The sequence below is a fragment of the Panthera tigris genome, chromosome E3, assembly GCF_018350195.1.
Source record: "Panthera tigris isolate Pti1 chromosome E3, P.tigris_Pti1_mat1.1, whole genome shotgun sequence".
NCBI classification, from domain to species: Eukaryota; Metazoa; Chordata; class Mammalia; order Carnivora; family Felidae; genus Panthera; species Panthera tigris.
The window spans coordinates 17,160,561-17,264,218 of NC_056675.1; the positions used below are offsets into that span (position 1 = coordinate 17,160,561).

Genomic DNA, 103,658 nt, shown 5'->3' on the forward strand with positions numbered 1-103,658 from the left:
TGCATTCTGTCTCTGTCTCTCTCAAAAATAAACAAACATTAAAAAAAAGAAGAAGAAATATGTTGATCAGGGGGTGTCTGAGTGGCTCAGTTGGTTGAGCATCCGACTTCAGCTCGAGGTATGATCTCACGATTCATGGGTTCAAGCCCTACATCTGGCTTTATGCTGACAGCGCAAAGCCTCCTTTGGATTCTGTCTCCCTCTCTCTCTGCCCCTTCCCTGCTCATGCTCTATAAATAAATAAATAAATAAATAAATAAACAAACAAACAAACAAACATTAAAATTTTTTTTAAAAAAAGAAATATGTTGATTGGAGTTCTGTGATTCAGGGACTGGATCTTCTTCATCTTCCTCTCTCAAGTCTGCCACATGCTCAGTACATATTATGCAGTGCTTTAACCATGTTTGCTGAAGCATAAAAGTTAAGAGCAGGAACTATGACCAGGTGACCTGGCTTTCTGGCTTTGCTACCTTCTGTATAGCCCTGGGCATAGCTTTGGACATTTCTGTTCCTATTTGCTCATCTGCAAAATGCAATCCTCACATCAACCTTTTATTGTGAAGAATAAGATAAATAAAATTATCATTATTAAATATTAGTTTTGTTACCAAATTGCTTCATCTGTTTTGCACACTAATGTATCCAGAACAGTGCCTGGAAAACTGTAGGTGCTTAGTAAATAGTTGTAGAATTAATGAATGAATGAGTGATGGACTTCCCTTTGTCTTACTCCAGAGTCACACTGACCTTCCAATGGGGTGGATGAAGGGTGTTGAACCAAAAGGGCTTAAATTAGTAGGAGTTTGTGGGAAAGCCTAGGGCACAGTCCTCAATTTTTTCTGTAGTAAAAAGTATCAAACCTACAAAGGAACTTCTGGAACCCATATCAAAGGTAATTTGAAAAGGAAAATCTGCATGGCATGTGTACCAGGAATAATTTCATTTGTCTTTATTTTTAATTTTATAATTTTATTTTTTTAATTAAAAAAATTTTTAATGTTTACTTATTTTTGAGAGAGACAGAGAGACAAAGCGTGAGCAGGGAAGGAGCAGAGAGAGAGGGAGACACAGAATCCAAAGCAGGCTCTAGGCTCTGAGCTATCAGCACAAAGCCCAATGCAGGGCTTGAACCCACGAACCATGAGATCATGACCTGAGCCGAAGTTGGACGCTTAAACAACTGAGCCACCCAGGTCCCCCTATTTTTTTTTTTATTTTTTAATGTTTATTTATTTTTGAGAGAGACAGAGCGGGGGAGGGGGGAGGAGCAGAGAGAGAGGGAGACACGGAATTGGAAGCTGGCTCCAGGCTCCTAGCTGTCAGCACAGAGCCCCACATGGGGCTCAAAGTCACAAACCACAAGATCATGACCAGAGCTGGAAGTCGGAACCAACTGAGCCACCCAGGTGCCCCATTTCTTTATTTTTTTTATATATGAAGTGTTTAAAGGAAACTCACTTTTTCCTGGATCCTCTTTTATGTTTTAATTTCTTACTATGAATGTATATTGACCAATTCAAAAAAGAAATTACAAAAAAGAAATTGACTTTTACAGAGCAGCACAGCAAAGATGATAAAAGGATTTTACAGAATGGGACCATTAGGATGAGAGGGGTGATTAGTTTTGCATTGAGTAGAATATAATGGGTCATCCTTCCCTGAGGTGATGACATTTCAGCTTGGAGTTTATCAGCCTAAATCCAGCGAGAACAGAGGAAGGAGGGAGGAGACAACTTGACTGAGTTCTTGTCCTGGCCTTGCACTTTGGCTGGGTCCCTGTCTACAAGATCCAGAAGGAAGAACTGAAAATGTCCCTCAGGAGTGTCCACTGAGCCCGAGGAACAGTGTGGAGGGATAGTGTTAGGGCTGTAGACCAGACCTGGGCCACTTCCAGCCTGCAGTCCTAACTAGAGAAACTCATTCCTTCCTCTAGACCGATGTGACAAATGCAGGGCTGAAGCCTTGGGGAAAGGAGCAGGAGCTAAGTTTCTTTCCTTTTTTTTTTTTTTTTTTTTAATTAAAAAAATTTTTTTTCCCTTTGTAAGTAATCTCTACTCCCAATTTGGGACTCAAACTCACAATCCTGATATCAAGAGTTGCACGCTCTACTGACTGAGCCAGCCAATCACCCCAGCCAGGAGCTGAATTTCTCTCTGCCCCAATTAGCTTTTCTGTAGGACAAAATCCATACCATCCCAAGCAGAGGCCTTGAGGCATAAAAAGACTCTTACTTCATACCACTCAAAACAGGAATAGAAGAAAGTGACCTTGTAGATCAGTTGTGAATATCAAATGATATTTCCATTTGCAAATCACCTGTAACTTCATCTGGAACATAATAGGCATGAATAAAAGTCCTTTTCTCTCTCACCCTCCTTCAAGATGTACAGCTTCCAGAAAGAAATAACTATTTTATTATTTCCTTGGGCAGGACAGGAAGTGCCCCTATGGGGCCCACTCAGGTTTTGTGTCTCTAGAAGAGGTTGTCATGGTAAACAGAACTGGGAAAGTAAATACCAGGCAGATAATTGGGCTGCACTAAGAGAAAAGCTGCTTGCACCAGCTGGAAAAGGGCCACACAGGTCACTGGGTCTGAACACAAAGGGCAAGGCCTCCCAGGAGGCAGGGCGAGGAAATTGAACAGGCACAGGATGAGGAGCCTGGGGACAGTGGGAAACTGTCCCGCCTTTGTGCCACAATGACTTCCGAATGGGGTAGATGTCCCAAGGGAACAAATTGGGCATACCCAAATTCTGGTACCTGGCTCATGAAAAATGTAACATAAAAGGCTCTGGTAGCATTCCTGCATCATTGCTTTTTTTTGAGGCCCCAGGGCCCTTAGGGTCTTCAGCTCTAAAGACAAAGGAAAAGGGAGAGGGTAGAGCAGAAGAAATTGGGACTGCCAGACAAATATGCAAAAGAATCTGACAAAACTTGTTTATGCTTGACTTGTTCATGCAAAGAAGATTTAAACCCTCACACGCCAAAAATATATATACTTCAGATTCAGTTGCATATTTTGACAGAAAGGTGTCGCCAAAAATATATATACTTCAGATTCAATTGCATATTTTGACAGAAAGGTGTAAGAGTTCTGACTTTCTGTGGGGCAATTAAAAGGAAAATTACACATATGAAATTTTTTTTTCTGTAAACTGTTGTCTCAAGAGAACTATCTAGAGCAGTATGATCCACCTATGTACTTTAAATTTTTTAGGAGTAATATTTTAAGAAGTAAAACGAGGGGCACCTGGGTGGCTCAGTCATTAAGCATCCAACTTCAACTCAGATCATGATCTCAAGGTTCATGGGTTCGAACTCAGCATCGGGGTCTGTACTGACAGCTCAGAGCCTGGAGCCTGCTTTGGATTCTGTGTCTCCCTCTCTCTCTGCCCCTCCCCCACTCGTTCTCTCTCTCTCTCTCTCTCTCTCTCTCTCTCTTTCTCTCACTCTCTCTCTATCTCTCGTAAATAAACTTAAAAATGAATAAAAATAAAAAGTAAAACAAATTAGTGAGATAGTTTACATTATTTTTTTCCTCTCCTAAATCTTTGAAATCTGGTAGGCCACCAAGATGAGCCTGAAAAGGCTACACACACCAAGAAGGCACAGACAGACACACGTACACACCTAGAAGGCCATCCCTGGTCATTTCCATGACTGCTTTTTCTATTCCCAACTAAACAGTTGTTTTTCCGTTGTTGTTATTTCTAAGAATTTTGTACTAGGACGCATGGGTGGCTCAGTCAGCTAAGTATCAGACTTTAGCTCAGGTCACAGTTCACGAATTCAAGCCCCGCATCAGGCTCTGTGCTGACAGCTCAGAGCCTGGAGCCTGCTTCGGCTTCTGTGTCTCCCTCTCTCTCTCTGCCCCTCCCCCGTTCACACACTCTCTCTCTCTCTCTCTCTCTCTCTCTCTCAAAAATAAATAAAACATTACAAAAATAAAAAATAATTTAAAAAAAGAATTTTGTCCTAAGACTCCTGCCTTTTAGCTGATTAGAAACCAGAGAATTTAGCAACTCCTTTCTTTAGTAAAAGCTTCATATGAAATAACTTAAAAAGTTTTGTTTGAAAAAAAAAAAAAAAGAGTGGTGCCCGAGAGGCTCAGTCAGTTAAACGTTCAAAACTTGCTTTTGGCTCAGGTCATGATCTCATGGTTCAAGAGTTCAAGCCTGCATCAGACTCTGTTACTGACAGTGCAGAACCTGCGTGGGATTCTCTCTCCCTCTGTCTCTCTCTGTTCCTACCCTGCTCACATTCTCTCTCTCTCTCTCTCTCTCTCTCTCTCTCTCTCAAAGTAAATGAATAAACTTTTAAAAAAAGTAATTAGTTAATTAAAAAACAGAGAAGCCCAGGGGCACCTGGATGGTTTAGTAAGTTGAGCTCCCAACTCTTGATTTTGGCTCAGATCATGATCCCAGGGTTGGGGGATGGAGCCCTGAGTATCCCTCTGTGCTGAGCATGGAGCCTGCCTAGAATTCTCTCATTCTTTGCCTCTTCCCCTCTCCTCTGCTCACACTCTCCCTCTCTCTCTCTCTCAAATAAAAAAAAAGAGGGGTGCCTGGATGGCTAAGTTGGTTGAGCGTCTGACTCTTGATTTTTGCTCGGGTCATGATCTCATGGATTCTGGAGACTGAGCCCCGCGTTGGGCTCTGTGCTGACCGCATGGAGCCTGCTTGGGATTCTCTCTCTCTCCCTCTTTCTCTGCTTCTCTCTCTCTCTCTCTCTCTCTCTCTCTCAATAAATAAATAAACTTTAAAAAAAGAAAAGAAAAAAAAGTCTGAAAAACATAGCATAATAAAACTGGAAGATTTGCTTCTCATTTTGGACATTTTCTTACCTGATGATCCTTACTGAAATAAGGCAATTTTATGGGTAAATTTGGCCTTAGTAATTTCTAGCAAAGATGTGTTTCTTCTCTGTGATAGAGGACAGACATCATCCCAAAAGCCAAATTACCAATGAGTATAAAATTGGAGATGCAGACATGGTTTGTTTTAGTCCACAGGGAAAAATAACATAGTCCTGCCCAATATAATTGTTATTTGATACTTTTCTATGACAATAGGCAAAACCCTCTGGACCAGTACCAAAGTTGTGTAGAAATTTGCTGATAACCATATCAAAATGTATCTAAATGTAGGGGAATTATGGATTTGTGATTCACCAAGGTTTTCGTATTTCAGAACTTCCTTTTACTGGTCTAAGACAAACAAGTAGTATTTACATTGAAATGGTTCAAGTAGAGGTGCCTCAGTGGCTCAGTGGGTTAAGCATCTGACTTCAGCTCAGGTCATGATCTAATGGTTCATGACTTCGAGCCCTGCATTGGGCTCTCTGCTGTTCGCGCAGAGCCCACTTCGGATCCTCTGTCTCCCTCTCTCCCTGTGTCCCTCCCCTGCTAGCTCTCTGTCAAAAATAAACAAACATGAAAGAAAGAAAGAAAGAAAGAAAGAAAGAAAGAAAGAAAGAAAGAAAGAAAGAAAGAAAAAGAAAGAGTTCTTCTGATTGAGCCAGCCAAGCACCCCCCCGAAGATAACTTTGTTCAGCTTTGGTCTAAGCTATTTAATTATTACCAAAAGCAAATAGATGTGCAGGACCTGCTTTCCCTAGTAATTCTCAATAATTCAGACTTTTACTTTACCCTCTAAAATGTTTGAGTAATAAAACCTTTAATCTTTAATCTCTGTACCCTGGAAACACTGTCTCTCTCAAAAAGAATCCAGAGGGCAAATGGGCACAGACCTAAAGACAAAACATCTTTGAAAAGTGGGTGAAACCTGGAGAATCTTTACACAGAGATGGTAAAATAAAACACAAGGATGTAAGCTTTTCACTCCTAACACAGGGAAAGGAACAATAAGGAAACTTCCTGTAACACGGAGAGCCTATGATTTTATACATTGGAAAATACAAAAATAGGTTGCAACAGTGTGGGTTCCAGCTGGCATGCTGGGGACCCTATGGCTGTAAGTGTTTGACATGCTGGCTGGGAGCACCGCTGGGACCCACACGCTGCAGGGGCTGTTTCAGGATGCGCTAATTACAGGGGCCGTTGCACTGTTTCAACAGATATGCTAGCCATCCACTCTGTATGTAAACTATATTAGTACTTCAGACTCCAAGTGGGATGTGCAATCATGCTCCTCCCGGATAAAACACAAAGGTCTGGATAGCACAGTAATTTAAACATATACTTTTGTGTGATAATACATGTCATAAAACAAATATTTGGGGGAAATGTATATATTCATGAAAACAAAGTAGGGAAAAAGGAAGGGGCACCCGGGTGGCTCAGTCCATTGACCATCTGACTTTTGATTTCAGCTCAAGTCATGATCTCAAGCTTCATGAGATGCAGCCCCGTGTCTGGCTCTATGGTGATAGTGTGGAGCCTGCCTGGGATTCTCTCTCTAACTCTCTCTCTCTGCCCCTCCCCCATTTGTGCACGTGTGCTAGGGCTCATGCACATGCTCTCTCTCTCAAAAATAAATAAAATAAGCATTTTTAAAAAAGAAAGTAGGAAAAGGGAGAAAAAAGAAAGGACACCCAAAAAGCTTTTCTTTTTTCTTTTTTAATCTTTTACTGTTTATTTATTTTTGAGAGAGAGAGAAAGACAGAGTGCACGTGGGGGAGGGGCGGGGGCGGGGGGGCGCGGGGAGACACAGAATCCAAAACAGGCTCTAGGCTCTGAGCTATCAGCACAGAGCCTGATGCGGGGCTCTAGGCTCTGAGCTATCAGCACAGAGCCCGATGCGGGGCTCGAACCCATGAACCGAGAGATCATGACCTGAGCTGAAGCTGGACGCTCAGGGGTGCCTAGGTGGCTCAGTCAGCTGACTTTGGCTCAGATCATGATCTCACAGTCTGTGGGTTCAAGCTCCACATCGGGCTCTGTGCTGACAGCTCAGAGCCTAGAGTCTGCTTTGGATTCTGTGTGTGTCTCTCTCTCTGCCCCTCCCCTACTCATGCTCTGTCTCTGTCTCTGTCTCTCGTTCAAATATAAACATTAAAAAAAATTTTTTTAATGAAGTCGGATGCTTAGCCAACTGAGCCAAAAGCTTTCCTTTGCATAGGTTACCTCTATCTACAATTACTGTATTAGAAATTGATATATTTTTTTAATTTTTTAACATTTATTTATTTTTGAGAGACAGAGAGAGACAGCGTGAGCAGGGGAGGAGCAGAGAGAGGAGACACAGACTCCAGGCTCCAAGTTGTCAGCATAGAGCCTAACACTGGATGCAGCTCGAACCCTTGAGCAGTGAGATCATGACCTGAGCCGAAGTCAGATGCTTAACGGACTGACCCACCCAGGCACCCTAGAAATTGATACTTTTTAAATTATCATTACATGTTATGTAGTCTCTGGAAAACTTCAGAAAGTGAAAAAGGCAAATGACCTCTTAGTATTATTATGAAAATAGTTTTGATCTCACAGGCCCTCTGATAGGGTTTGGGAACCCACAGAGGTCCCCAGACCTCACTTTGACAACTGCTGAACTAGATTATTATGCTATCTCAATAAACAACCCCAGAATCTCAGTAGTTTTACACACATAAGTTTGCTTTTTGCTTATGTGCATGTCCACTGAAGGCTCTGCTCTGTATCATCCTCATTCGGGGACCAAAGTGGAACGTTGCTGGTTATTGGAGCAATGGTGAAAAAGCTAGCACCAGAAGGTCTCAGAATTAAAGCTTTGGCCCAGTAGTTGTATATTCATTTCCATTCACAATTCATTGGCCAGAAGTAGTCACATGGCTCTCCTCAACCACAAGGAGGGGCTGGGAAGTACAATCTTATCATGTGAAAATGATCCTTTCTCCTTGAAAATATTTTTTCTTTTCAATAAGGAAACAGAGTCTTTCTCAGAAGCCCCGACAGACTTTCTGTGGGTCAGAATTTGACCAATTGCTGGTAAAGAGGAGCAGTGTTAACCCAAACAGCCTCAGCACCATTATCATGCACTCCTGGGCAGAGGGTAGGGGACCTACATCCATGAACATATTGCTGCCCACCCAATGGCTAAACAAAATTGGAGTCTGGTTAGCAAGAAAGAAGGAGAGGAATGGCTATCACCATCATCCCCCCTTTTTTGTTTTGGTCTGCCCTCACAGTGGCAATCACAAATAGTATGTTGAAATAGGCAGGAAACATACTTAAGGTACCTAAGATATCTCTTTCTTTATTATTATTAAAAAGTTTTTTAACGTTTATTTATTTCTGAGACAGAGAGAGAGAGGGAGACACAGAATCTGAAGCAGGCTCCAGGTTCTGAGCTGTCAGCACAGAGCCTGACCCAGGGCTTGAACTCAAGGACCACGAGATTTCGACCTAAGCTGAAGTCAGATACATAACCAACTGAGGCACCCAGGTGTGCCGAGTATCTCTTTTTTTTGACAGACTTTTTTTGAGAGAAAGAAAGAGAGTACACAAATCAGTGGGGGAAGGGCAGAGAGAAAGAGAGAGAGAGAGAGAGAGAATCTTAAATTTTTTTTAATGTTTATTTATTCTTGAATGAGAGAGAGACAGAGCCTAAGTGGCGGAGGGGCAGAGAGAGAGGAAGACACAGAATCCAAAGCAGGCTCCAGGCTCCAGGCTCTGAGCTGTCAGCACAGAGCCCAACACGGGGCTCGAACTCATGAATTGCAAGATCATAACCTGAGCTGAAGTCAGATGCTCAACCAACTGAGCCACCCAGGTGCTCCTGAGAGAGACAGAGAATCTTAAGCAGGCTTCATAGTCAGTGTGGAGCCTGACTCAAGGCTTGATGTCATGACTGGAAGATCATGACCTGAGCCGAAATCAAGAGTCAGATGTTCAACCAACTCCGCCACCCAGACGCCCCTCTTTTTTTTTTTTTTTAAGTAAACTCTGCCCTCCATGTGAGGGTTGAACTCATGACCCAAGACAAAGTCGCAAGCTCTACTGAGCCAGTCCAGGCACCACTGATGCCAGAGGTGTATCTCTTAAAAGAGAAGATTTCCATTTAGAGAAACACTTGTCTAAGAGATAGAAAAACTGAATATTGTATTTCATCACAACTGGTTCTAACCAGCTGAAGCTAATTAACAGGTGTGGACTTTGAGTGACTCCTGGATGCCAGACCCTTATGGGAACAAACTGAAGACTCCTTCCTAGCAATGGAAGTTGTTTTAACAATGGGACTTGTTTTAACCAGTTGGGTCAGACCTATGGACTCATTCCATTCTATCCAAAGTGTTCATTTTTTTAAAAAAATTTTTTTAACGTTTTATTTTATTTTTTGAGAGAGAGAGAGAGACAGAGAGACAGAGTACGAGCAGGGGAGACACAGAGAGAGAGATTGACACAGAATCTGAAGCGGGCTACATGCTCTGATCTGTCAGCACAGAGCCCGACGCAGGGCTCAAACCCACAAACTTGAGATCATGACCTGAGTGAAGTCAGAAGCTAAACTAACTGAACTATCCAGGCACCCCTTGATTTTTAATTCTTAATCAGCATATTACCATCAAAACTCCTTTGTAATACTCAAAACTCCTGACCTCTCCCTCTCAGCATCACTCCCAGTGAATATCTTGTTCTGTCAAGCACATTCAGCTTTTTTCTTTTTCAAACTTTAGAGATTTTTGTTTTATTTATTGATAATCTTTTTTTAGATTTATTTTTTTTATTGGGGGGGAAGGAGGCAGAGAGAGAAGAGAGAGAATCCCAAGCAGGCTCCATGCTGTCAGCTCAGAGCCTAATGCAGGGCTCTCACAACCATGAGATCATGACCTGAGCTGAAATCAAGAGTGGGACACCTGCTTAACTGACTGAGCCACCCAGACGCCCTTATTCATTGATATCTTTAAAAATGATATAATGTTAGCTTTTTAAAATTGTTTTAAATGGGAATTCAGTCCATAAATTGACCATCTAGAACAAGACCATTAAACTTTTTCTTTAAAGGGAAGATGGTAAATATCTTAGGCTTTGTAAAGATCTCTGTCACAAGTATTCAATGCTACCTTTGTAGCACAAAAGCAGTCATAGACAACTGGTAAATGAATGGGAGTAGCTGTATTCCAATAAAACTTTACTTAAAAAAACAAGCTGATGGTTGGATTTGGCTGGAAGGCCGGTTTGCCAACTCCTGAACTAGAATTAATGCCACTAAACTATGGTCTATTATAAAAATCAATCTGAAAACAGGGTAAAAATAAAGTTGGAGGGGCACCTGGGTGGCTTAGTCAATGAAGTGTCTGACTATTGATTTCGGCTCAAGTAGTGATCTCACTGTTCGTGAGATCAAGCCCTGCCTCAGGCTCTGTGCTGACAACGCAGAGCCTGCTTCAGATTCTCTCTCCCTCTCTCTCTGTCCCTCTCTCAAAATAAGAGGAAAAAAAAAGATTCTCTCTTCCTCTCCCTCTGCCCCTCTCCTGGGTGCACATGCCCTCTGTCTAAAAAAAATTTTAGTCACTTAATTAAATAAATTCCAAAAAATGGAGATCCCTGACAGTAGCCAAATCTCCTAAGAAATCTCTGTGGAACAGTCCCCAGCAAAAAGAGATCAGGAAGCCACATGGTTTCTTCTACAAGCTGATTGGGGCTAAATACAAGTCCACACCTAGACAGCTTGTGTACTAACCTAACCCAAGTGGACTTTAGTGATCAGAAATATAAGACCATTTCTTGGAAAGGTCAACTACCAAAAGAACTAACCCAATTTCAAAACCAAGATGCAAAGCAGGTGCCCCCTCTGTAGAGAACTATGAGAAATATGGATCAGAGGGCAGGGCCAGTCAAGATCACTAGCAGGTTACCATCCATTCTAACACTGGCCCAGCTTCAGTCTATTGTTCTGGACCAAGAACTTGCCAGGGTCTTTCAAAATGGCTGATAGTATGAGATTGAGAAAAGCAGTCCTAGACGTTTCTTTTGGGCATGGTAGGCCATACTAAGTTTAATTCAATTGTAAGAGCCTTGAGCAGCCACAGAAGATTTTTTTGTTTATTTTTAAAAATTTGTTTTAATGTTTATTTATTTCTGAGAGAGAGAGAGAGACAGAGAGAGAGAGAGACAGAGAGAGAGAGCAGAAGCAGGGGAGGGGCAGAGAGATAAGGAGACAGAATCTGAAGCAGGCTCCAGGCTTTGAGCTGTCAACACAGAGCCCAACACAGGCTTGAACCCACGGACCTCAAGATCGCCACCTGAGCCAAAATCAGATGCTTAACTGACTGAGCCACCCAGGCGCCCCAAATTTATTTTTTATTTAAGTAATCTCTACACCCAATGTGTGGCTCAAACTCACAGCCCCAAAATCAAGAGTCACATGCTCTTCTGACTGAGCCAGATGGGCACCCCATCCACAGAAAATTTTGAATCAGGGGCAAACAATTTTATGTATTTATTTTTATTTTTTAAATGTTTATTTAAGCAATCTCTATACCCAACATGAGGCTTAAACTCATGACCCCGAGATCAAGAGTTGCATGCTCCACCAACTGAGCCAGCCAGGCACCCCATAAGAAGGGGCAAACATTTTTTTTAAATGTTTATTTATTTTCAAGAGAGAGAGAGAGTGGTGGGGAGGGGGGACAAAGGATCCAAACCCAGAGCTCAACGCGGGGCTCAAACCCATGAACCCTGAGATCATGACCTGATCTGAAATCAGATGCTTAACCAACTGAGCCACCCAGGTGTCTCATTTTATTTTTTTAAGTTTGTTTGTTTATTTATTTATTTATTTATTTATTTATTTATAGAGCACATGCAAGTGGGGAAGAGGCAGAGAAAGAGAGAGAGAAAGAGAGAATCCCAACCAGGCTCTGCACTATCAGCACACAGCCTGATGCAGGGCTTGAACTCATGAACCTTGAGATCATGACCTGAGCCAAGGTCAGACACTTACCCGGCTGAGCCACCCAGGCACCCCAGGGGCAAAGAGTTGTTAAATTTGATTTAATAGCCGCCAAGGTCCCACTCTTGGGGACCATGGAGCAGATAGGAACAATGGTTATTGTAAGCTGGACAAATAATCTAGAACAGATTGGCTGTCCCATACGACTTTCTGCAATAAAGAAATTTCACAACTTTGCTGTCTAGTGTGGGAACCACTAGCCGCATGTGATACTGAGTATTTGAATGGTGGTTACTGTAACTAAGCAAGTACATTTTAACTTATACTTAATCAATTTTAATTTTATTTTTGGGGGGAGGGAGAGAGAGAGAGATGGAAGGTGAGGAAGAGAGAATCTCAAGCAGGCCCCACACACCCAGCACAGAGCCGAACTCAAGGCTCCATCCCACGACCATGAGATCATGACCCAAGCAGAAATCAAGAGTCTGATGATCAACCGATCGAGCCACCCAGGCACCCTTTTCATTTTAATTTTAATTCTAATTTTAGTAGTCACTGTGGTTAGTGACCTCTGTAGTGGACAGTACAGGTGTAGAAGTCCAGCACATGTAGCTCTAGTCCCTTGGGAGCTCTTGGGATTCAGTGAGAAACCCCAGTAGTCTGAATGGAGGGGTGCCCTGAGTTGGGGGCTCCGTGATGACAGCACGGAGCCTGCTTAGGATTCTCTCTCTCCCTCTCTCTCTCTGCCCCTCTACCACTAGTGCACACACACTTTTTTTCTCTCTCTCTCTCCTAAAACAAACAAACAAACAAAGATAGTCTGAATGGACTTCTGTTTCCTACAGTTTTCTTCTTCATACACTCATTTTATGTACGTATGTATGTACGTGAGCTCTTTGCCCAATGTGGGGCTCAAATTCACAACCCTGATGAAGAGTCCCATGCTCTACCAGCCAGGCGCCCCCTCATGCACTCATTTTATTTTATTTTTTTAATGTTTATTTATTTATTTTGAAAGAGAGAGAGAGTAGGGAAGGGGCAGAGAGAAAAGGAGAGAGAAAATCCTAAGCAGCCTCCAGAGCTGGACTCAGGGCTTGATCCCACAAACCACAAGATCATGACCTAAGCTAAAATCAAGACTCAGACACTCAACCAACTGAGCCACCCAGACACCCCTAATGCACTCATTTTAGATGTTTAGAATTCAGAAAACAAAAACAACCCACAGGCCTCCAAATCAGGGCCCTATTACTCCAGCCACTTCTCAAAACTCTTGCTCTTGGGGCACCTGGGTGGCTCAGTCAGTTAAGTGTCCAACTCTTGATTTCAGCTCAGGTCATGATCTTGAGGTTCCTGTTTGAGAGCCACATTGGGCTCTGCACTGATTGCTGAGCCTGCTTGAGAGTCTCTCTCTGCCCCTCCCATGCTCGCCTGTGTGCTCTCTCTCTCTCTCTCTCTCTCTCAAAATAAATAAATAAATAAATAAATAAATAAATGAAATCTTACAGTGCCTGGGGGCCTCAGTGGGTTAAGTGTCGACTTCAGTTCAGGTCACTCGCAGGGTCCGCTTCAGATCCTCTGTCTCCCTCCTTCTCTGTCCCTCTCCAGCCTTCAAACATGTGTGCATTCTCTCTCTCTCTCTCTCTCTCAAAAATAAGTAAACATTTAAAAAAAATCTAGCCCTCACCTCCATCCTCTCCTGGCCTCCCCTCTTCATCCCCAGGGACTGCATTGGCTTAGCCACACTCATCTATTTTGTGAAGAACCCCACAACTGCTCTCCTCCAAGACAGAGGTATCCCTGAAACCAACCAGATCATTTCCTCTTTTTCTCAAGAACCACTCTCCAAATGGCATATAATGCATCTCACTAAGATGAGGTACTCTTGAAGTAGGGCTGCTTATTTGAAACCAAAGTGCTGAGTACTGGGGCAATTTCTGGCTCCAGTGGGCCTCACCTGCTCCAGGGCTATATTGGGAGAAAGGTTGGGAGATGACTCAGGTGGTGACCTGGTAACAACATGGTCTCTGCAGCCCAGGTGATGGAGGCAGGGGGTCCAGCAGAGAGAAATGGAAAGAGGAACAGTTACTCTTCCTGTCACAAGGGGGAGCACCAGGAGGCACAACTGGATCCTACCTGTTGACCAGGCTTCTCATACAGAGTGGAGTCAATATGTCCTCAGCTTTCATCAATACTTTCTCAAGGGTGCCTGGGTGGCTCAGTTAAGCGACCGACTCGATTTCAGCTCAGGTCATGATCTCACGGTTCACAAGAAGCCTCTCGTCAGGCTCTGTGCTTACAGCGCAGAACTTGCTCGGGATTTTCTCTCCCTCTCTCTGCCCCTACCCGGCGCTCGCTCTCTCTCTCAAAATAAATAAACATTAAAAAAATAATAATAATTTCTCAAATATCCCCATTCAGAGGATCACTCCATCGAGTAACATGGACTATGCATTTTATTTATTGGAGAGAGAGAGAGAGAGAGAGAGAGCACAAGCAGGGAAACGGCAGAGAGAGAGAGAGAGAGAGAGAGAGAGAGAATCCCAAGCAGGCTCTGCACTGCCAGCACAGAGCCCCATGCAGGGCTCGAACTCCCGATGAGATCATGACCTGAGCCACAATCAAGAGTCAGACACTTAACCAACTGAGCCACCCAGGTGCCCCTAGACTGTGCATTTTAGACTCTACATCAAGTTTTTTGGAGCACACCCCAGAAAGTCTCATTCTTCCAAGCAGAGGAGACAACACAGTTACTTAGCAAGACAATATTATGGCCAAGGTAACAGGGTAGCCAGATTTACCAAGTAAAAATACAAGACCCAATTAAATCTAAATTTCAGACAAACATAAATGATTTTTTAGTATGAGCATGTCCCAAATATTGCACAGGACATAGTTATACCAAAAAATTTATTAATTATGTGAGATTTAACTGAACATCCTCTATTTTATCTAGCAACCTTGCAAGGCATTATATCTGCCTTAACAGTTTTCCAAACTGAAATATTTACAGACTTGCTCTGCAGGGGTACCTGTTCTGGGGTGCATTTGAGTAGACACCCCAGATTCTTTTCTGAGGAGACAGAGGGTCTTGCCAGCAAGATCTTCACAGAGAACCTCTGACCAGAAGTGGAGTAACTTCCAGTTTGTACACATCCTCTTATCACAGGGAGATGCAGTGCTGTCGGCCTCAGCTTATGTAACCTGTATGTGGCTATGCCGCTAACCGGTGAAACGGTCACCTGTTCCCACCATTCAGCACCTTTCAAAAGCTTGGCTGATAGAAACAACATTTTTCTTCCAGTTTTATTAAGAAATAATTGACATACAAGTGAAACAATATTTTTATTAAAAAAATTAATGTTTATTTATTTTTGAAAGAGAGAGAGAGAGAGTGCAACTGGGGGAGAGACAGAGAGGGAGACACAGAATCCAAAGCAGGCTTCAAGCTCTTAGCTGTCTGCAGAGAGCCCGACGCAGGCTTCGAACTCACCACGAGATCATGACCTGAGCCGAAGTCAGACGCTTAACCCAGCTGAGCCACCCAGGCATCTTGCAAAACAATATTTTTAAAGGATTATCTGAAGAATGTCTTTTTTTCTATGTCAGTGATAATCAACCTTTTTAGCGAGAAGCCCAGTTCAGAAAATAAGTAATGTTACCAAATTTTTTAAAAAAGAGATTATGTCTTTTTTTTTATCAGGAATATAATAGCAACAACTTTGCTTAAGCATGCTTTTATTGTTTCTCCGATTACTAAAGGGTTTCATTATTTTGGTTAAATTTTCAGAAACTACATAACGCACTCCCTGGTATATCTGATGTAATGCTCCACCTTTTACCAAAGTTTGTGGTCTAGGAAAGCATTTTTGGATCTGGTTCAGTTCATTTATCCTTAACTGACCCCAAAACCCACTTACCTGTAAGATGTGTTTTATCTCTTTCCATTCAGGTATAATGACCATACAGTAAAGTGATAAAGTGTACTAATCTTAAAAGTTCAGCTTAGTGAAATTTTGCATTTGTGTACACCTGTGTAGCCACTACCCAGATCAAGATATAGAACTTTCCCACACTCTAGCAAGTTTCTCTGTGTCCCTTCCTAGTCAAAACTTCCACCAGAGGTAACCATTGTTCTGACTTCCATCAATGCCAATTAGTTGTTATTTTTTTTAATGTTAATTTATTTTTTGAGAGAGCGAGAGTGAGAGCATGCATGGGCAGGGGAGGGGCAGAGAGCAAGGGAGACAGAAGACCTGAAGCGGGCTCTGCACTGAGCAGAGAGCCTGATTCAGGGCTCAAACCCATGAACCATGAGATCAGCAGAGAGCCTGACATGGGGCTTGAACTCATGACCCTGGGAACAGGGGTCCAAGCTAAAATCAAGAGTTGGCAAGCTCAGTCGACTAAGCTACCCAGGCACCACCTTAGTGCTTCTTGATTAAGGATTCTTTAAAACGAGAATCTTCCCATTGCAAATAAATAAGGTTAACTGTGCTAACTTTTAATCATAAAAATCAATACAGCTTCCCACATATGAGCCTTAGCTATTCCATAAACCACTCTCCTGACCCTCACAATGCCTAAATTGAACCAATATGTATTCACAGCCAGCATGGCCAAGAAATACCAGTGCAGGGGCATCCAGATAGTTCAGTAAGTTAGGAGTCCCTACCCGGGGCGCCAGAGTGGCTCAGTCAGTTAAGCATCCAACTTCACCTCGGGTCATGATCTCACTGTTCATAGGTTCGAGCCCCGCAGGGAGCCTGCTTCAGATTCTGTGTCTCCCTCTCTCTCTGTCCCTCCCTTGCTCATGCTCTTTCTCTCTCTTTCTCTTAAAATTAAAAAAAAAAAGGTAAAAAGAAAAAAAGAGTCTGACTCTTGATATCGACTTGGGTCATAATCTCACGGTTCATGAGATTGAGCCCCACAATGTGCTCTGTGCTGACAGCAGAGGGAGCCTGCTTTCTCTCTCTCTCTCTCTCTCTCTCTCTCTCTCTCTCTCTCTCTCCCTCTCTCTCTCTGCCCCTCCCCTGCTCATGCTGTCTCTCTCTCTCAAAATAAATTAAATAAACATTAAAAAATTAAAAAGAAAATACGCAGTAATATTACTGCAGTGCAGTAATATGCCAACATTGGCACCATTTGAACCCCAATTTCCTCATCTGAATTTTTTTTTTGAAAGAGAGAGAGAGAGAGAGAGGGCACAAGTGAGCAAGGGGCAGAGAGACAGAGAGAGAGAGAGACAGAGAGAGAGAAAATCCCACAAGGGAGAGAGAGAAGCGGGCTCACCCAAAACAGGGCTGGAACTCACAAACTTTGAGATCATGACATGAGACAAAGTCAGATGCTTAACCAAATGAGCCACCCAGGGGCCCCCTCCTCATCTGAATTTAAAGGACTTCCAGGGGTGCCTGGGTGGCTCAGTCAGTTAAGGGCCCAACTTCAACTCAGGTCACAATTTCATGGCTCGTGAGTTCAAGCCCCACATTGGGCTCTGTGCTGACAACTCGGAGCCTGGAGCCTGCTTCAGATTCTGTGTCTCCCTTTCTTTCTGTCCCTCCACCCCTCATGCTCTGTCTCTCTCTCCTTAAAAAATAAATAAACATTAAAAAAATACTAAAAATAAAAAATAAAGGCCTTCCAAAAATTTGATCTCAGAACACACTGGAAAGACAGGGGACAGTAGTCAGTACTCTCTGGCTGTGGCAGGCCGATAAACCCCAAAGGTGTCCACAGCTAATCCCCAGAAACTGTGAATATTTCACCTTACATGGCAAAAAGAACTTTGCAGATGTGATTGAAAGTATGGAATTTTGGATAGAGAGAGTATCACGGATCACCCAGGTGGGCCCATTAATTGCGTGAATCCTTAAACTCAGAGAACTTTTCCTGGTTTGGTTAGAGAGAAAGATGTGAAGACAGAAGGTCAGAGAGATGTAACCTTGCTGGCTCTGAAGATGGAGGAAGGGAGCCATGAGCCAACAAATGAAAGCAGCCTCTAGAAGCTGAAAAGGCAAGGAAATGCATTCTTCCTTAGTGCCTCCAGGAAGGAACTCAGCCCCTTGATACCCAGGGCGATATTAGCCCAGCAAGACCCACATCAGACCTTTTTTTTTATGTTTATTTATTTATTTTAAGAGAACAAGCACGTGCAGAGGGGAGGATCAGAAAAAGAGGGAGAGAGAGAATCCCAAGTAAACTCCACATTGTCAGCACAGAGCCTGACGTGGGGTTTGATCTCATGACTCTGATATCATGACCCTGAGATTATGACCTGAGCTGAAATCAAGAGTTGGATGCTTAGACAACTGAGCTACCAAGGAGCCCTGACCCGTCAGACTTTAAGTCCTCAGAATTAGGAGATAACAAGTTTCAGGGCACCTAGGTGGCTCAGTTAAGCATCTGACTCTTGGTTTCTGCTCTGGTCATGATCTCATGGTTTCGTGAGTTCAAGCCCCACATTGGGCTCTGCACTGACAGTGTGGAGTCTGCTTGGATTCTCTCTCTCCCCCTCTCTCTGCCCCTCCCCCACTGGCACTATCTCTGTCACTCTCAAAACAAATAAGTAAAAACTTTAAAAAAGAAAAAAAAAGAAGATAACAAGTTTGTGTAGTTTTAAGCCACTAAGTGTATGGTAATTTGTTACATCAACCATAGAAAACAAATACATTAGCTGATCTGTAATTTCCCCTTCCATGAATCAGACCAGCAGAGAACTGTGTGTCTATGTACTGCCTCTCTTACCCAGAGGCAACCATCATATAATTATTTTATTGACTTGTGGTTTAATTATGGGGTTATTGGCTGACATTAAGCAGCACTATAAACATCAACCTTATGAAACTCTTTGTTGCTTTTACCATAATGGTGTGGTTGAGGAAGATTTCATTACACCAAAGTTTCCTCTCCATCAGAACCTGCAGAAAATTATTTTCTGTCCTAGTACTTGGAAGAGAGACTCCTGGTTGGGTTTCCCTCTTTGTTGGCTGCTAGGAAGCTTAGAGCAGTGATTCTCATGCAAGCACACCTTGGGCTGGAAGAACTACCAGAATCACCAGGGCAGTTTTTGCAAACTGTGTTTGCATCCCCCAGGAATTTCAATCTGTCTCCTTAGAGGAAACTGTTCCCCCTTCCTCCCACAAGATCCATCGCTTTGCCAAGCCACTGTGCTATTTGATGACAGACAAAACTTTCTAAAGGCCTGATACATAAGGGAAGCCATTTTAGATTTCTAAGTCAGCATGACTACATAAACTTTGTTTAAACCAAAAGCCAGGGTGAGGGGGTGGCCCTTGGCTAGCTCAGTCCACGGAGCATGCAACACTTAATCTCAGGGTTGTGAGTTCAAGCCCTGTGTTGGGTAGGGAGATTATTTAAAAAACAAAATCTTAAAAAAAAAATCCTTAAAAAACAAAACAAGGGGCGCCTGGGTGGCTCAGTCAGTTAAGCATCCAACTTCAGCTCGGGTCATGATCTCAAGGTTTGTGAGTTTGAGCTCTGCGTTGGGCTCTATGCTGACAACTCAGAGCCTAGAGCCTGCTTTGGATTTTGTCTCCCTCTCTCACTGCCCCTCTCTCCCCTGCTTGAGCTCTGTCTCTGTCTCTCAAAAATAAATAAACATTTAAAAAAATTAAAAAACAAAACAAAAGCCTGATTTATGGCACACCCAACATACATTGTACCCTTGCTTTGTAAATGAGGAGCCTGAAAGAAAGTCATCATATCCGTAAGATATGGTCAATGCACCTACTCACTGAGTTCCTTGACATTAAAACTTGTGATTCCTGCCTATATGTTAATCTATAATCTCTTGACTTTTATAACAGGTAAAAAAAGTATATAACCTTTGGGGTGCCAGAGTGGCTCAGTCAGTTAAGCCTCCAACCCTTGATTTTGGCTCAGGTCATGATCTCTCAGTTCATGGGATTGAGCCCCACATTGGGCTCTGTGCTGTCAGTGTGGAGCTTGCTTGGGATTCTCTCTCTCCTTCTCTCTCTGCCCCTCCCCTGCTTGTGCTGTCTCTCTCTCTCTCAAAAATAAGTAAGTAAACATTTTAAAAAAGTGTATAACCCTGTAAAAATTCTGTATCCTCTGGAGCACCTTCTTCCTGTGAAGACCATGTCTCCCAAGCAACTGTCCTAACTTGGGCTCAAACAAAACTCCCTTCCTCACTTTTAGGGATTCTGAAAGGTTTGTTCCTTTTGCATCAACATATCTAAAGGAGCAAGTCCTATTTCTCAGGTCTGTTGATTTGGAGAAAGTGTTGAGAATTACTGTCTTAGGGACACTTGACTGGCTCAGTCGATAGAGCATGCAACTCTTGATCTCACAGTCATGAGTTTGAGCCCCACATTGGATGTAGTTTACTTTAAAATTTTGTTTAACTCTTATTCATTTCTGAGAGACAGAGAGAGACAGAGTGTGAGGGGGGAGGAGCAGAGAGAGAGAGAGACAGGCAGACAGACAGACAGGATCCTAAGCAGGCTCCAGGCTCTGAGCTGTCAGCACAGGGCCCGATGCAGGGCTCAAACCCACGAATTGTTGAGACCATGACCTGAGCCAAAGTTGGACGCCCAACCGACTGAGCCACCAATGCGCCCCTGGATGTCGTTTACTTTAAAAAAAGAGAGAGAGACAAAGAGACAGAGAGGGAGGGAGGAAGAGAGAGAGAGAATTATTTTAGAACAGCAGTTCTCATATATGATCCTGGAAGTCCTGGAGGGGTTCACAGACCCTTTCAAGGGGTGCCCAAGGCCAAAACTATTTTCATGATATCAAGTGTACAATACAGGTTTCCAACAGCTACTTGACCAGTGATATTCCAAAAGGCTGGATGCAAAAGCAGATATGAGAATCCAGCTGTAGCCTGTTAATCCAGACACTAGCGAGGTTTGCAAAAATGTCACTCTTTTCACTTTTAAAACATCACTCTTTTCACTATTTTCTATTACATTTTTTAAAAATTTTAAGTTTAGTTATTTATCTTGAGAGATAGAGACAGCGCGAGTGAGAGAGCTGGTGTGCAGGGGAGGGGCAAAGAGACAGAGAAAATCCCAAGCAGGCTCCGTGCTGTCAGTGCAGAGCCATACATGGGGTTCGAACTCACGAACAATGAGATCGTGACCTGAGCTGAAACGAAGAGTCATAGGCCCAACCAACTGAGCCATCCAGGCGCACCGTCACTATGATTTTTGAAAATATAGTTATTTTTCATTAAAAAAAAATGTGTTACTTACATTAACATGTAATGCAGTAATTCTTTAGTGAGTTAATAAATAATTTTAAGTATTTCTGAGTTTTAATTTCAAAGGCAGTAAATATTGATAGAAAATACCCACACAAGCAAAAATTCTTTGGATTCCTCAATAATTTTTAAAAGTGTAAGGAGGTTGGGGCACCTGGGTGGCTCAGCTGGTTGAGTGTCAGATTTCGACTCAGGTCATGATCTCACATTAATGGGTTCAAGCCCTGCATCGGGCTCTGTGCCGACAGCTCAGAGCCTGGAGCCTGCTTCGGATTCTGTGTCTCCCTCTCTCTCTGCCCCTCCTCTGCTCATGATCTGTCTCTGTCTCTCAAAAAATAAAATAAAACATTGAAAAAAAATTTTTAATAAAAAAATAAAAATAAAGGTGTAAGGAGGTCCTGATACCAAAATGTTTGAGAACTACTGAATTGCAGCAAATACTTTGTAGGCAAGAGTGCTCCTGGTATGCATGTTTTGCTTTAACCATCCCATACACTCTCTTTTTTCTACTTTTATTTGCCAATTGCCTGTTTTTTCTGAGTGTTTGTTGTCTGAATAACTAGTTCTTTATCCTTGGGGGGGCAAATGCCTGCAAATGAGCGCCCCAGGAGACTTAGAAACTCCAGGAATGTGATTCTTGATGTTGGAGTCCTGAGTTTAAGCCTGAGGTTGGACACAGAGCTTACTTAAAAAGTAAATAAATAGGGGAACCTGGGTGGCTCAGTCGGTTGACAGCTCAGAGCCTGGAGCCTGCTTTGGATTCTGTGTCTCCCTCTCTTTCTGCCCCTCCCCCGCTCACACTCTGTCTCTATCTCTCTTTATTTCTCTCTCTCTCTCTCTCAAAAATAAATAAACATTAAAAAAATTTGGGGAGGGTGCGCCTGGGTGGCTCAGTTGGTTAAGCAGCCAACTTCGGCTCAGGTCATGATCTCATGGTTTGTGGACTGGAGCTCCATCCACATCAGGCTCTGTGCTGATAGCTTGGAGCCTGGAGCCTGCTTTCAGATTCTGTGTCTCCCTCTCTCTCTCTGCCCCTCCCCAACTCGTTCTCTGTCTGTGTGTGTGTGTGTGTGTCTCTCTCAAAAAGAAATAAATGTTAAAAAAAAATTTTTTTTAGGGTACCTGGGTGGCTCAGTTGGTTAAGAGGCCAACTCTTCGTTTTGGCTCAGGTCATGATCTCTCTGTTTCCTGAGCCCAAGCTCCAAGCTGACAGTGAGGAGCCTGCTTGGGATTCTCTCTCTTCCCCTCTCTCTGCCCCTCCCCCACTTGCACTATCTCTGTCCCTCTCAAAATAAATAAACTTAAAAAAATGTTTTTAATAATAAACAAATAAACTTACTATGAAGCTATTGCCACCAAGTTTACCTTCATTGTGTCCACAGACTAGCTAAGGTTAGCAAGGTTATCAATTAACTCCACTCAATTGTTGGGTCCCGATATTTACATTTTCTCTCTCCCTGGTCACCTGATCTTATTTTCCCCTGCTCTTGTTGTGCTGGGATTGTACCTCCCAATAAAGCACAAGCATGTAGGGTTTGCCCAGACCTCTATTTACTAGGGAAACTGGACTAATGGAGTCATTATTAGCTTATATTCTTGGTAACAAAATAGATATACAGGTATCCCCTGCTTTTCAAAAGTTTCGTTATGGCACTTTGCTTTTTTTTCTAATGTTTTTTTAAATTTATTTTTGAGAGAGATAGAGAGCACTCACGCACAAGAGAGAGAGAAAGTGCAAGCCGGGGAGGGGCAGAGAGAGAGAGGGGTCAGAGGATCCGAAGTGGGCTTTGTGCTGACGCAGCAAGCCCGATGCAGGGTTCCAACTCATGACCCGTGAGATCATGAACGCTCAAACGACTGAGCCACCCAGGCGCCCCACCACTTTGCTTTTAGGAAAGACCTACGTCAGTACCTGTTTTCACTAACAAAAAAAAATCCAGAAGGGATTTTCACTTTTTCAAAAAAAAGGCGAAAGTGACAATGGTGCTCAGAGTTTGTTTTGCAGTCAACTGTCATGGAGATCTCCTTCCCTGGGAACTATTCTCAGCATCTCAGCATCAAGCCATCATAGCTTTGGACTATGTGAGCATCTGTGCTTGATCTCAATTTATATTGTGCATTTGTTAGCAAGATATGACCTAAGGTATGAGAAAAGCCTAAAAGACGAGTCCCTGGCTGGCTCAGTCAGGGGAGTATGTGACTCTTGGTCTCAGGGCTGTGGGTTCAAGCCCCACATTTGGGTGTAGAGATTACCTAAAAATAAATTTTTCAAAAAAAGGAAGAAAGGAAGGGAGGGAGGGAGGGAGGAAGGAAAAGAGGTGATTTTTGGATCTGGGAATGCTAAAAAAATTTTTTTCATATAAATTAATAGTAACTGCTTCTTTGCTTTATGCCTTTTCCGCTTCCAAAAGTTTTCATAGAAATGCTCTACTTCCGGATAGCAGGGAAAACCTGTGTGTGGCTATTCAACTCTTCATTTCCATTCTCTTCCACCCTTCTCCATTCTGATCTATTCCCCCAGAGTGACCTTTATGGGCCACATCATGGCCTCCCTGTCACTCTGGCTTCTGGGAGGTTTCAGAGATGGGAGGAGCTGGCAGGTGATGGGAGGGTAGGAGGAAAGCGAGATGGTGACTTTTATTTCCCAGCTCCCTCCCTGCATGAGCCACAGGTTGATAAAGGTCACATTTCTCCATTGAAGGAGCTCCCACTGAGCTCTCTCCTCCAGGCTCTCCATTTCCAGCTCCAGTACGTGTTCCTTCTCTTGGCCTCTCCAGGAAGGGCTCTCCACTCTTGCTAGCTCCAGCATGCTTCACCCATCCCTTGCTGGTTTCCCTTATCCCTGCCTAGACCTCTGTAAATAGTTCCTTAATTAAACTCTCCTTGATTCCTTTGAGGCACCATATGTTTCTTAGGCGGATTGCCATCGAAATACACTGAAGAGTTGAGTGACTTTCCCAAAGTCACACAAAGAATAAGTGACAACACTTGAGAGCACTCTAACACAGAAAAGGGTGACGTCCTTTTGGCTGTGCCAGCCTGCCCAGGCCCCTCCCAGAATCCTTGGCCCTGCGCAACTTGACGGAATCTGTGATCCTTTTGTTGGGATGGGATTGAATTCCCTAGGGCTCCCTTCCCAGACCTGGCCAGCAACTCCGGTAACCAGAGCTGTGTGAGAAGAAAAGGCCAAGCCACTGGGGTGAGCCGCACCCTGAATAGAGGTGAGGTCTCTAGTGAGTCACGCCACTGAGGGGCCACCTTCTCCATCCCAAGGGCTTGGGCTAACCTACAGCCCGCCTCACCAAGGACCCAGAACATCAGCCTCACGCACCTAGCTGTCCTCATCTTCCACCTTTGCCCACAGGGTTCACCACTCCTCCACCCCCCACCCAACAGTGTCCTGGAGTTGGACATCTGCTTCCCACCCCCACCTTGGGCCTCCAGAGATATGAGATGCTCACAGGGCCCTGGGTGGGGCCTCTAGGCTCCCTGCTTCCCCTTTCCAGCCCTAGATCCTCTCAGATTGCCGGAGATGGGCTCCAGCCAGGGAGGGTGGGGCGGCTCCTGGGACCATCAGGAGTCACAGGCTGCCTAGGCAGTGACAGAGCTGTGGCTGGGAGCAGACCTTCACCCATCTCCGTGCCTCCAGCTGACTCAAATGTGCCATGTCCCAGCACCTGCTCCTTCCATTTGTGATCCTTGGTAACTCAGGGGATAAGAGATGGCTGCAAGGGACCTGGGCCTTAGTATCTGGGAAGCTGGAAAGCAGAACGCCTGGGTTCTGTGTGGGTAGTGGGGTGTCAGAGGAGGAAAGAGAGGAAGACATCAGGAAGAATGAGGGAGTGAGGTGTCAGAAGGGAGAATAGCCTACCAGAGGGGAAAGGGGCCTGGATGCCAGGAGATGGCGTAGCTCTAAAGCTTGGGGGCAGGGAGGCAGGGAGGGCTCATCAAATTATAGGTCTCCAGCCTCTTCCTGCTTCCCTCTTTCCAGCCATCAGCCCCATCCCAGGAGCTCTCCAGGACTCAGGTAAGGCAGTTGGACTGGGGGGTGGGGGTGGAGGATGTATCACATGGGAGGCAGAAAAGATGGGAGGGGTAGCATGGGTGCTCCAAGGGGATGCTGAAAGAACAGAAAACTGGGGAAAGGGAGAGAGGTAGGGGAGGGAGAACAGGAAGATGGGGACTGGGAAGTGTCAGGGACTGGAAGTCACCAGTACCTTCCTCTCTTTACCCTCCAACTCCCAGCTCTCAGTCCTACCCAAGAAGAACCTGAAGATCTAGGTAAGGAGAGTGGGGGTTCCTCAGATCTTAAAGAAGGTTAAGCCTGGCTAGGCAGTGAGGAAGGTGGAAGTCCTGGGGCACGTGGGTGGTTCAGTCGGTTGAGGGTCCCACTTTGGCTCAGGTCATGATCTCTGGTTGGTGACTTAGAGCCCCTGAGTTAGAGCCCCATGTCAGACTCTGGGCTAACAGCTCAGAGCCTGGAGCCTGCTTCAGATTCTCTCTCTCTCTCTCTCTCTGCCTCTGCCCCACTTATGCTCTGTCTCTCTCTCTCTCCTCTCTCCCTCTGTCAAAAATAAACATAAAAAAAAAAAAAAAAGTGCCTAAGTCCTCTTTGTTCTTTGTTCAAAGGTGCAAACTGAAGCCGGGAGGGAGACAGGGCTTTGTCTTGAGTTACCTGGGCCTCCTGCCTAGGGACTAGGCAGGCTATGACCTCCATGGTATCCCATTGCAGACTGCGGCCGCCCTGAGCCCTCTACCCGAATCATGGGGGGCTCAGAAGCGCAGCCAGGCAGCTGGCCGTGGCAGGTGAGCCTACATCAGAGGGGGGGCCACATCTGCGGGGGCTCCCTCATCGCCCCTTCCTGGGTGCTCTCCGCTGCTCACTGCTTCGTGACGTGAGTATTCGCCCACGTCCAAACCCTCTTCAAAAGCCAAGCCAGCCCCGCAGCTTGATCCCATGCACTCACCGCCAACTTGGAACCGAGCTGCGCCAGTCTCCCTGCCCAACCTCGAAGTTCTCTTCGAGGGTATCCTTGTTCTGAATACGGTGGACGCCACCTGCAGACTCGACCCACCGCTCCACCAAATATCCGGGTCTGAATTCCGTCTTTCCAATGTCCCCCAATCAATCATCCCCAAATCTCATCCACTCCTCCCCTTTTTGGGAATCTATCTCAACCTGGATCGCCCTAGCCCCTAATCTGGATCCCACTCTGCCCCTCCTGGGTTGCTACTGATCCCACCTTCTCCCTCCCTCTGAGCGAGATCCCACCCCCACGAGAGTCTGTCCCCACCTTGGGGTCAACCTAACCTCCTCCTGCCTGGACCTCCGCGCAGGAACGGGACCTTGGAGCCCGCGACCGAGTGGTCGGTACTGCTGGGCGTGCACTCCCAGGACGGGCCTCTGGACAGCGCGCACGCCCGCGCGGTGGCCGCCATCCTCGTGCCGGACAACTACAGCAGCGTGGAACTGGGCGCAGACCTGGCCCTCCTGCGCCTGGCCTCGCCCGCCCGGCTGGGCCCCGCCGTGCGGCCGATCTGCCTGCCGCGCGCCTCGCACCGCTTCGCTCATGGCACGGCCTGCTGGGCCACTGGCTGGGGGGACATCCAGGAAGAGGGTGAGTGAGGTGAAGGGGTCCCGGGAAGCAGGTTACCGGGGAGGTGGAGCCTACTGAGCGGTCCTTGGGGGAAGACCTCGGGGCGAGTCCTAAAAGCTGGGCCCTGGGTGGGTGGGCCCTCAGGGCGGGGGCTCAGGAGGCCCTCAGGGCGGGGGCTCAGGAGGCGGGGCCCACCGAATGAGGCCTTGGGTGGGGTCCTGGAACGCAGATTTCTGCCAAGCCGCAGGTAAATGCTGTGCAATTGTCCATCTATCCTCCTCCCCAAGGGCTCGCAAACTAAGACTACTGACTCATCCACCCCGATTCCCTCCTCACCTTTCCTTCCAGGTGTTGTTGTTGTTGTTGTTGTTGTTGTTTTGTTTGTTTGTTTGTTTGTTTTCCTTTCCTGGATATGGGATCTGAATAGGGTTCCCATCCTAGCTCGGCTATTTCAGACAAACCACTTCATCCAACCCATTTCCTCCTCTGAAAATTAAGGAAAAATAGTGCCCAGTTCGTGGGGTTGTTGGGTTAAGGATTAAATGAGAAAATCCATGTAAAGTTTATAGCACAATACCTAACAGCAGTTATTAATGTACTTCAGATATTTTTGCCCTAGGTGATGGTGCACTAAAGCACAGCACCTGGCATATCCTAAGCGTTCAGCAATGTCAGCTCTGCCCTCCATTCCCCTGTCCCTCTTCCTCCCATGCTCCCCTCCCCTCCCTTCACTCATCTCTCTACTTTCCCACCTCCTGTCTTCTCCCTACTTGCACTCATTCATTCATTCAGTTCATCTTTCCTTCATTCAACAGGTATTTCTTGAACACCTCCTTGTGGCAGGCACCAGTGAGGAGCCTGGGCCAATCATCCAGGCCCAAAGTTGTACCTTCTGAACTAGGGCAGTTGCAGTGACAATTCCAAGAAGTCACAAATGAGAGGTTTTCAGGACTTGGGAACTGATTGGGGAGAGGAAGCTGAGACAGGGGTCACAGCTGACAGCCCAGCTTCCATGCTTGGCAGCTTGGTACAGGACCACACCTTAGTCTACATGGCACCTTTGTTGAAAAGCGTGCCCTCTCAAGATTGACACAGCCCATGTCAGGGCTCAGATCTTAGTGATTTTAGCCCGCACAGGCCTCGTTTATTGTCTGGATACTGCTCTCACTGCACAACCATCCATGGAGGCTCTCACTAGGTGCTTGATAGGGCCATTCCTGAGATGAGGATATAGGAAGAACAGAGAGGAGCAGGAGGTGACAATGACTAGTTTTGAGTGTAGCAGGCCAGGGTGCCATGGGGTATCTAAGTAGATGTCCAGGAGGCAGCTGAAGGGCATTAAGCTGAGCTGGGGCACAGGGGACTTCCTATCTGCCTCACAGCATTTGCTCTCTGGTTCGACCTGCAGACCCCCTGCCTCTCCCGTGGGCGCTACAAGAAGTGGAGCTCAGGTTGCTGGGAGAGGCCGCCTGTCAGTGTCTCTATAGCCGGCCTGGCCCGTTCAACCTCACTTTCCAGCTATTGCCAGGGATGCTGTGTGCTGGCTACCCGGAGGGCCGCAGAGACACTTGCCAGGTGAGGGGAGGCCCCTGCATCTGCCTCACAGGCCAGGCAGAGCCCTAACCAATAGGAAGCATGAGGAATAGACAAATATCTCTCTCAATGTCTCTGAGCCTCATCTGCAAAAAGAGGGCAAGATTGCCAACGGATAGGATTGATGAGAAGATTATAAATGGACAGAACTTGGGGCTCAACAAGAGGGCACTGTTACTTATGGCAGCACAGTGTGGAGGTTACCTGCCAAGACTCCAGAGTGAGTCAGCCCGGTTGGAAGTCCAGCACCACCACTTACTAGCTGTGTGACCTTGGCTAAGTTATTTAACTCCATATGTTCAGACTTTCTCATCTGGAAGATGGAGATGATACTTTATAGGTGGCTTCACCCTACTTCATAGGGTGGCTATGATGATTATAGGAATTTGTATATATAAAAGCACTTAGGACAGTGCCTGGTCTTTAATAAGAGTTCAAATAAGCATTAGCTATTATTATTATCCCCCATCCCAGTCCATAGCACAGCACCTATTACTTAGTAGGTTCATTTTAAAAAATGAATTAATTCCTCACAGATGAGAATTTTCCAGATATCTTGCTGAAACCAAAACATAGTACATTTTAACCATTTCCCCCAGGAACTTTCCTCCAATGGCACACATTTTTGAGGGCACTCAAGCGTGAATGGTGGTGATGGGAATTCAAGCTAGATAGTCTTCAGCGTCCCTCCCAATTACGAGGTTCCAAGACCTAGGGACATAGTCCCCTGCCTTCTTGGACAGGATTGCAAACAATTCAAATTCCTCTAAACCAAGCACTGTCCATTAGAACCTCCTACAATGATGAAAATGTTCTATACCTGTGATGTCCAGTATGATAGCCACTAGCCACATTGGCTATTGAACATTTGAGATGTGGCTAGTGTAACTGAAAAATTGAATATTTAATTTAATTTTTTTTTTATTTTTAAAAGTTTATTTTGAGAGACAGAGTGGGGGGGGGGCAGAGAGAGAGAGAGGGAGAGAGAGAATCTCAAGCAGGCAGGCTCCACACTGCCAGCACAGAGCCAGATGCAGGGCTCAAACTCACGAACCATGAGATCATGACCTGAGCCAAAACCAAGAGTTGGTCCCTTAACCGACTGAGTCACCCAGGCACCCCTATTTGAGCCACTTATTGAACAAGAATCAGTTGGCTCTGAATGAGACCTGAAGGCCTCTCTAATGTGGCCTTTAATGCATTAGCTTGCTGCCTTTGGCTTTGGCTGCTCATCAGCCTTTCTGCCTTAGAAAGCTTTCTTCTGTTTAGAGTTTCAGGGAATGCAGAGGACAAGTACAGCCAGGGCCAGTTTCCAGAAGGTGGCTCTATGTTTGGCAACAAGAAGAGGTTTGGAATCTTTGTGAGGTGGCCTAGTATAAGCTGGTGGGTCCCTGGGCTGATCCCCTGACACTGAATTATCTACCATCAGGGAGACTCTGGGGGCCCCCTGGTCTGTGAGGAAGGCGGCCAATGGTTCCAGGCAGGAATCACCAGCTTTGGCTTTGGCTGTGGACGGAGGAACCGCCCTGGAGTCTTCACTGCTGTGGCCCCCTATGAGGCATGGATACGGGAACAGGTGATGGGCTCAGAACCTGGGCCTGCCTTTCCCACCCAGTCCTGGGAGCCCCAGCCAGGTCCCTGGGAGCCCACGGATGAGAACTGCACCATTGCCCTGCCAGGTAAGGGAGAAGGACCCCTAGATGTCACCTGGACATGGAAGATTTGAGTTGGGGTGGAAACTGCTGGTGGCCTGGGAGGCCCCCTGACCCAAGTCTCTCACCCCTCAGAGTGCGGGAAGGCACCAAGGCCAGGGACCTGGCCCTGGGAGGCGCAGGTGATGGTGCCAGGATCCAGACCCTGCCATGGGGCGCTGGTGTCTGAAAGCTGGGTCTTGGCACCTGCCAGCTGCTTTCTGGAGTGAGTGAAAACGCAGTCTTAGATTTTTTCCCGTCCCCCCTCCCATCAGCCTGAGACACTATCGACCTGTCCTCAGCCCTTCCCCTGGGTAGGGTAGGAGTAGGGGTGGAAGGGCACATCGGTCTGGAGTGCGGGGTTTCACAGGCAGGTGTAGGATCCAGCTCGCAAAGCGGGATCCTAGTCTACTGCGGGCGAGTACGGGGTAGTATAAATTCTATCAAGGATGCCGGGTTCTCTGGAAATCCAGAGTCCAAGCCAGACATGTGTGGGTTTGAGCCGAGTGTGCAGGATGTGGCCCACGTCCCAGTTTCCCCCAACCCGCAGCCCCATCAACTCAGACCTCCTGCCCCGAGACCTAGACAACTGGCGCGTGCTACTGCCCTCGCGTCCGCGCGCAGAGCTGGTGTCACGCTTCGTGCCGCACGAGAATGCCTCATGGGACGACACCTCGGATCTGGCGCTGCTGCAGCTGCAAACGCCGGTGAACCTGAGCACCGCCTCGCGGCCAGTGTGCCTACCTCACCCAGAACACTATTTCCTGCCCAGGAGCCGCTGTCGCCTGGCGCGCTGGGGCCGCGGGGGTGAGCAGGGGCCCCACGCAGGGCTGGGCGGAGCCGGGCCGGACTCCTCTGCAGCGCAGGCTCCCTTTCTTTTCTCTTCCAGAACCTGAGCCCGGACCCAGCACACTGCTTGAGGCAGAGCTGTTGGGCGGCTGGTGGTGTCACTGCCTGTATGGCCGCCAGGGGGAGTCAGTGCCGCCGCCAGGAGACCCTCCACACGCGCTCTGCCCCGCCTACCAGGAAGAGGAGGAGGCGGGCCGCTGCTGGGTGAGCGACGGGGGCGGGGCCCGCGGGTCTTTATGCGAGTGGTTGCCAGGGCAGGGTCTGAGAGGAACTAGGAATGAGGCGGAGCACTCTGCGGGCAGGGACGGGATTAAGGCGGGGCCTCTCGCTGGGGGCGGAGCCTAGCCCTGGAGGACTTTGGGGAGGGGCCTGAGACGGGCCCTGGGCGATGTCTGACCTTCTTGCTACCCCTAGATTTAAAGAGAATCTTAAAGTGAGGGCTGACTTCTTACACAGATTACTATTGGAGCCTGGCTTGGAGGAGGTGGGACTTGTTTTGTCTGAGTACGAGAGAGAGAGAGAGAGAGAGAGAGAGAGAGAGGAGTACAGGAAAGCCCCAGGACCTTTGATAGCCTCTCATCAACTTGCACATGCTCTTGCTGCAGAACTACTCTCATTGGAGCCTTCTGTGCCAGGAAGAGGGGACCTGGTTCCTGGCTGGAATCAGCGACTTCTCCAGTGGCTGCCTACGTCCCAGAGCCTTCTACCCCCTGCAGACCCATGGCCCGTGGATCAGCCATGTGACTCGGGGAGCCTACCTGGAAGACCAGCTGACTTGGGACTGGGGCCCTGAGGGGGAGGAGACTGAGACACAGGCTTGTCCCCCTCACACAGAACATGGTGGTGAGGGCTTAGGGCTTAGAGGGCTTTGGGGCTCCTGCGTGTGCTAAGATCCATGGCAGACCCTTCAGGGGTCAGCTGTGGAGCCCTCACTTAGGTGGTCACCTCCTCTCCCCTAGCCTGTGGCCTGCGGCCAGAGCCAGCTGTGATGGGTATCCTGTGGCCCTGGCTGGCAGAAGTGCATGTGGCTGGAAATCAAGTCTGCACTGGGATCCTAGTGGCCCCAGGCTGGGTCGTGGCAGCCACTCACTGTGTCCTCAGGTGGGTCTCACCCATCTCTTGGGCAAGAGGGAAGAAATGGAAAGATGGGCAAAAGGACTTTTAAAATAGTGGGATATAATCCCTTTAGGGCTCTTACAGTACAGGGAACCACTACAAGTGTTTTGAGATAGAAGAGAAATTTGGAAAGAGAAATAATGAAGGAGCTAGTGGAATGACCTTGGAGTTCATTCTGCCCTGTCCTCTGGATTGGGCAGGACTTTACAGCAATTCGGGGAGCAGGAGGTCACATTGGGCTTTGTTCCAACAGGCCGGGCTTTACAACAGTGCCTTATATTGAAGTGTACCTGGGCCGGGCAGGGGCTAGCCGCCTCCCACAGGGCCACCAGGTATCCCGGTTGGTCATCAGCATCCGTCTGCCCCGACACCTGGGACTTAGGCCCCCCCTTGCCCTCCTGGAGCTGAGCTCCCGGGTGGAACCTTCGCCATCAGCCTTGCCCATCTGCCTTCACCCAGGGGGTATCCCCCTGGGGGCCAGCTGTTGGGTGCTGGGCTGGAAGGACCCCCGAGACCGAGGTGAGAGAGCCCAGGGTCCTGGGTGTGAGAGGTGACTGAAGGCCAGAATCCCTGTGACAACCCTCTCTCCTCTCTCTAGTTCCTGTGGCTGCAGCTGTCTCCATCTTGACGCCACGACTCTGTCACTGTCTCTATCAAGGCATTCTGCCTCCTGGGACTCTCTGTGTTCTGTATTCAGAGGGTCAAGAGGATAGGTGTGAGGTAAAGGGGCCTGGGCGTCCTGGTCCAGGGAGGGGAGAGGCAGTGCTGGGCAGCTGGACCCTAGAGAGAGAGCAGGGTTGGAATTCTTGAGTGCTGGGCCCCAAATGGGAAGAAGTGTGCTTCCTAGCTGGACCTCGGAGAGAGACCAGGGGCCTGGATGCCTAAGGATGTAGAGGAGTAGTGCTTTGTGGTTGGACTCTAAGGAGAAGGTGCGGTGAATCAGAAGGAAGGGTAAGAGACCCTTTTGGGCTTGGCCCTGACACTGCAGGTGACCTCAGCACCTCCGCTCCTGTGCCAGACCGAGGGAGGCTCCTGGGTCCTCATGGGCATGGCTGTTCGAGGGAGCCGGGAGCTATTTGCTGCCATTGGCCCTGAAGAAGCCTGGATCTCCCAGACAGTAGGGGAGGCCCATTTCCTGCCTCCCAATGGCTACCCCCACTGGCCCCCTGAAGGCAGCGACCTCTGCCCCCCCGACCTGGCGAGGGCCTCAGGCTCCCCTCAGGCTGCTCTGCTCCTGCTGCTTCTATTGCTCCCCCTGATCCAGGGCTGAGGGGGCCTGGGTCCCTTGGCCGCCTCTCCTTCTCCTCCTCCACCCCCTCCAGCCCTCCACTTCCCGCCCTGGAGGGCTGGAATGTGGCCTAACCGGCTTTGTTCCCTAGCCGGAACCTCCAGAGGGCCCCACCCACCCGGACTGCAGCGGCTTCGGATTATTGGGCCTCTGTGCCTGGCTATTTTGGGCACGGGAATCCTTGGGGGCAGTGGGAAGCGGCCAATAAAGGTGTAAACACAGACACGTGGCCTTGTGGCATTGCTGGGGGAAGGCTGAGGGGCTGGGGGAAGCCCAAGGGATAGGGCCCACCCCTTCTGGGTCTCTGTGAGTCAGGCCTTGGGCTCCCAGGAAATGTGTCCCTGATAACGTGGCAGCTGTCCTTCATTCCTGCCCCAGGGCGGGGGAGGTTGGGTGGCAGCTGGGTGTGTGTCACCTCCCCAGTGGAATCAGCATCCCTAGCACCTGATAGACACTTCAGCCCTAGCTCAGACCCTACTTCCCTTCTCTCTCTGCCCCCTGCCATCCTCCACCCCTCCCAGACTGAGGGTGAGAGTTAGAGGAAGAGTCCAGGAGTCTGGGAGTGCAGAGGGTCTGTCTGCCTTATTCTATATCTACAGACAGCTACCCCTCCTAAACACACCCTGATGAATGCCCCAGAGTGTACACCTCCAGTGCCCCCAGGACACACACATGACACTTAGGTGGGACCCTTCAAGGGTCCACTTTCATATCCTGCCCAGTGCCTCCAGAGTTTGGGCACCAGCATGTGTCCTTGTATGTACATCCCACTACCTCACCCACCGTTTACTAGTGCACCTCCCTGCATGAATTCAATCACATTCCCTGCTAACTACTAAGTCATGGGGTCTGGGGTCTGATAGATAAGTCCATGAAGTGCTCCCAGTGTAGTGGGGAACACCCCTGGCTGGGCATCAGGAATAGGTCATGGAAAAGGTTGATGTTTGAGTACAGAAAAAGGGCAAATGGAGACCTGGGGAAGGGGAAGTGCTAGGGTGGAAGCCGGCTGATAAGGGTGGCAGAGGGGTCACCTCAGGGGCTGGAGTCACCATCTATAGGTAGAGTGGGCAGAGGATGGGGGAGGGGAAGCAGGGAGTTCCTGGGAGATTGTGGAGAGGGGCAGAGGTTCTTAAAGGGACAGGCTTATCATTAGCTGCCAGATCCCAGAGAGAATATTCCCCTGAATCTCTACAAGGACATACATCCTCACCTGTGTCCCATACCCAGTCAGTCACCCATATGCCATTCCCCATAAACATTTAATACACCCATCCTCTCCCCAAACCCACCACAGCGTCCAATGTTGCTCCCTCTTCCCTGGCTTAGACTCCCTCCGAGTTAGCCAGTTAGCTTCTAGCCCCTCACCCACTCCAGGAATTCCTTGCCCTCCAGGAGGGGCCCCAAAGTTTTGGCTGGGAGGTCCCCAGTCTTATGGAAATTAGGTGGGGAAGTGGGGTCTGTTTTTCTGAGGCTTGAAGCCAACACACATGCCCAGTTGTCCACAGACTTATACACTGATTTAGGATGAAACTGACCCCAACCTGGTCACATGGGCTTTCTTCTCCTGGACCTGTGCCACCTGCACCCTCCACCTGAGACTTTCCCTGGACCACTCTCCTCCCATATTTGCCTTAACACTCTTTCATAGCTCCTCTGGCCTCAGTTGTAACAGCACCTTCTTGAGGAACCCTTCTTTATGCCAGCCTACGTCAGGCTCCTGTGAACAGGCCCCCAGAGCACCCGTTCTTCTTTATCAGAGGGCCTAGCTTGAAATTATTCTATAATTGCTATGTGATTATTTGATTCAAAGCTGTTACCTCTAACTTCACTGTGAGCTCAGCGAAGGCAGAGATGGTGTCTGTTTTGTCTCCTGTGCCTGGAACATAGTAGGCACTCAGGAAATATTTATGAGATGATTGGCACTGCCAGTCGCACTCACCACACCTCACCACACACAGAGGAGGCCGCAGGCTGTATAGAAGGGCCTGAAACGGCAGGTCCAGGGCAGACCCAGGTGTCCTGAGCTCAGATACCAGGCTGAAGGAGGGAAGAAAGGAGGAGCACAGTGGCCCCAGGACAACAAAGGCTGGGCCAGGCCCTGGGGGACATAACTGGTCTGGGAGACCTGAAAGACCTGGGGCAAACGGCAGTTGGGTCACACTCTAAGGAGTGCAGCTGTCAGGGGTTTCCGGTCCCTCCTCGCGCGCGCGCACGCGAGCGCGCGCGCGCACACACACACACACACACACAGGGCCTAGGGGTCTGGGAGGACTTAGGACTGTGTTGGCAACAAAAGCTGTCGGAGCTAAGTGAGGAGGGCGGGGCTAGGGGAGGGGCAGGCAGGTAGGTGCCTTTCTCCACGGATCCACCACTCTGGAAGGTCTCCACGTAGCCAGACCGAGCGGGAGACGTGTCCTCACTGGCAGCTGCGGAAACCCCAACGTCTGCCTTTGTGCCATATTCTTGCCTTGGACATCTCTTCCCCCTTCCCAGCGCGGATTCTAGGATCCCTTCCCACTGGGCCCGACACCTGGATCTTGCCTTCGAAACCAACCCCAGGTCCCTTCCCTTGGGTGCCTGGTGTCTCCCCAGGGGCCCTGGTTCTGGGCCATGGCCCACAGGGCGGGCCTGGGACTTAGACAGCTGGAGGCTGTGGCCATTCTGCTTTTACTTGGATTATTCCGGTCCGGTCTTGGTGAGTATGTGTGGGTCAGAGAGTGTGGGGCTCAGGGAAGGGGTGGTGCACGTAAACTGAGGCTATAATCTTTTTCTGGGCACATCCCTTATCCTGGGCTCAAGAATCCCCCAGCTTCAGCCTCCCTAGATCTTGGCCTCTGTCTCTCCCTTCAGCTTCGGCCTCCGGGGAGTCAAGGGGGTGGGGAGGACCGTCCTCTGGAGAAGTGGTAGGTGCTAAGGGGCCTGGGAACTCTGGTCTTTCCTGTTTACCCTAAGCTCTTGCTCTCTCCCTCCAGGAGCTGATGGGGAGGAAGGTGAGCCTTGCATGGGGGAGGGGAAAAGGAAGGGAACCGGGATTCAGATTCCAATGGAGTGTTTCATGAGTGCCTGACCCTCTCTATAGGGCCATCTCACCCACTCTTATTACCTGATGTAAATCCCCCCATTAGTACTGAAAGATGGGGATTAGAGCCCTAATTCTTCGGAGAAAGAAACTGAGGTAGAGAGTGAAGTGACTTAGCCAAGAGCACACAGCCAATAAGAGGTGTCGCTGAGATTTTACACCCAGATCTGATTCCAAAGGTGGGTCCTTTGAGGAAAATGAACCAGAGGTTTCCTTTCTTCTAAGGCTCACCACTTGACTCGGAGTCTGGTTTTCAATTCCCACTTCACCAGATACTACTGGCTATGTATCCTTGGCCAGTCCCCTCACCTCAAAAATGGAAGTTGGTTATGTTTGTCTCCTGGGGCCCAGTGAGGAGTCATGGAGATAGAAGTGAAAGCCCTCTCCCAGCCTGGCATTGCTTGAACAGTCACTAAATAGTAGCTATTGTAGTTATTATGAGGAGAGAAGGAGGAGCTTGGCTGGGCAGTTTTCCCTGCTCCGGGGAAGGTGACTTTGTGAAAGGCTGTTGGGTCCTGCTCCAAACGGCAGCCTCGGTGGGGGTGAGGCAGTCCTGGAAACCAGATGTTCAGTGTGGGAGCCCTGTTGTTTGTTCAACACACATCCACCACTCTGTGTGTCCAGCCCTGTGCTCAGCACTGGGGACAAGGAGATCTGCTCCAGTCCCTGTCACTAGGGAATGCCCAGATTGCTGCAGTTGAAACAGTCATAGACCATCATGACTGTGTGATGGGGCAGTGCTGGGGAAAGTATGGGCCCTGGGAGCTTCCAGCATTGTCTAACTCAGCCAGCAGGCTCAGGGCAGGTTAAGGAGTGCCTGACATTTGAATGGTCTCCGTAGGCAAATAGGTCTGCATAGCAGAGTAGGGATGAAGAAAGGTATTCTAGGCTGAGGGACCTGGATAAGCAAAGGTCTAGAGGCAAACAAGTGTGTGGCCCAGTGTAAATGTCCAGAGGGATGGCTGGAGTAAATGGTAGTGCCATGGAAGGTAGAGAATGTATCTTAAGGGCAATGTGGAGCCTGGGGAGGATTTAAGCTGAGGTATGACCTGATCAGATTTGTGGTTTATAAAGATCTTCTGACTTGTAAGGAGTGGACTGAATGGAAGGTAGGAGGATCTGAGACAAAGGAAGGCGCATGAAACTTGGGTTAGGTAATGAGGGTGGTAAGGGGGCAGAACTAACCATGCCCAGTGAGCAGTGGGGCAAGGACAAAGGGGTGGCTGGCTCCTGCGAACTCACTTCCCAAGCTCCAAACCAGATTGTCTGGGCTATATGGGGAACGGCAGGGCTGAGGACCTGGTATGGGGGCCCCAGAAGGACCTGACCCCCTCCCCTTCCTCCCTGGGCAGCCTTCTGCGGCGTGGCCTCCCAAGCACGCATCACAGGTGGTAGCAGTGCAGCCGCTGGCCAGTGGCCCTGGCAGGTCAGCATCACCTACGATGGCACCCACGCGTGTGGTGGTTCTCTCGTGTCTGAGCAGTGGGTGCTCTCAGCTGCTCACTGCTTCCCAAGGTACCAGCTGGGTGGTGGGCATGGCGGGGAAGTCAAAGGTGGATCAGTCTAGGCCAGAGGTTGGGATTCTTGGGTTGGCTCGAGGGGTATCAATAAAGTCTGAAAGGATCAGTCAGCAGTGAAGGTCAGAGGTGACAGGTCACAGGGTAAAACTAGCATGCAGTCTGGGATCAGAATCTGGGGTTGGATATAACAAGCCCACAGGGATCAGGGAACTAGGAGAGGTCTCCTGGGTCCCAGCCTTGGCCCCTCTGCCTGCAGGGAGCACGTCAAGGAAGACTATGAGGTAAAGCTTGGGGCCCACCAGCTGGACTCCTACACGCCTGAGGCCGAGGTCCGCACCGTGGCACAGGTCATTTCCCACTCCAGCTACCACCAGGAGGGCTCCCAGGGTGACATTGCACTCCTCCGTCTCAGTAGCCCTGTCACCTTCTCCCGCTACATCCGGCCCATCTGCCTCCCTGCAGCCAACGCCTCCTTCCCCAATGGCCTCCAATGTACTGTCACCGGATGGGGCCACGTTGCGCCCTCAGGTGAGGTGGGCGCTGATGCCTAGAGGCATGGAGGGGTGCCTGACTTAGGGTAGGAGGCCCCAGGTAAGCATCTTTTGCTCCTACAGTGAGCCTCCTGGCCCCCCGGCAGCTTCAGCAACTTGAGGTGCCACTGATCAGCCGAGAGACATGTAACTGTCTGTACAACATTGACGCCAAACCTGAGGAGCCCCACTTTATCCAGCAGGACATGCTGTGTGCTGGCTATGTGAAGGGGGGCAAGGATGCCTGCCAGGTAAATGCAGGGGTTCCAGTGAGACGAGCGCATCTTGGGAGATGAGGGCCGGATGGGGCTGGCGTGGATGACTGGAGGCCTGGGGCCTAGTCTTGACAGTTACTGTATGACTTTTCTCTTCAGGGTGACTCTGGGGGCCCACTCTCCTGCCTTGTGGGGGGCCTCTGGTACCTGGCAGGCATTGTGAGCTGGGGCGATGCCTGTGGGGCCCCCAACAGGCCTGGCGTGTACACTCTGACCTCCAGCTATGCCTCCTGGATTCACTATCATGTGACAGAGCTCCAGCCTCGTGTGGTGCCCCAAATCCAGGAGTCTCAGCCCGATGGCCATCTTTGTGTCAACCACCAGGCCTTCAACTCTGCCCCAGCCCAGGCCGTATTGGGGCTCATCCTTCTGCTGCCACTAGGCCTGACCCTGGGCCTCCTCTGCTGAGCTAGTCATCCTGAGAGCTGACCCCGCTTCCAGGACTTCCACACTGCCCCCAAGGACAGATGCCTGGCCCAGGAATGGACCTGGCCCTTCCCTGACATCTTTTGGGTCTTGGGACTGGCTTAAGCCACTCCTTCCTCCCAGAACCCTGTGGGAGTCCAGGGCACTATCCTGACCTTTGAGCCCACTCTTCTGGGTTTGTTCTTTGCAACTACGGTCCACAGTCAGGTGTTTTACTACCTGTGGTATTGGCTAGGACCTCTAGCCACCCCTACCTACTGTTCACAACCCTACTCACTGGGCTCCTATGGAGCCCCCAAGGACCCTTAGCTATGAAAATGAGCCAAGGCTCCCCACCCTGTTTCTAGAAAACTGGGTACCTGCCCAGCTAACTGCTGCTAAAGAACTGGCTCTAGCACCCTACCAGTTCTGCCTGATGAGCCCCATCACTTCACCTTCTTCCTGTATTCTGAGCGGGGACTGCCTCTGGGCAGCATGTTTTCAAGAACAGAAAAGGCCCCAATCTTGCCCCATTGGCTGCCATGCCCTCCTCGAACCTCAACTCCTAGACTCCGGAGGACTGAGCCCCCACCGGAACTGGGCTTGGGCTTGGATCTGGGGTGAGGGGTAGAAAGAACAAGGAGTAAAATGTTTTGAGCACAATTGGCTCTGTGTGTGGCGTGCAACAAAGAACATCAGCTCTTAGCCTCTCCCTCCCACCTCCAAAGTCCAGAACCACTGGCAGAACTTACTTTATTTTAAAAAATGACGAAACAGGTCTGTACATATTTACAGGCTAGGGGACAAGGAGATAAAGGTCCAGCAGCAGGGGCACAGGCCATTCACTTCTTGGAGAGTTTCACTTGCTTGTGCTTGGGGGGTGCCCACTTGAGACAGACAGAGTCCACTGTGGGGAGACAGACATGAGAGGCAGGGCTGGGCCTCTGGGCCCAGGCCAGGTATCACCTCTAGGTGAGAACAAGGGCAGACTGAGTCCTGGGAAGGGGGCAGGGAAGCCTGGGAATGACTAGCCTGCCCCAGGCTTCAGTCCTGGGAGCTGGTCAGACTAGTTTGGGATCATGTGACAGCAAAAAGGTAGCTCTGGCTCCTCAACACCTACCCCCTACCACACACAACCTGGGCAGCCCCCGCCCCCCTACCTGTTATGGGTGGTTTCTTATACTGAGCACTTTTGAGGTGTTCTTCTACCAGCTTGGGTGTGACACAGATCACATGCTGGCCCTTCCAGTACTTGACCATATTGAGGGACTGTAGGGTGCTGATGATGTCATTCTGGGTGATGCTGGTCATCTGACTGCAGAAAGGGATTGGAGTAGTTGCTGGGGAGAGTTCCCTTGTGGGGTCTGACTGGGACAGCAAAAGGGGACAAGGAGACAGACAAGATCATGGCCAACCTTAGATTCTTCTAAGGGTTCCTCTTTAAGGGTTCCAGGGCCCTCACCTAAGATCCTTGATGGACAGTGTGCCCCGGAAGTCTCGCAGGATCTCCAGCAGGACCCAAGACCAGTAGCTGCGGTAGCTGAGCTTGCCCAGGTCAGACAGTGGCTTCTCAGGGGAGCCTACTGTGCTCTCTAGCTTGGAGAGCTCGTAACCTGGCAGTGGTGGAAAGAAGGATTCTGAGGACCCGGCCCTGCGGTGGCACCCCCACCGTAGTTGCCCCTTCCTTGACAGGTCAAGAACCACTCACTGAAAGCAATGAGGAATTTTCCATAGCCACGCCGCTGGTAGGGGGGCAGAGTCAGGATGCAGGCCACATTGTTCCCATCTGGAGACTCCTTCTCCTACAGGGGTATGTGGTCAGGACCTCTGGGGAGGCTCAGTCCCTTTTCTGGTTCATAGTCCCCACCCTCCCTTAACCCGGGCTCCCCACCCCAGCACCTTAGAGAAGTAGCCAACAATGTGGGCCCCCTGCCTGTCCACTTCAGTCAAGATGTAAAAGACGAAGGGCTCCACGTCGAAGTACAACGTCTTGTGGTCCAGGAAAAGCTTGGCCAGCAGACACAGGTTCTGACAGTAAATCTGAGGAGTGGGGAGGTGGAAGCAGGCTCAGGGAGCAGGTACAACGCTCCCACCTCGGTCCACCGAGGCCTGGGCTGTGGCTGCCACCCTGCTATGCAAGTGCCAGGCACTAGAGAGCAGCCAGTGCCAGGCCAGTGAGAAGCAGGCTCCTCACAATATTTAGAATTGGAAGGAGTCTTACCGTCATTTTCTGATGGACAGGGAAACTGAAAACCAGAGAGCTAGATTAATCTGTTACCACTTCTTTTTTTGTTTTTTTCTTTCCTTTTTTTTCTTCCAAAGATTTTATTTTTAAGTAATCTCTACACCCAACATAAGGCTCAAACTCACAACCCTGAGATCAAGAGTCACGTGCTCCACCAATAGCCAGCCAAGTGCCCCATTCAGTTACCTTTTTTTTTTTTTTTTTTTTTTAAATAGGTTCCATGCCCAGCTTTGGACCCCAAAGCAGGGCTTGAACTCATAATCCTGAAAGCAGAGCTGAAAGTCTAGCCGATTGACCCACCCAGGCACCCCTCAGTTACCACTTCTAAGTGCTAAATAGGAGTTCAATCTTCAGGGACATTAAATCTTATGTTTCAGATTGGGAAACTGAGGCTCAGAGGAGCTATGGCTGGCATGAGGTCCCACAGCTGCTGAGTGCTACAGCAGGATTCAAACTGGTATATGAGTTCTGTCTTGTTCAGAGCAAGCACCAAGCTTCATGCTTAGCCTCGTACTTGGTAAATGTTTGCTGAATGGGTGAGCTTTGAGCCTGACTCCAAAGCCTGAGCTGTCTGCCCACTTGGCCACACTCTGCTGAGGCCCAGATACCCACTCAGGCTAGAGACCGACATCGGAAGGGACAATGAGACCGTGAGGGTGGCTTCATGGCACAGATCAAGAGGCCCACTGATTTAGGACACCTTTTACACCCACTCTTATTTGACCCACCAATTGTGAAGCCCAGCATTGCTAGTGCACTTTGCTTAGGAAGAAACTGAGGCTCTGGGAAGGGGCAGTGCTTGCCTGAGGCTTCAAAGTTAACCAAGGGTAGAGCTAGAAAGAACATCCACACCTCCTGCTGGAGCCCTTTGTGCCACACCCCCTGTTCATGCTCAGGCAAAGCAGGGGACTCAGGCCAGGTTAAGGGCTAATATTCCCCAAGCAATTTATCACAAGCCTGACTGAGCCCAAGAGGTCACCAATAGTAACAAAGGCCCATGTTTACTAAGCACCTACTTGATGCCAGGCACAGTGTTAACTACTTGCCATTGCTGTCTCATTTGTTCCACCAACAACCCTATTAGGTAAACATTATCATGACTCTTATCTTATAGATGAGGAAACAGGAACAAACAACGTTAAGTAACTTGTCCAAGGTCAGCTACTAAATGACAGGACAATTTGAAGCAGGAGCCACTCAGAAGCCTGCCCTCTCTTCCTCACACTCTACTGCCCTTCCATGGGAACAGGGACACTTAGTGAGACCTTCCCAGACTGACCAGGTAAAGGCCAGGTTCTCAATTGCAGCAAAGCAGACCCTAAAGGCCCCACCCTCCCCCACTGAAGTCTTTCTGCCAGAAACCAGGAACTCAGCTGTCAGAGCCACACTGGTCTCAGGCAGAAAGTCTCACACCAAGCAGTCTCCTCCCAGGAAAGAAACCTTTCCTTCAGGCAGAAAGAGAAAGCGCTTCTAAAAGCACCCTCCGGCATAACAGTCTATTCTGGGTGTCAAAACTGCCCAATACTAAGCTACCCATCAGGAGAAAAGTCTTCAGGGACAGAACAGAAACTCAGTCCCCAAAACTGACACCACAGGGCCATGTGTCTACCAAGGCTAAGCATGATCCCACAGGCCTTTTCCCAGTGGGGGCTTGTCCCAAGACTGGCTTCTACCCTTTTGGTGACAACGAGGATCATCCAAGAGGTGCCAGTGCTTCTCCCTACCTCCCCACAGCACTTCGGCCATCTAACTCACCTTGTGGTCTTTGCCATCCACCTCGTACACGGAGATGTTGCTCTTGCGATAGATCTCCTTCCCTGGGGGTTGCCGCCACTGACACTGCCCCTGGGGGTGGGGATGGGGAGACAAAAGCTTGAGACCCCGAGGTTCTCTGCTAGGTACACCCATACAAGCCCGTGTGGCTTCCAACAGGTCTCTGCTTCTGTTTCCCCATCTACAGACTCTGGGCTCCATACCTCACCTATGTCAAGGAATCCTCCCAACTCCCTGAGGAGACGGAGCCTATTTTATAGGCTATTTTATAGATTTTATAGATGAAGAAGCCCAGAGAGGCTAAATAACTGGCTTGAATATTATACAGCTAGATGGTTTCAAGTTCAGAGCAGCCTGGCTTTGGAGGACTCTCCAGCACTCTTATCCATGACAATGGCGATTGCTAAAATGCATACATCTGCCTCAGGTTACACCCTTTGGGAAATAGCCTAGTGTTCCCTGCTGCACTAGTGATGCGAGCCCCCGGCAACACCCACCCCCACACCAACCCCACCCCCCCCACAGCTCCCCCCTCTTCCCCGCCAACGCTTCCCATCTGTCCACACCTTACAGTCCCATTGCTCAGGGGCTATGCTCGCTTCCTCTTTTGCACTGAGGAACCTGGCACTGCGCTGGCCTTGATTAACATGTGGTGTTTGGGTTGACCTGAAGAAGTGGTAAGGGCAGGGATTACTGTCCCCATTCCACAGAAGAGGAAACTGAGGTCTGGGGAAAGGCAGCAAGTTGGCCAAGGTCACTCGAGCAAAGGTAAGGCCAGGCCTAGAACCCAGGTCTCTTGACCCACGGGCAGCTCTTCCTTGTACTCGACTCCTCTGGACCTGTCTCTCTTCCCTATCGCTGCAGCCTCAGCAGCCCTCGCCTCCACACCTGCCTCTCTCACCAGACCCGGCTGGCCCAGTCTCACCAAGTGGAAGCGGTAGCTCTTCTCGAATTTCATGTACTTAAGGCAGTACTCGCAGAGCCACAGCTTGGGCTGTTTCCCATAGTCCTCGGGGAACGGTGAGAAGTACCAGGCATCGATTTCGTAGTTCCCGATGTGGATCTTGTCCACATACTTCACCTTGGTGATCTGTGGGTAACGTGGGAGTGGAGGGCAGTGGATGGCTCAGTCAGAGCAAGGAAAGCTGGGAGAGGGGGTACCCGCAGGCAGGAGCCCTGCCCCTGCTTACCGCCTCATGTTCCTTCTCCAAGGCTGCTGTTGTGGGGTCCATCTCCGCATAGGTCTGGGCAAGGACAGAGCAGTGGACAGAGGTGAACAGAAGTGGAGGTCAAGCCGTCCCTCCCCTGAACCAGAAGCCAGTGCTTCCTTCCCGTCTTCCAGACCTCATCCTCTGAATGACAACAACCACATGAACAACTGACTTGTTTTATCTGGTTTTGAAGCCGGGTGGGCCAAGCTTCTCTCTCACTTTCCCTGCCCACCCGCACATCCGTGATGCCCGAGTTTAGACCTTTTGCCAGATGAACATGGCTAGGATCAGGCCTGGTTCCAGTCTCCTTGGGCTAAAACCTTCAGCTATACAAGGGGATCAACCAGCTCTGCCAAAATTGTCGTGAGGCAGGTGAGTAATGGATCTTGTCTTCTGTGCAAACAGGAGGAACTGGCACTAGACTCCCTGGTGTGACTGGACCTCTTTCCTGAGCACCAGATCCAGGGAGCTGCCTGCCCCATGGGTCACTCCCATAGGTGCCTAGGTGTCTAGAAAGGAACTAAACCTGTGCTCCCTACAAACCTATTCGTCCTCCTGGGGTCCCCATCTCACTGGGCACATCCCCTCAGTCCAACTGTCCAAGACCAATAGCAAGTCTGCTCTTTTTTTTAAGTGCTTTTATTTATTTTAGAGAGAGAGAGAGAGAGAGAGAGGAAATCGGGGGAGGGGCAGAGAGAATCCCAAGCAGGTTCCACACTGCCAGCTCAGAGTCTGATGCGGGGCTCGAACTCACAAACCATGAGATCATGACCTGAGCTGAAATCAAGAGTCGGATGCTTAACCAACTGAGACACCCAGGTGCCCCTGGTCTGCTTTTAAGACTCCTTCTCTCAGGAAGCTGGCATTCAATTTACGGCCGAGTCCTGTGAATTTTACCTCCTTGACATCTGTGCAATTGAACGCTCTCTGGAATTCTCTGCCCAAGTCCAAATAGCCATTGCCACCATCTCAAGTCTGGACAATTACCTAAGCCCCTGCAGATTCCCAGCCTCCAGTCTTAGCCCCTTCAAATCTACATTATCGATAACTCTCTCTCTGAGGCCTCCGTGCCTTTGCACATGCAGTTTCCTCTCCTCTTTCTGCCAAAAAATGCTTACTCAACCTCAAACAGAGCGTAAGCCAGGTGAGTGTGAGATGAGGCAGTTTTATGAGCCATCATGGGTAATTGTTTTTACTGTGCTCTTTCCTGTCCTTCAAGGCCTTGCACCCTTCCTGCCCCCTCCAGGAGACTGGACTGGATTCTTCTGACACAGAATATGCCCTCTCCTTCTCAAGTTGGGAATGCAGTGGTTAACAACAATCCCCTCTAACTGCCCCCAATTGGTTTCCCCTATTTTCCAAGTCCTTAGAAAGCAGGGACTAAAAGTCATGTCACACTCACAACACATCCTATTCCTAAGCCAGACTCTGTACAAGCAAAGCAAGCACAGCCTAACAATGAAGGGGGGATCCAAGAAGGCCCATAACCTACACTAGAGGAGATAGCAGCCTTGCCCTATAGTTGAGAAAGGAGAAAGGAGCCAGCATTTTACCCAGACCCCCTTCCACAAAGCACTTTGCCTGTATGGCCTCATTTAACCTTTTCAGCCACCCTAAAACAGAGCATTCTTATTTCTATTTTACAGGGAAGTAAACAGGCAGGGAGAGGTGAGGTCACTTGCCCTTGGGAATAGCCAGCTGCCATTTATTCCAAGTGCCAAGCACTCCATAGGCATTACTTCATTTAGTCCTCACAAAGAACCAGGGACAAGAGTGCTCATTATCCATACTGCACAAAAAGGAAACTAAGGCACAGAAAGGTGAGGCTACAGAACCGGTACTCAGCACTGTCAGGCACAGGCCCCTCGTTTGTCCAACCCCGAGCCTAACCCCTGCAAAGATGAGGGAAGAAAGATTTTCCTCATATGCGTCTTTAAAAACCCACTTCCCAGCTCTCACAAAATACAATCCTCTTCTGCAAATGCATTAAAGAATACAAAAACACTACTTTTTCAAATGCTGCAGTTTATTTAGAATTCAACGTTAATTAAGCTGTGAAGAACCTGGCTCATTAACTCCCCGATTATCCATCCTCTAAATTTATCACCACTGGCCTACTGTCATCCACCCTGCTGACCATCAGCTTTGAGGTACATTTTTGAGATTTAATTTGCTAGTGCAACCTGGTCGAGGAACTAAGAGATACTCAGACCTATGTTCTCCAACAGAAGAGCCACTGGCCACAAGTGGCTATTTAAACTCATTGTTTAAATTTTTTTTTTAATGTTTATTTATTTTTGAGAGAGAGAGAGAGAGAGAGAGAGAGAGAGAGAGAGAGAGAGAGACAGAGCGCGAGCAGGGGAAGGGCAGAGAGAGACGGAGACATAGAATCTGAAGCAGGCTCCAAGCTCTAAGCTGGCAGCACAGAGGCTGACACAGGACTCGAACTCACAAACCATGAGATCATGACCTGAGCCAAAGTCAGATGCTTAACTGACGGAGCTACCCAGGCACCCCTAAATTCATTAAATTTAAATAAAATTTAATTCTTAGCCACACCAAACACATTTCAAGTGCTCAATTGCCACATGTGGCCAGTGGCTACTCTATCAGACAATAGATATTAAACATTCCCACTTGTCACAGGAAGATCAATTGGACAGTGCTGCCTTAGACCCTGAAGGTCTTCCTGGTTCAGGGATTTCAAAATTTTTTTTCACAACCCCCAACAGGAAGAGCAGTTAGCACTGTAAACCAGTTGACCTGTTTGTGTATACATATATGTGTATCTCTATGTGCTTCTCAAAAATAATACTTACCTTTGATAAGTCACAACGTACTCTGACATTTTCTATCTTATCCTATTCCTTCCTTTAATTTTTTTATTATCTTTATTTTTTAAGCAATCTCTCCACCCAATGCGGGGCATAAACTCATGACCCTGAGATTAAGAGTTGCATGCTCTACCAACTGAACCAGCCAGGCACCCCTCTTTCTCTCATTTTCAAATTTAAACGCTGGTCACAACCTACTGAACTAATTTGGCAATCTACTAAACCTGCACCCCACAGTTGGAAAAACATTGCCCCAAAGCACACAACAAACATGCAGAAGGATGAAATCTCACTGGCTGAAAGTAATGAATGTCTAAGTGCCTTGAAATCTCAATAAGCCCTGGACTCATCTGCACTCCCCATTTTACAAAAAGAAACTGAGACTCGGAGTGGGGGAAAAGTATCCCCCAGGGGCAGGGGTGAAAAGAACCCAGACTCTGGAACAAGTGGCCCAAGTTTCTAGGACATGTCAAAGTCATGATTAAGGGCTGGTGCCCTGAAGTAGGACAATCTAGTTGGCAAGTCTAATTCCTGACTGGGTTCTTTTTTTTTTTTTTTAATGTTTATTTTTGAGAGAGAGAGATACAGAGTGTGAGTGGGGGAGGGGCAGAGAGAAAGGGAGACACAGAAGCCGAAAAGGGCTCCGGGCTCTGAGTTGTCAGCACAGAGCCCGACGCGGGGCTCGAACTCACAAATGGTGAGATCATGACCTGAGCCGAAGTCAGACACTCAACCGACTGAGCCACCCAGGCGCCCCCCGACTGGGTTCTTAAACCCATCTATTCCTCCCCAGTAAACTGGAGATAATAACGATGCTTACCTCACTGGACTGCTGTGAAACTTCAGTGAGATGATGTATTAAAACACTTAGCCTATAACTTTGGCTCACAAGCCAATAAATGTTTGCCATTATTATTCTAATTCCAGTCCACCCTTTTACTAGCTGTGTAACCTTGGGCATGTTACCTAACCTCTCAGATCCTGCTTCCTCCTCTACAAAAAGAAACCATTATTCCTGTGGCATTGAACTGTTAGGAAGGATGCGTTCACCTTATGTACATACGGGACTCAGCACGGTGCTTGGCAACAGCAAGCAAGCACCCAATATCATATGTTCTCTTCCTTCTCTTCGGACTTCAATTCTCTGTCTACGGTGGCACAGCAAATAGGAGACAAAGGAGGCTATTGGTGCAGGAGGCCTGAGTTCCAGTCCCAGGTGTGCCATTTCCTTGCTGTGAGACTGGAGCCAAGCGCTTGCCCTCTCTGAGCCTCAGTTTTCTGATCTGTGAAGAGTATCTCACAAAACATAAGTAAAGTCCCTTACACATTATAAGAGCTTAAGAAATGGGAACTGCTGGAACATCTGGGTGGCTCAGTCGGTTAAGCAGCCGACTTCAGCTCAGGTCATGATCTCATGGCTCAGAGGTTCGAGCCCCACATCAGGCTCACTGCTGTCAAAGCAGAGCCTGCTTCGGATCCTCCATCTCCCTCTCTCTCTCCCGCCAAAATACATAAACATTAAAAAAAAGGAAGAAAGAAAAAAAAAAAAAGAAACAGGAGCTGCTATGGTTTTGGCACTGGGACCCAAGGAAGTTGGCAGAGGCAGCTGAGCCTCCTGGGGCCTTGGGGAAAGGGAGGGGGTCCAGACCTTCTGCACATGGTTGATCTCATCATGCTTGCGCTTTTGGTTGCGAGTGATCTTGCGCTCAGGCTGCTCAGCCAGCTCGCTCAGGTACTTCTCTGAGTTCTTCTGCACGGCATCTTTTACTGTTTTGGTCAGTGCCAGCCGGTTCTTGTCTACCCATTCGTCTAGTCGCCGGTTAACTGTGAGGATAGGCCATGAGAGTGCTGTACTTCCACCCCTCTCCCCCACCCAAGCCCAGAAAAGCCCCAAGTCACTCACAGCCCACGTAGTGTACATAGAATTCCTCTCGGCCCTCCTGATCATTCACTCGAGACTGAATCACTTCAGCAGAATCTGTGAAAGAAAAAGGATAGGATCATCAGAAAGGCAGGGCTGGAACAAGAAGAATCCTTCACACTGAGGAGCAGTTTCCAGACTCCAGGGACATACACAAGCTAACATCACCCGTCTACATCTGCCATTCCATCGATCGTTGCCTGTGAAGTGGGCTAGGTTGGAGCTGTTACTCTTACTTTACAGATGAAAAACTGAAGCTTACCCAGGCTCACATATTTGAAAAACAATAAGAAGTCAACATTTAACTGAGTTTAGGTCTGGCTCCAAATGCAATGCTTGTTTTACTATACTTAGTTGCTCATTTGTTGAGGAGTCATGAAGGCTGGCTCTGGGTTTATACACAATTCTAGCTCCTCACTTCCTATATTTAAGTGCAAATTATTTTGGTTGAGCCTCAGTTTCTTCATCTACAAAACAGAACTAATAGTGCCCACCTCAGAGGGTGAGCTAATGCCTCTAAAGCATGTAGCATAGCGCCTGACAACTAGCCAACCATTCAACAAATGAGTAAGGCAACCACTGCGTGTCTGGTCCTATGCTGTGTTATTGCTGGGTAGAGAGGACACAGCAATGAATCACAAGAGGTCCTGCCCTCCAGAAGTTCCCACTTTGATATGGGAAGACGCAGACGATGACTACATAATGTCACATATACTATGGCTAGCTGAGGTATGAAGAAAATGTTGTAGGTACATTCATAAGGGGAGGACTCACTTTGCCTGAAGGGAGTCAGTAATGGCATCACAAGGGATATGGTGTGTTAAAGGATGAGTAGGAGCTAGCTAGGTGAACAAGAAAGGCAAGGACATTCAAGCATTGGGCACAGGTGGTAAAAGGCATGTGGTCTTCAGAAAGAGTACAGTGTGGTCTAGTCTGGCAATGGCCTTTGCTAGGGGTGTCTAAAAACCACAGGTCACAAAGATGTACGTCCTTCTAAGGAATTGGGGGTTTATTCTGAAGATGAACTAAGGCAAGAAAAGGAAAAAGGAAGCTCAATTTTGTGTTTTGGTAGGTCCCCTCTGCTGGCGGTTGTAGAAGAGGGATGGAAAAGTAAGTCGCAGAGACCAGAGAGACCAGCAAGGAACGATGGTTTTCTTTAAAAAGGGAATGAAGTCTAAGATTGGATAAGCAAGTGGAAAGGGAGCTCTACATACAATTAAACGGGAGCTGCTTGTGTTCCAGGAGAGCCAGACTGGTGGGGTTTGCAGGCGGTGCCCGGGAGGGGCGGAAACTCCGCGCTCTTCCCTCAAGCCCCGCCCCTACAACGTCAGCCCCTCAGAGAACCCGCCCTCATGCCCCGCCCCCTGTCTCTGGGCCCCGCCCTCACGCCAGGTGCTATCCGGTCGTCGGCACAGGTACGTTTCTCCGATCTCCACGGTGACTTCCGGCTCGCCGCGCGCTGGAGTCGGGGGAGAGACGCGGCCCGGGGACGGGGCGGTCCCCTCGACCGCCGCATTCTCCCCGGGCCCGGGATCGCTCTCCCCCGCGACCCCTGAAGTAGCCGCCGCAACCGCCGCAGCTGCTCCCTGTGCCGCCATCGTCGTAGTGGAAATGACGCTGGAATCCGGCGCCGCGCAGCGCTTTTAGTTCCGGGTCAGCGACGCGTGGCGGAGGCAGCTGCTGCCTTGAAGGCGGGGCCTGTGGCGTAGCAAGAGCTCACTGGTTAGTGCGGCCCTTTAGCGGTCCCTGACAAGTTTGACCTTTCGTGTGCCAATCGCGCTGGCATTTTTTTTTTTCCGTATAGAAATATGGCTGAACCCGGAGTTGAAAGAGGAGACCTTCGTGATGTGTGATGACTCAGCCCGATCTTTTTAAAGGGCCTGGTGCCTGAGGAAGCCAGGAGGTGCCAATTACCAGAGGCACTGCCCCCACTTTACCCGGTACCGGGACGGAGCCAGAGCTGCCTCCCTGGCTGCAGTAGGGCTTTGAGCTTGGAATTAACACCCACTTCTGCGTTGCCCACTTCCGCCAACCTAAAGCCCCATCACCCCTTTTGTAAAGATTGAAGAAACTGCCGTCCTTGTTCACGGTGAAGGAAACAGGACGGCTGTGTCCACGGATAGCTAGTAAATTGCTCTCATAGAATTAAGCCCTTTTTAAAGGCTTAATTTGCCCCCTAGACAAATTAGACGCAGTGGACATATTAGAGAGCATCTTGGGCTTAGTGAGGAATCCGGGTTCTGATCCTACTCTGGGTAAATTGTACAAAGATGTCCATTCTCAGAGGGTCGGTAAAAGTTAAACTATACATAACTGTATAACCCATATAACTATATAAAGGGTATCCCTTATGTATATAAGTGTGTCGCACAGTACCAAGCAGGGTAGGTGTTCAATAAATGTTTTTTTGCCATTCTCTTAATTTTCTTTGACTTATAAATTAGTTATTGGACTTAGAAGCTCAAATTGGTTATTGGGGTGGAATGCTCAAGGCCTGTGTATGGGGCCTCAGGTTGCAGATCAGTAGGAGTTCTTGGGGTGCCTGTGTGGCTCAATTGGTTAAGCCTTGAACTTCTGCTCAGGTCATGATTTCATGGCTGTTGAGTTCGAGCCCCAAATCGGGCTCTCTGCTGTGGTGTGGAGCCCACTTCGGACCTCTGCCCCCCTCTCTTTGCCCCTTCCCCTCGCTCTCTCTCAAAATAAACTTAAAAGAAAAGAAAAGAAAAGAGAAGAGAAAAGAAAAGAAAGAAAAGAAAAGAAAAGAAAAGAAAAGAAAAGAAAAGAAATAGGAGTTCCATATGGGAGGTGGGGAGGGTGATGGCAATGGGAAGTGCTGGTAACTCGGCTTTGGAGAAATTAAAGAATTGGAGGTGGGCAATGAATGCCAAGTGTCTGGCTGCATAAGAATATGAAGAAATAAGTTAGGCAAGACAAGATTAAAATTGTAATGCCTTCTCCCACTCCCCATCTTCAAGATTGTCACTCTATCCACCTAAGGTTCTGGTGCCTCACTTTTGACTTCACCCAACATCTTGCAGGGATGCTCTCCTTTCTAGTTCAGGATTAACCTAGGGTTTATAAATCCCTGATCCAGGTTACTATACCAACCTCCTCACTATTCTTCTAATCCTCCTTCTACTGTGCAAATCTGTTATTTCTAGAACTATGTAGATGCTTCACCCCAGATCCTCTGGAATCTCTTTTTGTTGCCTCTTCAGATCCAGATTACCTTTGATTGATGTGCTTTCAAAAGCCAGAAGCTCTTTGTCAAATTATCCCTTGGACTAATAGAGCTGTGTTGCCTTAAAAAGCTGAAAAGGAAAGTTTTCAGTTTGGATGTTTAAGTACCTACCCACCCCTACTTCCCAACATAGACATTAACCAATGATTGTCAAGTAAAGGAATCCATCAATGACTGTGGAACTTAGCTCTCTTGCCTCAATTCTAAGGCAAAACTTACTAGCTCTGGACTTTTGCCTGAGATGACATCCTTGTTTGGTTTCCTGCCCTTCCCTTTCCTGCTTCCCCTACTCCCTAACCAGAGCACTTTCTCAACAAATCACATGGACACAAACCCTCCTTTCAGCATCTGCTTCTACGAAATCCAAGTGGAAACATCCCTTCCTAGCTTAAAATCTGTCCATGGATCACTGCTGCCTGCAGTAAAAAGCCCATGCTTCTTGGCTGTACTCCAGCCTGACCCCCTGCACTGCAGTCAGCAGGATTTTCAGTCTGGTAAGTCACTGTGGTTTCCACCACCTGGCATTTGACCTCCAGATACAATTCCTGTCTCCCCTCAATCCCCCACCTCCATCACTAGTCCCACCAAAGCAGACTTTCAGGCCTGTCTTCCCCTCCCCTGGGTCCCACCTGCTCTCTTTAGCCCTCCCTACCAATGCCCCACTGTCCCTTGGCACCTGCCAGGGTATAATCTTGTGTGTTCCTTTTCCTTGGCAGAAGCAGGCACAGCTGGCAGGCAGTATTTTTAACCTTACTCAGGCTCAGGAATCAGGTGGCTCAGGTTGCCCAGTCTGGTGACCTTCACTTCCAGAACCTGTGACTGCCAGGAAGGGAAGAGTCAGAACTGAGGCCTGAAGCTGGGCCAAGTTGGGCCTTCAAAATTATCTGGGACCCAGAAACATTTGTTAAGTGAAATGAATGAAAGGTCTTTGCACAAACTGCCAGAGCCATCCCAACTCCCGCCAAACCAAATGTGCAAGAGATTTGGGGGCAATTCTATACATAGCCTGCCAGGCTGTCAGGACAGTTAGAGACTAGGACATGAGCTAATTAAACCCAAGGGCCCAGGGAACCAGAATAGGGTGGAAACCAAAGCTCACCTGCGCTCCCCACACACGGGGCCCAAGAGGGCATTCAAAATGTGAACTTTAATAACAAACAGCAGTCAAGGTAGGGGTTCCCCAGGAACAAGAATAACGGAGCTGGTGCTGGAGGCCTCAAGGGTCCCCACTTCCTCTCCTCCAAGGCCTGGAGGCAGGGAGGCAGCGGACCTCTGTAGAGGAGGGGCAGCACCGGGCTCCATGTAATTCCATATATTTGGGGCCCTAAGACCCCAGATGCAGCAGCATGTGGAGCAGGGTGGTACCCTGCCTCACCCAGAAGGTCCTGGCAGGGTGTGCAGCCCGGGCCAGGCAGGCAAGCAGGCCAAGGGCTGTGGGGTCAGATGCGGAAGCTTTCCTCTCGGCCATCGATGTGACGGAGCCGCAAGTAGACATCTGTGCCAATGCCCTGCAGAGACTGCAGCCGAAGGGAACCACCGAGGTACTCTGCATAGGCCCGTGAGGTTGGCAGCCCAAAGCCGAAGCTAGAATGGATGGGGGACAGGAGAGAGGCTTCAGAGGCTTGAGTCTCCCAGGGACCCCCACCCTCCCATTGTGGCCAGGTGGGGCCTCACCCGTGCATGGGCCCTGACTGGCCACCACTGTGCATGTCCAGGTGGCCAAAAAGGGGGCTGATCCGGGGGTCCTGGGTGCTGGCCTCAGCTGTAGTGAAGTGGTAGTCCATAACCCGATCCAGGTCTTTGTGAGCGATTCCCCCGCCCCGGTCTGAAATCCTGGCAGGATGTTGATAACATGGGCTTGGCTCAGCTTTGGTGGGGGCTCACTACCTCCCAAGCAAATAGTGCTAAGTCAGCCTTCCTGCCCCCTCCACCCAAAGATGGAATGTAGTCCACCTGGACCCTCGGGCATTATTTTTCATAAGTGATATCCTTCCATCCTCACTTCTGCTGAGCCACTGGTTGCTTGTACCTTCTCACAGGATTTTACATTTATTCTCAAGCCAGCATCATGGCCTGGTTACTCCTGACTCCTCAGTCCAGGCCTTTCAGTTGCTGACAAGCACAGAGCCCTGGAAACCAGCTGACCCCAGATCCATTCATATCCAGCTCATGGCATTCTCAGAAACAAAGAGTATCTTGTCTCACGGCGGGGCAGGTATGGCTCAAGGTCATAGAGCAAGTCAGAAACAGTGCCTGGAACCCCCATATATCCCGGCTCAACTCCCACTCAGGGCAAACCTGATGACGAGATCGATATCATTGTTGGCGATGGTAATGACCACATCTGGGACATTGTAGGGAGTATCTAGGTGACTCTCCATCGTAGCTCTATGCAGGGAAGAAAGATCAGTAGGTAGTGGTACCCCAGCTTCACCCCTGTTCCTGTCTTGCCCCCTTCCAACATATCCAGCCAGCCCACCTCATGGCATTCTTGAGGAGCTCAGGCAGGATGTAGTCCAGTGGCATAGGGATGAAGGGGAAACGGGCAGCCACATGTCCATTGATGCGGACGCGGGGGGCATTGCCATACTTGTGCTCACACAGGCGTCTGTAGGTAGGAGCAAGGGTTCAAACCTAGACCAGTGATTCTCAGATGGAGGAATTTCTGCCCCCACCACCCCTAGAGAAATTTTGCAATTTCTAGAGACATTTTTGCTTGCCACAGCTAGGAGTTGTATTAAGTAAAAGCCAGGCACCCTTCTAAAGATCCTAACAAGCATGAGACACCTCCTAAGAATTATCTGACCCAAAATGTTAATTGTGCCACATTTGAGAAAGCCTGCCCTAGACCATGCCCTAGGCAAGGGCTCAGACCCAAGCCTTCTGGGCTGGAAGATATCCACCCCCTTAGCTGTTCTAGCCTCACCTGGCAAAGTCCACCCACTTTTCAATAATCTTCTTTGGCGACAGGCGAGTGCAGATGATGCCAACAAAGTCGGGCTGGCAGGAGAAAGAAGTCAAGACTAAGCAGCACCTTGACCCACACCTTGGCCACCAAATGCCTGCAATCTTTGGACCTCTGAAGCAGCCCCAAACCTCTCCCCAGGCCCTTGGCCCAGTCCCCAGCCCAAGGGGGCCCCTGGCTCAGTCCCCTCTGCCCCACCTGATAGGTCTCAGATCCCAGCACCCCACCTTGTCCTCATGCAGCGCCAGATGATGTGTGGCCAACATACGGATCCCAAGCCTTGAAGTCAGTGTCTTGTCCAAGAAGTAGCGGACAAGCTTCTCATCCTGTAAAGAGTGGAGTCTCAGAACTCTGTACCTTTCCCAGGCCCCCCAGTAGGCTTGGGTTCCCACTGTGCTGCCCCTAACCTCTATGTGCTTCCGGCTCTCACGAAGGCCCTCAGCCAAGAGGGTCACCACATCCTTGTGGTCGTCCAGCAGCTGTCGCACCAGCTGGCAGTACCGGGCCTCGTCCGCCTGGTCCTTGATCTATAGGCCACAGAGTCATAAGCATGGATGTTCCAGCCCTGACCTCTCAGCCCCTCACCTTACCCCGGCCCAGCCCTCACCGGAGGGAAGTCTGTCAGCTTCTGGAAGGCACGGATGTACAACTCGTGCTGCAAGGAAGAGGTGTGGGAATTCACAGGGATGTTGTGGGCACTGGGTAGAGAGCAGCCACCCATGCTTACCCATGGGGATTGCCATCCACCCCAATTCACTTGGTTTAAACCCCCATCATGGCCTTTTAAGCCTCCATGAATATTCAACTTTGGCCTCTGAAGGCTTGGATCTGAGTCTTCTATGGCCCTGAAACCTTTTGGCAGACAAGTCTCTGCCACTCTAGTCCCATCTCCCAATATGCCCCTTGGGCAGTGGGCACAATGATCTAAAGTCCCCTCTAGAGAAACCTATGCCCCCTGAGACCACCTTACCACGTGTAATATGGTGGGGTTGCAGCCAATGATAAAAGGAAGGCTACGAAAACCTTTGATGCGGTGAGCGATCCTCACTGGCAACTCTTGCTGCAAATACCGGGCACTTTTCTAGAAAAGAAGAGGGAAGTCAGGGCCAGGACATGAGTGGCTGGGCCAGAGCTCCAGGGACCAAGAGGGAAATAGGGTGCAGAAATCTTACCAGGAGGTGGCTGCCGTCCTGAGAGCGGCCTGAATAGAGCATCATGGTTGGAGTGAGGCGGACTGAGGGCTGGAGGGGGCAGATGGGCTTTGAGCACTGGATCTGCAACACCCCACCCCCACCACATTAGCTCCACCCCTTCCCTGGACACCCGTTCCAGCTCCGGACCCGGCCTCTTGCCAGCTGCGCACCTTCTCCGCTGCCACATCGATGGCCGACTGATTGTAAAAGGAGGTGACAGTCTTGGAGCGCTCCCGTGCCATCTCCACGTGGTGCGTATCGGTGGCTGATGTGGAGCGGGCCCGGAGCGACAGTGCAGGCCCCAGTAAGGGCCGGAGTGGAGGTCCGCTCCGGGGACCACTCCCCAGCACGGACGCCAATATCATCGTTCTGCTCTGCTCCTTTGTTTCTTTGTCGGACTAGGCGGCTGCTAGGGGCAGAGGACCAGATACAAGGACACGACCCCGAAATGGGGCAGGGGGTGTGTGTGGATCCGCAGGGTCTCTTCTCTGACTTCAGGGGCGACAGCAGGTCAAGGATGCTGACAAGCTCAGTCCCCAGGGAACAGTTCCCATCTGTCAGGGAAAGGGAAGGGGTAGTTGTAAAGATCCTAATCCAGACAACCGGCACCATCTCTCCACGTGGGCACTGGTATCATCAGACCTGGGCAATCTCTGCCCACCCATTCAACCACCTCCCAAACACATACAGGCCGAGCCTGTAAACCTTGTTTTCCGAGGCAATTCTTCAACTTCAGGCTCTATCTGGTGTTTGGAGGGTTGGAGACCCTCAGACTCGTCCAGCCCGAAAACAACGCCCCGCTCCCTATGGTCCTGGGGACCCCCGTTCAGGGGGCGGGGTTGACCCCTACTGAGCGTCTTCAGACTGAGCGTCTTCAGACCTGGACCCCTAGAGTGTGGTCTGCGTATGTGTAGCACACAGTATGGTCCCCCCAGCTGCCCCAAAGTAGCGGCCTGGGAGTCGCCGTCTGGGTTTCCCCTCCGCAGGGTCACTTGGTTCGGCCCGTATCCCCCCTATATGGTAGATGCCATCCCGGTCCACGCGCACTCCACAGCCCAGCTCAATGGCGGAGGCTACGAGCGCGCGCCGCCAAGCCCCTGCAGGCAGGGTTGGCGCGGGTTGCTCCACTTACCGCGGGGCCAGGGCCAGGGCCAGGGCCAGGGCCAGGGCCGAGGTCCGAGCGAAACGGCCCAACAGTCCACCGGCGGGCTAGCCGAGCCGCCTGCGCCCTCTGCCGCTGTGACGTCGCGTGGGCTTTGGGGGCCCGGTGCCTCCTGGGAGTTGTAGTTTGGAGCCAGCCCATACCGGCTACACCCGTGCTCCTGGACCCCCAAATAAATTCCACGGCTCCCTCCACAGGTCTCTCGGAGTTATTTGTGGTCGCCCTGGGTCTCTCTTTCCTGCTTTATAAAATGGGGTTTCTGGGAGTGAAATGGGAGAGGGCGGGAAGATCCTTAGATGCAAAACACACAGACCAAATTCTACCTGGGTTCTTTCCCTGCTGTCCCAACCTTCTCCTTCCATTTCTTGACTCATTTATGGAAAATCAAACTGCTGGTTCAAACCCCAGCCCAGCACTTACTAGCTGGGACAACTTACTTGAACTGCTCAATGGTCTAGTTTCCATGTTGGTATAACGAGGATGTATCAACCTTGGGGTTGTCGTGTGGATATGTGAGTTTATATGTGTAAATTGCCTAGAACAGTGCCAGGTGTGGGATTAGCACTATGTGGTAGGTATGTTACTATTATTCATTCATACCTGCCACACTGATTGGGTAACTTTTCTGTGCCAGAAGAGGGGCTTGGGTATTGAATCAAATAAGTAGACCCTTCCTTGCCCCAAAGAGAAAGACAGTTTCAGTGTCATTAATCCTGATTAGGGCTGCACAGGATGGAAGCGTTAAATAGGGTCTGGGACACTGGTACAGGTGCAAAATGAATAGGACTCAGGAGCCTAAGCTGGAGTGGGAAGGGTATGGCAGGACAGAGAATAGCCTGGACAATCTGTGGATATACCTGCAGCCATGTGGAGGCTAGGAAGGAGAAGGGTCCAAGGGGGTGACCAGAACAAGATCATGAAGGGCAAGGAGTCTGCATTTGTCCTGAGGTACTAAGAAGTCACTGAGGGTTTTAATTCAATCTCCTCATTAGACAGAACCCTCTGGCAGTAGTGATTGGGAGAGTGGGAGTCGGTGAAACCAAATGCAGAAAGACAGTGAAAAAATAATTACTTTTTTCAAGCAGGAGATGATTGGGGAGAGACTTTTCAGCATGTGTGTGTTTGTGTGTACTTGGATTTGTACTGATTGGATTTTTCTTTACCGTGGTTATGTATTTTCTAAATATTTTTTAAAAATTAATATTTATTTTTGAGAGAGAGTGGGAGAGGGGCAGAGAGCAAGACAGAGGATCTGAAGCAGGCTCTGTGCTGACAACAGAAAGCTCAATGCGGGGTTGGAACTCATGAACCGTGAGATCATGACCTGAGCCAAAGTCGGATGCTCAATCGACTGAGCCACCCAGGAGCCCCTTTTTTAAATTTTTAAATTAATATGGGTTAAGTGAAGCAGGCAACATCTTTGGAGCCCAAAGTCTGTCTTTAAACTTCGGCAGAGGTGGGACCCTTCACTGTGGCTGACCTGCCTGAGGAATTGGGGAAAGGTGGGCATAACCATGAGGATAAGGTTCCCTGAGTCTGTGGATTTCCTCTGTCCCCCCTCATCCCCACACCATTCCCATCCTTTCTTTCCCAGCATCGTGGCAATATCCTGGAGTGGGGCCAGAAGGCCACTCAGCTCTGGAGGCAGGCACGGCTTGGGCTGGTGGAAGAAGGAAGAAGGAAGGGTGGTTCGGTCGGGGGTGGGGTAGAGTGGAGGGTTGGGGGGGATGGGGAACAGCACGCGCAGAGAAGCAGAGGACTCAGAGTGCTTGCAGTGTGCCAGAACTCGGCGCTCAACGCGGCCGCGGCGTGCACCGGAGCACAGATGCCGGTGGCGTCTGGGCAGGGCTTCACCCCTTTTAACCCTGAGCGCTAGACCAGCCCTCGGCCTTAACTCGTTGCTGCCACCCGGCGGCGGAAACTGGAAATACACTCTAGAGTTTCATAATACAGAGCTCACCGTTGCCCAGGCACTCTTCTATGAGCCTTATGTGTATTAATTTCATCTTCGTAACAGCCCTCTGAGGCAGGTACTATTGTTATTCTCATTTTACAGAAATATTAAAATACATGTTCCCCTCTTTCCTCTCTGTCCTTTCCTCCCACATGCACTGGCTGCAGCCACTCTGGCCTCCCTGTTGCTCCCTAAACATACCAGTAACATTCCACCTCAGAACCTCTCACTGGCTTTCTCTCTACCTGGAACACCCTTCCCCTATATATCCACATAGCTTACTCCCTCACCTTCTTCAAGCTTCTGCCCAAATGTTAACTGAATGAAGCCCACCCTGACCATCCTGTTCAAAACTGCAGTCACCTCCATTCCCCTCACTCTGCTCTACCTTTTATTTGTAGCACTTATCACTAACAACATACTATATATTTTATGTATGGATGATATTAACTTCTCACTTTTTTCCTCCTCTTCTACAATGTAAGACCAGAGCATGACTATTTGTCTGGTTTCCTAATTTATCCCAAGCTCCTAACACAATCCCCTGGCACATAACATGTGCTCAATAAACATTTGTTAAATAAATGAAGGAGATTTGGGGCTTTATCTTCTGACCTATTGAAATGGGACACTACTTAAAGGCAGAAAGTGACAGAACTACATCATCTGTTTTTTTTTTTTTTTTTTTTTTTTTTTTTTTTTTAATAAACTCAAGGCCAAATGCTGGGCTTGAACTCACAACCCTGAGATCAAGAGTCACATGTTCTACCAACTGAGCCAGCCAGGTGCCCTACCTCATTATTTTTTAAATGGATCAGTTTGATTTGCAGTGTGGAGAATCAATCTGTGGATGCTGGACAAGTATTCCTGGGAGACAAGTGAGGAGACTACTGTATTTATCTAGGTGGGAGGTGATGGCAGCTTGGACCAGGGTAGTGGTCTGCATAGATTACAGGGATTGAGAAAGTAGTCCAAGAGGAGTGGCTTAGGTGGATGGAGGGGCCATATTTAAAATGGGAAACTCCAGAGAAGGAACAGGTTTGGGGAAATGTAAGGGGTTCACTTTTGGGTGCATTGCATTGCATCTCATTGGCCTATGAGGCATCCAAATGGTGGTGACATCTAAGAGGTGTTTCTCTGGGGTTTGGAGCCCAGGAGACAGATCTGGTCAGAGGTTGGAAGTTGTGACCTGCAGGAAGTAAGAGAAGACAGGGGAGAAAATAATGTTGCCCCGTGTAGCAGTTTGTATTTCTGAAAATGGCCCGCCCCACATGAACTTCTTAGAATACGACTTTGACACTTCTCAGATCAAGAGATGGAGTTCTGGGGTGCCTGGGTGACTCAGTCAGTTGAGCGTCCGACTCTTGATTCTGGTTCAGGTAGTGATCCCAGGGTTGTGGGATCAAGCCCCGTGTTGGGCTCTGTGCTGAGCGTGGAGCCTGCTTGGGATTCTCTCTCTCTCTCTCTCTCTCTCTCTCTCTCTCTCTCTCTCTCTCTTTTTTTTTGAGAGAGAGAGAGAGAGAGTTCCATGTTCCTCCCTTTGGAACTGAGGAGGCTTCTGTATAGTGAAAGGGATACTATGTGACTTTAAATGCACCTGGGTGGCTCAGTCGGTTAAGCTTCCAACTTCAGCTCAGGTCATGATCTCGCGGTCCGTGAGTTCCAGCCCCATGTCAGGCTCTGTGCTGACAGCTCAGAGCCTGAGCCTACTTCACATTCTGTGTCTCCCTCTCTTTTCCCCTCCCCGACTCATGCTCTGTCTCTGAAAAATGAATAAACCTTAAAAAAGTTTTAAATAAAAGCTAAATCATAAAAAATGATGCAACTTCCTCTTGGCTCCCTGGAGCACTTGTACTAGAATCCTGAGCTCCCATGTAAGCAGTCTGACTGCCCTATATTAATCAACTATCACTGTGTAACAAATTATTACCACAACATAGCAGCTCAAAGTAACAAACATTTATTTTGTCACACAGTTTCTTTGGGGCAGGAACCTGGAAGCAGCTAAGCTGCATGGTTCTGGCTCATGGTCTCTCATGAAGTTGCAATCAATATGTTGGTTGAAAGTACAGCCATCTGAAGGCTTGACTGGTGCTGGAGAATCCAATTTCAGGGTGGCTGTCTCACATGCTTGGCAAGTTAATGCTGGTTGTTGGCAAAAGGCTTTAGTTCTTTACTAGGTGGACTGTTTCCTTGGGCTGCTTAAGTGTCCTCATAACATGCCAACTGGCTTCACCCAGAGCCAGTGATCTAAGAGGAAGCAAGGTGGAAGCTGCCATATCTTTATGACTTAGCTGTGAAAGTGACACACTATAATTTCTGTATTATCCTACAGGCTCAGGTCAACCCTGCCTAGCATGGGAAGAGACTATACAATGGTGTGAATACTAGAAAATGGAAATCATTCAGAGCAATTTTGAAAGCTGACTATTGTAGCCTGGGGGCTGCTATGCTGGGAGGAAGCCCAAACTAGTCCTTATAGAGAGACTACATGGATCTTGAGACTACAAAGAGAGAGAGAGAGAGAGAGAGTGAGTGAGTCTGGGTGACTCAGTCAGTTAAGCATCTGACTTCAGCTCAGATCATGATCTCATGGTTTGTGGGTTTGAGCCCCGCATTGGGCTCTGTGTGGACAGCTCAGAGCCTGGAGCCTGCCCTCCCACACTCCCATTCTGTCTGTCTTTCTTTCTCTCTCTCAAAAATAAATAAACATCAAAAAAAATTTTAAAAAGAGAGAAAGAACTGTTAGGTTCTCCCTCAGCTACTTCAATCTCTCATTGTTCCAGCATTAACCATCACCTGACTGCAAATATGGGAGCCAGACTCCTCAGCCAAAATTCTCTTTCCAAATTCCTAACCTATAAAACATGTAAGAGGAAATAAAATGACTGTTATCATTTGAAGCCATTCTTTTTTGTGTGGTGATTTGTTGAACAGCAGTGTGTCCTCAATGATTCCCACCTTCTGGTACTCATACCACTCAGCAGTCTCTTCCCACACTGAACAGGGCCGACCTGACCCCACAGGATAATAGAAAGAGAGGCCTAAGTCCTAGCCCTCTGTGTTGGTTTCCTATCACCGCTGTAACAAATTACCACAAATTTAGTGGCTTAAAACAACATGAATTTCTTGTCTTATAGTCCTGCAGTTCAGAAGTCCAACATGGGTCTCACTGGGCTAAAATTAAGATGTCAGCAGTTCCTTTCTGGACACTCTAGGCAGCATCCATTTCTTTGCCTCTTCCTGCTTTGCCACTCATACTCCTTACTTCATGACCTCCTTCCTCCATCTTCAAAGCCAGCAACATTGCATCTCTCTGTGCCTTTCTGCCATAGTCCCACCTCCCTCTGACACCCTTCTTCACTTTTTTATGTTAAATGTTTATTTTCAAGGGAGGGGAGGGGCAGAGAGAGAAGGGGACACAGAATTTGAAGCAGGCTCCAGGCTCTTCACTGTCAGCACAGAGCCCGACATGGGGCTCGAACCCATGAACTGTGAGATCATGACCTGAGCCTCAGTCCGATGCTCAACAGACTGAGCCAGCCAGGTGCCCCTGCCCTTTTTCACTTTTATAAAAAAAGTTTATTTTGTTTGTAATCTCTACACTCAAGGTGGGGCTCAAACTCACAACCCTGAGATCAAGAGTCTCGTGCTTTTCTGACTGAGCCAGTCATATGCCCCCCACCCCAGCCCATCTTCACTTTAAGGACCCCTGTGATTATATTGGACCCATAGGATAATATTTTAAAACCAGATTAGGGGCGCCTGGAAGGCTCAGTCAGTTCAGCATCTGACTCTTGATTTCAGCTCAGGTCATGATCTCACGGTTCGTGAGATCGAACCCCACATTGGGCTCTAAGCTGAAAGCATGGAGGCTGCTTGGAGTTCTCTCTGTCTCCTTCTCTTTGCCCCTTGTCTGCTCACTTTCTGTCTCTATCTCTCAAAATAAATAAACTTTTTAAAAAGTTTATTAAAACCAGCAGATTAATAACCCTAATTCCATCTGCAACCTTAATTCCTGTTTGCCATGGAATCTGACATATCCACCGGTCCCAGGGATTTGAACATGGGCATCTTTGGGAGCTGTTATTCTACCACCATGCTGCCTAGAAGAAGAAGAGTGCCTCTGAGAAGGAGCTGCCACAGAGAGAGGAGAGCCATCAGGAAAGTGAAATATCACAGAATCCAGAGAAAGTTCCTGGGAAGGAGTGCTCAACAGTGACTAATACTGTTGAGAGGTCAAGAATGATAAGAACTCAAAAATATCTATTGGAGGGGGACCTGGCTGGCTCAGTAGGAAGAGCATGTGACTCTTGATCTCGCAGTGCAAGTTTGAGCCCCCAACTTTGGGTGCAGAGATTACTAGAAAATATATCCATATATAGATATATACAGATATATCCATTGGATTTAACATCCTGGTGACATCAGCCATCAGTTGTCAAGGGAGTGTTTGGGAGCAGGAGCTAGTTTATGTTGTGCTGGGCTGCAAGGAAGAAGTGAGGAAGTACAGACTGGAAGTGTAAAATCTTCCCAAAAACTTGATTGTGAAGGGAGATTTGTCACTGTTTCTAAAATGGGGAAAGAGAACCGAGTTTCAATGCAGATGAAAAGGAAGAAGAGGTATAGGAGAAATGGGTCATCAATAGATGCCATTATTGCTATGGAAAGAGCACAGCTAGCCTAACGAACAAAGGCTTGTGAAAGAGGGACTGTTGGGTTGATCCAGACTCAGGTTTTCCCACAATAAAACAGAGGTTAGGATAATGTCAAGGGTGTGGCGGTGGTGATGGCGCTGGGAATTTGAAGAAGAGAGAGACTGGTCGGCAGGAGGGGCTGATGAGGCAGGAGGGAATGGTTGAGCAAGCACTGAGGATTGGAGATTATAATGCTAATAGTATCTGAAATAATAATTTCAGGGAAAATGCTGGTTCTTGATCGGACCGCAGTATTCGCTGGATTCCCTGATCCGCTGGTCTCTAGGTCCCGGATGTTCCAGTGCTTCGAACAGAGTCTGGCATAGCCTAAGCGCTATACTGTTAGCCACATTAATATAATTTTTTTTTTTTTAAACTCGGAGACTCCATTTCCTTTGAGGCGCTGCGGCCGCTCGGACTACTACTCCCATCATGCCTGACAGGCCTTGTGCTCTGTAATTACCCCTAATCCCTAATCTAGTTTTTCAGTCCCAGCATTCCTCCCTGTTTTCCTACTTTGCCAGCACGCCCATCAAGTACTAGGAACAACCAGTGGATCAGGGAGTGCGAGACCAGGCAGGCCAATCGCCCAGTCAGAGGGGCGGGAGAGGGCGTGGCCACATCCTGCCCCGCCCCTGCTCCGTGGCTTGTTCCCTCCGGGCTGGCGCCTCGGGAGGTACCGTAAATCATGGGCGCTACCTGGAAGAACCCTGGATGGGTGCGGCTCGCGCTCTGCCTCGCGGGGTTAGTGCTCTCGCTCTACGCACTGCACGTGAAGGCGGCGCGCGCCCGGGACCAGGATTACCGCGCGCTCTGCGACGTGGGCACCGCCATCAGCTGTTCGCGCGTCTTTTCCTCCAGGTGCGAGCGGGAGTGGGAGGCTTGGGGGACTGGGCTGCTTGTCCTAGTGGCCGCGTTGCCAAAAGATTCTGGAGCCTGGGATCGGGATCCCTGGGAGCGGACGCATGGGAGCGGGGCTGCTCGAGGGGGCGTTGCCTGGCGAAACTTTGTGTCTGAGTTAGGAGTGTGGGGCCTGGGGCCTGGGGCTGGGGCTACAGATAGTGCCGGGCGCTGGGGTTATTATAGGGAGTAGCACGTAGATCCTAATGCCAAGGAATAACGGTAACCGGGCAGGAGGAGGAATGGGATAGTGTATAGGGACTGATAATGGTCTTGAGGTCTTGGGGATGGCCGTAACAGGATAAGGTGGTTAGGTCTGGCTACGTTTGAGGGCCTGGCTATGCTCGAGGAGGGGAGTGTGTAGCCAGGGAGCTGGAGATTTAGAGGTCCAGGGCAGTAAGATTCTGCAGTGGATTCCCAGTCTCCGGTAACACTATAAAGCCAAGTCAACCCTTCTACCTACCTTGTCATCTTAAGAACTACTGAAGGTCTAGGATGAAAAGAGGGGTGTATGGTGGAGCCATGGCCATGCCTGACCTGGCCTGGGGATAGGATAGGATAGGGGCAGTGACATGGAATCCTGAGCTAGCCTGGAGGCCTTTGAACCTTGGACTCAGGAGGGCATTGGGCGGGGGGGGTGGGGGTGGGGGGGGGTGGGGGGGGGGAGGGAAAGTACAGCCTGGGTGGCTTTTTGGAAATCACCCCTCCAGGACGCACTGTGTTGGCACTCCTAACCTGAGCCCTCCCCTCCACCAGGTGGGGCCGGGGGTTTGGACTGGTGGAACATGTGCTTGGCCCGGACAGCATCCTCAATCAATCCAATAGCATATTCGGTTGCATCTTCTACACATTACAGCTGTTGTTAGGTGAGTGGCCCCGCCCATTCCCTGCAGGCCCCACCTCCTTTTCCTAACCGGCCCCTTCCCCCTTGGCCAGTCCATTCCCATTCCTTATAATCATGGTGACCCAGACACTTGACAGCAAGCTACTCATCACTGAACACCCTGTGGGCAGGAACTAACAAGTGTTTCACTTGGTTTACTTACTATCAGAGCCAAAAGCGCCCTTAAAGACTTCCTAGGACCCCAGTTTTATGGAAAAGACTCAGAAGTTACTCTCTGGGAGGAATCCAAGGGCTGCTTCTCTTTCATTTCATGTAGAGCTCAGCAGGAAAATTCACTATTTGAGTTCCATGGATCAATGAACAGATAGGAGAACCAAGGCCTTGGTGAGGATCATCAGAGCCTCTCGGTTTGGAGATTCTTCCCCAGCAGCCCCTGATATCTGGGTGGTACCATGAAGTCAAGGCAGTATTCTAGAGGTGGCCAGTCCCTGAAGCCCATGCCTGAGCCTTGTCTGCCTTGCAGGTTGCCTCCGGGCCCGCTGGGCATCTATCCTGCTGGTGCTGAGTTCCCTGGTGTCTCTTGCCGGTTCTGTCTACCTGGCCTGGATCCTATTCTTCGTACTCTATGATTTGTGCATCGTTTGCATCACCACCTATGCCATCAATGTGGGCCTGGTGGTACTCAGCTTCCGGAAGGTCCAGGAACCCCAGGGCAAGGTCAAGGGGCACTGAACCTTCACCCAAGCCAGGCTGACCTCATGCTCTGCTTTGGCATGTGAGCCTTGCCCAAGGGGGCCCTGTCTGTGTCCTTATAAAAGTCTGCAACCTGACCCCACCATACTCCCACACAGGACAATGGACCAAATGTGCCACACTCTTTCCTCAACCCTAGTGCCTCTGTCTCTCTCCCCAAGGACTGGTTTCCAAAGCTCCTGCCATTGCCCAAGGAGGGAAGGTTCTGAGCAATAAAATTTCTTAAATAAATTAGCTAAGTCTGAGCCATCTGTCTACGAGGAACCCTAGTGTTGAGCCTCCCCCAGTCTTGCCTCCTCTGGAGTGGAAGGATGAGTCAGAGGGAGAGTGGAGGGCCTGCCTGAGAAGGGTGGTTAGTCCCTTCTCCAGCGTGTGGAGTCAGCAAGACCTGGGGCGCCATCGGCCCCTACCCCCAGGAAGCAAGCTGGTGGCTTATCCTTGCTGCCCAACGAGAGCCAAACTTTCTTTCCTGGGAAAGCCAAGCACACACTTGCAAGGGCAAAGTTCTGTCCATGCTTGCTGGGAAGTTCTTCTATGGTCTGACCTTAACCTCGCCAGCTGCCTTGTCTACCACCCCCAAGCCAGTCCTGGCAGCCCTGGAGGACCAGGGACATGTTTCGAATATTTTTTTATTTTTCATGATATATACTAAGCATTTACATGCCAAGCACTGCTTAAGAATATGACATGTGTTAACTCATAATCTTTATATATCCAGCTGTATGAGGTAGGTACTCTTATCCCTATCTTGATGAGGAAACTGAGGTAGAGAGAGTAAGTAGTTTGCCTAAGATTACACAGCTAGTGCTGGGGAGGGGGTTAGGGAGCCCTCAGGATTTGACTCCACCAGGGCCATCTGGCTCCAGTGTCTATGCTCTTTTTTTTTTTAATTAAAAAGAAAAAAAATTTTTGGGGCGCCTGGGTGGCTCGGTCGGTGAAGCGTCCGACTTCGGCTCAGGTCATGATCTCACGGTCCGTGAGTTCGAGCCCCGCGTCAGGCTCTGTGCTGACAGCTCGGAGCCTGGAGCCTGCTTCGGATTCTGTGTCTCCCTCTCTCTCTGCCCCTCCCCTGTTCATGCTCTGTCTCTCTCTGTCTCAAAAATAAATAAACATTAAAAAAAAAAAAAATTTAAAAAAAAAGAAAAAAAATTTTTAATGTGTATTTAATTTTTGAAGGAGAAGGAGACAGAGAATGAGCTGGGGGAGGGGCAGAGAGAGAGGGAGACACAGAATCTGAAGCAGGCTCCAGGCTCTGAGCTGTCAGCACAGAGCCCAACGTGGGGCTCAAAATCACAAACTGAGATCATGACCTGAGTCGAAGTTGGACGCTTAACCAACTGATCCACCCAGGCACCCCTCTTTTTTTTTTTTAATGTTTTTAAATGTTTTATGTATTTTTTAGAGAGAGAGAGAGAGAGAGAGAGAGAGAGACAGAGTGCAAGTGCGGTGGGGGGTGATGAGCAGATTTCTCATCACCACAGAGGCAGACACAGAATCCGAAGCTGGCTCCAAGCTCTGATCTGTCAGTACAGAGCCCAGCATGGGGCTTGAACCCACAAACTGTGAGATCATGACCTGAGCCAAAGTCGGATGCCTAACTGACTGAGCCACCCAGGCGCCCCACCAGTGTCTATGCTCTTAACACAGCTGCCTCTGTGTCGGGGTCAGGTTTCCTGAACAGTTGGGGCTGGCCTGAGTTAGAAGTCAGAAAGAGAAAAAGAATGCACACTAAGTGTTCTTCCCTCCTGATTGAGTCTTCCACCACCTGTAAGAAACGTAGGCACCACTGTAACCCTGTTTCCTGGGAAGGCAGCAGAGAGGTGTTGAGATTTTCCAGTCTCAGTGCCAGGAAGTAGCAGAGAGCCCCAGCCCTCAATACTCAGCCCTGCACACACTGCCACTGAAGCAAGATGGGAGAAGGTATGTGAAACCCACCTGCACGTGGGCCTGGGGGAGAGGTGGGGAAGCTAAAATAGAGGGACTGGGAGGGTCTGCCCACAGTGCCCTTCCCAGTTCCCAGAGGACAACTTCCATGCTGGGAGCAAGTTTGCTCTATGTTGGACTCTAAGGTTTTTACATTCAACAATTCTGAGTTTTTCAGACAAGGCACATAGGGGCTAATTGTCCAAGGTCACTCACATAGTACATGGGGAAACTGGGATTTGAACCAAGGCAGTCTGGCCATGGCTGAGGCGCAGAGAGGGGTGGTGAATGGCCCGGGGTAACACAGTCACAACCCCAGAGCTAGGAGCTGCTGGCTCCCTTCTGGCACTTGACTCCTAGCCAACTGGGGGGCGGAGCAGAGGTGGAGCTAGGGAGACCCAGGTGGCCTCTCTGAAAACCAGAGTACAGGCGGCAGAGTGGCCTGGAGCAGCATGAAGCAGAGCTGGGGACCAGAGCTGCTCATCCTGGGAGCAGTGGTTCTCATAGAGGGTGAGCCACCCATGTTTGGGTAGGGGAGTGGTATGGTAGGTGTTCAGGGGCCACCCTCTGCCCCAGCAGCCTTGCAGCCTGGTGTGTATGTGAGGGGGCATGCCTAGGGGAGCGATGGTCTGCCTGTGGCGATGTAACCATGTCTGGCTGTGTATCAGAGGAGGTGTATGTGGCCACCTTTGTCAAAGTGGGTGTGATTTTCTTGGGCTAGATTACAATCTATGTCTGCAGTCATTATGCCTGTGTGTGTACCCTGTGCCCGTCTGCCTATCTACTTCCAGAATGACCTTAGGCAAGTTCTGGGGGCCCTTTGGCCTCAGTCTCCCCGTCTCTACATATGTCCCATCTTTCCTGGCCCAGATGTTTCTGTGCCTGTGATGGGGAAGAGGCAGGGTAGGGGATCCTTTGGTAAAGTCTCTGGTGGTTTGTGGAAAGGTGGGGGAGTCTGAGTTGTCAGAACAAGGGTGGGGACTCTCAATCTCTTGGAGCCCTCCCCCACTCAGACATGACGTCGGCCTCTAATCCTTCCTCTTAGGCATTCACGACTGAGGGCACAATTAAGCTAATGCTCTCCACATATACAGGCCGCCTCCCTGACTCAGTGGCGGGGGCTGGAGTTAGGGGATCTGAAGCCTGGAGGAAGTTTGGACTAGTCCCAAGATGAACCCTGGCCCTGCTTCTCAGACTCAGGAGTGCTGAGCACAGCTGAGGGAGGAGAATTAATTACTGAGTGTACGCTCTGAATAGGTTCCAATAAAAGCTGTTTCTTGGCCTCATATATTTTCATTCTGGGAGGGGCTGGTAAGGTAGCCACACAGTCATAGGCAAGGACCCAGGGCCCATCCCCCCAAACCTATCCCTTCCACCAAGGCTGGGCCATGCAGGTAAGGCTCCCCTAAGTCTCATCTGTGTCTCTCTCTTCCCAGGTCTTCAAGCAGCTCAGCACGGTAAGCTCTGGGGATATGCGGCCAGGGCTTCCTTAGGTCTGGCTTGGGCCTGTGATGAGGGAAGGACAGGGACCTTCTGTCATTCTGATCCACCCCTCTCCACAGTATGTGGGCAGCGTGGCCCTGGCCCCCCTGAGCCTCAGGAGGGCATCACAGCACCTGGTGAGTGGCCCTGGCAAGCCAGTGTGAGGAGGCGGGGGGTCCACATCTGCAGCGGATCCCTGGTGGCAGATACCTGGGTCCTCACTGCTGCCCACTGCTTTGAAAAGTGAGTCATGGCTGGGGTCAGAGTTTCCGACTTTTGGGGGTGGGGTGGGTGATATGTCCTCCAAACTCTGTAAAACTGACTCCTGCCCCTAGAATCACAATGTATCATTTACTGAAAGTGTGCCATGTGCCAGGTACACATTATCAAGTTAAGTTAAGCCTTGGTAGAAGATTTACAAATGAGGAAGCTGAGGTTGGGAGAGGGAAGGACCTTGCTTAAAGCTCTGGGCTGATTTTTGTCCATCTTTCACCTACCTGGTGGTGTCCTGGTTGGTGTCACTGTCCCCCTTTGCATTCAATGCCTTGGCCTTATCCCTCCCCTTCCAGGGCAGCAGTGACAGAACTGAACTCCTGGTCAGTTGTCCTGGGTTCTCTGCAACGTGAGGGGCTGAGCCCAGGGGCCGAGGAGGTGGGGGTGACCGCCCTGCAGCTGCCGAGGGCCTATAACCACTACAGCCAAGGCTCAGACCTGGCCCTGCTCCGGCTCGCCCACCCTATGGCCCGCACACCCCTCTGCTTGCCTCAGTCTACCCATCGCTTTCCTTTTGGGACCTCCTGCTGGGCTACTGGCTGGGATCAGGACACCAATGATGGTAAGTGCTGTCCCAGAATGAATCCCAGAGAGGCACTGTGCTTGCCCAAGGTCACGCAGCCTCAGCTGCCAACCATCCCTGTGCTCAGATTTGTACCCCCCCCCCCCCCACCAACTCCCTTTCTTTTGCCAGCTCCCAGGACTCTACGGAATCTGCGCCTGCGTCTAATCAGCCGCCCCACGTGTAACTGTCTCTACAACCGGCTGCACCAGCGGCTGCTGGCCAGCCCAGCTCGGCCTGGGATGCTGTGTGGGGGCGCCCAGCCTGGGGTGCAGGGGCCCTGTCAGGTCTGATGGGGAAGATGAGAAGGGAGCAGAAGGGGAGGAGGCCTAGCCCCGAGCTGGGTGCTTGATCCACAGGGAGGGTGGACCTGCTGCTGTTAGAGGGTGTCTGTCCATGGCTGGGGCTGAAGTGTCTATACTTGACTCCTTTTCCCGGCTCCAGGGAGATTCTGGGGGCCCCGTGCTGTGCCGTGAGCCTGATGGACATTGGGTTCAGGCTGGGATCATCAGCTTTGCATCAAGCTGTGCCCAAGAAGACACTCCTGTGCTGCTGACCAACATGGCTGCTCATAGCTCCTGGCTGCAGGCTCGAGCTCAGGGGGCAGCCTTCCTGTCCCAGAACCCAGAGACCCCAGAGATCAGTGATGAGGACAGCTGTGTAGGTATGAGCAGGGGATGTTAGGAGTGGGACGTGTTCTGGGCAGCAGACAGAAGCACAGTGAAGCAAGTTTCAGCTCAGAACAGAGAATTGGTACAAGGCAGTCACACATTGCTGGGGGCTAACTAGGGGGGCATTTAAGGCCCCTTTCAGCCTCTAAGATGGGAACCATTCCATTTAAGGGCTGAAGGGGCAAAGATACTTCAGAACTTTGTGCATTTAAAAAAAATTTTTTAATGTTTATTTTTGAGTGAGACACGAGAGTGTGAGTGGGAGAGAGTCAGAGAGAGAGGGAGACACAGAATCCGAAACAGGCTCCAGGCTCCAAGCTATCAACACAGAGCCTGATGCGGGGCTTGAACTCACGAACGGTGAGATCATACCTGAGCTGAAGTCAGATGCTTAACCGACCGTACCACCCCGGCACCCCTAGAACTTTGTGTATTTAGAGTTTAGGTATGAAGAGGGATCTCTGAGATCTGATTGAAGGTTGTGGGGGTAAGCTGCAAGTTTCCAAGCAGGGACCCAGTGAGAATGGACAGGGCAGGCTCCCGCTCAGGATTCTGGCATTAAGTAACTAACATGTAAATGGCATGCAAAACTATTCCTGGAACGAAGTTGTATCTTGATGGTTAAGAGAAGTACTAGTGAGCCAGGAATTCTGGGGCCAGTCCAAGCCCGGAGGGGCACAGACAGAGAATGATGAGCAGGGCCACTCCCATGAGGCTAGACCATCAGGGTTTAAAAGCTTAGGCCCTCCCTGGTTTTTGAGACTTAAGTTGGCTACCTGCCTGTGGTTACTGAGCTAGAAAGTCACTTAACCTTTCTGGAACTTTGGTTACTTTGGTAATGAGGGTAACAAAATCCAACTTAAGAGGATTTTGTGAGGATTTGATAGTACGTGGGAAGCGCTTAGCACAGGCCAGGCATGCGGTGAGCACTTAGCAAGAAGGCAGATGATGTAATCTGTCTGTTCCAGCCTGTGGATCCTTGAGGAGAGGAGGTCCCCAGGCAGGAGCCCCCTCCCCATGGCCCTGGGATGCCAGGCTGAAGCACCAGGGGAAGCTGGCCTGTGGTGGAGCCCTGGTGTCAGAGGAGGTAGTGCTGACTGCTGCCCACTGCTTCATTGGGTGAGCCATGTCTCTCTTGCCTTCATGCCCACGCCTTCGCTGGCAGGCCTGCCACTCGATGCTGTCAATGATGCCTCTCTGCACAGGCGCCAGACCCCAGAGGAATGGAGCATAGGGCTGGGGACCGGACCAGAGGAACGGGGCCTGAAGCAGCTCATCCTACATGGGGCTTACACCCACCCAGAGGGGGGCTACGATGTGGCACTCCTGCTGCTGGCCCAACCTGTGACACTGGGCCCCAGCCTTCGGCCCCTCTGCCTGCCATATGCCGACCACCACCTGCCTGATGGGGAACGTGGCTGGGTCCTGGGGCTGCCCCACCAAGAAGCAGGTATGTAGGACAGGCCCATCAGCAGCTGTCCATCCATCCTAGAGGCTGTTGGGGCAGCTGGGTCTTTTCCCTTGCCCTATAGGTGCCAGCTCCCCTCAGACAGTGCCTGTGACCCTCTTGGGACCCAGGGCCTGCAGCCGGCTGCATACAGCTCTTGGGAGCGACAGTATCCCCATTCTGCCAGGAATGGTGTGTACCAGTGTTGTGGGTGAGCCGCCCCACTGTGAGGTGAGCCCCCCCACCGTGAGGTGAGCCCCAGTCCTCCAAACCTTACTCCACAGACCCCTGGCATCTTTATCCTGTAACTCACAGACCTGCCAGTCTTGGCCTCCAGACCCGCCTCTCACTTGAAATTGGGCCTTTCTGCCAACTGGCTCCCAAAGAGCCAGAGCCTCATCCCGGCCCCAAGCCCCTTCTGCCCCCACAGCTGCCTAGGGAAAAGAGGAAGTCACCCAGTGTCACCTGACTCCTGACAGGGCCTGTCTGGGGCACCACTGGTGCACGAGGTGAGGGGCACATGGTTCCTGGCTGGGCTACACAGCTTTGGAGATGCCTGCCAAGGCCCTGCAAGGCCTGCAGTCTTCGCGGCACTTCCCGCCTATGAGAACTGGGTCAGCAGTTTGGACTGGCAGGTCTATTTTGCTGAGGAGCCAGAACCCGAGGCAGAGACTGGAAGCTGCTTGGCTAACATGAGTACGTGGCCCTGGGGCCTCCCTGCTAACACTTCCCTCTCCAGACCCATTCTCTCTCAATCCAGGGAAAGATCTGTTCTGACCCAACCTCTTGCTGCCCTGGGTGGGGTAGTGGACATAATTCTGGTTCCTCATCATTGTGACTTGGAGCAGGCCTCAACTTCTTCAAACCTCAGTTTTCTCATCTGTCATAGGGATTAAAGTAGCACCTTCTTCCTCTTCCTTCCAGGGAGGGAAGAAAAGTTTTGAGGATGAGGCCAACCCCACCCTCCTTCCTCTTCCTGACAGGCAAACCAGCTGGCTGTTGACAGGTGGCTCTGGGATGCTGCAGACGCAGTGAGACAATTCCTGCATCACTGCCCCTGTACCTCTCCCATTCCCCCCACCCACGCATGATTCCAGGCACTGGGGCAGGCCCAGCAGCCCTGTGGGCTCTGGGAAGGAGCACGCCTGGACCGGCAACTGCCCTGAATCCCCACCCTGCAGGCCAGGGAGATGTCGCCTGTGGATGCTTCCCTACACCCAGCTCCGCCGTCCAACGCAGGCGTCCCCAGCCTTCCCTAGTCTTCCTCCCCTCAGATATGATCACACCAGCCGCTTACTTTGAAATTTTCTTTTTTTGGGGGGGAGCAATTTTCCTTTTTTTTAAACTTAAATAAATTGTTACAAAATAGACTTTAGAAAATAAGTTACAAATTGTAGCAAAAGGCTCCCCTTCCATAGGCAACATTCCCACCTGTGGCTCTCTGAATCCACCTCTCCCTCTTGTTGGAATCTGGCTGGTGACAGCGGCCCCACATTGTGGCAGAGCCTGGCACCGGGCTTCTTGCAGGGCTGGTCATAGGGAAGAGCATAATGACAAAGGCTGGGGAAAGGAGAGCCTTCAAGGACAGGGATATGAGGAACACCTTACCCCTTCCATGGGCAAGAGGCCAGATCTGGGTCCTCTTCACAGCAGGAGAGGGAAATAAGAGATGGGGATGCCTAACTACTCCTGAGCAAAACATGGAGATCAAGCCTTTCCCTACAACCCGCCCACCCCACCCCGCCCGTATTCTGATCTTTGGAGACTTGAAGTTCAGAGGGAGAAGCTGAGGTCTGCAGGCCACTGGGGTGAAGGATCCAGAAGTGGGGTCGTGGGGGTAGGTGGAGGGGGCAAGGACAGGTCCCGTCTGCCTGCTGCTGGTGCCTTTGGGGCTCCTGGGGAGAAAGAGAGGAGGTCACTGACTGAGGCCGGCAAACCCCACACAGCTTGCACCCCCTCCCTAGCCTGCAGGCCATTCTGCTGCTACCCCCAACCCCAGAGGCCTGCATGTAAACTAATGATTTTTCCAGGCCTAACTGGCTCCTCACTCATTCCCTTGAGGTCACAAGAAATCTTTTATCCTGAAAGCCATCTTGTCAGCTCTCTCACGATACTCTCACCCACCATCCCCTCCTTCCCTGATCATTTCTGGTCAAGGGCCCGCCATCTTGGGGATACCCACCCTTGGTTGCCACTAAATGGAATAGATCTTGGGAGAAGGCCTACAGATCTCTAGAGGAGGCAGAGGACATGAGCCCAGGGCTCAAGAACAGACTGAGGAAACAGGCTGCCCCACTCCCACACAGCCTCATCCTTCAGTCGGGCTGGGTGGAGTGACTTTCCATGGAAATTCCCCCTGATAGAGGATGGGAGATAGGGGCTAATGACTGTTGTTGCCTCAGCTGGGCCTGGCTTCAAAGAAACAATTATCTGTGACTCAATCCTCCAGTTAAAGGTGTGCTGGAGGGAATGGGGGTATGCAGGTGGAAAAAGTGGTTTGGTTGGCTCCTAAAAAGGAGATGCGCAGCAGAGAGAAGAAAGGGTAAAGGGTTCAATATAGGGAAGAGACATGAGGCAGTATCAGTACCTAAGGACCAAAGGTCTAGTTTCCAAGAAGAGAGGAGGGGGACCAGAGACAAAATTCAGAGAAAGAGGGACAGGGAGCTGGGGGCCAACCAGTGACCAGTTTCCCTGGCCAGGTCAGCACAAAACACAAAGCAGTCCAATCTGGGGGTGCCTCCCAACCCCATTCTTCACCCTCTTGCTCCCTGCCTACTTAGGGAAAGAGCACCACCTAGGCCATTTTTCTCTGGAAATCATTCCTTTACTGGCTGGATCAGGAGTTTCCAGATATAGTAGACACATGGCTGCCTCCCCTCCCCAAACAAAAAGCCCATTCTTCTTTGGTTCCTGCACGGCAACTGCCTCTGCCCCTGCCCACAACCACCCCCTCCCCCCAGCCCACTGTCCAACCCACCATGCTGTTTACCTGACCCAGGAGTTCTGATCTCTGCCCTCACCAGGCAGCATCCTTAGACCAGTTTCCTCCATATCCAATTCCCCACCCTCCACTCCTGCACAACCTCTTGGAAACCATGTGACCCTCTCCTCTCACTCCTTGTCCCCCCACCCCCACTCTGCCCACCTACTCTGGAGCCCTTCTGTCCCCTGCCCAAGCCATTCACGTCCCCGTACCAGAGCTGGCCACTGTCCATTCCTCCTGGTGCTGCTGCTGGTGCTGCTGGAAGCTGATTCGGCGGCGGAAGTGGCGGGGACAATGAGGGCAGGTGAAGGGCCCTTCCCGGGGTGCATGGACTCGTCCATGACCCTCCAGCCGGGCAGCTGTCCGGAAGGCCTTGCCACAGATGCTACAGCGGTGGCGCTTAGGGTCTGTGTGGGTCCTGCCATGGTTCTTAAGGGACAGCAGGTTGGGTAGAAGTTTGGGGCAGAGGGAACAGGGATAGAGTCCAGTGGTGTGGGCCTTCTGATGGTTCAGCAGGCTACCGGCATGGCGGTAGGAACGCCCACACTGGGCACAACGGAAGGGCCGTTCCTCGTCTTCAGCCACTGTGGACTTTACTCCTTGCCCCCCATTAGCACTCCCAGTATTGTCTCCTGGGGTCCTGGGGGGTTCTGATGGGGCCTTTTGGATTTCCCCTTGGCCAGGGAGATCCACCTCATCCTTCACAGCCCCACCTTCAGGACCTCTGGCCTCCTCTCTCAGGGGTGGCATCTGACTGAGGCCGCTGGCATGTGTGTGTAGGTGGCTGGCTAGTTCATGATGGGACTGAAAGGCCATACCACACTCAGGGCAGGCAAAGGTCTGGGCATCTATGTGGTTGTGGCTGTGGGTCTTAGTGACCACAGGATTCAAGAACTCCTTGGAGCAGAGCAGGCAATAGTGGCGGTCTGTCTTGGAAGGGCTATGGCAGTTCAAAGGGTCTTCTGAGTGGCAGTAGGTCTTGCCACAGTGGCTGCAGGAAAAGGTGTGACTCTCTTGACGGAGCTCAGGTCGGCTGTCTCCATCGTCCCAGCTATCCACTGGACTCAGACTAGGTCCATTGGACTGGCTGTTGCCAAGGTGGCAAGGACTCTTGGGGATGCTGTTCCCTGACTCATCTTCTGGCTTGGTCAGTATATGACCCTGAGGAACCCAATCTCCACCATGATCCACTGGTCCCCCATCTCCTTGCCTCCCTTCTGCATTCCCCATGTCCCAGGATACCAGTTCTGTGGCTTCTGAACCTGTTGCCCTGATGGGGCTCAGACTCTGCCCCCCCAGCCTCCTGGCTCCATCCTCCAGCTGGAGAACTGACTCAGTACCACCTGATGTGTCCTCTAGTCCCTGGTCATTAGCCACGTTCCCCTCACTGCCCTCTGTGCCATTTGGACCTCTCGGACCACTTTTGGTATCCTCATGCTCTCGCAGGTGCTGCTCCAAAGATCCCCGGCCAGGGAAGCCTCGGCCACAGAGGGCACAGCGCACAGCTGCTCGCCGAGATAGCCCTGCTCGCCGCCGCCGGCTCTCTGAGTGCAGCCTCTGGTGGTCCTTTAGGGCCATGCTGTTGGAGTAGGTCTTGGGGCAGGTGGGACAGCTGTATTGGCCCGTGTCGTGGCTGCGCCGGTGGTTTAGGAGGCTGCCAGCATGGCGGTAGGTCCGTCCACACTGCCCACACCGGAAGGGCCGATCTTCCCGAATCAGCTTCCGAGTGCCCCCACTCCCACCCCGCTCAACATGCACCCGCTGGTGGCTGGCCAGCTGTTTCCGCAGGCGGAAGGCCTTCCCACATTCGCTGCAGCGGAAACGCCGGGGATCTGCATGGATGCGCCGGTGGTTTTTGAGAGACATGAGGTTTGAGAAGCCTTTGGAGCAGGCCTGGCAGCCAAAGTGTCCAGTCTGGTGGCTCTGCCGGTGATTGATGAGGCTGCCAGCATGCTTGTACGACCGGCCGCACACCTCACAGCTGAAGGGCCGCTCAGAGCTGGCCTCAGTCTGGCAGCTCTTCTCTGCAGTCTCCAACCTTGGCTCCACCTCCTCCCCCTTCACAGCGGCCTCCTCCCACTCCTCCTCTTTCACCCTTGCCACCTCCTCCAAGGGTTCCACTTTAAGTTCCTCCTGAAACTTTCCCACATCTGCCTGCCCCAGCCCTTCTTCTGCCATGTTCTGGGGCTCGCTGCTGCCTCCTGCCTCTGGCACGGGCCCCACTTGGGGCTCAGAGCCTTTGCAGCGGGGGTGGTTTCGTAGATGATTACGGTAGGCAGCCAGGTTGGGGTAGCAGCGGGAGCAGACAGGGCAGATGAAATCTCCAGTCTGATGGATCTTGCGGTGGTTCACCAGGCTGCCCCCATGGCGGTAGGTCTTGCCACACTGGTTGCAGCGGAAGGGGCGGGGTTGGGCCTCCAGCGAACTTTCCCCACCTTGCATGCAAAGGTTGTCTACAACCATGGCACCTACTCCCTCTCCAGACTTTGTGTCCCCACCCTCCCCAGAGAGGCAGGCCACTGTGTCCTCAAAGACATGGTCATGGTCTGCAACCCTTCCCATAGCATCACCTGACTCTAAGTGGCTGGGAGACTTGTCTATGGTGTTCCCAGAACTCTGACTTTGGTGGTGACGCTCCAAGCTCCCTAGGTCATCATAGGTCTGACCACAGCAGCCACAGATGTGCCCATAGCCAGCTCCATCCAGTGCCTCCACTTCCCGCTGCAGCTGATTCAACAGCTCTGCTTCTGAGAGCTGCAGTGGAGGGCTACGGGTGGAGGCTGCCCCTGATGCTCCTTCCTCTTCCCCCTCCTCCTCTGAACCCTCAGTCATGCCAGAGGAGTCATGAGCTTGGCGCCGGTGAAGCCTGTAACCGGCCCGTCCTGGGAAGATCATGCCACAAAGGCAGCAGAGGAAAGGCTGTGCAGGGGCTGCCTCCCCGGGCCCATGGTTCTGGAAGTGGCTGCGCAGGGCAGGCAGTGAGTCAAACTCCTTCGGGCAGAGAGAGCACTGATAGATGCCTGGGGGGTGGCAGGGCCTATGGCTCAGCAGGCCAGTGACATGAGGGAAAGAATGCCCACAGTCAGAACACGTGTGGGAGACCTCAGCCGGCCAGCTAGTGACAGCTTCAGGAGAGTGGCAAGAGGAGCTGGGCTGGTCAGTGGCTAGTTTCTGGTCTTCACCCACCCCACTGAGATCATCACAGAAGCGAGTCCCATTGCTTTCCTCATCATCTGGGATGTCCAAGTTGCCAAGGAAACAAGCCTCCTTCTTTTCCAGTCCTTCCTCAGTACCTCTGCTCTCTTTATCACCCTGGAAACAGGCCTCATCCCTCTCAAGCCCACATCTATCCCTTTCAGTGTCAGCCTGCAAACAGCCCCCATCACTTTCCAAGTTGCCTTGGGCTACATTAGGACTTCCCCCTGAAGGGTCTTGCGGACAGTCCAGGCCCTTACTGTTTTCCACCAACTCCTGGGCCCAGCTCCCACCGGATGGGATTTTGGCTTCTCCCCCACTGCCAGCACTGCTAGCTCGCCTCCGGTGCTGCTTGCTCCACCGCCCACTGTGGCGTCGCAAATGGTTCTTCATGGCGGCCATAGTGTGGAAGTGCTTGGCACAGGCCCCACAACTGAAGTCCCCCGTCTGGTGGGTCTGCCTGTGGTTGATAAGGCTGCCTGAGTGACGATAGCTCTTTCCACAATCTTGGCATGCGAAAGCCCGAGGAGGGGACACCCTAGTCTCTGTCTTGCTGTCTTCCCTCTCCCCATGGGTCCGGCCATGAAGTTCAAGGCTCTCAGCGTCTTCAAAGAGCATCCCACACATGCTACATATCTGTGGTGCTGTCCTATCAGCTGCTGGGGGGACATCAGTGGTCTCCTCTTTGTGTTTGCACCCATGCCCCTGATCAGTGGGTGGGGCTGCCTCTGCTTCCATGGGGTCAGGCGGGAGCTCTACCTTGAGGTGGCTGGGGGGACCCTCAGCCCCTGGGCCTGCGCTGCGGCGAGCAGCTTTGCAATGTACCCGCACATGGTTCCGCAGGGCCATAAGGTTAGGATACTTGCGGGGACAGAGTGAGCACTGGTACTCTCCTGTCCGATGGCTGTGGCGGTGGTTCACCAGGCTCCCCCGGTGGCGGTAAGCCCGACCACACTCATCACACTTATAGGGGCGGTGGTCCAGGGTGGTGGTGGGGACCTCTTCATCTTTGTGGGTGGTATCAGCCAGATGCAGGGGAGCTGGTGGCACTGATGGCTGCCCGTCCTCCCCAGCTCCTTGCCGGGGTCTGTGATGAGCCCGCACATGGTTTTTGAGGGCAGCTGCATTGAACAGCTGCTTGGAACAGATGGAGCAGGGGTAGACACCAGTCTGGTGGCTCTTGCGATGGTTGATGAGGCTCCCAGCATGGCGGTAAGTACGGCCACAGTCTCCACAACGGAAAGGCCGATACTCCTCTAGGCCACTGTCCTCTAGCTCCCCAGAGGTGCTGAGCTCCCCAGAGCAGTTCAGCGTCTGTGTACTAGGGAGCTGATCCTGGCTGCTCTCATCTGTGTGCCCGTTGGTGGTGGGCATCTCTTTCTCTTCCCATAGCCGCTCTTGCCTTTCACCCTCATGGGACTGTTGGTGTTCCAGCAGCTCTCGGGGGATCCTAAAGGCACGGGGACAGTGGGGACACTGGTAAGGCTGATACTGGGCATGGAGTCGGGAGTGGTTCTTCAGAGCCATGAGGTTAGAGAACTCTTTGAAGCAGATGGCACAAGGGTAGATGCCCAAGGTGTGGCTCTGGCGGTGGTTCGTGAGGCTCCCAGCATGCTTGTATGTCTTGCCACATTGACTGCACTTGTACCGCCGTTCTTCCTCAGCAGGAGGGGACTGAGTGGGCTCCTGGCCCCCTGTGAAATTCACTACCGATTCAGCCAAATACTGTTCCAAATTGCTAAGGAGGGTGCTGGCTGGGGTGGGGAGCGGGGTGGCTCTGGTAGAATTGGTAGTGGGCCCCCAGCGCTCTGCACCCTCCTCTGAATCTGTCTGGCTTTCCCAGCCTTCTCTTTGTCGGGTGGGTGGATCTTCCCAAGTGCTCAAAGCTGCCCTGGGGTCAGGCCCAGACTCACAGCCAAAGGTCTCTTCCTCATGTTTTTTCTGGCTTGTCCAGCTTTCCCCAGGGCTGAGCCTGTGGTCCCTGGAGTCAGAGGATGCTGTCTCCCCTTGAAGATGTGGAATGACTTCCTTGGAGCGGGGAGGCCGGCGCCTACGGCGGCCCTCCGGAGCATGAGTCCTCATGTGGCTCTTGAGGGCCACGGGATTGGTAAAGTCCTTGCCACAGGTGGTACAGGGGAAAAGTCCAGTCTCGTGGGTCCGGCGGTGGTTGACCAAGCTCCCTGGGTGACGGTAGCCCCGCCCACACTGCTGACAGCGGTAGGGCCGAGGGATGCTGTCTGCCTCCTCACTGTCCTGCTTGGAAGATGGATGGAGCAGCTCGCGGTGCCGGGACAGTTCCGGAAGACTAGGAAAGTGGCGCTGACAGTCAGAGCAGCTGAGTGAGGTGGGCACGTCCTCCATGGGGCAGTGTGGCAGAAACCTGGAGGTTCAGGAAGAGCAGGCAGGTGACAGCAGCATCTTCCTCTGGTGGAGGGGCCAAGGCCTAGGAAGAGGGGGTGGTGGTCAGAAGGAAGACCTGAATTAACTTTGCCTCTTGGCTCTATAAGCAGCAAGATCATCAGAGGTCACAGAAATGTTCCCCAAGCAGTAATGCCCAGGAACTTGCTTTCTCTTGGATTTAAGGCCTCCTGCACATAAGCTCCCCAAATATGAGAGCTCCCCTAGGCCTAACTCATCCTAGAGGTATAGATAAGAAAACTAAAGTCTAGAGGGATGCAACCTACCACAGACCTACCAACCTACCTCTGTTCATCAGACCAAATCCACAAAATCTAACCTTCTCCTCTCTATAATTCTGGAACAACCAACCAACCTACCTCCTGTGACATATTAAAAGGAAACCTAAAACTTTTCTAGGACCTTCAATGTGAGAAGTCTAATTCTCTCTCCTTGATCCCTCAGCTAAACAGAGTAGCCTAGAGACACTGAAAAGCAGCCTTTTTCTCCAGTTGACAGCTGAGGATGTGAGAGGTGGGGGCTTAAAGCCCTCTTCAGAGAATGGGCTGGCCTGTTCCCTCACCTCCCCTATTCCTTTCAGGGTCACAAAGTCTCTTTTCTAAAAGACTCTCTTGGCCACTTCCTTCACCTACTTCCCCTGAGTCCAAATCATCTTCTATCTTGGAAATTCCAACCCATTTCTGGTTGCTCTTCACCCCCTACCTTTTTTCTTTCCTACACCTCCTCACTATACCCTCACCATCCCTTCTTATTTTTTCTATCTTCTCTCAAAATACTTATGACAACAACGCATGCTGAGCATTACCATGTGCGGAGCACTGTGCTAAGTAAAGAACGTTCGTTGTGTCACTTAATCCTCACAACACCCTGCAGTGCCTCCTTAGTCCAGTTTACACAGAAGCAAACCCACTGACTCAGGCAATTTTTTTTCCAAAGCCCTTACTCTTCCCATAGTAGGCCCCCATGTCTCCTGTATCACATTGGCCTTCGCTGACTCTTGATTCTTCACTCCCATGGGATCCCTGTATGTACAACTCATATCTCCGGATCTAAAGCCCCTCCAAACCTGCTCCTCGACTTCTCAACTCACAAAGCCCCTTCGCTTGAGCCCCTTCTCCTGATCAACCACCAACCAGGTCTTCTCGCCTCACTCATCTCCTCGGCCAATTTCTTCTCAGGACCCCTACCTCACTCGGGTGGCCCCTTTTCGTTCCCGCCGCGGATGAGTCCGTTGGGGACCGCGAACGGGAGCGCGCCTGCGCACTGGGACCCTCACCCTAACTGCAGCCGCGCGCCCCAAGGGGTGGCTGTGGGGGGGCTCTCGCGCTCCCACAGACGCACACTCCGCCAGGGCTCCTGGGAGGTGGGAAGGGAGGGGAAAAGGGAAAGGGGAAAACGGAGAAGGAAGGAGGTAGAGGAAAGAAGGCGCAGATGGCTCGAGCCAGGAGTCTACCCCCAGCTCCGCGGACACTTCCTATTGTTACTAGGAAACAGGAAGTGTCCTAGCCGCAAAAGGTTCCCCCCGAAACCTCTGCCTGGAGAACACTTCCTGTGCCGCCTCCAAGCAGCAGTTGTACACAGACACACTTCCGGGGCTAAGGGAGAGGTAGCTGAAACGCGACTCTGACCCCGCCCACGAGGGTCAAAATTCTGCGTTGCTTTGCATTAGTCTAAGCCACACTTCCGGCAAGAGCTGCGAAAATCGTTCCGGTGCATATTGGCTGAAAGCAGAAGAGGAAAAAAAAGGGTTCTGCTGTTCTGGCCTCAGTACTTTGGCGACACTTTTCGTGAGCTCCCTGAAAACAACTTCCCAAGACAGATGGAGGGAGCTTCATTCACTCCTCGCTACTGAGGGAAATGTGGTGGAATATAAGTGGATTTCGGTGCTACAAAGCTTGCGCATGGCCCTTCTGTATTCCCGCCTTCCAGTTCTTGGTGATCTGGCCCCAAGATAGCAATAATCCGGTATATGCCGTAAACCTGTCTGGCGTCCTCTGTCGTTAGCACCCACAGAGACCCCTTTCAAGATGTTGCTCCGCCACTTTCACCTGCAGTGCTCGGGTAAACTTTGCCTTCCTCCCTAGCTGGGAAAGCTCCCTCCCACTTCCGCTTTCCGGCCCCGCCTCTCCCTCCCCCTCCTCCTCCCCCCCCCCACCCCCCGCTGGGTCCTAGCGCCTGCCCCTCCCTGGCAGTGTCCGGGCTCCGTCGGTCAGAGCAGCTGCCGCAGACGCCACGGAGCCAGCCCAAGTTCGTTGAGGTAGGAAACGCCGGCGGGAAGCCGCAGGGACCCCCCCCGGGCCGCCCCAGCGCAGACGCAGTCCGAGAGGCCTCAGTTTCCCTGTGGGTGCAGAGGGCGGATGGGGTTGGCCTGGCGCGAGAAGCGCGGGCGGGGCGGGAGGAGTGCGGCCCCGGGAGGGCGCAGTCGGGCTCCGGCCCAGCGGGTCCTAGAACCCGCCGGCTGTCCCCGCGGGCCGGCTGCTGTGGATGTCTGGGCTCGGCTGGCACAGCTGCCCGCCTTGCGCGGTGCGGGCCTTGGGGGTCCTAGAGCCCGCCATGTTGCGGGCTTTTGTCCCAGACGCGCGGCCCGCCTAACAAGGTCCCCAGCGCCTGCGGCACCCCTCCCCGGCCGAGGTCCTGGCCGCCCCTCCCGCGGTCCTAGAGAACGCCATCTTGCAGGCCTTTGTCCAGCGTCCAGTCCTTGGCCCATTCATTTGTTCATTCTCTCATTCTTCGTTCGCTCCTTCTTGCCTCGTTCTCCGAGGCCCCGTTTTCCCAGCCTTCGGAGACGAGTCAGCCTAGGGTCCTGCCCTGCGGGGTTGTCTGTCTGGTGGGGGCGCCGACAGATAGACTGTTGCAGAGAGCGAGAAGCGCCGGGTTTCTGCCGCTCTCGGCCCCTTCTCACCACGTCTCCTAGGCCCTAACGCCCTTCGAACTCCGACGAACCTCAGAGACCCCATTTAACTAATGAGAAAACTGAGGCCCAGAGCACCGTGGCGCCCTTACCTCTACTGCCTTTTAAGTATTTTTGAGGGCACTGAGAAAGCAGGTATTTGAAGGATGCAAAAGAATTTTCCCATGGGAGAAGGCGAGCAAGGGCTGCTGAGGCAGAGAGAACTGCAAGTGGAGATGCATTTAGGTGAGAAAGTTTGAGAATTGAGGCTGGAGCTTAGTTCGCTGTTGGGAGGGGGACACACTGCGGCTGGAGCTGAGGCTGAAAAAGTAGGTTAGGATTAGGTTGTGAACTGACCAGTTTGGAGGCCTAGGAGATGATTAGCTTTCACTTCTGCACAGTTCTCAGTTCCCCATCCATCATCTCACCAGGTCTCAATGGCTCAAAGGCCTTACTGGCATCTACTTGTTTACACATGGGGGAGACCAAAATGCAGAGAAGAGAAAAAGCGGCTCCTTTTTTTTTTTTTTTTTTTTTTTATTTATTTAAACCTCATCCTTGCTCACAGCGTCATAGCCTAAGCTGTCTGGGAATTAAATCCCTGCATCTCTGGCATTTTACAGCCTGGTCAGGCAGCAGGCCCGCATCCCCCTCCTAAGCCAGTAGTGAAGCAAAGAGAAACCTCCCTCACCAGAGCAATGAACCCACTATGGGATAATGGGGCGATTTTTGGAACTTGTGAAATTGGAAAGGCAGAGAAATTCGGTTAATAAATAGTTGCTGGCAGACATTCTCACAAACACCTACTATAGGGGAGGCAGAAGCAATAGGCCTGGGTTTGAATTCTGTCTCAGAGGTTGATTCATTCACTTTGTTTTGAGGCACCAATCACAGTTTTAGGTGTAGAGGATATAAAATAATAAAGGTTCCTGGCTCTTTGCCAGCCTAGTCTCTGGTGTTGGAGACAGAAAGTTAACAATCAAGCTATAAAATGTGTAAGTGCTACCAAAGCAACAGTCAGGACAGAGAGCAGAAATTTGGGAGGCAGACCACCTGACTTTGAATACTGGCTGTAACCATGACCGGTTACTTCATTTCTGTGTGCCTCAGTATCCTTGTCTGTAAAATGGGGAAAATAATACTGTTTAACTTAATCCGTTCAGGCTAACCATGACAAAAACCCCACAAGACTGAAGGGCTTAAACAACAGAAATTTATTTCTCACAGTTCTGGAGGCTGGGAAGTCCAAGATCAAGATGCTGGCCAATTCAGTTCCTGGTGAGGACTCTTTTCCTGACTTGTAGATGTCCACCTTCTTGTTATGTCCTCACATGGCTTTCTCCATACATGTGTGCATTCAGTCCATAGGAAACTTCTAGGCAGTTGTGAGGCTTAACTTGAGTAGTACACACAAAATGCATAGAATGATACCTGGCCCGTGGTAACCTTGCAAGGAATGTTATCCAGATGAGCACCATAAGGGGAACTAAAGAGGAGGAGCAAGAATGCAGATAGCATTAAGAAAGGCGGTCAGGAGGAGCACCTGGGTGGCTCAGTCGGTTGAGCGTCAGACTCTTGGTTTTAGCTCAGGTCATGATCTCAGAGTTTCATGAGTTCAAGCCCCAAGTTGGGCTCTGCACTGGCAGCGTGGAATCTGCTTGGAATTCTGTCTCTCCTTCTCTCTCCGCCCACCTCCCCCTGCACTCACACGGTCTCTGTCTCTCTCAGAATACATAAACTTAAAAAGAAAAAGAAAGGTAGTCAGGAAAGCCTTCTTTGAGGAGGTGACAGGGAGCTGAGGCCCAAATGAAATCAAAGAGATTTCACACAATGATCCTTGGGGAATAGTGGTTCTGGCAGAGGGGACTACTAGTACAGAGGCCCTGAGGTGGGAAGGAATTTAGCTATTTTTGGAAAAGAAAGACAGCCTGTGTGAGTGGAGCCTAGTGACACCATGAAATGGAGGGGAAGGTGAGGTAGGCGGGAGTTAGATCATTCAGGGCCTTGCTAGCCATGGAAAAGATACTGGTCTTTGTCTTAGGAGCAGTGGAAAGTCCCCTGATTTGTCTCATAAACCTGAAGTAAATGAAGACTGGTAGAGAAAGAACCCAGGGGCCTGAAGACTTGGATTTGAGTCTGTGCCTCTTGACTAGTTAGGTGTGCTTGTAAAGTGTTTTTCCTTACTGGGGACTTAACCTCCGTATATGAAAAAGAGGCGTCATAGTTCCTCTCCTAGAAGCTTTGTGAAGACCCAAGGATGCGTCTTTGCTTCTTAAGTGTTGGTTGGCATGGCCCTGAGAGGATGTTTAAAGTACAGCTTTCTGGGGCACCTGAGCCCGGTTAAGCGGCCGACTTCGGCTCAGGTCATGATCTTGCCGTCCATGAGTTCCAGCCCTGCGTCGGGCTCTGTGCTGACAGCTCAGAGCCTGGAGCCTGTTTCAGATTCTGTGTCTCCCTCTCTCTGACCCTCCCCCGTTCATGCTCTGTCTCTCTCTGTCTCAAAAATAAACGTTAAAAAAAAAAATAAATAAAGTACAGCTTTCTGAGTCCATCCTCATGCTCCCTGGATGATTATTCTCATGCAGGGGACGGGGTTCACAGACCTGACTTGGAGAAACATAACTCTAGGGAGTGATGGGTGGAAGAGTCCTCAGTCAACAATGAAGTGAGGAGCTAATGGTGGGATTTAGATGGGGGCCTAGCCCACATGGCCCTCTGCTCTTTATGGAGCTGGGCACCTGTTGGGACCAGCCTACTTCCCTACCTTTTCCCCAGGAAAGTGCTTCCCTACCTTTTCCCCAGGGAAGTGCTTCAGGAGGAGAGATGTATACCTCCAGCTCTCTGATTTCTGGTTCACAGGTGGGAACACTGAGGCCCAGAGCTCAGAACGCAGGGGTCAAGCCCTCTGAGAGGGAAACAGACATAAAGGGTGCTGGTTCTGGTCTCAAGGCAGTTCTACAGGGATGAGAGAAGGTGAAGATGTGGCCTGAATTCAGGGTTCTGGTCACTGTAAGGTTGGCCCAGCAGCAGACAAGTCTGGGAGGGCCCAAACGACTGATCAAGGGCCCAGCAACTCAAGGCAAGTTAAACATCTGATTCAAGTCCCAGCTGTTGAGTCTAGCTTTGTGACCATGGGCTAGTCACTAAATCCCTTGGAACCTCAGTTCATTTGTTTGTAAAACGAGGATAAGATCTCTGTCTCAGGAAGCTGTAAGAGAACTAAATAAGGTAGTGTGCTCAGCAAAGTGTCTGGCTCTCAGAAGACTGTCAGTAATTGAGGGCATTTATTCATATCATATCACTTCCATTCAGTCTTCATCCAACCCTGTGAGGTAAGTACTATTATTACCTCCATTTTTCAGATGACAAAATTGAGGTCTTGTGGCATAAAGTAAATGTCACAAGGTCACTGCTAGGAAGTGAGTGAGGCAAGATTCAAAGCCAGGCAGTCTGGTTTCAGAGACAGGACACTTAACCACAATGGTACATTGTTTCTCTGGGCCTCCGTTCCCATATCTGTAAAAAAGGAATCTATATAATAGAACTTTTATTGCGATGTTGACGTGAAGTTTGAGTTAATATATGTAAAGAGCTTAGGAAACTGCCTTTTATTTAGCAAGTGCTCAGTAAATGTGAGCTATCTTTTTTATTAAAGAGAAACTTTATCAGGCAGTCTGTCCAGAGATGGTCTGGAAAGGAGGTAGTGACTGCCTCATCCAGAGACAGGGAAGGATCCCCTGGGAACTGTAGGGGGAAATTCAAACCACGGGGAAGGTTGGTCCTCAAGCCCTTTAACTCACCTTCCAGCACCAGCACTTAGTGGGAAAAGTGAAAAGAACCAAGCTGAGGGTGGAACAGAGTTGTGTGGGATTGGGGCCAGAAACCAGAGGGGAAATGCAGGAAGAGTTTCCTGGGGGGAGTGGGGCTCAAAGGAAGGATTGGTGGGATTTGTAACAGCCAGGAAGGACCTGAGAGTTTGCGTGGTATGATGGAAGTCACAGAAAGTTATTGAGCAGGGGACAAAGTGTCACATGATACTTTATGAAGAAGCTGTCTGTGCACATAGCAGATGATGCGTGTAGGGGTGGGGACTGAGGCAGGGCCGCTAGGCAGAAGGGTGCTGACTATAAAGATGCAGCCCTGGCTGGGTCAGAACTTCCTCCCTGGGTCAGAACTTCCAAGCCACCAAACCCTGAGGTATACAGATGAGGAAACAGGCCTAGAAAGGAGCAGTAGAACTCAGGCTTCTTACCTCCCAGACTGGATTCTGCACACACCTGGCTCCCCTGCCCTGTCTATAGCAGCATCCTCCCTCCCCCTGGCCACCCCCAGCAGCTGCTGCTGAGCCCTTCCTAAGTGGATCTGCCCATAATCCTCTTCTTTTCATCCCCTAGGGAGGATGAGCTGGTGTTAAGACTAATGCAGCCATTAATCCTATTTCCTCCCAGCCTTGATCCCCAGGAGCAGCTGGATGGAGGGTGTCTGGGCTATGAATGAGAAAGAAGGGGGCTTATCCAGAGCAGGTGTCCCAGGAGGCCAGGCTAAATCAGATATATTGATTATACTGAGACACATGTAATTGCTAGCAATGGCTCAAGCCACCTTGAGAGTAACTGAGCTCCCCATTACCAGAGCTATGGGAGCAGAAGCTCAACAGCAATTCCAGAGCAGAGGGTGGACCAGGATTCCTGTCTAGGGTGGAGTACCTTACAGCTGTGCAAGGCCAGGATTCTGTGTGAACAGTTGCTGCCTCTGAAAGCTAACTAACCAGAAGGGAAAGACAAAATACATACACTGGGGACCTACTTCTTCCAGACAGTGCCAATCACCAGTTAGCCCACTAGTTCTGCCTTCTGGACCTACCTCTGTCTTCTCTGGGCACTTGGCAACCTTCAAGTCTGACCCACATCTACGTAGCCTCTGTGTCTGCAGGCATGCATAGGACTCTGTGTCCTGGCACAGGCCTTAGATGCTGAGCTGGAAAAGGAAGATGGTGAGATGGACGGAACCTGGGCCTTCTGGGAACGTGCAAGGTTTGGAAAAGCCCAGAGGCTGGGGAGAGAAGTGCAGGTGCACATTTTGATACCTCCAGACTCCTCTCTTAGACCCTCAGAGGTTACCTGGTCCAACTTCTTTCCTCAATGAACAGACCAGACAGGAAACTTGAGTGCAGAGTGTTAGACCCAGGAGTGTTTGGAAAGAAGGATGTGGCCATCCCCCATGGGAAATGCTGGTAAGACAGAACTCCTCTCTGAGGCTTTGTTAAGGATAGAGGCCTTAGAGAATGGCAGAAGGATGTGGCTTGTGTCTAACTTTGCTTCTTTCCCAGAGAAGCTCCGCCCTCTGAGGCCATGGAGGTGGAGTCTACGGAGGCCCGGTCATCCTCGGCCCTCGGCTACAAGCGATCCGGCCGTCGCTACAAGTGCCTGTCCTGTACTAAGACATTTCCAAATGCGCCCAGGGCAGCGCGTCACGCTGCCACCCATGGTCCTGTAGACTACACAGAGGAGGTGGCGGAAACGAAGCTGAAGCCGGAGACAGAACCCAAAGCAGAGGATGCCAGCGGGGACAAGGTGTCAAGTGCATCGGCAAAGCCTCGGCCTTATGCATGCCCGCTGTGCCCCAAGGCCTATAAAACGGCACCTGAGCTGCGCAGTCACGGTCGCAGCCACACTGGTGAAAAGCCCTTCCCTTGCCCCGAGTGTGGCCGCCGCTTTATGCAGCCAGTGTGCCTGCGTGTGCACCTGGCCTCACATGCTGGCGAGCTGCCCTTCCGCTGTGCTCACTGCCCCAAGGCCTATGGCGCGCTCTCCAAGCTCAAGATTCACCAGCGTGGTCACACGGGCGAGAGGCCGTATGCTTGCTCCGATTGCGGCAAGAGCTTCGCCGACCCTTCGGTGTTCCGCAAGCACCGGCGCACCCACGCGGGCCTGCGGCCCTACGGCTGCGAGCGCTGCGGCAAGGCCTACGCTGAGCTCAAGGACCTACGCAACCATGAGCGGTGAGGGTGCGGTGCTGTGGTGAGGGAGCCGGGGTTGGGAAGAACCGACCAGGGGCGGAGGAGGGAGGGATGTGGCGCAACAGCGGTGGCCCTGTGACCAACCGGGCGTGGGGTTGAGGCTCAAAGAGGGAAAAGAGCCAATGGGAAGGTGAGTGGGGCTGGGCCGTGGGGAGAAGCTGGTGGCCCTGGTTGGGCAGGGGTGGGGCAGACTATGTTGGGAGGGAGCCCTGGAGGATTCCGTTGGGATCTGATTGGCCTGGGTCTGACTGGAAAGGGGACCCGCTGGAAGTTGGGCCACCGGGAGGGTCTCTGGTGGAGGTTAGTAGGTGGGAGTGGGGTCTGGCTGTTGGTGGGGTCTTATCTGGGATCTAGACACCTAGCCTGAAGATTCCCTACTCTGGGGTGCAGCCCTATGTACCCCCTACCCCCGGGATGTTAGGAGCCCCTAACTCACAGCAGACAGGCAGCAGTGGTCAGGTGAGGGACCTGCCACCTTCATGACCCCTCCTTCACACTCCACAGGTCCCACACCGGTGAGCGCCCCTTCCTCTGCTCGGAGTGTGGGAAGAGCTTCTCCCGCTCGTCCTCGCTCACGTGCCACCAGCGGATCCATGCGGCACAGAAGCCCTATCGCTGCCCAGCCTGTGGCAAGGGCTTCACGCAGCTCAGCTCCTACCAGAGCCATGAGCGCACTCACTCGGGCGAGAAGCCCTTCCTGTGCCCACGTTGTGGCCGCATGTTCTCCGACCCCTCAAGCTTCCGGCGCCACCAGCGGGCACACGAGGGGGTAAAGCCTTATCGCTGCGAGAAGTGCGGCAAAGACTTTCGGCAGCCCGCAGACCTGGCCATGCACAGGCGGGTGCACACAGGCGACCGGCCGTTCAAGTGCCTGCAGTGTGACAAGACGTTCGTGGCGTCTTGGGACCTCAAGCGCCATGCGTTGGTCCACTCGGGCCAACGGCCCTTTCGCTGTGAGGAGTGTGGGCGAGCCTTCGCCGAGCGAGCCAGCCTTACTAAGCACAGCCGGGTGCACTCAGGTGAGCGCCCCTTCCACTGTAACGCCTGTGGAAAATCCTTCGTGGTATCGTCCAGCCTGAGGAAGCATGAGCGGACCCATCGGAGTAGTGAGGCCGCAGGGGCTCCCCCTCAACAGGAGCTGGTAGTAGGGCTGGCACTGCCTGTCAGTGTGTCAGGCGAGGGCTCAACGGCCCCGGCAGCAGGTGCAGGGCTAGGGGACCCTCCAGCAGGGCTGCTAGGGCTGCCCCCCGAATCAGGTGGTGTGATGGCCACCCAGTGGCAAGTGGTAGGCATGACGGTGGAACATGTGGAGTGCCAAGATGCTGGGGTTGGGGAGGCTCCTGGTCCCTTGGCAGGGGCGGGCGAGGTGGGAGGTGAGGAAGTTGACGAGAAGCCACCGCAGTTTGTGTGCCGGGAGTGTAAGGAGACGTTCTCCACACTGACGCTGCTGCGACGGCATGAGCGCTCACACCCAGAGCTCCGGCCCTTTCCCTGCACCCAGTGTGGCAAGAGCTTCTCTGACCGGGCTGGGCTGCGCAAACACAGCCGCACCCACAGCTCTGTGCGCCCCTACACCTGCCCCCACTGCCCCAAGGCCTTCTTGAGTGCCAGCGACCTGCGCAAGCATGAGCGTACCCACCCCGTTCCCATCGGGACCCCCACGCCCCTCGAGCCCCTTGTGGCTTTGCTAGGAATGCCTGAAGAGGGACCAGCGTGAAGCCCATGCCCCTCCACCTCACTCCCAGGAGCCCAGGCCTCACGGGGTGCGTCCTGAACCTCTCTATGCCCCGGCTCACTCTTTAGACTCCAGATCCCTGCCCCACCCCCGGGCAGCTAGCTCTCCTTGCCAACAAAGAGCTGGGGACGATGGAGGTGGGCAGCAGCTATTGAGAGATGTGTCTCTGAGTAACACTCATTAAAGCATTCACTTTGACACTGAGTTGTCTTCTGTGTTTTGGTTGGGTGGAAAGGGAATGGGAGTTTGGACATCAGATAAGGTTCAGTGGAGACCCCTGGATTGACAGATAAGAAACTAGAACGGTCTTTGGATGCATTGTTTCCCAACATATGTTTTCAGAATGTCTTTTGAAAAAGGGTTCCCTGGGGCGCCTGGGTGGCTCAGTCGGTTGGGCGGCCGACTTCGGCTCAGGTCATGATCTCGCGGCTGTGAGTTCGAGCCCCGCGTTGGGCTCTGTGCTGACAGCTCAGAGCCTGGAGCCTGTTTCAGATTCTGTGTCTCCCTCTCTCTGACCCTCCCCCGTTCATGCTCTGTCTCTCTCTGTCTCAAAAATAAATAAATGTTAAAAATTTAAAAAAAAAAAAAAAAAAAAAAAAAAGAAAAAGGGTTCCCTGGTCAAGGAAGTACCAGGAATTTCCTGTGCCCTTCTTGGGGATTGTTGGTGATCAAGAGTGTACTCAAGTCATTGATAAATCCTACAATGAACATCTATTTAGCTCTGTTTAGCCCATAGTTATTTCATCCTGGAAACCTTTTACTGACTAGTTCTGTCCTTTTACAGATAATACACAGAGGTCCTAAATTAGTATATTTCCTGTATACTACAGTAACAAATTAGAAAAACTACTTGGGGGACAAAGAGGGACAAACAAAATCCATAAACTACAAAAGAATAAACCTCACAAGAAATATGCAAAACCTATATGAAGAAAATGGTATTACTGTCCTGAAGGTTTTAAGACCTAATTAAATGGAGACATACCATGTACATGCATGGAAAGACATTCTCCCTAGTCTAATCCTTAGATTCACTGTCACCCAAAAAAGATTTATTAACACAACTTGAAAACCCAAAACTCCTGTAATACATTTTTAAGAACCAATGGAGGTGATGTATTTGACATACTAGATAAACACCAAAGCACTGAAGTTAAAATAGGTTATTATTGGCACAAGAATAAATCAGCCAATGGAGCTGGGGGTGGGAGGGTTTAGAAACAGCCCTATTTCTGAGAATTTAGTTTATGGTAAATATGATTATTCAAATCAGTGGGGAAAGGATGGCTGTTAAATTACAGTCATATCCATAATCTGGAAGACTACACAACTTTTTAAAGACCAAAAAAAAAAAAAAAAGAAACCTCACATTTAGTATAAATTGATATAATTTTTGGGGGGAGATGATTTGGTCATGTTTATTAAAAAATTCAAATGCATATACCCTTTGACTTGGCAAGCACATGTCAAAAAATTTACACCACAGAGTTCTTTTTCCACTTCCGTGGCAAAGTTGAAGACAAGAATGCTCGGTGCAGCAAAATTTGTGATAACCGGGAATACCCTAAATGTCCATTAGCAAAGGACTAATTACATAAAGCTAGCCACTATAAAATATATTATGCAGCTGTTTTTAAAAAATGAGGCCTATTAACTTATGTTGTTGAAAGATATCTTGAAAATATGTCAAGTGAAAAAAATAAGGTACAAAGCAGTGTGGTTAGCATGTTCCCATTAAGTTTATTTATTTTTGAGACAGAGCACAAGCAAGGGAGGGGCAGAGAGAGAGGGAGATACAGAATCCAAAGAAGGCTCCAGGCTGTGAGCTGTCAGCACAGAATCTGATGCGAGGCTCAAATCCACGAGCCGTTAGATCCTGACCTGAGCCAAAGTCAGACACTTAACTGACTGAGCCACCCTGACGCCCCTTGAATATTTTTAGAAGGGCACTCAAGAACGGACTTTGGATTATAAAGTCCAGCCACTAGGGCCTTCCCAATTTATAAGCCAAAATGAAACCAAAGGTCAGAGTGAACCAGTTCCTCCTTTCCATGCTCTTATCATCTCTAGACTTGCTCTTATCAACACTAGACCAAGTTGGCAGCCTCAGGAAGTGACCCGTGTGCACCCCCTCTCCAGGCCCACATGCCAGTCATAGGGGACTTTGCAGTAGCTGGTAAAGTCAGGACTGTTAACACCAGGTAGCTCCAGGAACAGAAATAGCAAGTATCCCCTTGATGTCAGGGACTTCACTCAAGAGTTGTCATGCCCAGGTCCTCAGACAGTAGCTTTAGAAGAGGTTCTTATCCCTGTTCTCCATAGCAGCACAAGGGGACCACATGGTAGCAGCAGGGACCAGGATGTCATAGCTGCGGGAAGAGACACCAGTTTGGCCAAGGACACTCACTGCCTGTTGCCATTCGCAAAGTAGGACAAGCACTGACTCCAGGCCTTCTGCCTGTACAGGCCGGGATCAAAGTCTGACAGAATCCAAGGAAGAAACAAACTGGACTAGGGTATTGGAAATGGGGATTTTTGTTACTACTGACTTGTGAACTTGAGCAAGATGATTTATCTTGGAGATGACGAGGCACCTTTTAAAAATTGGTACAAAGATACCATAGACCCTAATCAACAGACACCCATGGGTATCTATCTACAATGAAGGATGAAGTGGGTCCTGTGGAGGTTTAGAAGAAATCCACAACTTCTGCTCCCTTTCTGGGACCAGATAGCACACCCATCCCTTGGTCCCCCTCTCTGACACCCCAGGCATCCCACATCCCAGTTCCTGCTCCCTGAGGACTCAGATGGTCTGACTTTTTTAAAAAAATTATTTTAACAGCTTTATTAAGAAATAATTTACATGCCATACAACTAACCCATTTGAAGTATCCAATTCAGTGGTTTTTAGTTTATTCACAGGGTTATGCAACCATCTCAATCTAATTTTAGAATAGTTTCATCCCCTTAAAAGAAACTCCATACCCATTAGCTGTCACTCCCTATTGCCCCCAACCCCAATTCCCAACTCCTTTCCCTTAGCCCTAGTCAATCACTAATCTACTTTCTGTCCGATTTGCCTCCTGTGGATGTTTCATGTAAATGGAATCATACAATATGTAACTGGCCTCTTTCACTTAGCACACTCTTCTCAAGGTTCATCCATGCTGTAGCATTTGTCAGTACTGCATTCCTTTTTATTGTCGAATAATATTCCATTGTATGGGGATACTTTTTTTAATCCATTCACAATTGATGGACATTTGGGTTTCCTTTGTCTAGTGTGAATAATGCAGCTAGGAACATTCATATGAACATTCTATGAACAAGTTTTTATGTGGACATGTTTTTTAATTCTCTTGTTTGCGTATCTACCACTTGAGGAACTGTCAGAATGTTTTCCAAATGGCTGCACCATTTTACATTCCCACCAACAGGATATGAATGTTCCAATTTCTCCACACCTTTACCAACAGCTGTTATTATCTGCCTTTTTATTGTAGCCATCCTTGTGGGTGTGAATTTGTGGTTATGATTTGCATTTCCCTGATGGCAAATGATGTTGGGCATTTTTTGTGTGTATTTATTGGCCATTTGTATGTCATCTTTCGATAAATGTCTGTTCAAGTTCTTTGCCCATTTTTTAATTGGGCTGTTTGACTTTTTGCTGTTGAGCGGTAATAAAAGCTTTTTATGTATTCTAGGTAGAAGTTTCCTATGATTTGCAAAATTTCTCTCATTGTGTGGGTTGTCCTTTTATTTTCTTGGTGCCCTTTGAAGCACGAAAGTTTTTAATTTTGATGATATCTCATTTATCTATTTTTTTCTTTTGTTGCTTGTGCTTTGCAGAGCCATATGTAAGAAACCATTTCCTAATTCAAGGTCATGAAGATTTATGCCTATGTTTTTATCTAAGAGTGTTACACATGTTTATAATGTTTACAACCTAGTTATAAACTTACAAGCTTAAACTTTATAAAAGTTTATTCTTGGTAAACTATAAAAGTTTTATAGCTCAAAGCTCTCACATTTGGGTCTTTGATCCATATTGGGTTAATTTTTGTGTATGTTTGAGATAGGGGTTCGATTTCATTCGTTTGCACATGGATATCCAATTGTCCCAGAACTAGGGCGCCTGGGTGGCTCAGTTGGTTAAGCATCTGACTTCAGCTCAGTTCATGATCTTGTGGTTTGTAAGTTCAAGCCCCATGTCGGGTTTTGTGCTGACAGCTCAGAGCCCGGAGCCTGCTTTGGATTCTGTGTCTCCCTCTTTCTCTGCCTCTCCCCCGTTTGCGCTGTTTCACTCTCTCTCAAAAATAAACATTAAAAATAATAATAAAATAAAATAATAAAAAGACTTATTTTTCCATTGAAGTGGCTTGATATCCTTGTTGAAAATTAACTGTACACAGGTTTATTTCTGGAATCTCAATTGTATTCCATGAAGATATACATATCTATCTATCTATCTACTATCTTTACTTTCTTTATGCTAGTATCACACTATTTTGCTTACTGTAGCTTTGTAATAAGTTTTATCAAGACCTGTGATTCCTCCAACTTATATTTCAAGATTAATTTTTCTGGATTCCTTGCATTTCTATACGAATTTTAGGATCAGCTTGCCAACTTTTGCAAAAAAAAAGCTGGGATTTTGATAGGGACTGCACTGAATCTGTAGATCAATTTGAAGAGTATTGCCATCTTAACAATATTAAATCTTCTGCCCCATGAACTTAGGATTTTAAAAATCCATTTGGATTTTAAATTTCTTTCCACAGTATATTGTAGTTTTCAGTATATAAGTCTTACTCATCTTTTGTTAAATGTATATGTAAGTATTTTATTTCCTTTGTTTCTATTATAAATGGAATTGTTTTTATTTCATTTTTGGATTGTTTCTTTGCTAGTGATGAGAAATATAATAGATTTTTGTACATTATTCTTATATTCTGCAACCTGGCTAAACTAGTTTATTAACTCTAATAGTTTTTGTGTGTGTATTCTTTAGGATTTTTCTGTATACAAGATCATCTCACCTGGAAAATAGAGATAGTTTACTTCTTCTTTTCCAATCTGGATGCCTTTTATTTCCTTTTCTTGCCTAATTGCCCCAGCTAGAACTTTCAGTACAGTGTTAAAGGGAGCAGTCATCCTGATCTCAGGGGGGAAAACATGCAGTCTTTCACCATTTAAGTATGATGTTAACTGTGAATTTTTTTATAGATGCCCTTTGATACTTAGCAAGTTAAGGAAGTTTCCTTTTATTCCTAGTTTCTTAAGCTTTTTTATTATTGTAATTAAAGGGTGTTGGATTTTGTCAAATGTATTTTCTATTGAGATGATTATATGGTTTTTGTTCTTTATTAATATTCAGAATTGCATTAATTGATTTTTGGATGTTAAACCAACCTTGCATTCGTGAGATAAATCCCACTTGGTCATGCTGTATGATAATTTTTATACATTGCTAGATTCAGTTTGTTAGTATTTTGTTGCAGATTCTTATAAGAAATATTGATCTGTAGTTTTCTTGTGATGTCTTTGTCCAGTTTTATTATCTGGATAATGCCCAGTCTGACTTCTGGCCTTCAGTTTCCTTCTGCCCTAACTTCCTTTACCTCCCTGGCTCTCTACCAGGACTGTCCCAGGTAACGGGTCCACCTTGGGAGTGCAAAATCATATGCCCTGCTGCTGATGCCATATGCAGCAGCTGGTATCACTCCTCACTCTGTACTACAGACTACAGTCATCATTCCCTTCCCAGCCAAATGGCTGGAGAAATTAGGGGCTCCTCACAGGAGTATGCTCCAGGAACAGGGTGAGGAGATAGGGGAAGGCAGCAAGCTTTGCAGCTGGGGCAATCATTCTGGATTCAACAAAGGAGATTTGCAGACCAGTGCTCAATTATCTACACACAGTCCACTCTCAACATAAATCCCTCCAGCTGGAGCCTACCTTCCTTCCAGTCCCTGTCCCTGCTCTGACCTCATGTACCTACTCCTAGTCAGCAGGCTTCAACCAAGAGGACCTTCTATTGATTTGTTTCTTCCTTTTCCCAGTCTTTGGGCTTTTGCACTTGCTCTTCCCTGGTGATGGAACACACTTCCCCAGATTTGCCCATCTGTGATACTTTCTCTTTATTCAAGTCTCAGCTCCAGCCATACAGTTATTAGGTTTCTGTTCCTGCATATTAAATAACCACCAACTTAGCATCTTAAAATAACACTTATTTCTTATTTCATAGTTCTGTGAGCTAGAAGTCCAGGCGGACCCATCTGGGCCCTCTACTAAGGGTCTCACAAAGCTGAAGTCAAGGTTTTGGCCAGTCTGGGCTCTTATCTGGAGGCTCTGCCATAGAGTCCACTTCCAGACTCATCCAGGTTATTAACAGAATTCAGTTCCATTTGGCTGTAGGACTGAGGTCTCTGTTTCTTTGCTGGCTGTCAGTCAGAGGTGGATCTCAGCATCTCAAGGCTATCTATATTCCTTGGCTGGGGGCCCTTCAGAACTGGCAATGGCACATCGAGTCCTCCTATTTCAAATTTTCTGACTTTTCCTCTTCTATTGCTAGCTGGAAAAGCTTCTCTGCTTTTAAGAGTTAATGTTATTACATTGGGTCTACCTGAATAATTCAGTATACTCTCCCTATCTTAAAGTCAACCAATTAGTAAACATGGGATACCTGGATGGTGCAGTTGGTTAAGCATCTGACTCTTGATTTTGGCTCAGGTCATGATCTCAAGGTTCATGGGCTCAAACCCCGCATTGGGTTCTGTGCTGATGGTGCAGAGCCTGCTTGGGATTCTGTCTCTCCTCTCTGCCCCTTCCCCACTGGTGCATGTGTGTGCACGCACACACACACACCCTCTCTCTCATTCTCTCAAAATAAATAAATAAACTTAAAAAAAAACTCAACCAATTACTAAACTTAATTACACCTGCAAAGCCCTTTTTGCCATGTAAGGTAACATATTCATAGAGATTAGGGCGTGGAATCTTTGGAGGCCATTATTCAGTTCACCCTCTAGCCCTCAAAGATTTATGTCTGGTCCACATGCAAAATACATTCACTTCCTCCCAAGGTTCTTAAAAGTCTCACCACTGTCCAAAAAGTCTCATCCCATTATAGCATCAATTCAGAATAAAAAAAAAAAAATCTCATACAAATCTTATCAAACCCAAAGTCCTAAATCCCATTATCTAAAAGCCGATGCAGATGAAGCTATGGGTATAATCCTTCCTGGAGCACAATTCCTGCCATCTGTGGACCTATGAAACTAAAGAAACAAAGGGCACCTGGGGGGCTCAGTTAGTTGGGTGTCAGAGTCTTGATTTCACCTCATGTCATGATCTTAAGGTCATGGGATCTAGCCCCATGTCGGACTCTGCCAGGCATGAAGACTCCTTGAGATTCTCACTCTCTCCCTCTTCCTCTGCCCCTCCCCTGCTTATGTGCGCTCTCTCTCTCTCTCAAAAAAAAAAAAAAAAAAAAAGAGAGAGAGAGAGAGAGAGAAAGAAAGAAACAAGTCATGTACTCCCAACGTGCAATGGTGGGACATGCATAGGATAATAAACTTTCTGGCTCAAAATGGGGAGTCCCTGGAATTCCAAAATCAAGTTAAGCGAATTCCCTTAGGTTTCTAGGCCAAGAAAGAATCCCTCATGGCTCTGTTCTGCCCTAAGCTCTCAGGTCTGCCCTTTGGATTAGTCTCCTTCCCTAAGAAGCCATTCTTGACTACTTATTAGCACAGCCATCTCCAACCCCTTGTCATTTTTTGTCATAGCATGCTGCTTAATTTTTAATAATATATGTCATGGTTTTGGAATATCTTAGCTATTTCTTTTCTTGTCCTCTCCACTAAAGTATAAACTCCATGAAAGGCAGAGATCTTGTCTGTATTTTCACTTCTATTTCTCCACCACCTTCCATAGTATCAGGTACATAACTCTTGCTCAATAAATATTTTATGACTAAATGAATGAATGATTTAAATGTGGAACAAGGTGGTATGGTAGGCTAAACAGTGTCCCCCTAACCATGTCCACATCCTAATCCCTGGAACCTGAGAATGTCACTTTATATGCCAAAGGGACTTTGCAGATGTAATTAAAAATTGTAAAATGGAAGATTATCTTGGGGTGTCTGGGTGGACTCAAAATAATCGTAAGTATCCTTACAAGAGGGAGATAGGGTGGTCAGAATCAGAGGAAAAGGTGATGTAACAATGGAAGGTAAGAAGGGAATAATATTCTTTGAAATGGAGTATGAGGCCACAAGTCAAGGAATACAGGCATCCAATAGAAGCTGAAAAAGGCAAGTAAAAGGTTCCTCCAGAAGGAGCCAGCCCTGCCAACTCCTTGACTTTAGCCCAGTGAAACTGATTTTGGATTTCTGATCTCTGGAACCATAAAACAATAAATGTGCGTTGTTTTAAGCCACTATGTTTGTGGTAATTTGTAACAGGAGTAATAGGAAACTAATATAGTTGGGATGGGTTAACTCTCATAGTGTGTGGCTGTAACTGCTGACGGCCCCCCCAATATTCATCCTTCTAAAGTTAGCTTGTTTCCTGGCAATAGTTCCCCAGTTCCCCTAGAACTTTAATCTGGACAAAAAGCTTGCCCAGGATGAAGATTATATTTCTTGGCCATGTGACTACATTCTGGCCAATAGGATCAGAGCAGAAATTATTGGTACGACTTCTGCAATTAAGGGTGAAGGGCAAGCTGCCCCCTCCACTTTCCTCCTTCACAAGGGCTAAACTGTGAAAGTGGTGGTGGACCATCTTAGATCATGTGGGTGAGGGCAATATCCCAGAGAAGGAACAAGATAAATAAAATAATTTATTATTTTGTTGTTGTTGTTCATGGGTACTGATGACTTCATGCCATGGTTAGTTTGCGTCTCTGTTTCATGCAGCGGTACCCATTCACAAACACAGAATTTCCACTTACTATCCATTATGTTGGGGCTTCTTGGGAGGGCAGACATCCATACACTTAAGGGAAGTTTGGGTTTTACTTTCTCTTTTTTCCTTTTGAACAAGTCCTTTGTAATAGTGCCATTTGTGGGGCAAAGCCTCAGACCTTGTAGGACCACTACAGCTCATTTTGGTATGCCAGTTGTCTTGGCGATAGGAAAGGAGAACTGAATAGAGAGTCTCTGCAAAATTGAGGGAGCTTCTATCAGTCATCTAGGATCAAATTATGCCGCAGTAACAACCATCCCAAAATTTCAGTGGCACACAACAAATGTGTTTTCTCACTCATATTCCATGTCCTCTGTTGGGGGAGGTCATCAAGAGGATGTGACTGTCAGTTGACTGATGAGTTGCGCCTTCACAATCAAAGGCTCCCCTTCCTTGGAGTGTACATTCAGCTTGCCTTCCCTGTCCCTAGAGGCTGCCCCAAGGACACAGCCTTGAGAAAGCACTGTGTTGTTGAGACCATGTGGATGGTACACATAACTGAATCCACTTAAGGCCTCTATATAAACATTTTTTTTAAGTAGGCTCTACACCCAATGTGGGGCTTGAACCCATGACCCTGAGATCAAGGGTCATATGCTCTACCAACTGAGCCAGCCAGGTGCCCCAATGCCTCTATACAAATTTTTAAGATTTGGGGACACCTAGGTGGTTCAATCAGTGAAGCATCCAACTTCACCTCAGGTCATGATCTCACAGTCCATGAGTGCTGTCAGCACAGAGCCTGCCTCAGATCCTCTGCCTACCTCTCTCTCTCCCCCTTCCCCTCTCCATCACTCTTTCTCAAAAATAAATAAAAACATTAAAAAAATGTTTAAGATTTGGTGGGAGGTACAAAAAAATATATTTGGTGGGAGGTGCAGAGATCTACTCATTTGGTGGCTGCCCAAGACCAACTTGCATGTAACTTCCCTTGCTTATTTTAATAATATTATTATTATTTGAAGATTTTAAGTAATCTCCACACCCAACATGGGGCTCAAACCCACAACCCCAAGATCAAGAGTCTCATGCTCCACTGACTGAGCCAGCCAGGTACCCCTAAGTCCCCTTATTAAACCTCCCACTTACCAATCTGCAGTGGCCCTGTCTTTTTGTTTGATTTCCCCTGCCCTCTGTGTACAGGGGCCAATTTCCAATTTCACTTGGGAAGCGCCAGAGGATGTTGTACAACATCTTCCATGGGACAGCTGTGGCTCTGTTCTATATCATCTTCCTTCCAGAATCCAGTCTGGAGGAACAGCATCAATCTGGAATTTTAAGACAAAGAAGAGGAGAAAGGTGGCAGATGTCTTGACGGCTCTTAAAGCTTCTTCTTGGAAGTGGTACATGTTGCTCCTACTCAAGTTCCATTGCCAAAAGCAAGCCCCACATACCCAAAGCTGATGTCAGCGGAGTAGGTATATATAATCTCTTCATATGGTGGGACCCCATAAAGAGGGTTAATGAATGTTTTTGAACAATTGTGGAATCTTCTTAGTCTGCCTTCTTTGTCACAAATATGACTTTTGTGTTTCTTCCACATGCAAAATAAATATGCATCCTTCCCAGGGGAGACCACCCAAATGACCCATCTAATCATGGCATCAGAATCAAGAGCAGGACCTCTAATAGTCTCTATATCAGGTCCAGAGGTGGCTCCTCTTGATCCAGAGACCTATAAACCAAAAATCCTCACCCCCTTCCTCTTTCTCCCCCTCCTCACAAGTTATCTCTGCCCCCACCCTCTCACACACATTCAACATATGAAGTGGAACAGAGACAGGATAATGGCAGTAAACACTCCCATTTAGAAAGAAGCATGAGAGGGGCACCTGGATAGCTCAGTTGGATGGCATCTAACTCTTGATTTTGGCTCAGGTCATGATCCCAGAGTCGTGGTATTGAGCCTCATGTTGGGCTCCATGCTGGTGTGGAGCATGCTTGAGATTCACTCAGTCTCCCTCTGACCCTCCCTCCACCCCCTGCATACAGGCACTCTTTTTCTCTCAAATTAAAAAAAAAAAAATTAGAAGGACAAAGACACACAGCACTTACTGGCCCAGAGTAATTCTAATACCTTGCTGAGCAGATGTTGCAAAGGCCCCCCACCTTTTCCTGAGAGTGGGACTGCTCTCTGGGATTAATTCCCTAGTTCCCATTAAGTAGCTCATCCGTTCCCATTTATTCTCCTTGGCCACATTTGAGAAAACACTGGAAGTTATGCTCTTCTGAGGCAAAGCAGCTTTCTGCCTCCTTCATGCCCATAGAAATTTGGGAGCCCTCAAGGTCTTAAACACTCATGGTCTTTTAAAAATCCATGATAGTGCCTTTTTGTGAGGAGGGAAAGAGGCTTCTTATCTATTGGATTCCA

The 103,658-nt window shown here is 49.7% G+C and overlaps 8 protein-coding genes across 19 annotated transcripts; 5 read left to right on the forward strand and 3 right to left on the reverse strand.

Moving 5' to 3' along the window:
* Window positions 1-24,743: 24,743 nt before the first annotated feature.
* PRSS36 (serine protease 36) lies at window positions 24,744-33,720 on the forward strand. Of its 3 annotated transcripts, none has more exons than XM_042971464.1 (15): window positions 24,744-24,780; window positions 25,070-25,105; window positions 25,324-25,359; window positions 25,811-25,973; window positions 26,416-26,696; window positions 28,084-28,250; window positions 29,698-29,947; window positions 30,056-30,185; window positions 30,510-30,766; window positions 30,849-31,012; window positions 31,414-31,651; window positions 31,768-31,909; window positions 32,178-32,443; window positions 32,523-32,644; window positions 32,913-33,720. In XM_042971464.1, exons 1-15 carry the CDS (start codon window positions 24,744-24,746, stop codon window positions 33,192-33,194), a joined length of 2,571 nt encoding a protein of 856 aa, XP_042827398.1. In that variant the 3' UTR covers window positions 33,195-33,720. The 3 variants fall into 3 exon arrangements, with proteins under 3 accessions (XP_042827398.1, XP_042827399.1, XP_042827400.1); XM_042971465.1 differs by having other exon boundaries at window positions 30,849-30,997; XM_042971466.1 differs by lacking the exon at window positions 32,523-32,644 and having other exon boundaries at window positions 32,178-32,256.
* A 1,726-nt stretch (window positions 33,721-35,446) lies between these two features.
* On the forward strand, window positions 35,447-39,684 carry PRSS8 (serine protease 8). Its single transcript, XM_015542071.2, has 5 exons — window positions 35,447-35,907; window positions 37,644-37,806; window positions 38,068-38,339; window positions 38,426-38,592; window positions 38,716-39,684. The coding sequence occupies exons 1-5, from the start codon at window positions 35,823-35,825 to the stop codon at window positions 39,022-39,024; spliced, it is 996 nt and encodes a 331-aa protein (XP_015397557.1). The 5' UTR covers window positions 35,447-35,822; the 3' UTR covers window positions 39,025-39,684.
* A 73-nt stretch (window positions 39,685-39,757) lies between these two features.
* Window positions 39,758-50,603, reverse strand: KAT8 (lysine acetyltransferase 8). The gene is made up of 11 exons (XM_042971541.1): window positions 50,393-50,603; window positions 48,988-49,062; window positions 48,733-48,908; window positions 44,230-44,283; window positions 43,965-44,129; window positions 43,022-43,111; window positions 40,921-41,061; window positions 40,730-40,823; window positions 40,484-40,634; window positions 40,182-40,336; window positions 39,758-39,928 (listed from the first exon to the last, which is right to left on the reverse strand). Exons 1-11 carry the CDS (start codon window positions 50,601-50,603, stop codon window positions 39,864-39,866), a joined length of 1,377 nt encoding a protein of 458 aa, XP_042827475.1. The 3' UTR covers window positions 39,758-39,863.
* Window positions 50,604-53,221: 2,618 nt separating this feature from the next.
* BCKDK (branched chain keto acid dehydrogenase kinase) lies at window positions 53,222-57,642 on the reverse strand. Of its 4 annotated transcripts, none has more exons than XM_042971328.1 (12): window positions 57,537-57,642; window positions 56,575-56,958; window positions 56,384-56,452; window positions 56,182-56,292; window positions 55,819-55,866; window positions 55,619-55,738; window positions 55,439-55,537; window positions 55,173-55,246; window positions 54,726-54,854; window positions 54,545-54,634; window positions 53,921-54,079; window positions 53,309-53,830 (listed from the first exon to the last, which is right to left on the reverse strand). In XM_042971328.1, exons 2-12 carry the CDS (start codon window positions 56,767-56,769, stop codon window positions 53,686-53,688), a joined length of 1,239 nt encoding a protein of 412 aa, XP_042827262.1. In that variant the 5' UTR covers window positions 56,770-56,958; window positions 57,537-57,642; the 3' UTR covers window positions 53,309-53,685. The 4 variants fall into 4 exon arrangements, with proteins under 4 accessions (XP_042827265.1, XP_042827262.1, XP_042827264.1 ...); XM_042971330.1 differs by lacking the exon at window positions 57,537-57,642 and adding an exon at window positions 57,110-57,337; XM_042971329.1 differs by lacking the exon at window positions 57,537-57,642 and adding an exon at window positions 57,093-57,337.
* Window positions 57,643-64,845: 7,203 nt separating this feature from the next.
* Window positions 64,846-66,945, forward strand: VKORC1 (vitamin K epoxide reductase complex subunit 1). 2 transcript variants are annotated; one of them, XM_007092176.3, is made up of 3 exons: window positions 64,846-65,078; window positions 65,874-65,983; window positions 66,485-66,945. In XM_007092176.3, exons 1-3 carry the CDS (start codon window positions 64,906-64,908, stop codon window positions 66,691-66,693), a joined length of 492 nt encoding a protein of 163 aa, XP_007092238.1. In that variant the 5' UTR covers window positions 64,846-64,905; the 3' UTR covers window positions 66,694-66,945. The 2 variants fall into 2 exon arrangements, with proteins under 2 accessions (XP_007092238.1, XP_015397570.1); XM_015542084.2 differs by lacking the exon at window positions 65,874-65,983 and having other exon boundaries at window positions 66,485-66,590.
* Window positions 66,946-68,274: 1,329 nt separating this feature from the next.
* PRSS53 (serine protease 53) lies at window positions 68,275-74,206 on the forward strand. Its single transcript, XM_042970904.1, has 11 exons — window positions 68,275-69,147; window positions 70,074-70,094; window positions 70,200-70,362; window positions 70,689-70,954; window positions 71,087-71,241; window positions 71,399-71,618; window positions 72,594-72,744; window positions 72,831-73,075; window positions 73,158-73,303; window positions 73,552-73,768; window positions 74,056-74,206. The coding sequence occupies exons 1-11, from the start codon at window positions 69,090-69,092 to the stop codon at window positions 74,073-74,075; spliced, it is 1,662 nt and encodes a 553-aa protein (XP_042826838.1). The 5' UTR covers window positions 68,275-69,089; the 3' UTR covers window positions 74,076-74,206.
* Window positions 74,207-74,359: 153 nt separating this feature from the next.
* On the reverse strand, window positions 74,360-83,729 carry ZNF646 (zinc finger protein 646). Of its 2 annotated transcripts, none has more exons than XM_007092173.3 (3): window positions 82,856-83,729; window positions 76,268-81,693; window positions 74,360-74,967 (listed from the first exon to the last, which is right to left on the reverse strand). In XM_007092173.3, exons 2-3 carry the CDS (start codon window positions 81,609-81,611, stop codon window positions 74,846-74,848), a joined length of 5,466 nt encoding a protein of 1,821 aa, XP_007092235.2. In that variant the 5' UTR covers window positions 81,612-81,693; window positions 82,856-83,729; the 3' UTR covers window positions 74,360-74,845. The 2 variants fall into 2 exon arrangements, with proteins under 2 accessions (XP_007092235.2, XP_042826833.1); XM_042970899.1 differs by lacking the exon at window positions 82,856-83,729 and adding an exon at window positions 82,759-82,840.
* On the forward strand, window positions 83,691-92,723 carry ZNF668 (zinc finger protein 668). Of its 5 annotated transcripts, none has more exons than XM_007092175.3 (3): window positions 83,691-83,729; window positions 89,888-90,559; window positions 91,082-92,723. In XM_007092175.3, the coding sequence occupies exons 2-3, from the start codon at window positions 89,910-89,912 to the stop codon at window positions 92,292-92,294; spliced, it is 1,863 nt and encodes a 620-aa protein (XP_007092237.1). In that variant the 5' UTR covers window positions 83,691-83,729; window positions 89,888-89,909; the 3' UTR covers window positions 92,295-92,723. The 5 variants fall into 5 exon arrangements, with proteins under 5 accessions (XP_007092237.1, XP_042826836.1, XP_042826835.1 ...); XM_042970902.1 differs by lacking the exon at window positions 83,691-83,729 and adding an exon at window positions 83,840-83,925; XM_042970901.1 differs by lacking the exon at window positions 83,691-83,729 and adding an exon at window positions 83,864-83,925 and having other exon boundaries at window positions 89,893-90,559.
* Window positions 92,724-103,658: the final 10,935 nt, after the last annotated feature.

Excerpts from the sequence above, each read along its gene's own strand:
- PRSS36 (XM_042971464.1), top strand. The coding sequence starts at position 24,744 with ATGTCCCAGCACCTGCTCCTTCCATTTGTGATCCTTG. Across the intron at positions 26,697-28,083 it reads GGGGGACATCCAGGAAGAGG|ACCCCCTGCCTCTCCCGTGG; the intron begins GTGAGTGAGGTG and ends TTCGACCTGCAG. Across the intron at positions 30,186-30,509 it reads CCTGCCAGCTGCTTTCTGGA|CCCCATCAACTCAGACCTCC; the intron begins GTGAGTGAAAAC and ends CCCAACCCGCAG.
- PRSS8 (XM_015542071.2), top strand. The coding sequence starts at position 35,823 with ATGGCCCACAGGGCGGGCCTGGGACTTAGACAGCTGGAGGCTGTGGCC. Across the intron at positions 38,340-38,425 it reads GGGCCACGTTGCGCCCTCAG|TGAGCCTCCTGGCCCCCCGG; the intron begins GTGAGGTGGGCG and ends TTGCTCCTACAG. Across the intron at positions 38,593-38,715 it reads GGGGCAAGGATGCCTGCCAG|GGTGACTCTGGGGGCCCACT; the intron begins GTAAATGCAGGG and ends TTTTCTCTTCAG.
- KAT8 (XM_042971541.1), bottom strand. The coding sequence starts at position 50,603 with ATGGCGGCACAGGGAGCAGCTGCGGCGGTTGCGGCGGCTACTTCAGGG. Across the intron at positions 41,062-43,021 it reads TGGATGGCAAAGACCACAAG|ATTTACTGTCAGAACCTGTG; the intron begins GTGAGTTAGATG and ends CCCACTCCTCAG. Across the intron at positions 40,635-40,729 it reads AAAATTCCTCATTGCTTTCA|GTTACGAGCTCTCCAAGCTA; the intron begins GTGAGTGGTTCT and ends CACCACTGCCAG.
- BCKDK (XM_042971328.1), bottom strand. The coding sequence starts at position 56,769 with ATGATATTGGCGTCCGTGCTGGGGAGTGGTCCCCGGAGCGGACCTCCA. Across the intron at positions 55,538-55,618 it reads AGAGCCGGAAGCACATAGAG|GATGAGAAGCTTGTCCGCTA; the intron begins GTTAGGGGCAGC and ends CACTCTTTACAG. Across the intron at positions 53,831-53,920 it reads CAGTCAGGGCCCATGCACGG|CTTCGGCTTTGGGCTGCCAA; the intron begins GTGAGGCCCCAC and ends CATCCATTCTAG.
- VKORC1 (XM_007092176.3), top strand. The coding sequence starts at position 64,906 with ATGGGCGCTACCTGGAAGAACCCTGGATGGGTGCGGCTCGCGCTCTGC. Across the intron at positions 65,079-65,873 it reads TCGCGCGTCTTTTCCTCCAG|GTGGGGCCGGGGGTTTGGAC; the intron begins GTGCGAGCGGGA and ends CCCCTCCACCAG. Across the intron at positions 65,984-66,484 it reads CACATTACAGCTGTTGTTAG|GTTGCCTCCGGGCCCGCTGG; the intron begins GTGAGTGGCCCC and ends TCTGCCTTGCAG.
- PRSS53 (XM_042970904.1), top strand. The coding sequence starts at position 69,090 with ATGAAGCAGAGCTGGGGACCAGAGCTGCTCATCCTGGGAGCAGTGGTT. Across the intron at positions 70,363-70,688 it reads GCTGCCCACTGCTTTGAAAA|GGCAGCAGTGACAGAACTGA; the intron begins GTGAGTCATGGC and ends CTCCCCTTCCAG. Across the intron at positions 73,076-73,157 it reads GCTGCCCCACCAAGAAGCAG|GTGCCAGCTCCCCTCAGACA; the intron begins GTATGTAGGACA and ends CTTGCCCTATAG.
- ZNF646 (XM_007092173.3), bottom strand. The coding sequence starts at position 81,611 with ATGGAGGACGTGCCCACCTCACTCAGCTGCTCTGACTGTCAGCGCCAC. Across the intron at positions 74,968-76,267 it reads ATGGACAGTGGCCAGCTCTG|GAGCCCCAAAGGCACCAGCA; the intron begins GTACGGGGACGT and ends CTTTCTCCCCAG.
- ZNF668 (XM_007092175.3), top strand. The coding sequence starts at position 89,910 with ATGGAGGTGGAGTCTACGGAGGCCCGGTCATCCTCGGCCCTCGGCTAC. Across the intron at positions 90,560-91,081 it reads GACCTACGCAACCATGAGCG|GTCCCACACCGGTGAGCGCC; the intron begins GTGAGGGTGCGG and ends CACACTCCACAG.